This window comes from Arvicanthis niloticus, chromosome 11 (assembly GCF_011762505.2).
Source record: "Arvicanthis niloticus isolate mArvNil1 chromosome 11, mArvNil1.pat.X, whole genome shotgun sequence".
Lineage (NCBI taxonomy): Eukaryota > Metazoa > Chordata > Mammalia > Rodentia > Muridae > Arvicanthis > Arvicanthis niloticus.
The window spans coordinates 16631761-16775939 of record NC_047668.1 but is presented as its reverse complement, the minus strand read 5'-3'; the positions used below and the strand labels follow the sequence as shown (position 1 = coordinate 16775939).

The window sequence follows — 144179 nt, the reverse complement described above, 5'->3', positions numbered from 1 at the left end:
AAGAATAGTCATACACATACATTCATATACACACACATACAGTACACACTCATACACATATACATATTCACATACATACACATGCACACACACACATATATATACATATACACATACATATACATGTATACACACACACATACATATACATAATTAATGAATGCAAAAATCTTGTCTCAAAAATCCAGGAAAACAAAATCCAGATTAGAAGTGGATTTTTAGCCGGGCAGTGGTGGTGCATGCCTTTGATCCCAGCACTTGGGAGACAGAGGCAGGTGGATTTCTGAGTTTGAGGCCAGCCTGGTCTACAGAGTGAGTTCCAGGACAGCCAGAGCTACACAGAGAAACCCCATCTCAAAAAAACAAAAAAAAAAGTGGATTTTTATATGTATATCTATATACACACATACACATGCACATATACACATAAACAAATACATATCCACACACATGTATACATACACACATAAATATATACATACACACCAAAACACACAGAGGTAAAGGGAGGAAGAGACATAAGAAGTAATAGTTTAGGAGTTAAAAGAATTAAGACTGGGAATAGGGGGTGCAAACATATAATCCTAACACCCCAGAGGATGCTGCAGAATGCTCACTAGTTTAGAGAAAGAATGGATGTAGTGGTTTGGATAAGAATGGCCTCCATAGGCTCAACTATTAATGCTTACGTCACCAGGGAGTGACATTGCTTGAAAGAAGTAAAAGGTGTGGCCTTGTTGGAGTAGTATAGACTTTTTGGAGGAAGTCTGAGACTAGGGGTGGCCTCTGAGGTTTAAAAAGCCCAAGCCAGGCCCAGTGGCTCTCTCTTCCAGCTGCCTTTGAATTCTGATGTTGAACTCTTCAGCTAGAGTGTCTACTTTACATACCAGCATGCTTGATATGAGGACATTGGACTGACCCTCTGAAACTGTAAGTAAGCCCCAAATTAAGTGCTTTCTTTTAATAAAAGCTGCTATGGTCTTGGTGTCTCTTCACAAACATTTCCTCTGATGCTGTTCTGTATGAGGAGATAGCAAAAGACCCTAATAGAATACTAAGACGGTGAGCTACACAGTGAGGACCTATCTCAAATCAGGCTGGGGTGTACCTCATTTAGAAGAATGTTTGTCTAATACACATAAAGCTCTGGATTCAGTTTTTTAGGATTGCATAAAGCAGGCTGTAATCCCAGCACTTGAGGGAGGGGAGGCAGGAGGATCAGAACTCAAGGCTAGCCTTGGCTATATACTGAGTTTGAGGCCAGCCAACAGCATTCTAACTGGATAGAATAACAATTAAAGCTAGGATGCAGAAGATTTCTTGATTAATCTTGAGATAGAAATTCTATAGCCCATTCAGAACTAGAAATTGTGTGTTTATTTAGTAGAACTAATAATGAATACTGCGAGAAATATGAAAGAAAAGGAAACCATTCCTAAAATTTATAGATTCAATTCCATAAAGTCTAAAAACCAAAAGTTCTACATATATATGTATATATGTATACACACATATACATATGTATACATATGCAAGTTTTGCTCTCGAAGAAGACCTTAGCTTGATTTTCCAGCTCCAGGGAATACAACACCCTCTTTTGGACTCCATGTCTATGAGGCACTGTACTCACATGTGCATATATACTTTCATACAAACACACACATATTCACATAGTTTAAATACAATAAGTCTTTAAAAAGGAGGAATTGCTATGAGTTCAAGGTCAGTTTGAGCTATATGGTATGTTTCAGTATAGCTTGGGCTACAGACTGAGACCCTGTCTCAAGAAAACAAAATAAAGGGACCAGTAAGATAGCTTGATTGTTAAAGGTACTTGCTGTTTTATCTGGGGACTTGAGTTTGATCCCTAGGTCCCACATGGGAGAAGGAGAGACTCAAGTTCTACAAGTTGTCCACTGAATTCACCTGTGCTCTATGATGTTCGTGCGCATGTGCGTGCACACACACACCCCTACCTATACACACAGACACACATGCACATGCACACACTAAGTAAGTAGATAAATAAAGAAACAAATACATGTAATAATTAAAAGAATATAAGAATGAAAGAATATAAACTTAAGGTCTTAACAGTTTTCTTTAGGAGGTGACACTACGAGTTATTTGTTTTAATTTTTCTAATTTGCCTAAAATAAGCACACTGTCACTTTAAAAGTGTAATACAGAGACACATGTCAAAGGATAGCATAAGTTAACTTTTGTAGAACATGCTATTTGAGTCATTTCCTTGTAAGACTTTTTCGTTTGGCTTCCTAGGAAACCTTGGTTCTGAGAAGCAAATCCTGATACTGAAATGAAAGGTTGTGCTAGTAGATTAAGAGGTCCTGGGGAGAGGAGGCAGAAGGTAAGATAAAGACACTCTTTTCTTCATCTCACAGAACCTTTATCCCATGCCACCCACTCACACATGGGGACATGCACAAAGTCCAGCAGGAGAGGACACGGGTTACACAAAACCATGCACTTCCTTAAGAGTCTCCCGAAAATAATCCAGTTCTGAAGCGGAAGATCCCCCTTAGTGTTTTGGGTTTCTTCCCTTTCCTTTGCTCCTCCTTCTCTTCTTTCTCCTTCTTCTCTTCCTTTAAGCCTGGGTCTCGCTTAGCCCGGGCTGTTCCTAAACTCTACATAGCCAGAGATAGCCTTAAACTTCTGTCTCTCCTGCCTCTGCCTCCCAAGTGCTGGTATCATGTCAGCTACCATGCTGGGATTCAATTTCATGAAATTTTTCTACCCATTAAAGACAAACCTAAAATATTATGATTTTCTTTTGAATGTCTCTGTATTTCCCTTTTAAAACACAATGATAGGGATACGCATTTCCATCCACAAGCCTCACTTGCTGACTTATTTCTCAGCCAGTTTTTCAAAATCTACAACCGTGCGAGTCCTAGTGCTACGGCCCTTGAGTCCCAGCACTCAGGAGACAGAGGTAGGCAAATTTCTGTGAGTTCAAGGCCAGCCTAGTCTATAAAAGCAAGTTCCAGGCCACTTCAGGCCAAATAGTGAGACCCTGTCTTAAAGAAACCAAAACTAAGCCAAAATACTTACAAAACCTTCAGGTCTATTGACCTGTGGGGAATTCCCCCCTTCAAAGTGCTTCAGCTTAAGGCACTTATTTCTAGAAGACTAGTATACACAGCAGTAACAACAAGGGATGGAAAAACCATTTCATTTAGAACAGTGGTTCTCAACCTGTAGGTCTGGACCACTTCGGGGTCGCATACCAGATATTACATAGTGACTCACAACAGTAGCCAAAGTACACTTACGAAGCAGCCATGAGATTAACTTTATGGTTGGGGGTCACCACAACATGAGGACCTGCATTAAAGCCTTGCAGTCTTAGGAATGTTGAGAACCACTGATTTAGAAGATGCAACTTAAGCCATTTAAATAAAAGTTTGTTTTAAATATCAAAGTATAGCTCAGAACACTTTAGTGACAAAATAGTTTGGCTTGGTAAGGAATCCAGCTTGATAACTAAACACTTTAGACCACAAAGATAATGGCAACTTGAACATTATGTCTTACAACATAATGTTCTAGCAACCTGTTAAGTCAGAGATGGGCCAGGGAGTTGGCTCAGTGGTAAAGGTATCCATTTGCTGCTAAGCCTGAGGACTGAAATTCAATATAAGGGCCACACGTGGTAGAGGAAGAGAAATGTTTCCTACAAGTTTTCCTGTGATCTTCATAGCCTAAATACACACACACACACACACCCCAACTAGTAGCCTGGCTGTCTCATATTAATTCCAACCTTTCTTTGGGATTCTGAAACCAAAACATACAAACACTGTTGATCTCACTATGAAGTTCCTCAAATCTACTGGGGTTGGCCCCAACTCAAGATTCTCCTGCCTCGGCCTGCTGAATGTTGGGAGCACCCTTGCAACATGCTCTAAAGGTTCTTTGTTTTTAAAATAAAAACCTGAAATTCAGAAGCAAGTTGAGATTAACGTGTGCCGACAGAGGCCATTCTTCTCATGATCCCACAGTACCGAGCACCCCGAGCTTGTCATCTGCTGCTGGAAACACCCATGAAACTCCTCAGAGCTGCTCTGAGGCAACGTCCACTTTCCAGTTGATGGCAGTTAAACAACACTGTGCTTTGCTGCCTTCCTTGGCCAGCGAATCCACCATGATGACACAGCTGAGAAACACGCCACCGTCGCTTCTCAAGTCTTTAAGGAAAACTGGGGCTGCAGAGCAGTTAAGGCATTAAAACAGGTTTCATGATTTAGGAATCTCTACAATACTGAGCTCAGGCCCAAGAACAATAAAGGCAAATGGGGCTTTATAACTGAGGACCAGGGTGGAGGCCGGAGGATGAGAAAACACTCACAGGAAAGGGAGGATTCTGGTTAAACGCACTCAACTGATTTCTTGCTAAAGGGAGCTCAGGTGGGTGCGGATGACATGGGGAGAACGGGGTGGGGGGGGAGGGGATAGTGGCGAATAGAGGGATTTTTGCTAAAACTGTACAATATAAAGCAAAGATGCCGAAGTGCAAAAGTCAAGGCTTAGCTGAAAAGAAGGCTCAGAGTAGGCTTTGATCAAGGAGAAAGCTTTGCCGATCTATCCTTTGGAGACTGCAGGCTTTACTTGGGAAGGAAACCGGTAATTAGCATTTACAACAAAGCAATCAAGTGCCCTCCATTCAACCTTCACAAAGCAAAGGCAGAATTTATTGAATTCAAATGTAAAAATGTTCAGATCAATAGGAAGTAGCTAACAACTCATTAAAAATGTATATGACTGTTTACCACTATTTCTCACTCTGGCTGTAAATCCTCGTCAAGCTACTTAAAACCTGTGTCTTGAGCCTAGTGTGGAGGCAGAAACGTTTAATCTCAGTATCAGGAGTCAAATAAATCTCTTGTGAGTTTGTAGCCAGCCAGAGTTACGTAGCGAGAACCTGTCTCAAACAAAATGAAACTGATGGAAATAAGCTGCGAATCACACTGTGCAACAAACAGGTCTCCCATGGGAGGTTTATCAAGAGGAAGGAGTACAGAGGCTGCCTCTGGGTGGAGGAAGGGGAGAAGGCATGGACAGAGAAAAACCTGCAGCTTTTTAGAGAGGCCATGGCGCATGCGCAAGAGGACAAGCAACAGGTGCGACAATAGGACCGTGTAGCCTCTGGGCAGCTAGTGATGACGTGTCTCGTCACGGGCCCTTCTGGGCTGGCCATGGAGGTGCCTGATTGCCAACAGAAAACCCCTGTGTCTCTAGATGGGAATGTAGCTCAGGTAGGAGAGTGATTGCCTAGTAGCACGAAGTCCGATCCCCAGCCCCATAAAACCAGGACTGTGCAGTACACTGGCATTCAGGAGACAGAGACAGGAGAATGAGTTCAAGGTCATTATCACCGAAAGGGCAAGTTCAAGGCCAGGCTGGGCTGGAAGAGATTTTTGTCTTAAGCAAAACAAATCGAAAACAACACCCTGTGTTATGCAGTGCTGGGGAGGTACCTCAGTGATAGAATGTTTTGCCTGCACGAGGCTTCAGGTTCAAGCCTTAGTAGCAAAAAATAAAAATGCAAGGCCAAACCACCTTATGCTTCATTTGTCCTCAATAGATAACCCTGAACCTAAAAGGGGACCATGTAAGCATGAAGACCTAGTCCCATACCAGCACTGACATTTAAAAAAAAGAAAGCCAGGAATTGTAGGGTTCCTGGTATCCCAACAGTAGGGAGACAGACCTAGAAGGATCTTTGAGGATTGCTGACCAAATAGCCTATGCTAATTTCCAGCCCCAAGTCCTAGTGAGAAATGCTGTCCCAAAGAACTAGGGGGACAGCTTCTGAGGTATCATACCTCATAAAGTCAATTTTTGGCATGCACGTGCACTCTGGGGATCACAGGAGTATTCCTGATACTTGAAAGGTGAAAGAAAGAGGATCAGACGTTCAAGGTCATACTCAGGTATATATGTATATCAAGGCTAGCCTGGGCTACGTGAAACCCTGCGTTTAAAAAAAAAAGTTGCAATTAGTGGACATAGTTTGAAGCATAATTCTGATAATAAATTAGAAACTTCCTGTGAATTGCAAGGTGCAATATAAATGTTATAGTGTTTTCATATCAAATGATCTTTTGTAATCATTATACTTATTAAAATGCAGTTTAAACACCAGAGCAAGAACTTAGGACCAATAACGACTTACATGCTTCTGGAAAACAACACGACCATCTTCAGACTGCCTTCTCCTTAGGTTTTCTGCATTATCTAGAATGCATCAAGAAAACTGTGGTGCTATGGATAATCTCTGTAGATGTACCTTTTGAGGTAGACCCGTCAGTTTGGTTGCCTAGAAGTAGTGTGGAGTCTGCAGGAGATGGGGGACTAGCAAAACGTACTTAGGTCAACTGGCAGTGTTGTGTGCTGCCCTTGGAAGGTGGTTCTTGTTGGACCCCTGGTTGTTTGGTTGTGTTTGTTTTGAGACAGGGTCTCATGTGTTCCCAGACTAGCCTTACTTGAACTTGTGAGCAGAACTTACCCTTGAACTTTGACCCTCTTACCTCCACCTCCAGAGTGTTGCGATTGCAGGTGTACAACACTGTACCTGGTCTGTGAGATTGCTGAGGATGGAACATAAGGGCTTCACGTGTGCATGCATCACACCTCAAAATAATTCCCTCCTGCAGCGGTAGGTAAGTAACTGAGTTTTCCTGTTTATTTTTGGCTTTTTTTTTTCTGGGTTTTGTTGTTGTTGTTTAAAAAAGATTGTTTGTTTGCTTTTTCAAGATAGAGTTTCTCTGTGTAGGTCTGGCTGTCCTGGAACTCGTTTTTAGACCAGGCTGGCCTCGGACTCACAGAGACCCACCCGCCTTTGCCTCCCAAGTGCTGGGTGTTGCGGCCCGAGCTGCCCCACATTTGGGGGCCAAAAATGTTGCAGACCGCTCTATCAATGTTGGAACCCGCACTGCCAAAAGCCTTGGGGACTAACTTGTTAGAGCTTGCCCTGCCCCAAGTTGCTCCAGTCCGTGGGTTGGGGTTCAGCAAGAGAGAGAGAGAGGACAGACTCGAGGAATGGAGACAAGGCAGAGTGTGATTCAATCCCATTTATTCTTCAGTCTCTCTTCTTTTCTCCAAGTCCCAAGTCTTGAGTTCCTAGTCCCTAGTTCCTAGTCCCTAGTGCCTCCAAGTTCCAAGTTACTTCTTCCAAGTGCTAAGTGCCTAATACCTAATAACTCTTCTTCTGAGTTCTCAAGTCCAAGTGTCTTCTACCTCATTGCCTAATTCCTACTTCAAGTTGTACTCTAAATTGTACTCTCTAACCTAATTCCTAGTTCCAAGTTGTACTGCCAAGTGTCTAATGTCTACTCCTACTCCTAGTGTCCGAATCTCTGTTACTCTAAATTGTTCTCAACTCTCCTGTCTGCCTCTCGCCTTTTATATGTCTCACTTCTAAGCCATGCCTCTAAGTCACACCTTTAATCATACCCTTAGGTCTTGTCTCTAAATCTGATCTCTAAGTCACACCCTTAAGTCACACACCTTTAAGTCTCACACACCCAAGGGAAAATCCTGGGTATCTAAAGCAAGATGTTATCAGAGTGTGCTCAGTTGTTGTAGGCTAATGTAATCAAGTCTCTTTTCAGGGTATATGGCTTAAGATGGCTACAAGGATGATAGCTGCCTCCTGTCAGCTCCCCACTGCTGGGATTAACGGCATGTGCCACCATGCCTGGTTTTTTGAAAGATTTTTAAAAATTATTATTTTAGAATGTGTGTATGTGTGTTTGGAAGATGGTGCACATATGAATGCAGGTACCCTTGGAGGTTAGAGGTGTCAGATATCCTGGAGCTGGAGTTACAGGCAGTTGTGAGCTGCTGGAACCAAGTGCTGGGAACCAAGCTAGGCTCACAGTCTTAACCACTGAGCATTTCTCCAGCTTCTTGTTTTTTGTTTTTGAGACAGGGTCTAGCTATATAACCCACAATAGCCTGCAACTCACTGTGTACCTAGGCTAGCCTGAGAGTTGCAGTGAACTTGTCTTCCTGCCTCAGCCTCCCAAGTACTGGTACAACACCAAGCGTGACATAGCTTGTGCCTGTAGTGGCAGCTCCAGGAAGAAGGAAATAAACAGATAATTAGGAGAAGGGCCTGCTGGGCAGCTTGGCTGCAAAGGGGCTCGTTGATAAGTCTGATAACCTGAGTTCTATCCTCTGAATCAATGTGGTATAAAAGGAAAGACCTGATTCCCCAAAGTTGTTTTCTGACTTCCACATGTCCCCATCCCTTACACATGCAATATAAAATTTAAAAACATATATAGAGAGAGACAGAAAGAAGAAAAAGAGGAGGAAAGCCAAGAGCATTTATAACATTAGACAGAGAAAAGAGGAATAAGAAGCCAAGAAGAAAAGAGAGGGAAAAGGAAGTTATGGCAGTAACAAGAGGCGGCATGAAAGAAACAACTACTCTTTTTCAAAGATTGTTTATTATTTATTATTACGTTTTAAATCAAGTGTCCCAGCTTGGTCTTGAACTCGCTGTATAGTGTCCTTAGACTCAAACCCTTGATTCTTTTGCCTCTGACCCTGGAGTGTAGAGAATCACAGGTTTACACTACCATGGCCAGCCAGGAGCTGCTATGCTTTAAAACAAAAACAAAACCAAAAACAACCAAACCACTGCACTTCAAAAGAAGCCATCTTCTTGGCGATGAGCACTGAGGTATACCGATAGTTCCCATGTGCCAGTCATTCCTGCGATGGCTTTAAATGTCTTCAGGGCACTCAACATCCCTGGGAAACTGAAGCTCTGCTGTCACCTGCCACCCAGTCCCACAGCAAAGGAGAGAGAGGAAGGGCAACTCTCTGGAGCAGAGGCAGAGAGGCAGAGAGGCAGAGAGGCAGAGAGGCAGAGAGGCAGAGAGAGAGGCAGAGAGGCAGAGAGGCAGAGAGGCAGAGAGGCAGAGAGGCAGAGAGGCAGAGAGGCAGAGAGGCAGAGAGAGGTTGGATCCTGTGCTCATTACTACTGAGTCAAGTTTTTACTCTTACATATTCTTTGGAAGCTGCTACTCTGAATACAGAAGCATATTCATCCCTCCACTCCCAACAGAGCAAGGATGAAATAAAAGTTGGAGAAGATGAAGAAGGAGGAAGAAGAGAAAAAAGAGGAGGAGGAGGAGGAGGAGGAGGAGGAGGAGGAGGAGGAGGAGGAGGAGGAGGAGGAGGAGGAAGAAGAGCTAAGCTAGGCTAAAAATGAAAGGAAAGGACAGTCCTGATGGTACAGTCCTATAATAGCAGCTACCTGGGTAGTTGAGGCAGGGGGATGGAAAATTGAAGACAATCTGGGCTACAGAATAACTTTAAGGTCAGGCTGAACAAGTTAGCAGGGCTCTATCTAAAAATATAATATAATATAATATAACCAAACCTAGGGGCTGGAAGCTTGGTGGTATTGGCACACTACCTTTGATCCCAGCACTCTGAGGTAAAGGCTGAGGCAGGTGGCTCTCTGAGTTCAAGGCCAGCCTGATCTACAGAGTGAGTTCTAAGATAGCCAGGGCTACACAGAGAAATCCTGTTTTGATAAACAAAACCAAACAAACAAACATTAGGGCCTAGAGAGGTGGCTTATCAGTTCAGAGCACTTGCTCTTACAGAGGGCCCAAGCTTGATCCCCACCGTGCACACACTGGTTCACGGCCTCTAGATCCAGGGTGTACAATGCCCGGGAAGCCAGCCATGCACGTGGCGCACAGACAAACATGGGAGCAAAACATTCATACACATAAAATAAAACTAAGTAAAAACAAACAAAAAATAATTAAGAAATGATTGAGGATATAGCTCAGTACTGGAGCACCTGCCTCACAGTGTGCTTGGTAGGCCCCTGGTCACTCGCCCCTGGAGAAAAAAAAAGGGAAAAATGGGCAAAAGACAAACTATAAAGCAAGGAACAGAATACGGAGAGACAATTCAAGAGCTGAGTGCATATGATGAAAACGCCATGACTTAAACAGTACGCACGTGTTTCCTTTTAAAAATATACTTATTTTTTGTGGGGAATCAGGGTAACATATAAGGTCAGAGGACCACTTGTGGGAGTTGGTTCTCTATCATATGGGCTGTGGGAATTGAACTCAGGTCATCAGGTTGGCAACAGGCGCCTTTATCTATTGAGCCGTCTCCCTCTCTCCCATCCCTATTTATTAGAGCAGAAAAATATAAAAAAAATTTTTTTTTTAAAAAGGGACTTTCAGACATACCGGTTTGTCTTTTTGTTGCAGTTGTTCTATTTATTGTTTAAAAAGAAATGCTGGAGTTAAAACTTTTCCTTGGAAAAGAAAGAAGAACCTGAACTCTACACACTAAGATCTACAAGAGATTTGGGGTGTGAATCTAAAGGCAGCTAGGAAGGCAGAGAGAAAAAAGTCTATGGCGCCCTCGTCCCCTGACTTCAGTGTGTAAGACTCACAGACATTTAAAAACAGGACTTCCTTACTTGAACAATAAAGGAAAACGTCCAAGAAAGGTCCCCAATACGACCCTTTCCTGTTACCCAGGGTGCCCAATACTACCCTTTCCTGTTACCCAAGTTGACATCTGCGTTTGAAAGCTTGCTCCAGGTTTTCATTCTCTGGTATCTTAGAAGGATAGATCTAGATTTGAGACCCAGTCCCAGAGGAACAAAACAGCCAGCAAAGTCTAGAAAAAGCTCATAGGAAGGATGAAGAAGGCTAGGGACGGAGCACAGGGGCCTGTCTTACCACCATGGCTCAGTGGCTGGGTTGTGAATTTTTAAAAATATGATTTGTATTTAAATTTTTTATTATGGGTAGACGATGTTGTGATTTTTTAATAAAAATGTATTATAATTAAATTATAAATGATAGAGAAATCCTGTCTCAAAAGGAAAAAAATGCCTTCATTCATTTGCATATATGTGTTTGTGTGTGTGTCTATTGAGCAAAGCCAAGGCCTCAAGTGCACTTCTCTCAAAAAAGGGCCCAGAGATCAGACTGTGGGACTTATTAATAAATCATTTCCATTCAGTTGCTAAACCTCACCTCTGCACTGATCAATTGCTATAACTACAAAAGATAGTTGAAGATGTTTCTTCTGTGCAGCTCATAGAAGCAAGACTTAGCCGGGCAGTGGTGGCCCATGCCTTTAATCCCAGCACTTGGGAGGCAGAGGCAGGTGGATCTCTGAGTTCGAGGCCAGCCTGGTCTACAGAGTGAGTTCCAGGACAAGCAGGGCTATACAGAGAAACCCTGTCTCGAAAAACCAAAAAAAAAAAAAAGAAGAAGCAAGACTTCCCAGGCTTCTTCAGACCCAACAAGACAAATTACTGACCAGCAAAACAAGAGCAACAAACACTGGGTAACTTCGGAACCCTGAAAATTGTTCCTATCTGGGAGACAAAGAGTAAATCCAGTCCCCTGTATTTTATTCTTTGGTGCTTAGTCTTCTGTGCTAATGTTTTGCGTGTAACAGGAATACCACATGCCTGTCCTACAGTATTTGGGCTCAGAACAAATGCTATTTTCCTAGATATGACAAATCCTCGCTCCTGTCTCTGGCCAGTATAGCCACAAGTTAGCCTTCCATGTCTCATGACATAACAGTGTCTCAGAATAATCTTGGATTCAGAGGAAATCAGTGGAAAGAGTGCAAATTCACTGAGGGAAAGAATGACTCAAGAAAACCAAACCTACTGGTTCCAGCTCAGAACATGGTGGTCTACATTGCTCAGGGGTTTTAGATGGAGCCTGGTCCATGGTGCTCATAATCCCAGAATTTGGTAGGGGAGTCAAGGAGTGTTCAGAGGCAGCCTGAGCTACACGAGGCATCTCAAAAAACAAGCAAGCAAGAGATGGTCCCGATAAAGCCAAACCTTTCTCCTGAAAGTCTTGCAAACTCTCCTCCATCTTTCAGGAAGATCAGATGGCCAAGGGTTAGTGTACCTCAGAGGAAAATATACCTGGCACAGAGTGGGTGCTCAGAAGATGGCCTTACGGAGGAAGAGTCGTGCTCCACGCTGTACAGCCCAAGTCTGACTGTGGGCTTGTCCCATATACACCACGCTACTCCACTCCTCTAACTTCCTGTCAGAAACCTGACTGAAGTGGGGTTTCACGATGGTTTCTACCTCTCTCAACTCCAGAGATGAGGAATGAGAAGCTCAAGGGTGAGAGAGCAGAGGATAGCCCATTCTTGGCCATGATGAGAACCTTGGCAGCCTGCGTTGGTATGCAGGGCAGTGAACACATACCTTTAATATGTTCACGGTCCATTAGTTAACACAGGCCATGCTCCACCTGAAAGAATTTAAATGTCCACAGCATTCTCATTTAACCTGTCTTTCCTGTGCTGACCAAGGAGAGAAGTGTCTGCAGGTAGCCCCTGGACTAATTCTTGGCTGTGTGTAAACAAGAATCTTCACTTGAGTCATAATTGGTCTCCGGATAATTAACTCATGGGCTTTGGTTAGACGTTTCCTCTAAAGCAGCTTGAGGCTTTGCTAACGAGTGCACAGAAAAGGAAAAGAGGGAAATCTGCTTGGGGACAATATTATGACTTGCTATGCTTTTGAAACCAGTTTGGCAGGATTTTACTGTGTACTTGAACCAGTTTGACTTGTTGCTTTCCCCCTGTGTTTCAGCTTGGTCAGGAGTGGGAAGAGACTTTAAGCAGCTGTACTTTAATTTGCTGAGTTACAGAAGTCCTTTGATTTGCTACTTGGTTCTTTAAATAGCTGGTGTTAGTCCCACTCTTTTGACTTTTTTTTTTTTTTTTTTTTTTTTTTTTTTTTGAGGGCTCTATCACTGCTCAATAATCATGGGGCTGGTTTGGATCCAGCTGCTGAAGGACCTTCTGAGGAGCCAATTGGGCTAGATTTATTCTATGAGGTGAAATTGGAATAGGAGTTGACTTAAGCAGAAAGCCAAAATTAAATCAGGCACAAAGAAAATGAAAAAAATGATTATGTAGTTGGCTTCTAAATTAAATATGAATGTGCAGCGAGCTGTGTTTCCTTCAGTCAACCAAGGGCCAGCTGGCATCTACGTGGTAGCTCCTAACAGCATGGAAAATCTGCTCAAAACCTGACTTCAGCTGTCTTTCCCCTTGATTCAAGGCACCCAAAGAGCTCTTGACTGAAGGTCTTGTCAACCGGATGACAAAATCAGAAATCAACACTGTGTCAGATACTCACTTGCCTGTCTCTTCAGGTTTCCATTAGAAAGCTCTTGTGCTATTTGTTCTGGACTAGATGAATGAAAACAAGAAATAACAAAAGGAAAGGCCATGAATGCTTCTAGGTATGGTAGAGAGGAAGATTTAAGTAGATATGTGGGAGAGCAAAGCCAGAGGCAGGGACATGTGGGAGAGTCCAGAGTGAACATGGACAGACTGAGCAGGGCCTTATGAGGAGATGGGGGAGGGGAGAGGAGCTTTGTCCCATAAAGGGCAGCCTGGTCCAAGAGACTGACAAAGAGAGTAAAGATTAGACCAGAAGTTCAGGTAACCAAAATGGCTGGATTATAGGGCAGGGCAGCTGGGGGAAGGGCAGCTCTTTGGCTGGAGAAATTTAGGGTAGGAGCAGGGTATGCCAGCCAGAAAGACCCTATAGCAGGTAGACTGAGGAGGATCTGGTGGTTAGCATCAGCTTTGGTATGTTAATGGGCACCTCAGACATGTTTGAGACCTAACTGCTGGAATACATCTGTATCTGGGGATGCTAGACCTAACTACTAAGCCATCTGAGTACAGTCTAGGAGAGAGAGAGAGAGAGAGAGAGAGAGAGAGAGAGAGAGAGAGAGAGAGAATGGCATTGTGTCTTCCATTGGTGGAGGCCAAAAGACCAGTCAGTTGGAGATGGGGCATCGGAGCTTATGAGATCACTTGCAAGGAGTCTGGCGGTCACAGCATCTGTCGCAAACATCTTAGTCAACTGTCTTCCGAGTTTCTTTTGTATTGGGAAACCAGAGGGCACTTTTTGCCTGAGTGTTTCATTCTCCACTGATCTCCTCCTGTGAGATGTTAAGAATGGTCTCCTGCCCTGGATGAGTCAGAGGTCAGGGGGCAGGACATCATGCACGTTTTTGCATACAGCCACCAAACATCCTCCCCGTGACTCAGTCTACCTCTTAATGGCATGTATAGTGTGCTCTGAGAAGCTTCCAAGGTTAGACTCATAAAAATATCAGAACCAGAAACTCTCTTCTTGTCTGATACCCAATCCACGAACTTACCAGAGCAAACTTAGCTGGGACTGAGAAGATCCCTGGAACACACAAATCCCTTAGTGCTAAAATTAGGAGCCCTGGGAACCTGAAATGACTGGTCAGCTTTCAGCCCTTCTGCAGAGAAGAAACTAAAAGCCAGGAGGCGTGGTTGCCCAAGCTACCACAATTTGTCATGGACAGACCTAGGCCAGATCCCAGAGTGGTAAGGCTCATGCTCTTTGTAGTGCTGGAATGTTCTCTTATTCCAGTGGGGGGGGGGGGGAGGGCTGTACAGAACAGGTGCTCATGGGTCTGTCCTGCCTGTTTTCTAAATACAGACACACTCCTTCCTAATTAGCAGCGTATCTCACCCAGGTAGTCATTAATCAATAGTGAGATCAAATCTCTGTTTCTGGAGTCTGAACAACATAGTGTGACCAGCGAGCAGGAAGCTCCGTGAGTAATGGCAGCAGTGGGTAAGCAAACCGGATTGAGCAAGGATTGAGAGGCCGCCCTGCAGAGAACACAAAGAAATATACCGCACAGGGTGTAAACACCAGAGGCAAGGAAGTATTATTTTCCTGTCCTCAGAGGAAAACCATGGTCAACAGAAAAGCATTATAATCCTTCTGACAGGAGAAGAAAGGTAACCATGGAGACACCCCATGTGGTAATGACCATGTAATGAAAAATGGTGTCACCTGACATTCACGTGCATGTGTGTTCTGAGGTCTGCTAAGGAACTCATCAGAACTGTCCGTCTAGATCTGAGGGCTGCTGTTTTCCTTGCTCTGTGTCTCTTGGACACAGAGTTTTCATAAAGTAGCTCGGATTCCTAGGGATGGTTAGCCTGTTAGGTGCAGCTCTTCACCACGCTTAACTGAGCGCCGCTGTGTCTCTCTGATGCTGCGTGTGTGTGTGTGTGTGTGTGTGTGTGTGTGTGTGTGTTCTATCTGCTTGCCTGGAGGGGCCCTGGTGCTGTGTGCATGAGGGAACATCAGAAATGTGATCCTCTGAGGATTAAAGCTGGAGACGGTCTGTTGGCAACTGGGGGTCAGGAACAAACTTTTTATAGTGCTTTGGCACTTGGTCTCTTATATTTGGGAGGAAGCCCAAGGAAGTGACACATCTAAAGGGGGTGGTGGTGGAAACACAGTGGGAGTAACTAAGGTGTTGTGACACTTGTTTTGGGCGTTACTCCTCAAGGGGAAGTTGGGCACCTCCTTTTCCATCCCACACTACCTTTTTCTGCTGCTGCCCTGAAACAGGTTACCCGGTCTGACTAATCTCTGGAAATGCAGGTAGACAGAGACTGGGTTGACCTACTTTGTAAATGCCTGGGATGATGTCAATCAGCAAGCTTAGAAGGCAGCTTTTCTGCTTTGGGTTGATGCCCGGGTCAGGTGCTGACTTCAGGACATTACTTAGAAGAATGGAGTTGTGGAGTTGGTCATGGTGTCACAGGCCTGTACTCCCAGTGCTCCGGATGGAGGCAGGAAGATCATGACTCCAAAGTCCTCCTCAGTAAGCTTGAGGCTAGCTTGGACTACACAAGATTTTGCCTCAAAAGCTACCAGCAGCATAAAAAATAAGTGGGTTTGGGACTACCTATCACAAGTAAATGGGGTTTGAGGTGTAGCTCAGAGCCCTGAGTTTGGTCCCCAGCACTCAGGGATGTGTCGGGGAAGATCAAGAAAGACAGATGGGAAACGAACAGAGAGAAAAAGTGCAGCAGAATGGAACCTGCAGGCTGAGCCAACACTTTAAAAAGTAAACTTTTCAATTTAGAATAGTTTTAAATTTGCAGAAAGGCTGTGTGTGCAGTAGACCTGGCATAGTAGCATACTCCTGTAATCCCAGTTACTCCAGAGTCAGAGGCAAGAGTGACTCTAAATTCAAGGCCAGCAGTTTAAGGAGACTTTCTCAAAATGAAAAGAGCTGAGCTATAGCCCAGTGGTATCTGCCAGCATGCGCATGCCACCGCCTTAGTGCTGAAGAAAAAAAAGAAAGAAAGAAAAAAGTTGTGACGAGGATGTCCTTTTTCATATGCCACATGCCTGCTTCCCCTACTGCTAGCCTCATGCTATTATTGTGCCCTGGCCCCTCTGGACCAATGCTCACACTGCCCTTGCCACCTCTGGACCAATGCTCAGACTTTGTCATATCCTTCAGTTTTCAGTCAATGTCCTGATTCTGCCCCTATTCCATTGAGGGTGCCACATCACATCTAGCCATTGTGTCTCCTCTGGCATCTCTTGGGTGCAGCGAATTTTCAGGTTATGGACTGCCCTTGTTTTTGATGACCTTGGCAGGGTCTTGGCCAGGGGACTTTTATTATTTATTTCTCTATCTGGCATTGAAGGTTGAGCTGGGCAAGGGCTCAACCACTGTTCTAGTTTCATTCTGTCTCTGTGATAAGACATCCTGATGAGAAAGCAGCCGAGGGGAGGAAAGGGTTTATTTTAATTTACAATACTAGCTCATAGTCCATCATTGAGGGAAGCCAAGACAGGAACTCGAAGGCAGTCCTGCTTACTATTCCACATGTTACCTGTAACCACATTCCACAGCCAAAGTACAGAAGATACCATAGAGGATGCTGCTTGCTGGTGGACTGTCAGGCCCACTTAGCTGCTAGTGATGATGACTTCTCCTCCTCCTCCTCCTTCTCATCTTCCTCTTCCTTCTCCCCTTCTTCCTCTTCCTCCTCCTTCCTTCTCTTCTTTCCTCCTCCTCCCCCCTCCTCCTTCTGCTTCCTAGCCTACCTGTGGGAACCTGGAAGTTCCACCTCTTCCACCCAGCCATTGGCTGCTAGCATCTTTATTGATTGATCAAAAAAACCAGTTGGGGAACAGGACCTTCAATGTTCACGTGCAGATTCCCAATCAAAGCACCAGAACACTCCCTACATATTAGGGCTTTGAGGTTTGTACTGTGGTCTTCACGTCCTAACTATTTTTCTGCTTCCTGAGCTACCAGATGTAAGCAAGCAGCTATGCTTGCCTATCTTTCCTGCCCCAAAGGGCTGTATTCTTAAATCATGAATCAAACTATCCAGGTCAGTGCAATGGGTCAGCAGGTAAAGGGGCAGGCTGCTGAGCCTGACAACACAAGTTTGAGGAGAGCCACGTAGTGGAAGGAGAGAGCCCAAAGGTTGGTTCTATCCATGTACTCCATGTGTACTCCATGGCATAGGTGCATGCACACACACACACAAATAAATCTAAAACATTAAAAATGTATAAACCTATCTTCATTTACACATTACCAACAAAAAAAGAAATAAGCCATTTGATATTTCCTACGCACACCATGTTTAAATAAGCACCAACAGGGAGAGACACTATTTTGGGGGTACTAAGAGTCACCTGAGAACCTGTGCTCTGACCCTAGTACTTGGGAGGCAGAGGCAGGAGGAACTGGAGTTTCAGGCTGGGCTATAGGGTAAGACTCTCATAAACAAAACAAAACAGACTCTCAGAAAACAAACCCAACCCAATATAAATGAAAAAAGTCTCCTTTCACTGCTCTGAGCGTCTAGTTTATTCACTAGTTCTGGGGTGAGCCTATGATCTAGACTTTGTAACTAGTAAGTTAGACCCTGCCCTCAGCCAGGTTGTGTTGTCCATGGTTTGTTACCTTAGACAAGTCTGAGAATATTAAAAGGAAAATTCTAGAAATAAACTTTTTAAACAGTTTCACTATATAGCCCTGACAAACTTGAATTCACAGAGATCTACCTGCCTCTTCCTTGTGGAATCAAAGGTATAAGCCATCACACAATGAACATTTTATTTATTTATTTATTTATTATTATTATTATTTTGGTTTTTCGAGACAGGGTTTCTCTGTGTAGCCCTGGCTGTCCTGGAACTCACTCTGTAGACCAGGCTGGCCTGGAACTCAGAAATCCACCTGCCTCTGCCTCCCAAGTGCTGGGATTAAAGGCGTGCGCCACCACCACCCGGCTATTTATTTATTTATTTATTATTATTATTATTATTATTATTTTGATTTTTCGAGACAGGGTTTCTCTGTATAGCCTTGGCTGTCCTGGAACTCACTCTGTAGACCTGGCTGGCCTCGAACTCAGAAATCCGCCTGCCTCTGCCTCCCAAGTGCTGGGATTAAAGGCGTGCGCCACCACCGCCAGGCTCACAATGAACATTTTAAAAGTAATTTGTTAATATTTATTTATTGATCGCATATGTGTAGGTACATGTATTGTGGCCTGCTTGTGGAGGCCAGAGGACAACTTTCAGGACTCATTCTTTTTTCTTACTCTATAGGTTCCAGCGATCGAATCCAGATCATCAGGCTTGGTGGCAATTGCTTAAGCTGCTGAGCCCCTACAGAAATAACTTACATATTTCCAGTGAGCATTCCATTATTATAAAGGATCTATGTTATTGCTCTTAATCCCTCAGCGAGTCTAGTACATAAGTCAAGCTTTACTGCAGGGGTGTGTGTGTGTGTGTGTGTGTGCATACACTGACTTCAGCAGTATGCTGTTTCAGCCATCCTTGCAAAGGACAGAGTGGGGGCGGGGCACTGAATCTCCAGGTCATTCTTCTGCTCAGGCTCCGAGGTTCTTCTAAGTACAGACCAACTCAGATAGGTAACTTTAGTTCAGGGTAACTTTTCAGTGTTGTGTGCCAAGCATTTTCAGATGCACTATCTCAAGGGACCCTCACTTTTAAAATATGAACACGGAAAATGTTTTTGTAGATTAGAACAGTGAAACCCAGACAGTAACATGGCTTCTTAAGGTCACATGGTTAGGCACGGCATTATACTGTGGTTAGCATAGGGATGCGACACAGGAACTTGAAACAAGTTACTGAATAAGGTAACTAAAGGTAAGGTATCAGCTTGCTGGTGAGACTGACGTCGAAGAAATAAAGACTAAGATTCTAGTAAAAACCTATACATGTAATATGGTTTTATCTTGCCTATAAGTACAAGTTAGCTGGGTGTGGTGGCACAGGCCTTTAGTACCAACATTCAGGGAGGCAGGGAGATTTGTGTGAGTTCAAGCCCAGCCTGGTCTATATAGTGAGTTCCAAGTCAGCCAGGGTTACATAGTGAGACCCTGTCTCAAAAACAAAGAAATCTTCAAACTGAAATACAATTTGTCTTGTAGAGACAGTGTCTTCCCTACATAGCTCAGGCTGACCTTGAACCTCACGATTCTCCATGCCTGTGGTCTTTCTCACAAGCCCGGACATTCACCAGCCTGAGCTTCCACACTTAGTTCCTATAAAATCCCCTTAGCATCATAAATCAGAATGGTTGTTGATGAAGAGAAAGAATCTGCCCTGAAAACCCAGCAAGCAGAGACACAGTACCACCTGCTGCAGAGCAGAGCCTGCCTGCCTGCCTGCCTTTCACTGATGCTGGCTCACGACTGGCCTCTTAATGATCAAAGCAAAGGCAGTTAGGTTCCCTAAGCTACACAGCCTATTTTTAGGAAACCTTTGTTTTGAAACAAAGGTTAGATGTTGTGTCTACTACTTGACAGTCCCTGGGAGGGTGTGGAAATAACTTACCCTGTCAGCTCAAGAAGAGGGGAGCCTCCCCCTTCCTTATTCCACCACAACAGAAGGCTTTTCCTGGCTAGAGAATCTCTTAGCACTGTGTGGAAGTACTGTCAATTAAAACAAAAACAAAAACAAAAACAAAAACAAAAACAAAACAAAACAAAAACCTAATGGCCTATTACCTGAGGCAGGAAATAGAAGGTGGGATATCCGGCAGTCAGAGATTAGATTCTGGAGAAGAGTCAAGAGCAGGATTTTAGCCTAAACTCAGAGGAGATGGCTGAATGAAACTAAGGAGAGGTAACTAGCCACACATGGCAGACATCGACTAGAATAAATGGATTATATAAGTTATGAGTAGTCAGGGAACAAGCCCAGCTTATGGCCTAGGCATTTATTTATAAATAATTCTCAGTTGTTATTCTGGGAACAAGGAGGCTGGGTAGAAAAGCCCGTGTCTGCACTGAGTTTGATCCCTGGGAGTCACATGATGGACAGAAAGGACTGATTCCTGCAGGTCGTCCTCTGACCTCTGGTCGTGCACTCATACACTAAATAAATGTTAAAAAAAAAAAATTAAAACAATAAAAAGCTTAGGTAACACGTGTGCAGTACCCAAGGAGGCCATAAGAGGGTGCTAGATTCCTGAAACTGTAGTTAACAGTTGTAGCCACCTTGTGGGTGCTGGCCATTGAACTTGAATCCTGAAGAGCAGCCAGCACTCTTAACCACTGAAGCATCTCTCCAGCTCCTTCCTGGTTCAACATCTTAACTGTACAGCCTTTTGGGGTCTCAAGATAGTCGTCAGTACATTGTTTAGCTTTGTATCAATATAATTGCTTCCCTCATAATGCAAATGTAGTATCACAATTAAAAGGCAAGGGGATTCTCTCGGGTTAGGAGTCTATTCCATGTGCCATTCTCTGAGCTGGAACCCTGCGAATTCTCTCACTGCAGTTCACTGGGAGGCTTGGGTTCCTAACTGGCCTCTCTGACCACTCTTAGCTTCGTTTACACACTTCCTTTCTGTGTTTTTTTTTTTTTTTGAACAGGGATTCAGTGTGTCTCCCAGTAGTCTCTGTCTCTGGACCTGAGGATGCCTTTGAACTCCCGATTCTCCTGCCTTCATCTCAGTGCTGTGATTACAGGAGTGCACCACTAGTTAATGTGGACCTGGGGATTGACCCTGGGCATCATGAATGCTAGGCAGTGCTCTACAGACCGAGTTACATACCCGGCCCCTTTCCTTTTTTGTTGTTTTTGTGTAGCCCTGGCTTGCCTAGAACTCAAAGTGTGGACCAGACTGGCCTAGAGTTCATAGTGATCCATGAGCGCTGGAACCAGAAGCACACACCAGCATTCTTAGTTCACTATTTTCCTTTTTAAACTGTTCTGTTTTCTTCACGACCTGATGGTGACGTTTACTTTGTAAAATTTGAGATTCTGCTCTCATGCTTTACTAGATTATCTGTGTACCTAATATTAACCCTTTCCATGCCAAACTTTTTTTCTGGGGAGAGGAGGTGGTTGTTCAAGATCAGATTTCTTTGTATATCCTTGGTTGTTCTGGAACTCACTTTGTAGACCAGGCTGGCCTTGAACTCAGAGATCTGCTTGCCTCTGCCTCCCTTATGCTGGGATTAAAGATGTGTGTCATTGTTGCCTGGCTCTGTGACAAACTTTTAAGCAATGGGTTACATAGAACAATTTAACTAGCTCAATTAGTAGTATCTCTAGTTACTCTTAACATAATTAGCTTAAACTAGTAGTGTCTCTAGTTACTGTGTGAGGGTTGTTGGGGTATGGAGTAATTCAAACAAATATTGTTAGTTTTCCATTTTGGTGACAAAATATCAGTTAAAATGGAGAAAGCATTCATCTGAACTGAGCAACAGTTCAGTCTGTGACACCCAGCCACTCCTTTAGGATCGTGTCAAGGCAGCATGGGAGTAAAGCTGTTCACCGGGTGGCAGGCAGGCAGGAGTTAGAGGAAGTGTGTACCCTCTGCACAGGCACACCTCCAGTGCCCTACTTGCTTCAGGGAGGCTCCCTTCCAATAACTCATGCAGCCATGGACTCAATAGTGAGTGCACTGATGGGGTGACCCTCCTCTGACCCAGCTATTCAACAGTGACTCTACCATCTCTGTGGGGTGATTCGTATCCCAATCGTAATATCCCATGCCTGCTTCACTGGGGTTACTGACAGTGAACAGTCACCTGCTCTTTATAGCAGCAGCTCACAGAGTAACATTTGATTATATAGAACTTCCAGCTAGGCAGTGGTGGCACACACCTTTAACCCCAGCGCTCAGGAGACAGAAGCAGATGGATTTCTGAGTTAGAGGCCAGCCTGGTCTACAGAGTGATTTCCAGGCCAGTCAGATCTATACAGAGAAACCCTGTCTGGGGTGGGGGTGAGGAAGGGATAAACAAAGCAACACCCCCCCCCCAAACAAAACAAAAAGCCTTCCAATGTATTTTTCATTTTGACTATTCATCCTTAAGAACTACAGAGGATATTATGTTCTGTTTACCACTTTTTGTTTACCCACTTTATTAGTAGAAATGGTTTGGTTACAAGGGGAGAGAGAAAAGTTTGCCTAAGATAGTTTGCTCAAAGCCCCTTCAACAAGGAATGAGGAAGCCCCTAAGGCAGTGGTTCTCAACCTTCCTAATGCTGTAACCCTTCAATACAATTCCTCATGTTATGGTGACCCCCAATCCTAAAAGTATTTTCATTGATATTTTATAACTATAATTTACTACTGTTATGAATGGTAATGCAAATATCTAACATGAAGGATATCTGCTATGCAACTCCTGTGAAAAGGTCATTCGATTGCCAAAGGGGTCAAGACCTAAAAGTTGAGAACCACTGCCCTAAGGGAAGAAGCCTTGAAAGACAGGTTCAAATCCTCAGTCATCACTACTTTTCTTACCAGTAAAGTAAGACCTTAAAATTCAGCACTGTCAAATAAGATAATGCACTTAAAAACATTATTCCAATAAAATGCTGAGAAAAATCTCAATAACCAAATGAAACAGTTAAAATGGATGAAACAGTAAAAGCCCGTATGTTGGTTTGATGCCGCCATAGGCTCATATATTGCAGGCTCAAGTCCCTAGTTGATGATCTGTTTGGAATGATTAAGAATGACCTTGTTGGAGGAGATGTGTCACTTGGGGGTGGGCCTTGAGGTTTTGAAAGCCCATGCCATGCCCAAAGTCCTGCCTGCTCCCTGGGGATCAGGAAGCAGCTTTTGGTCACTTCTCCAACTCCATGCCTGTCTGCTTCTTGCCACGGGGATAATGGGCTAACCCTCTGAAAGCATAAGCAAGCCCTCAATTAAATGCTGTCCTTTTATAAGAGTTGCCTTGGTCAAGATGTCTCTTCACAGCAACAGAACAGTAACTGAGAGATCCCCTAATAATCAAAGTAACAGATTATATCCAAAGAGCACCTGGGCTGCATTTTCCTTGGTAAAGGAGCATGTTCCCCAGTCTAACTCTGGCTCACACCAGAGCAATTCAGCTGCTGTTAGGACCACAATCGATGGCATGGAGGCAAGATTATTGGACACACTCTTTCCCTCTGAGGAAGCCATCTACAAGGGAGGTAAGATGATCACACACTGGACTAATGGACACATTAGGCGTTACACTGTGGCAGTGACTACAGCAGCAACACAGAAGAATAAGGCACAAGTCACATTTGGTAGGTCAAGAGTATAACATGTTAGTTAGCAAGACTTAGCCCAGGCCTGAAAGGAGATGGAACTCACAGGAAGAACCAGGGACAAGGAAGGGCATTTTAGATGAGAACAACCGGAAATATATATTCGAGCCCTCTAGGACGACAACCCTAAATCACTGCAGAGAATGCTCCCAAGAACAAAGCCAGGTTAAAGGGGACTGTTGTGAGTCTGAGAGAAAAACCGGTCATCTTTCCTGGATGAATACTTCAAAATACAAGAACATTAAAGAAAATTAGCTTTATTTATGTAAGATAGAAAAGTTGATTGTGGTGTTAGAGTTTGCCAAATGTTTTCCACTCTGAATGCTTTGCAAGAATATTTACATACAAACATAATAAAACAGAGTCCACCATATGGCTCCTGGTCTAATCAGCTGTTCTCAATTCTGACCACACCTCTGTCCCTGCAGTTTGTAAATTTTAACAGGAAGCTGTATCATTTTGATATAGTGGTCAGTTCACACAGTAAAAAACTGAAGTGGAGGGAAAATGATTGTAAACATAGCCAAAAATATTTTCTACCAGTATGACTTTATCATTATATTTTTATATTAAAATACATTCTGTGTTAAAAAAGTATTTGTATTCACTCAAGTTCTTTCTACATTTGCTGTATTAAATTTGACATTCATATAATCCCATATCAATATAGACATGAGTCTATATTAAGCTTTCTATACGAATGATTTCCACAAATAAAAACAAACAAAAGGAACAGAGGTAACAGAAAATCCATCTGGTAGATGAATGGTAAGGGGAGATCTTCCATTTTACATAAATGCATTCCGCGTGAACTCAGCAAACTCACTTAGAAGATACACTCATGATCTGTGAGACCACAGCGTCAAGCCACACAGTAGGGCTGAAGCTGTCTCTCCCATTATAAGTTGGGTAATTTTAGACATGGTTCTTTGTTTGTTTGAGACACGGTTTCTCTGTGTAGCCCTGGCTGTCCTGGAACTCACTCTGGAGACCAGGTTGGCCTCACAGAGATCCACCTGCCTCTGCCTCCTGAGTGATGGGATTAGAATCATGGGCCACCGCCTGACTTAGGTCTAGATCTTAAAGAGAGTTCCAAGCACTTATTTATTGTTGGCATTATTACAGTTAATTAATTTGCTTGTTAATTTAGTTTTTGAGAGAAGTCTTATGACATAGCCACAGCTGGTCTGGAACTCATTCTGTAGACCAGGCTGGTTGGAACTTTGATGATCATACTGTCTCAGTCTCCTCAGGTGAGTGCCACCCTACCCTGCTCTAATCACTGACGTTGCTTGATAAATGCAACAGAGTTTGATACTACCACTGAATAAGGCAGGATCTCACATAGAAAGTGGGATATGGTGTAAGTGCAGACACTTTGATGTCTCTCAAAGTTGAACATATGGACCGTTAGAGGAAATCCCTTCATTTTCAAAGCAGTGGGCTGCTTAGTAAATTTGGATCTTTGGCACTTTCTTGAAATGCCTGGCAAGAATCCTGACAGTTCCGTGGTCTTAGTAAATGGAAACAAAACCAACCAAAATCACCAAGAATGTTAAGTTTCGGTCACTCCTGAAACTAGAGCAATCGACAGGGTCTCCAAGTGCACTCGTGCCTCAAGTTTCACTTTTGTCCCCAAAGCAAGGAGTCATCAAGTGTGACATTCAGGTGCTCAGTGTTCTAGAGGAGCAGCTCACAGGAAGCTGGTCTTTAACTGGATGCTCGAGGTCCTCGCCAGGCTCTTGGCATGCTTAGAAGGTGGGCCCACTCTGACGCTTTCCTGATTGCCCTTTACTGCAGCCTCCAGCCGAGCCTTCAGGGCCGGGGAAGAAGCCATGACACTCTTGAACACGGAGGAATACCGAGGCCCGATCTGCATGAGATTTTGCAAAGCAAAGTCATGCAGGCTTCTTGTTACTGAAGTTGCTGATCCCAGAGCATTCTCATCCAAAAGGAAGGAAACAAGGATGGGCAGGAGGCAGGCCACCAGCTGAGCGCCTAGGGTGAGAAAGGGCAGGGTTCAGGGAGGAAGGAGCTTTGAGTTAACACTTCACTTGGGGAGGAACTCACCCTCACCTCTTCTCACACTGTATGACCAGTATCTGGGATTAACATCATACTTGCTTATCAAGTGTGTGTGTGTATGTGTGCACGTGCACGCACATGCGTGTGTGTATGTGTGTGTCTGTCCTCATCCAGAGCCCACATGTAAGCTAGGCTGGACAGGAAGCCCCAGGAATCACTTGCTTCTGACTCCTTGGCACCGGGGCAAGCATCACCTCCATACCACCCAGCTGTTTCTTTTCTTAGGGTTAACCCAGCCCCAAATTCACTGAGGATGATGTTAGTACTTGTCATTCTCCTATCTCACCTCTTGAGTACTGGGATTACAGGGTACTGTTTACCGACTGAGCTATCTTTCCAGTTCTCTTTTTCTTTCCTACTTTTCGAGACAGGATTTCTCTGAATAAAGCCCTAGCTGCCCTCGAACTGCCAGATTCCACCCATCTCTGCGTCTTGAGTGCCGGTATTAAAGGAGTGTGCCACCTCCCCAAGCCCTCCCGTCTTTTTAAAAGATTGATTTATTTATTTCCTATGCATACGGTGTTCTGCCTACATGTATGCCTGCACACCAGAAAAGGGCACCCAGATCTCATTACAGATGGTTGTGAGCCACCATGTGGTTGCTGAGAATTAAACTCAGGACCTCTGGAAGAGCAGTCAGTGCTCTTAACCGCTGAACCATCTCTCCAGCTCCCTCTTTTTCTTTTCTTTTTAAAAATTAATTTAGAAACTATGTATGTCTACTATATTTGTATCACTTCTCCCTTCTCCTCCTCACCTCTCCCACATCCCCCATTCTTTCTCGAATTCATGGCCTCTTTATTATTTTTATTGATGTGTGCAAGCACCCACAAAAAAACATATATAAATACAAGCTGCTGAGTCAGTTTAATTTTTAGAGCTGACCACTTGCTATTGCGTAACTAAGCACTGGGAAGACCAAAGTGTCCTCTCTCAGCAGCTGTTAGTTTAGTAGCTGCTCTTCATCTGGGGTTGGGCCCATGACACTTCTCTGTCTTGTTTTTGAAGACAGTCTCACTGTGTTGCCCACGTGGGCCTCAAACTCATGGTGACTGTGTAGTCTCCATGGCAGGAATGCTGGAATTATGGCCGTGTGCCACTGCCCCTGGCAATCTTTTTGTTTGCTTGTTTTTGAGTCAGGGTCCTAACAAACACTTAGCCCCAAGAGATCCTCTGCCCCAGGTGCTTGAGAAGCAGCCTTTGGCAGACACCATTGTAAGGGCCTTCTGATGAAAGGGAAACAGACACCATGTGATTACAGACACTGGGCAGAGCAGGGCTTGGTGCTGACACTCACGGTGTTCTTCTTCTGCAACAGTGACCAAGGCTTCTAAGAGCTTTATTCCTTCCTGACAGAGCTGCAGCTCGGTGGCATCTTCAGGGTTCCTCCTGTCTATTTCCTGCAGTTTCTCCACAATGGAAGATGCTAAGGAATAAATGTATGGGTAGGAAGTGGCTGGCGTTGGATACTGAAAAATGGAGTGGAGGAGCTGACAGGTCTTCATCTGTACCTAACCCAGCAAGACGAGAGGAAAGAGTAAATTTAAAAAGCTCCTAGAACTAAGAGAAACAAAGAACAAATGGTCTTGCAAACTCTGCAGTTAAAGTGGCAAAGGTTTATATTTATTCCTGTGCTCTTTAGTTTTGGAAGTCCTAGTACCAATGGGCATTCCATAAAACAGTGGCTGCGGCAGTGTGGAGCCGCACGGAAGAGCTCAGCACAGCGGGAGGGAGGGGGTTTGCCCTCTGGACCACTCTTCTCAGATGTCTCTATACTGTGTAAAACTAGCAGTCACATTAAAGACAAACCCCAACTATTCAAAAAAGAAAAGTTTTACAGGGAAATTCTACACATTTGATTTATGCCACCATCTACAGGTTTTAAGGACTACATCTGACCTCACACTAAGATGTGCCATGACTTGTCACAGCCACCACTTAGAGCCTGGTACATAACTTGGGCAGGTAGCCAGTGACCTTGGACAAAAGGATAAAGGAAAACAATTACACATCGAGTCCATACATCGCCTCCTTAAATTGGAATAGTATTTTGAACATCAGTATTATTTCCCCCTGAGAAAATTTGGTTCCAACGTCTTTGGAGTAAGAAATGTTTCTGAGTATGGGCTCCAAACTCACTTCATAACATAGGAGAAAACAGACATTTCATCCAGCCTAACCTAATCTATTGCTCCTTATTGTATTTTTTTTTCTTTAAAGAAAATGCACAAATTATCATACAAATCCCATGTGGTATCAATGATTTTGTTTTAATACATTATATGTATCTGTATATGTGTGGATACAGGCACTTGAGCGTAGTGTCCACAGACACCAGAAGAGGGGATCAGACCTCTTGGAGCTGGAGGTCCAGGTGGCTGTAAGCCATCCAATGTGAGTGTTGGAAACTGAACGCTGCTCCTCTGGAAGGAAGTGCTGTTAACTGTTGAACCATTTCTCCAGTTCTGTGTTTTCTTTTTCTTTCTTTTTTCTTTTTTTCCTGACTGTCTTCATTATGTAGTCCTGGTTGATCTGGAACATGCTATGTGGATGGGCTAGCCTTGGGCTCATGGCATTTCTCCCATCTTTGCATCCCCAGTGCTGGGATTATATGTAGCCAGACCACTCCTGGAGAGTTACACCAATGTTAAGATGCTCTCATTTAAAAATTTAGTATTGTTTTACCTTTTTGTTTTTGGAGATGGAGTCTCATGTAGCTTAGGATGGCCTTAATTCACTGTGATCTCTGTCTCGAGCCCCTAGTGCTGGTGTTACAGCCCTACACTGCCATGTCAGGCTTGTATAGTGCTGGGTATCGAGTCTAGAGTCTTGTGTGTGCTAGGTGGGCACACTACCTACTGAATCACAATCCAGTTCCTGGATACTTTTTGTCATAGACATTGAGATCAAAAGAAGGACAGTGTATGTATCATAAAGGCAACATGTCTCAACAGATTCCTACTGCTAAAAGACATTTACCACAGAGTCTTTGCTCTCCAAGGCAGCTTTAAATTTTTCAATGCAGCGATTCTGAAGGCAGGGCACGGCTGTCACTTCTGGACTGGTAGACAAAATAAATACTGTGACGGCAGTGAGCAGACTGACTTCATCAAGTTCTGGATGTGCTCCATCAACTATAGAGAAATGACAGTTAGGAGGCTCATACTTACTGCTTCATGTCTCTGTGTGTGGCTGGCTTCAGTTTGGCTAGCAACGTATTTTCCCTGCAGACACAGACTCGTAAAAACCCAGAGGGCAGCTGGACAGTGGTGTGCACGTCTGTGCACTCACGTTCAAAGTCCCACATGTGTGCTCGTCCACTCCCAGCACCCTTCCCCCCCCCCCCCGGCCCCCAGAGGCTTGAGCCTTGCATGGACCAGGCAGGTGCTCCACCTCTGAGCTCCAGCCCTATCTCCCAAGGATTAGTTACAATCAATATTCTAATGAAATATTTTAACGAAGTAGCTATGAAAAACCAGTAATGTTGAAAGGGTAATGCTGGGTAGTGGTGGCACATGCTTTTAATCTAGCACTTGGGAGGCAGAGGCAGGTGGACATTTGTGAGTTTGAGGCCAGCCTGGTCTAAAGAGTTCTAGGACAGCCAAGGCTATACAGAGAAACCCTATCTTAAAAAATAAACAAACAAACAAATAGAAAGACAGACAGACAAAACAAAATGAGAAAGTGTAGTAAACTTGATTCACTAAATTAACTTTTAATTAATTGATTAATTAATTAAGTTTTAAAAATAGCTTTTTGGGTTTTTGGCCAAGATCAAATGTTGTAGTTGATTTAAAACACAAAACAAAACAAACAAACAAAAAACCTCCAGAATTTCAAATAGCTTAAGCTGGCCTCCAACCTGCTGTGTGGCTGTAGAGGACTTTCCTTGCCTGCAGCTCCTGAGTGCCTGGCTTACAGGCTGAGCTACTGTGCCACATGTATGTAGTGCCGGGGACAGAACCAGGGCTGTTAGACACGCACTCTATCAGCTGCAGCCTAGCCCACTGAATGGCTGTTGTTTATAAACAAATGACACGCATAAACAGTAGCACCAGTCCTATCAGTTCAATAGCACTGAAACCACACATGTGCCAGCCTTAGGCAATAAAATACAACTTCACTACAGCGTGGAGATCAAATAAAGAATTTACGGTCAGCTAGTAACAAGGTTCATGCTTATAAAAACACCAAAAATCCATAGAGAGCAGGATCAAGGCCTGTAATGCCAGCCCTTCGGAGGGTAGGCAGGAGAATCTGGAATGCAAGGTGGTCCTCTGCCACAGAATTCACTATCAGGGGCTACGTGAGACCCTACCTCAGGAAAAAAAAACCACTAAAATGCCATAGACGGTGAGCCAGGATAACTGACACCTGAGAGGAGACACAATGAAAGGGCATTTTATGGATGAGTGGAATCTAGCAGAGATGACGTCTGAGTTATCTCAGGTGAGCTGGCACATGGTAACAAAGTGAGCCACATAGCGGTGTCCTGACTGCTGTGTGGTGCTTGGACACTTCACACCGGCAGCCACACTGTCTAAGTAAGAAACAGAAGTCATTTGTCCAAGCCACAGCAAGTCAGTGAGTAGACAGTGTGAATGCAGACAGCACAGGCACCCAGGGGCTCTCCTGCTTCACCCCCAGCAAAGTTATTTTTAGTCATTCGAAGCAACTTGAAGCTGCAGCACAGTCAGCTAGTTAGTTTAGTAAAAATACTTTTTAATGTCATTAAGGTAGATGTCTCCTGGGTCTCTAACTATTCTCCTAAAGTGCCTTTACTGTCCTTTATTTTCTGAGGATGGATGAGAAGTCTGCTTAGCGGCAGGAGTCTTCTGAGGCTCATGCAGTAAAGACCAGGCCCCTTGCCAACAGCTGTCTGAGTGAGTCATCCTGGGATCCAATCCTCTAGCTCTAGCCCTGGCCAGTGTCCTGGTAACTCCATGAGAGGCTAAGGCCTGGGCCTCAGAAACCAATAGGTAACAAACGTTTTCTGTTTTAAGCCACCAACGTTTTTCTGTTTTAATCCACTAAGGTTTTTGCTTTGTTTTGTTTTTTTTTTTTTTTTTTTAGATAGGGCCTGGCTTGGCTAGGCTGGCCCTGAACTCACTATGTAACTAAGGACGGCCGTGAACTGACGATATTCTTGCTGCTACTGCCAAGTGCTGGGATGACAGGCAGCATCAGGCCCAGCCGGGAGGCAAGCCATTGCTCTGCAAACATTTTACCTTCATGATCAGCTCCTATTGATTCACGTTAACAGTTAGTCTAACATCTATGTCCTGGCTGATACACAGCTGAAGCCAACCAGCACTGTGTGTCTGTGATAAAAGGAGACTTTGTTATGATGGAGAACATGTTCTTCCATCTTCATCTCCTCCTCTCCCCTTACACTGGCAGAGGCTAACACATTCAAATGTGCTGCAGTGTATTTCATCCTGTTGATCTCTTCACTGTAACTCCAACTCCAGCCACTCTCTACTGCCTTTTCTCTCTTAAATATGGATTGCACCACAGGGTTGTCTTGGTGCGACAGCACGGACCTGTACTGCCAGCACTAGGAACAGGGTGAGTTCAAAGCAATGCTGGGCTACACAGGGAAACATTATCTATCTGGACCTCGGCTTCCCGGCTATACTTTTGCCTTTAGCTCTCATCCTTGCTTGCCACTCTTCTAAGACTCTTTTTTTCCCTTTTCTTTTCTTTGCAGTTGTAGCCCTGGCTATCCTGGAACTCTGTAGACCAGGCTGGTCTGGAGCTCAAGAGACCCACCTGCTTCTGCTGCCCTTGCCAATTACAAATAGGACAAAGACGTTAGGGGTAATGTAGAATATAGGTGAATCCTTTACATATCTGCCAAATACACAATGTAGTCTCTTCTAGGTGCGACTACCAAATATGATCAACAGAATAGCTTAGCCAAAAAAACCAAAAACAGAAACAAAACCAGCATGCCTCTCACTTTAGGACCTCCTAACAGTCCCACTGACCTGGGCTCCAGCAGTCAAGCACAGTTGCTAGTGCACTTTGGAGGAGGCTGGTCCAAGCTTCGTGGCTCTTTTCTGCACGGGCCATGGGCGAAGTTAAGATTCCTTTCAGAGCTTGCAGGGAAGCTGCGACCGTGGAGGACAACTGGCCCCCAGGTAACTTCACAGCAGTCTCCCGGAGGACTCCAATGGCAAGGTACAATATTGTAGGGAGAATTGAGATGCTTCCTGCAAGACAAAATGGAAGCTCTGCATTTGAGCAGGTATACTTTCTAAAGTCATCAAGGAGGGCGGGGGAGAGAGCTCATCAGTGAAGAACACTGGTTGCTCTGGCAGAGGACTTGGATCTGATTCCCAGCACCCACATGGGTGGCCCACAAAAGACCATAACAAGAGCTTCAGAAGATGTAATGCCCTCTTCTGACTCTCGTGAGAACCCAGACTATACACAGCACACGTACGTATGTTCTGGAAAAACATACACATAAAATGAAATGAACACAGCCAGAAAAAAAAAGAATTGAGTCATCAGGAATAAAACTGTCAGAGGCTTCCAGTGTTTGCTGTTGTTTCTCTGGGCTGCAGGGCACAGCTCAGAGCTCCTGCACGGGTGCCAGGGGTTTATCCTTCACACCAACTCATCTTTCCCAAAACACCACCCAGATAAAAGCACTAGAACACTTCTCACAAATTATAACTATTGAGAGAATTCAATAACTCAATTAAAATGAAAACAAAACAAAACTCAGTCTGTCTTTGGCCTGAGGGTTAGCCTAGACTGGCTAGCCAGCATGCCCCAAGCCTCCTCTGCCTCCCTAGTACAGGGACTCCAAGTGTGTGCCACTATGCTCAACTTTGTAAAATATGGTTCTCGGGCTTCAACTCAGGTCCTTATGTTTGCAAGGCGATCCAACCAATCTATCATCCAAGCGACTTCCCCATCAATTAAGATTTTTATAGTTGGATCAAATTCTGATAGTTGTAATGGAAATGTTACTTTGGTTGTGTCACCTAGTATCAAGGTTTTGATAGCAACCTATTAATCTTTCGTTCTTTTTTGAAAATAAGGTTTCAGTATGTATTTTGTATGGCTGTCCTGGAACTCACTCTGTAGACCAGGCAGGCCTCAAACGCACAGATAACCATCTGTCTTTGCCTTGTAAGTCTCAGGATTAAGTGTGCATCCTCATGGCCGGCTAAGCTTTTCCTATCTTATTTGTTATAGTTTCTTTATTGCTTTTGAGGCACGATCTCACTGGGTATTCAGGGTGGGCTTGAACTCCTGATTCTTCTGCCTCAGACTCTGGAGAGCTGGCATGACAGGCATGCATCTCCAAGTCTAGTCCTATCTTCACATTTTGAGGAATACAGTCCTAAGCTCTAAGTATTTTCACAATGTGATGCAGGTATCATTACTATTCAATTTATTTAAAATATGTTTACAAGACCTTTTGGTTTGGGAACTGAACCTAGGGCTTTCCTCTTGGTAGATAAGCACGGCTACTACTGAGCGATATCCTTGGAACTTTCCCCCTTCTCTTTTAGTTTTAATTTTGAGATGTGATTTCACTAAATTGCCCAGGTTGGACTTGAACTCAGGATGTAGCCCAGGAAAGTCTCAATATTCTTGTCTTAAAATTCTGAGTAGCTAGAATTACAGGTAAGTACTTCCACAGCTAGTCTGAAGTCTTTTCACTTCTTATTTTTGTTGTACGTATAGCAGTATAGTGAGCACTGGGAGTGCAGGTTGTCTGAGATAGGGTCTATCACTGAACCCAGAGGTCACTAACTGGCTAGACTGACTGGTGACCTCCAGGGAGCCATCAGTTTCCTTCCTGACCCTATGCTAACTGTCACAGACATATGCCACAATTCCTGGCTTCTGAGAGGGCACCGGGGACACAAACTCAGATCTTCACATTTTAGTGACAGGTACTTTACTTAAAATTCCAATTTATTTTATACTAAATTATTTTTAAGGAATTTGTAGAAAGCCACTTATGACAAGGTTTTCATGGAGGGCTGGAGAGATGGCTCAGAGGTTAAGAGCACTTGCTGCTTTTCCAGACCTGAGTTCAGTTCTCAGCACCCATGTTGGGAGGCTCACATTTACCTGTAACTCTAGCTCCTGGGGTCTGACACGTCTGGCTACAGACATGATTAAAATAAATTTTGATAAAAAGTTTCCATAGAGCCAGGTATGATGGGGATACATATGTTAGGGTATACATATGATCCAAAAATCTGGGAGACTGGGGCAGGGGGATATCAAGTTGGAGGGCATTTTAGGTTACACAGTAACACCTGTCAAAACAACGAACCAACCAAACCAAAACAATAAGAAACAAAAAAAGAAATAAAATTTCATGGCCACTAAAGGGTTGAAATGAGTTATAAGTTTAATGTTAATGTGTAAGCCACATTTGGTGGCACAGGTTGAGTCTGAGGTAGCAGAATCATTCTGTAGCCTGTGCTCTAGATTAAGTTCAAGACCAATGTGAGCAAGTTAGTGAGATCCTGTCTCAAAATATAAGGTAAAAAGAAGGGGGTGGGGGTGGGGAGAGGAGCTGGGGATATAGCTTAGTGGTCAGGTATCTGTCTCAAAAAAAGTACCCTTTCTCAGGAAAAAACAAAAAAACCAAAAAAGAATATGAAGAAACTAAAATAGCAATTTATTTTTCCTGGATATTACTTAGTAAGACATATATATATTTAACCCAATTCTCTTATAAATTAATTTCCACATTGTTCTTAGTATATATGTAAAACAGTGTGCATGAACAAAGAATTGTAGGTGTCATTCAAATTGAAGCTTGAAGTCATTAGGCTAAAAATTAGTTCATAAAATGGTTAGGACATATTAAAACACGATACATTTACCGTCTATGAAGTCCTGTGTACTTATGTGCTTGTTCTTTAAAATAAAACACCTTTCCTATGTATTTACTTTGTGTGGGGTGCACATATACCATGGTGTGCCAACGGAGATCAGACAACTTATAGGAATTATTTCTTTCCTTCTACCATGCTGGTTCTGGAACTGAACTCTGGTTGTGAAGCTTGGTGGAAAGCACCTTTACCAACGCTGTGTGACAGATTTAAACAGTTTGAAGGCTGGCGTCACACAACCTAGGAACTGTATGTAGACAGATTAGGAAGGCTGAGCGCTGCTCTAGGTCCTGTGCACAGCAAAGCGTACCTTCCGGAGAGCACACGGCAGGAAGCTCAGCGAGGATGACCAAGGCAGCGGCGACCAGTCTACTTCCCTCCTCTGACAGGGTCTTCGGCTTGGAAGCCTTCACTCCTGGGCTACCTGTGAGCTTAGGGTTGAGTTCTGGGAGTTGTCTAACGAGGATGCAGACACAGAGTTCCAGGGTTGCAAAGACCAAAGACTTCCCAGGAACAAGTCCTCCTGTGTCCTTTCCTTCACCAAACTCTGGCAGGGTTTCCTTTTCAGAGGCTCCATCATCAACTAAAACAGAGGGAAGAGAGCTTAAGGAATACTTGCTGCTTGCTTGGCAATTCAATTCATTTCTGGTACAGGCAATGCATTTAGTGGCTAAAGTCTTAGGTGTGAAAAGCTTAAGGAAAAATCAGGTCTCAAGTTAAAGTTGTTTTTACTATGAGTTCTCATTACAATGGATTAAAAATAAAATTCTTATAATCTTTTCAGCCTTAACATAGTCCCTGATTAAAGTCATATGCCTGCTGTTATAAATGAGAATCTGGAGCAGCAGCTCCAACAGCGATTCTGCCATCTCACAGACTGGCAGTGGCTGGGCACAAGGATCAGAACCCAGGTCCTGATGCCATGAAGCTGCACACTGGCCCCCACACTGCCCACCTCTGCCAGTTTACTTTTTATGTATGTGTTCCTATCTGCCCTAGTTTCAACAGTATCCAGACTGAGCAGCTGCCCTGAGTAACACTTGTGAAAACAACAATGACACTGTGCTGCGTGCTTAGTGGAATACGCTGCGTGCTGTGCTTAGGGGGCTAGCGCTTGCCCACTGTATACAAAGTGTTTGATTTCCAGAACTGGAATGAAAAGAGATGCTGTCACTGCGTTAATATTTACCTTCTGCACTTCGTCTTTTTTCCTTCACGTGTTCTTGAGCTGCACAGATAATCTGCCTTACCACTTCAAGTGAAGCCAACTGAATGGCTGGTGACTCTCTGGTCACAATTACTCGGTGTAGTACATTTAGCAACTCAATACCCAAGTCCTGTCAGAAAACACGAGTGGACACTATTGGAAATTACACTTGGTTACGTCTGTTTTTGTGTGTGTAAAAATAACAAAGTTAACAACCATGATAAAAACTCAAAAGGAGAGAATTTAATAAATTCTTTCTTAAAATGGGTATATTGCCAGAACAATAAAGGTATGTATCAATACTTCTTTTGTTGGTTTTGAGATAGTCTTATGTAGGCCTGCCTGGCCTCAAACTTGCCAAGGATGACCTCAAACTCCCGATCCTCCTGCCTCTGTTCCTACAATGCTGGGATTTCAGGTGTATCATCATGCCCGGCTTGTAACATCTGTAACCAATTTCAGAACATTTCTCAGCTCATTTAGCTGAGAGGTGGTGCGACCACAAACGGTCCTTTCATTCACGTCTGAGCTGACACTGGAGACACAGGCAAAGGCTGACATGTAGAGTCTAAGATTAATATTAAAGTTTTCTTGTAATAATAAAAACTGGAGGAGAAGTACTTCTACAGTAGGTCCTTAAAATACACCGCGGCATCCCTAACACACTGCGGCATCCCTAATACACCGCGGCATCCCTAATACACCGTGGCATCCCTAATACACCGCGGCATCCCTAATACACCGTGGCATCCCTACTCTATTTTTGCTTTTCTTTCTCTAAGATTTTACTGATTTTTATTTGCTATGTATGAATATTTTGCCCAGACCTATGTACGGTGCTGGGGAGGTCAGAGGAGCGTCTGATCCCCTAGAAGTGGAGTTAAGGATGGTTTTGAGCTCTAGGTGGGTGCTGAACCTGGGTCCTCTGCTAGAGGACCAGGAGCTCCTAACCACTGACCACCTCTTCCCCTGTGGCTTTTTCCTTAGTTATTCTGGTTACTTTCTTTCATTTCTGAAAGTAATTTGAGTGAGTCTGCCATTAATAAATACTCATTTGAGAGTGGGAGAGATGGCATAGCAGTCAGTCACTGCCGAAGTCTGGAATTCGGTTCTCAGCACTCAATTACTTCTTAGAGGCTCTCTCATGAATATGCAAATATACACAGGCACACACCCATTCATATACATGAGTATAAACAGAATCTTTAAAAAATATCGGTTTGAAAAACACAGAAAATAGCTGGGCGGTGGTGGCGCATGCCTTTAATCCCAGCACTTGGGAGGCAGAGGCAGGTGGATTTCTGAGTTCGAGGCTAGCCTGGTCTACTGACTGAGTGGGTTCCAGGATAGCCAGGGCTATACAGAGAAACCCTGTCTCGAAAAACAAAACAAAAAACAAACAAAACAAAAACAAAAACAAAAACAAAAACAAACCACAGAAAATATCCCGGTATAGAGGCACATGCCTTTCAGAGGCAGAGGCAGGTGGATCTCTGTGAGTTCAAGGCCAGCCTGGTTTAAATAGTGAATTCCAGGTCAGCCAGAGCTACTTAGTGCCTGTTTTGAAAAACCACCCAACCTAAAAAAAAAAAAAAAACCCTCAACATAGTTTATAATTTAGTCAAGTTCAATTCAACTCAGATAAAACCCAACTAATGCTTTAAACCTAACTAGACAGTACTAATCAGCTTAGAAAATCATAATAGTACCCATTTACCTTAAACTCTGAGTCAATGATAATGGGACGATAATAATGACACCAGTACATGTTGCTAGGAGCACCTGCCTGACACCTACTTACACCTGAATGAAGTCAGAGGCAGCATGGCACTCTGTAGCAATCCTTTTACCAGAGCCAGACTGAGACTGGGAAGAGAACCCAGACAACAGGAACATTTTGCAATGGACAGTATTATACATTATTACATTGTCTCTTGGGGGAGAATGCAAAATAAGATACAGATGACTGCAAAGTTTGGGGTTCACAGAAACAGAAAAGGAGTGATCCCACACAGAACCTATGGCTACTGTGCTGAAAAGACAACGCAGGCCTTTGCTTCATCTTGGAAGGCAGAAAGGACATGGCTATCAGAGGCTGGCTTGCTCCTGGGTTATGGTCATCCTAGTGGCATGATCCCAGTGGCATCCTAGGACCAGCTGACCTTTGCTTGGTTCTGTTCAGTGTAGTAACCTGAAGACCTTTCTGGTCTTTGGAGTCAACAGAGGCCTCCCAAGACACAGTACATCACCTGATCACTGCCAATTCTTGATCGGGGCCAAGGAACATCGAGAAGGGCCTGCAGTGCATGCAAACAAGCTGTGATACTTTCCACGCTTGCGTCTGAGCGCAGGGAACACAGGAACTCGACACTGATTCCTGGGAGAGGCAAAAAGAAGATGCTTTTGAGATTCTTAGTTCAGACTGTTAGGAGTCTATTGTGATAAGAGGAATACACTGACTTAGCAAAAGACAGCATAACAATACAGTTTTAGATGCTTGTGTGTATGTCAGGGCTTACATTGTCCAGGCTGGCCTTGAACTTGTATTGGATTCTTTTTTGTTTGTTTGTTTTTTCAAGACAAGTTTCTCTATGTAGCCCTCAGTGTCTTGGAACTTAGTTTATAGGCCAGGGTGGCCTTGAACTGAGAGACCCACCTGCTGCCTTCCTGGTGCTGAAATGAAAGCTGAGCACCACCACTGCCTAGCTTCTTTTTTTTAAATTAAAAATAATTTTAGGGGGTAAAGAAGTGACTCGGTGGTTAGTGAGCACCCGCTGCTCTTCTAGAGGGCATGGGTTTGATTCCCAGCATCTACAAGTAGCTCACAAACGACTGTAGCTCCAGTTTCAGCGGATCTGACACCTGGCTTTTGTGGGCATGAGGCATGCCCTATATTGTGCTGGGAACTGAACTCAGGGCCTCTGGAAGAGCATCAACAGTTCTTAACCTTGGAGCTACCTCTCCAGCCTCCTGATTTTCTTAAAAAACAAAACAAAACAAAAAACCCCAAAACCAAAAAACCATTGGACATACATTCTTGAAACCTGCAACTATTGGAAACGCACTGAAAACAAGTCAGCATATTCATATGTATGTATGTGTGTGTATATATGTGTGTGTATACACACACACACACACACACACACACACACACACACACACACACATATAATTTTTTAAAAATATATACACAGAGAAATTTAGAACATCTACAGAGGCACACTCATCTTTCAAAAGCCGTGGCCTGGCTGGAGGGATGGCTCAGTGGTTAAGAGCATATATAACTCTTTCAGAGGATGGGAGTTCAGTTCCTAGCACCCAACTTTCTACAACTCCAGTTCCAGGGGACCCAAAGCCTTCTTCTGGTCTCAGTGGGCACCTACATATGTACATATGCAGACACATATATATACTCATAAATTAAAACTCTATGAAAAGCTGGATGTGGTGGCATCATCCTTCTGTAATCTCAGATTCACAGGGTAAGGCAGGAGTTGCAGGCCAGCCTGGCCTATATACTGAGATCCTATCTTAAAATAACCCCTTAAAATAACCACCAACCAAATGAAAATTTTGTAAAAAGGACTAAACTTCTCTTATAATTTCTGTAATTTGTTGACTTGATACTGAAGTCAACTTGTAAAAGCATTCTAGACTTAACATTTGTAATTTAAAAAATATACACAATACCCAGTTTTATAAATGCTGTCACTAACAACCAGCAAAGATTGAGGTGACAGTCACCAGGAGGGAGGCAGTGAGGCACAAGTCAAGAAGACCCCCTAGCACTGTAAGCTCTTTTGCTGACCTAAGATCAGATGGAACCTGTCAGTGTAGATATCCTCGGGGGACTTTACTGCAGCTCCAGAGGACGAAGAGCCCTGGCCCATGGAAGTTGGAGTTACAGGCCTTGAGAGATTGGCACCTCCTTCATCTGGGTCAGCAAAGCCTGTGCTGGTGAGCCACAGTGCCGCAGCATGGAGGATGAGGGCCCAGGAGTTGTGGTAATGCAGTGTTGCATTCTTGCTAGTCTCTGCTGTGTAGAAAGCACCACCTACAAAGGAGGAAACAGTCATAGGAACTACAGACGCCACCTTCCAGTGTGCGTTCTCTTCCGCTGGTACACGCTGAGCATCTGTCACCTTTCCCGCCAGTCCCGAGACCCCAAGGCGGGTACTGTCTGCTTTGCATCAGCACAGATGGGCTCTGCTGTCTTGGGTCTGACTCTGTGGACCTTCTCAGTCTGCTTTCTGTAACTCACCTTACTTTTCTCCACATTTCTGGACTTTTGTTCATGCTATTGTGCTGTTAGTTTTCTGTTACTAATGTTTGAATTCTCCTGGGAGTACGGCTGTTGTGTCATAAGGTTAATTTATATGTAACTATAAGAATTTGAAGGCTGAGTTAGGTATGGTGGTGTCTGTACTCCCTGTACTGTGGAGGGGGAAGATCAGGAGTTCAAAGCCAGTCAGCCTCAGCTATATAAGGAATCGAGGCCAGCTTGACCTGCAAGATACCATGTTACAGAAACAACAGAAAAACAGAGTGCTACAGTGCTTAGCCAGTGCTCATGAGTCTTAAGTTCAATTCTCAGCACCACACATGCATTCCCTCCCCCCCCCCAACACACAGACACAGACACAGACACAGACACAGACACACACACACACACACACACACACACACACACACACACGCAGACAAGAAAGAAGATTCAATGACTAAAAAGCACTTGTCAGGCTTAGGACTGGGTGTGGTAGCACACTCGTCTGTGATCCCAGGGTGAGAGGTCCCTAGAGAAATTCAGGCAGGGCAGCAAACCACGTGAGGACAGAAGAATGAAAACCCAGTGCAGACTGACTTCATCAACCGGGTCAGACTCTGAGGGACTGATGCCAGGTGGTTCAGTGTTGTCATACTTGTGTTTTGGGAAAACGTTTTCAGGTAACAAGCAAGTCCAATTCCATGTGCAAAATAAAGCTTAATGGGTGACTACATAGAAACTCTTTTTACAAAGTCCATGTGACCATGAGGGTAGGCTCTAAATCTGAAAGGCCTAGAATCTAGTGTAGCCTCTGAGCCATACATAGTCTAGCTAGAGGTCAGCAGGCCACAGAGTGCATGTGACACCTCCCCTAAGGATGGTTAATGGTCTATTGAGGGAAGAGTTTGGGATAATCATTCTGGGGAAGTTGGGTGAGGCCTGCCACCAGAGACACTAAAAAAGTCACCAGGTTGTTAACAAAATCTACTCCCAGCATTCTGTGTGGGACACACGCACACACGCATGTGCACGAGAACAGGACATGCACAGGGCAGGGATGATGACACAGATATTTTATGCACTCCAAGGCAGGAAGATAGAATTCCCAGTAACTTGTAGGTCAGCCTGCCTGGAGAGACCCTGGCTCAAATAAGTGGAGGGTGAGGAACAGACCCACTATGCCTGAGGTTGTACTCTACCCGACACATGTGCCATGGCATCTGCCCCTAGACAAACTCAGACAGACACACTCACAAGAGTAAAAAAAAAAAAAAAAAAAAAAAAAAAACGGAAAAAATAACTTGAAAGGCTAATCCCTTTTCTCATAGAAGTTTTATTTGTTTGTCTGTTTATTATTTGTACATATTTGGGGGGTGCATGCAGAGGTCAGGCCATTTTCAGAGATCAGTTCTCTCCATTTACTGTGAGACTCAGGGACTGAACTCAGGTAATGAAGCTGGGTGACAAGTCCTTTACCCATTATGCTATCTTGCAGGCCCTGAGGTTTAATTTGTGTATGTGTGACTCCTTAGGTACTATTCTCTTCAGTTTTTCCAGACAGGTTTTCTTCAGCCTGGAACTCACCATGTTGGCTAGGCCAGTCAGCTAGTGAGCCTCAGGGAAGCCACATCTCCACTGCTTGCGTAAGTGCTCACTACTGTGCCTGGCCTTTCCATGTGGGTTCTTAAAACCAAAGCCCCTGCTCAGCCCAGTTAGTAAGTTAACCATGAAATGCTCTAAAACAGTGTGCATGTGTTTAAAAGAAGTACCAACATATAAATTTACCCAGTTCCAAGACTGACATTAATATTTTGCTTTATTTTTTTTTTCAATCTCTTACCTAAGCATATCAGAGAACAACAAAGAGTCAGTTGGTAATAGCCAAGACATTTTGAAACACCACAAAGATGAAGAGTGGCTGCACCATCTGATACAAAGGTAGACTAGAAGTTGTAGTCGAAAATTAGAGCCCTACCTCTAGTACCTACAAAGTAAATTCTAGTTTCATTATTGTTCAAATTAACAGATAAAACTACAAAGATTATAGATATTTATGATCTTAAGTGAAAAACAATGTCAGGCAATACACAAAATGCAAGAGAGTGCTGTATTAATTAAACACACACATGTTAGAGAGTCTGAGAAAGAATGTATAAGACACATATCACAAAGGAACTCTATTGAAACCCATATATAAAGAATTAGGAAGCAGCGGGGAGCTGGCTTGAGGGAGCACCTGCTGGGCAAGTCAAAGGCTGAAGTCACAATCCTCAGACCTAACTGTCTGTGATCCCAGCACTCAGGAGGGGGCGGTGGGATTTCTAGCTGAGTGAGTGCTAGATTCAGTGAGAGAGCCCCTCCCCACTCCATCAAGTGAAAAGTGATCAAGGAAGAGAGACATCTGCTGTCAACTTCTGGCTTGGCCTCCACCCACACATTCATACATACTTACATGCAAACATGTACACAGATACATATGTATGACACACACATGTAGAAAAAGAGCAAATCCAAAACTGCTCAATGAAAAAAAAAAGGGGGGGGGGAGTGGGGCAATTAGTGAATAGTAGGAAAAGGACAAACATAAATTAGAAATCCCAGAAAAGTCAGGGTATTCACAAAAGAAGCAATATAAATGGCTATAAGTAGAGAAGCAAAGACTCTTAAATGAAAATCTAAAAATACTATTTTCTACTCTCTAGACTGGTAAAAAAAAATTAAATTAAAGAATAAATTAAGTTGGAAAGGTGAGAAGAGACAGACATGTTGGTAGGCACTTGGGCTATTGAAGCTACTCTGGACAGGCATTTGGCAATATCCTATCTGTGAGGACAGATGACTGTGACCTAGAGAATTAAAGAATTCTGGTCATCTACAGTAATAGTTAATTCTGGTTAATACAATAACTCTTAGCTGCTTATCCCAGGAATAAAGGTTGTTCTAGGGTAATATGTCTCATGAGCACCATGAACTACAGGTGAAATCATGGAATAGAAGTTCTGTCACTCTAGGAATTAACCTATTTTACCTCCTTACCTTCAACAGGAAGCTGGGAAGCAAATTCTGCAGGCAAAGTTAAGAGAGCAAAATCCTGAAGTGCAGCCAGCCAGAGCCTGCTTAGTGTGGCTAGGTCTGTGCAGACTAAATCAAGAAGACCAGCAGCCGAAGGGGACCCGCTTCTCATACTGTCTTCAGAATTAATAGTCGTCTTCAAGGTTTGCTTGTGATTTTTATGTCTTTGTACAGCAATTATGTAGACCTGTTAAAAGTTTGCAAGTAGAAGAAAAATCTTGTGTCTGATGAAATGATAGAATGTTTTATGCTTTCCTGAAGGCACAGGCTTGCCTTTGAGAACATCATCTTGACATGCACTATGGTATCAAGAAGGCACGTGGGGCTGGAGAGCCGGCTCTGTAGTTAAGGGCACGTGCTGCTCTCTCTCCCAGAGGAGCTGAGCGCAATTCCCAATACTCCCATTAGGTCGCTCAATACTGTCTATTACTCAAGTTGGGGTGGGCAAGTAAGTAGTGATCTCACTCCCTCCCTCTTCTGACATCTACCGTCACCTACAGATGCGTTGGCAGCATACATTCTAACACAGGTAACACACACAATTAATAGTGTTAAGAATTATTTGAAAAAAGAAGGCAAGTATGTATAAAAACATACAGATGGTAGAAAGGTTAGACTCTCTGTGGCAGGAAGGTTGGCTCAGCAAGTAAGAGCACTGGCTATTCTTGCAGAGGACCTGGGTTCAACTCTTAGAACCCATCTGGTGGCTTGCAACCATCTGTAACTCCAGTTCCAGGAGATTAAATACCTTATCCTGACTTTGATAGGTACCATGTACACATGTAATATACACATATACATGCTGGCAAAACATTCATACACATAAAATAATTAAATAAAAAAGTTTAGAAGAAATAGAACTGACCTCCCCTGAGATGTCTCAGAGCTAATACTGGTAACCATCCTGCCTCTGTGCCCTTCAGTAGCCTTGACAGCTACAGCAGCAGCACGCCAGGTTAACCTAATAATTCACCTCACCATCTGGCTGCAGACAGCCAGTTTGCAAATGAACTGAAAATATGCTTATTAAAATTAGCACTGAGCCACAATAAAAATGTTTACTGAAATAGATCAATGGACTAAAGACTGGTAAAGCAGTTACCACATACACGGCATATGTTATCTCTTACCTGTAACTCTAAAACCTAAAGACATTGACCTTGAAACAAAACGAATGAAATTCCTATGAAATATACATGTTGTGTGAAGCCAAAACAATAGGGAAACTAGACAAATTTAACTCACTTTCTCCATACAGCACAGTATGACTACTCAGATCCATTACTACAGATACGCTCCTGTGCTTGATTACAGGGTTTCTGTCATTGCCCCTGGCTTCTAGACAGATGCACAGAACACTCACTGTGTTACTCTCAATCCTAATTCTGAATTCTACACATATTTGGCTCCAGGGGTTTTAGACAGGGGCTATGGGCTTCCATTATGTAGAATATGTTGATCAGTGTGATCTGAGGAAAAACTAAGAGAAGGTAATGAGTTTAATGAGAAACAAGAAGATTCAAATTACAAATAGCACTGTGACTAGAAAGTTTTACAGGAAAATGTATTTTTACAATTTAAAATTCTTTAGAGAACTGAGAAAATCTGGGAGTGGGAGAGGTGGTGCTCTTCAGCAAAGAGCACAGCGGTTCTCCACTGCCAAATGGTCAGCCCTGAGAACACATACAGGTAGCATCATACAGACACAATAGGTTATATTTGGGGAACATATATGAATGTGCAAATATAGATGCACTCAAAAACAGATAATAAAAAAGACAGGCTATGAATTTGAAGCAGAGTGGGAAGGGGCAAAAGGGAAGATTTGAAGGAAAGGGACTGGAGAAAAGTTGTAATTATAATCTCAAAAATAAAAATAAAAAAGAAAAACAATAAAAATCCTATTTATTGTTATCATGTGTGCATGTATTGTATGTGCATGCATGATATCCGAGCACACACGCACGCTCTCAAGGTCAGTGGGCAACTCTGTCAGGATGATTCTCTCCTATGCCTTCTCATGGGTTTCAGAGATTGAATCAAGTGACCAAGTTTGTAAAATAAGCACCTCTACCCACTGACCCATCTCATGATTCTTCGTTTTCTTCCTTCCTTCTCTTCATTCTTTCTAGGAAAGAATGTTAAACATATTCAAGTAGAATTCATGAGGTGGCTCAGCAGTTAAGGGTTCTTGCTGCTAAGTCTGAAGACCTGGGTTAGGTTCTAGGGACTCACCTGGTAGATAACAGGGAACCTACTCCTGCAAGTTGTCCTCTGACCTCTGACCTCCATATGTATGCTATGGTGTGTAAGTGTGTGTACAAGCATTCTATGGTGTGTAAGTGTGTGCACAAGCACACCCACTCTCAAACACAGGCACATTAAATAAATTTAACTTTAAAAAGTTATAAATCAAAGTACAGACAAGCAGACGTACAAGTACAGACAAGCAGACGTCCACATCTTCAGTCACCAGGAGTCTATTTTCACTGCCTACTCCTGCTTGGCCTTTAGACTTGTTTGGTCAATGTTAACTAATATTTAAATAAATCTCATTTGAAATTCTTTAGTTAACATGGTGACAGAGCTGGTGGCCTCAGCATTTGAGAGGTAGAAGAGGAGAATCACAATTTCATTGCCAGCCTCAGCTACATGGGAGGACTTTGCCTCAAAAAAAAATATTTAGGTCAGGGTGTACCTCAGTGTTATAGGTCTTACCTAACACGCCCAAAGATCTGGGTTCAAACCCAGGCAAACACATATAGACTTACAAAAATTCCTCGCCCGCCAACAGGACTTACTGTCATTTCTACTGTACATCCTTCAGTGTTTACAGTGTGCACCAGCTGCCATGATCCCCACTGTCCATGAAAGAGCACTAACCTCTGCCCAGGCTTTCAGCACAGCTAAGATCTCCATGGTGGAGGCACTTTCATTGTAGAGCTGGCTGAGAGCTTCTTTTCCAGCCTGTATCTTCGTTAGTGATGAGACAAGCAGCTGATGAACTCTGCGGAGGTCACTCAGGTCACTAACAACTCCGCTGGCTATCCAAGCACTGCAAACCTGGTTTTGAGAAGACCAAAGGTTAGATTTAGAAATTCTGTATTTCTTGTTTTGAGCTTAGCAGAGCCCACTCAAATCTTAGGAATCTAGCCACAGAAATAATTTTTTAAACAAGATTTATTTATTTTTTACTTTATGAGCACTGGTGTTTTGCCTGCATGTATATCTGTATGATGGCTTTGGATCCCCTGGAACTGGAGTTATAGACAATTGTGAGCTGCCATCTGGGTGCTGGAAATTGAACCCATGTCCTCTAGAAGGGCAGCCAATACTCTTAACAGCTCTCCAGTCCTGGAATAACTTTTTTTTTTTAAACCAAGAAAATTAATACAATGTAGCAGGAAAAGAATCAAAAGCCAGGACTTCATAAATGAACCAGGACTAAGGCTGAAGCAGGCTGAACACTGCTCTTTATTGTATAAGATGAAGAGTGTGAGACAGCAACATGTGTCCATAGTCATAAAACTGTATTTTAATCTTGAGTATCTCATCTCATTATTTAAAACTAAGACACTGGGTGGTTAACTAATGTGACTTAGTTAAAAGACAAAGACTTAACATCACAAATCCCAATGAGGAGCTGGGCGGTGGTGGCGCACGCCTTTAATCCCAGCACTTGGGAGGCAGAGGCAGGCGGATTTCTGAGTTCGAGGCCAGCCTGGTCTACAGAGTGAGTTCCAGGACAGCCAGGGCTACACAGAGAAACCCTGTCTCAAAAAACAAAACAAACAAACAAACAAAAAAAACCAAACCAAACCAAACCAAACCAAACCAAAAAAAAAAAAAATTCCAATGAGGCTGGGTGCACGCCTTTAGTCCCAGCACTCAGAGGCAGAGGCAGGTGGATTTGGATTTTGTGATGCCACTCTTGTCTACATAGAGTTCCAAGTCAGACAGACCCAGTTTCAAAAGAAAACACTCCAAGAAACAAGGAAGATTTTATTTTTATATTTTGCAGTTCTGGGGACTGACCCAGAATTTCACCTATGCCAGGCAAGTGTTCTTCTACTGAGTTACACTCCCAGACTGTAAGGAAGATTATGCTCCTTCTAATAACAGCTGAATTTTATTTAAAAAACAAAGCAAGCCAGGCAGTGGTGGCTCATGCCTCTAGTCCTAGCATGGGGGAAGCAGAAGTTAGGCACATCTCTGTGAGTTCAAAGCCTGCCTGGCCTACAGAGCAAGTTCCAGGCCAGCCAAGGCGACACAGAGAAAACCTGTCTTGAGAAAACAAAACACAAAAAACCAAAACGAACCACAAAGCAAAGCAAGAAAAATAAAACAGCAGTAATATTTTGCAATGCCAGGCCAACACCAGTGGTCTATGTCTCTGTCCCAACAGCAGGGAGGCAGAAGCAGGAGGCGTAGGAGTTTTAGGACAGATTTGGTTAGTTTAAGGCCAACCAGGGCTACAACAGGCCCAGTACCTAAAAAACAAAGGGGAAGCTGGATGTGGCAGTATATGCTCTCAGAGACATGTACAACATACTTAACTGTGCTCTCTCAACACACAGTTTTTAGTTATGAGTCTGGTAATTCATAATGCTGCAGGTATAGGAAAACAGGTATTTGCATACATTGTCAATGTGAGTTTTATGGGTCAAATTCCTCTAACAGACCCTTTACCTACCAACTTAGAGGAATTTATCCTATAGACATGCCTACATTCAGTGAAAGGACCTATGCAGGGTGATGGCTCACTGTGGCAGGACTTTTATTATATTTTATTTTTTGGTTTTTTCAGGACAGGGTTTTAGCCCTGGCTGTCCTAGAATTTAATCTGTTGGACAGGATGGCCTCAAACTCACAGAGATCCACCTGCCTCTGCCTCCTGAATGCTGGGATCAAAGGCTTGTGCCACAACACCCAGCTGTGGCAGTATCTGTAATAGGAACTGAACCCTGACAAGTCCATCAATATAAAACTGTCCCAGTAACTAGAATCCATATTCTCACAAACTGGGACCCCATGCAGTTATGGGCAAGAAGTAGGGCAGTTTCCCAAATATCAAAAGGAAAGGAAGAGGTTGAGATGACTCTGAGACTACAAGCTTAGCATGTAGCCCAGGCTGGCCTTGGACTCATGGCAAGCTTCAAGCCTGTCTCCCCGTGCTTGGCTTCTAAAGTCATGTGTTCAGCTCTGACTTTGTACCCACATACCTGACATGCTTTGGCAGTGATGTCAGGTGGCGTCTCTGAAGTGAAGGCTGGTCTAAGAGCAGCTCCAACCTGACAAGGAATTACACAGTATGCTGAACATCAATTTAATATTATTTGGAAATCATTCATTAAGACCAGGCTTCAGGGGCACTGCTATGTCTCTCTGTCTGGTCTTTTTAAAGGTAATGGCAGTACACTGTGCCTTGGGGAAAGTATCCCTCCTCAACTCTCAGTCTGTGTACTTGCTGCAGAGCTAGCTGTAACTGGCTCCAGGGAACCACACCAGGACACTAAAATCTCTCAAGAATTTTGCTGCAGAAGGGCTGTTTCTCTGCAAGGACATGAGTATGGAAAGAATCATCTTGTTACCACTTAGACAAGTGGGGTTGTTCAGAGTAGAGTCAGTATGGGGGACAATGAGTCCCATTTTTTTTTTTTTTTTTTTGCCTATACTGTGTTTCTTGCACCTGCAGCTCTAAGAAGGCAGAAACATAAGAGCTCGGCCCTTCTGGGTTGAGTTACAGTGGCTGCTCCAATGCATCAACCCTTTCCTTTGGCTATGTTCCATGCATATGCTGGCTTTGTTTGCTGGGAAGAAGTGATGGAGCTGGCCAACCAACTAAAGAACTGTTGTAGAGGTTTTCCTTGTTTGTAGCCATCAACAGACTGCCTGTCACTCAACAGACAGTTACAGGATTAACTTTCATCCCTGGACTGCAGTGACAAAGATCATAAATCCAGGACAAAACCTGGCCCTTTCTTAAATCTAGAAAAACCACCGAAGGAGGCTTCATGTAGCACTCTAATCTAGAAATAATAAAGAGAAAACATGTATGTAGTCTGGTTATTAACTTACTGAGTAGCTTACTCAGAGTGTAAAAGATTCTCCTACTAAAGACTTCCTGTAAGTTAAAAAGGTTTTAAATATGAAAATCAACCCTTAAGAATATAAGCTCCTGTTTTAAGTACACCAGTTTGCTTTTACTTGAAGCTTTATAACATGCTAGCTATTGGATTTGTTCTTTATGTATTTCTGGGCACCAATGGTAAAGGCTTGCATTAGAAGAGTCTTTATGCACTAAAATGTGATATGACAGTTTCATAGATTTAATCAGTGTTGTTTATTAACACCAGAAAAGTTCTAACAGAAAATGCTTACATTGGCTTGATATTGTTCCAGAATCACATGACCTGGAAACTCTGGCTCTGCAATATCTGCAAATTGTCGAATAACAACTAAGAGTGTGTCAAGGCCAGAGAGACGGAGCTGGTCACTGTGGTCTGTGGCAGCCATAAAAGCCATGCGGATTAAGTCAGCAAGATGGAGCACCAAAAAATCACCTAGAAGATGAAAAACAATGTTTCATCATGAAAAAGAACAGGCTGAAACTAAAATCTACATTATGCGATAATGTTGTCTCATTCCATAGCTTAGGTTCTCCAGACTGTTCCGTTTCATCCTGTGTTAAATAGACTTTCAGGCTAAATTCAATGCACGCTCAAATATACACAAAACCATCCGAAACCAAAAAATTATATACAGCTATTCAATAGCCCAGAGCAGAATTAACATTAAGAAAGAGTGGTAGCAGTTTCCTCAATAAACACTTTGTCCAGATTGTCTGATAAAAGCACATTGATTGTACTTAGCAGAGCTTGGAATGTGATGAACTTGGCGGTAATTTATTCTCTTTATGTCAAGTTAGTGCCAAACAGAAATATAAAAAATATCTCTAGCTACAGAAATTAAAAAAAAAAAAAAAGGTAATTCCTTTCATTCCTGAAACATACTCTTGCTATAAAAATTCTGAAAAGAAGCAAACAAAAAAAATCATTTAAAAGTGGTCCAGTAGTGTTTCCGGAAATTGGTGTTTACCTAGAAAACATGAGACAAGCTCAGAGTTGGAGTCCACAGAAAAAACTACCACATCTTAGTAAAAGCCAACTACAGTCTTCGTTTCTAGTATGGGAGTCAGGGAGCCCTAGTGAATGGCACATTGATTTTGTGTTGTTAGCATCTAAAACAATACTCATTCCAAACATACTCCAAAAGAAAATGCTTGCTTGAAAACTACTAAATGCAATATGCATTCAGACTGGCAATACCAATATTTTGATTTAAAAAATTAAGTTTACTAATGTGCGTGTGTGCATGTATGCATCATGCATACGTGTACCGCAGTGCATGCAACCACCAGGAGTTGGTTCTTCCCTTCTCCCAGAGGTTCCAGGGATTAAGCTCATACATTTTATTTATGTTAACACAACACGACGGTGTCCTGAGCACACTGCAGGAGCCTGTCATCTAGAATAAGGCCTGTCACTGCTATGCTTTATTCTGAAAGGAAATCCAGAGCGACAGTGCTCTACTTTTATCATCTGGTCTTGCCACTTACTTCTTGAATCATGTTTTTTCATTTCTTGTGCTAAAGCAATGTCAAAATGAGCGCCATTTGCATTTTCACACTGGTTAATTATTCTGCAGACACAGTCAGCAGCAAAGACTCTGGTGGCCCATCGAGGATTACTGAAAGGGTGTGGTCTGTCATCACCTCTGGTCAAAACCGAGGCATCATCACCTCTATCGCCTTCTTCCTCCTGCATTGTATCCACGCAAGTTACAGCTGTAAAATCTTTATCAAGGGAAAACATGAAATTATAATTAGCAGGAGGACACCACTATTAAAAGAACACAAAACAAACACAAATCCAAATGCAAACTAGAATTACTATTAGTCAATCATACACCTTTATGATAACCTAAAATAATTAGGTCTCATAAACACTGGTAACAATGTCAGTTGTTAAGCTGATCTCCACATATGTGCTGTTACATGTATAACCCCCATAATCATGCATACACACACATTAGTAATAAGGATGATAAAACCACCACATACTGTGATAATTATCAATCCCTTGCATGAAAAATGGCTGTACTTAATAAAATTCAAAATCATAATAATGAGGCTATGAATGGATTTAAGGTTCTCTCTCAAACCTACTGAAATAGTCAGATCACAGACACATGTGTGCACACACAGACACACACATACACACTTTTAAAAAATATTTTTGTTAGGACATTCACTGCTATTATTGTAGTCTCAAGGTTATGCTTCTAGCACCAATTAAGGAACTGACTCATTATTAACTTTTTCTTTTGAGCCAGGGTCAGTTTTGAACTCTTAGAGATCTACCTGCCTCTGTCTGCAGAGTGCAGGGATTAAAGACACAAATCATTACACCCAAATCTGGTAACTTGTTAGCTGCTAACCTTAAAAACTAAATGAAACTAATGCTACAAAACAAACCAAACTTTTTTTTTTTTTTTTTTTTTTTTTTTTTTTGAGACAGGGTTTCTCTGTGTAGCCCTGGCTATCCTGGAACTTGCTCTGTAGACAAGGCTGGCCTCAAACTCAGATATCTGCCTGCCTCTGATTCTCAAGTGCAGGGATTAAAGGTGTGTACAACTATGTCTGGAGTAAGACACTATCTTTAAGAGAGAGAGAGAGAGAGAGAGAGAGAGAGAGAGAGAGAGAGAGAGAGAGAGAGAGAGACACTACAGAAAGACATTTTCTCATTAAGAAAGGATAAAACCAAACTGCAGAGTATTAATAAAAAAACAACAAACAATGGCAGAATAGATCAGACCTGCAGGATCAGAAGTCAAAGGAGAAGACAGGGTCTAGAGCAACCCTGAGGACAGGACTCATGGTCCCCTGTGGCACATGTCAGAACCACAGAGAAGGAAGGATGCTGCAGTGAACATGGCAGCACCAAGTGCAGTCTGCTCAAGCCACAGCCCTGGGAGCTGACCTTCCAGTCCCACTGTGCTGGCAGTTTGCTCCCTCACTATTATTCGCACCTGTGAGTCCCCATGGTTTAACCTCTACCATTACATGTATGTGGGGAAAGAGGAACCCTTGTCCACTGTTGGTACAAACGCTATGGAAATTAGCATGTAGGTGTCTTAAGAAGCTAGAAGACAACCAGCAAATGGCCCAGCTATTCCACTCCTAGGCACAGACACCCAAGGACTCCGTGCTCAGATGTCCTGGCTCATCGTGTTCTCTGCTGCTCTGTCAGCCCAGCTGCTCATTAGCTGATGAATGAATGGGCGAGAAAGCATGGACACATACACACAACGGGGTTCTACTCAGCTGGAGAGAAAAATCAGCATGATGAAATCGGCGGGAGGACAGACAGAGCTGGAAACATACTGAGTTGACAGAGGCCCGGACAAATGGTTCCTAGTTTCAAAGTTTGAGAGCTGTATGTTTAATTTGGAATGTCTGCAGCAGCTAGAAACCCAGAAGGGGCCCATGAGAGGGTCATATGAAAATAGAGGTGGAAAATATTAGGGATAAAAAAAGTTGAAGTAGGTATAGTAAATACGTATCAGGGTGAATGATCTTTTTGATATGTTAATGAGTTGTGTGTTTGTGTGTGTAAAGGAGTCTGAATGAAGGTACTCTGCTTATGTATTAGATGATACTGTTCCCAGAAGCCATGGGCTACCGAATGAAAATCCAGTGCCGGGTATGGGATTCAGGATCCCTCTCTATGAGTCCTGGTTAAGGAGGTGCCAGAGGCAAAAAAAGAGATAGAAAGTAAAGAAAAAAAGAAAATACAGCTGAGTCAGGAACCTCAAGGGGCATGGCTGTAAAACCAAAGAGGAGCGTGGCGGCGCACACCTACGATCCCAGCCTTAGGGCATGGAGGCAGAAGGAACAACAACAACAAACATTAAGAGAAAGGAAAAATCAGTCTAATTATGTACACATTGAAAAAATATTTTGAGATAGAGTTACATGCGGCCCAGGTTGGCAGTGAATCTTTTATGTAGCTAAGGATGGTCTTGATCTTCTAATCCTGTTCTACAGGATTTTAGGTGGCTTTTCTTCTTTTTCTGGGGATTGAATTTAGGGCCTCTCATGTGTTAAACAAGTGTTCTATCACTGAATTATATTAGATCCCCAGCCAGAAAAAGTATGTGCTCTTTTTCTTTGAAAGTAGACATCCTTACATCTCTTCAGTTGTAGACAGCAGAGGGTATGAGGACCAGCCACTAAGAAGTCAATGCAGAAGAAACTGAACAAAACCTAGAGGGATTTCAAAGTACTTTTTCCTTTAACACATTTCACCTACCAGAGACCACTGTTAACTAAATTAGAAGGTACTGAAACTCTGTCAAAGTATGCAGACTTTAAAGCTAAACACCACTGTAAGTCTTGAATATGTGTCTTCAAGAGAAAATAACAATGCTTTTCAATACTATTTAATTCTTTAACTTTTGAATTTTTTTTTTTTTTTTAAATTGAGGCAGTGTCTCTCATGTATCCAAGGCTGGCCTCGAACATGCTATGTAGCTAAGGATAACACTGAATTTCTGATCTTGTTGCCTCATTTTTTTCCAAGTGCTGAAACTATAGGCATGTGCCATCATGCCAGTTTGTGTTTTGAGGTAGTCTTATATAGCCCAGGTTGGTCTCAAACTCACTATGTAGTTGAGACTTCAGAGTGGCTTGAGTTCCAGAGCTTTCTGTCAGTATCTCCATGGGCTGAGGTCACAGGTATGCACCCCACATTGGGCATCTGTGATGCTATTCTTGGTTGTAAACCGGACTACATCTGGAATTACCTAAAGCCCAAATGGAAGGCACCCCTGTGGGGTATTTCTGCTTTATTTGAAATATATAGATCCATTTCCAATCTGGAAGGAGGAAGACACATCTTTAACTCAGATCTAATCTGGCCATGTCTTCTGCAGAAAGCCTGTATAAGGACACGGAAGAAGGAAGCTTTTGCTCTTTGCCTGCCTGCTCTTGCCTTGGTAGCAAGTCCTTTCTTTCACTGGCATGAGAGCCTACTTCTTTGGGATTCTGCCATACACTGAAGACCAGCTGAGACATCCAGCCTTGAAGTACTCATTCATACACAGTCATTGCTGGATGAGCTGGACCACAAACTGTCCATCATTCTAGTAAATCCTCTCTTCAGATATACATATATAGAGATTCATTATCTAAATTCCATTACTGTAGAATACCCTGATTAATACAATATCTGGCACCATTTGAAATTAACATTATCAACTGTGGAAAGAACAGATGCTCAAAAGTCTCAACTATGGGGAAAAGGAGGAGGAAGAGGAGGCACGGTCAGGTGGATCTCTGCGTTTGAGGCCAGCCTGCTTTACAAGGTCAGTTTCAAGTGTGGTGGTACACTTCCTTAATTCAGCACTTGGGAGACAAAAACCAGGCAGCAGTTTGCTGCGAGACCAGCCTACATAGTGAGACTTTGTCTCAAAACAAACAATCAAACAAACAAAGCCAGAGGCTGGAGAGAAGGCTTAGCACTTATGAGTGCACACGATTCTTGAAGATCCAAGTTTGGTTGCCAGCACTCATAGGGTAGCTCACTACCACCTGCAACCCCATCCATAGGAGATCCAATGCCCTCTTCTGGACTTTGAGAGCACTGTTCTCATGTGTGCATAACTCTCACACAGTCACACATACACACAAAAGAATACATTTTTTTTTTTTTCAAAATTGTTACAGAAAAAATATTTAAGACAAGAAAAAAAACAACATAATCATTACACTTATGTTGTGCAAATTCAAGAGAATTCTAGTAAGATACAGAAGTAGAATCTTCATTTGAAAAAAGCAATGACCACACAATAGTTAAGGTAAACAGAGACAAGAATGAGTTGTTGGTGAGCCATCTCCTACTAGGTTTGTTTCTTTTGGTTTTGCTGTTGTACCTGGCCGTTCCCAGCACTTACCAGCGGATGCAGCAAGCACATCTTTACAAAGCTTTAGCCAAAGGGAGAGCTTCTCTACTGCCATAGACGTCAGCATATGATGTAACGTCTCTCTGATATCCCGGCACAAGCTTTCGTCTGTCTCTCTATCCAGTAAGGCTAGCAGCGCCCCTTCAAGGCCCACTTCTCTGAGGTTAGCATCTGAGGAGAAGAAAATAGGACGCTCTAAGTCACAGAAAACAGCTGCCATGTGCGAAGCACTCACATTCAGAGGTTTTAAAACACCACATATCAGTGTGCTTTAAAGATTAGCTGAGATACTGTGCTTAATCTACTGAAGTTGATATTAATTCACAGCTGACCTCTGGGATTATTTATGATCTTACATAGAATCCTTTAAAAAAAAAAAAAGAAACATTATTAACTCTCTTAAGAGTTAATGACATCAGGCTATCCAGATGTTTCAGTGTAAAGATCTTGTTAAACTTGATCCCTGGAACCCACGTGATAGAAGTGAGATGACTAGAAGACTCCTCTGACCTCCATATGTGAGCAAACCCACACACAAGAAATAAATGCAATGAAAATTTAAAAAGTTGTTAATGTCACCTTAAGTTAGGTAAATATTATCCAAGTAATGTTCAATACAGCAACGTGAGTGTGTGTGTGTGTGTGTGTGTGTGTGAGTGTATGTGTGAGTGTGTGTGTGTGTGTGTATGTGTGTGTATGTGTGTGTGTGTGTGTGAGTGTGTGTATGTGTGTATGTATGTGTGAGTGTGTGTGAGTGTGTGTGTGAGTGTGTGTGTGTGTGTGTGTGTGTGAGTGTGTGTGTGTGTGTGTGTGTGTGTGTGTGTATAAATTTAAAAAAATCCTCTTATTTATTAGGATTCCTTTCCTTGGTCTAAAGTTAAATTCAAATAAATAAACACGATAACTTTCCTTACTCTAGTGTAAGGGCTCTGATCTGTTGGTGACAGATGCCACTGAAGAGTGAATCCAGGGTTACCCTTGGTTACCGTTTGAACTTGTAATCTTCCTGCCTCAGTGTCCCAAGCAGGTCAATTACAGGGCCTGCATCACCAAACCAAGTTAAGGATCTAAATAGGTTTTAAAATCCTATCTAATTAATTAATGTGTGCGTGTACATGCATGCACACACATCCCAAGGCGCCTGTGTGAAGGTCAAATGACAACTTGTGTGTCCCAGGAACTGAACTCAGGTCATCTAGCTTAGCAGCAAGCAACTCTACCTAATGAGCTGACTTGCTTGACCCTTAATTTTTTTTTTTTTTAACAAATTAAACAGAAAACAACTTAAACAGAACTAGTGACTGGTGAATAGGGTTTAGTCTCTGAGCTAACATATGTCACTCACTATACGATATCCCAAGTTCCAGTAATAAAGCAAACGAGTGCTGAGCCTGAGCCCTCTGAAATACCAAGTGCTCTAAACTGCCAGCCATCTCCCCGGCACCAAGCGTTACACATCTTAAAAGCAGTAAGACACTGAGACATCCACTATAATTTTACTCACATAGCTAATTTAGTATTTTAGTTTTTCTTGACTAATAGGCATTTTTAAAAATAATCAAAATATTGAAAGAGAAATGAAGATGCTGGAATGAGGACGGGTCAAAGGTTAAGGGTACTTGCTGCTCCTGCCGAGGACTCTGGAAATCGGTTGCCAGCACTCACTGAGGCTCACAAAAGCCTATGAATTCCTGTTCCAGGGGATCTGATGACCTCTCGAACATGCATGCATGTAAAATAAAATATAGCAACTACAACTTTTAAAAAAGAGAATTGAGATAATAGTAAAATATTATTACTGGAGTGTCAAATTTTTCCCCCTTCCTTTCTCCCTCTTGCTCCAGGCCCCACTCGCTCTGGTCCAAAGTACAGTGTAGCTGTCTTCAGACACCCATATGAGGGCATCAGATCTCATTACATATAATTGTGAGCCACCATGTGGTTACTGGGATTTGAACTCATGACCTCCAGAAGAGCAGTCAGTGCTCTTAACTGCTGAGCCATCTCTCCAGCTCCAGAGTGTCAAGTTTTTAAAAAAACGATACTGCCTCTTGGCCTTTTAGATCAGATTAAGTGCAAAAAATTTAAAAAGAATAAGTAGGCCCATCACTGTCAGTAACACAGGAAGGGTACTTTCATGACTGTTAATGTCTTCTAGAAAATAATTTGACAATATCTATTAAAATCATAAGTGTACAATATTTTTATTTATTCCTTTAATAGATTATGTTCTGCATGAGTTTACTGTACTATATCGAGTGTAAAAGACAAGAGGCCAAAACAGGGAGTCAGATTCCCTAGAACTGGAGTTACAGATGGCAGTGAGTCGTCATGTGGCTGCTGAATCTAGTCCTCCCCCAAGAACAGATAGTACTCTTAACCTCTGAGCCACCTCTGTAGCCCCCACAATTTTTAAAGCGAAAACTGGTAGGATGTGTTAAATCATAATCTTTTTTTTTTTTTTTTTTTTTTTTTTTTGGTTTTTCGAGACAGGGTTTCTCTGTGTAGTCCTGTCTGTCCTGGAACTCACTCTGTAGACCAGGCTGGCCTCGAACTCAGAAATCCGCCTGCCTCTGCCTCCCAAGTGCTGGGATTAAAGGTGTGCGCCACCACCGCCCGGCTAAATCATAATCTTTATGTGGTAAATGCACATGTGCAGACACTGTGCTGTGACCACAGCACAGCCCAGTCCCTGCATCTGCAAACTGCCCTCCTAACTAGTTCCTCTTCTACTTCTCTACGAGCATGGGCATGCATGCATGACTTAACACTTCTATTGTTGTCCTAGATAGGGTTTCTCTGTGTTCTATAATTAGTTCTGTAGACCAGGCTGGCCTTGAACTCACAGAGATCTGCCTGCCTTTGCCTCCCCAGTCAGTGCTGGGATTAAAAGTGTTTGCCACCACTGCCTGGCATGACTCAACATTTCTTTTCTTTTCTTTTCTTTTCTTTTCTTTTCTTTTCTTTTCTTTTCTTTTCTTTCCTCCCTCCCTCCCTCCCTCCCTCCCTCTCTCTCTCTTTCTTTCTTTCTATTTAAAGATTTGTTTATTTTGTTTATTTAATTTATATGAGTACATTATAGCTGTCTTCAGACACACCAGAAGAGGGCATCAGATCCCATTACAGATGGTTGTGAGCCACCATGTGGTTGCTGGGAGTTGAACTCAGGACCTCTGGAAGAGCAGTCAGTGCTCTTAACCTCTGAGCCATCTTTCCAGCCCATGACTCAACTTTTCTAAGAACATGTTTACACCTCTAAAATCTAAAACAATAGATACAAATAAATTTGATTGTATATTAAAAACTAAAATGTTCCTTTTGGGAAAAGGTATGACATTATAAGATTATTGTATCAACATAGTCATGTCAAGTAACTTAAGGCAGCAGTTTTTTTCAAATGTAGTATTTTTACTTTTTAAGAATTAAAAAGGATGGTAGTCAGCTGACATTCATCCTAAAGCCAGGTTCAGAACTAAATGTTTCAGTTAGGATAGATGACAGAGGTGCTGGTTAGTCAACAAAATGATGGACTGGGTATTAGGACTATCTTGTACCTCACTGGTACAAATTGGCATAATTATGCTCTAATTGTATTTTGAGAGAAAAGTTTCATTTTAACAGGAAGGGTGATGTGTAGGAGGAGCTAAGGTAGGAGGAGTACTGAGAGCAAGAAAAGGAGTAAGAAGAGGAGAAGAAGGATAGGAGAAGCTAGGTGATGAAAGAGAGAAAGAGGGGGGAGACAGGGAGGCAGATATTCATGTATCTCCACCAGTCAAAGATAGTTGTTATATCTAGGTCGGTCAGTGGGTTACACCTCTGATTGAACAATTCCAAACTTATAACGCTTATGATTAACGTTATTTAAAAAAAATGTATAAATGCAAAAAGGAAAAGGGGGCATGTGATAGGGGTTTTCTAAGGGGGGTGGGGGGGAATGGGGAAAGGGGATGGCATCTGAAGTGTAAATAAAATATCTAATAAAAAAATACATTAAAAAAAAAAAAGAATTTCATAATGCTTGTCCTAGTTGGGGTTACTATTGCTGTGATGAAGCGACTTGCAGAGGAAAGGCTTTGTGTGGCTTACATCATAGTTCATCATCAAAGGAAGTCAGGACAGGAACTCAAACAGGGTAGGATCCTGGAGGCAGGAGCTGATGCAGAGGCCATGGAAGGTGCTGCTCACTGGCTTGCTACTCATGGCTTGCTCAGTCTGATTTCTCATGGCACCCAGGATCACCAGCCCAGGGGCAGCCCCACCCACAATGGGCAATGCTGTTTCCCATCAACCACTAAGTAAGAAAATGTTCTATAGGTTTGTTTACAACCTGATCTTACAGAGATGACTTTAGCTTGTGTCAGGCTGACATAAAACTAGACAACATACATGCATACAATGATTTTGATCTTATTCATCTTCCCACTCTTCCTCCTAATTCCTTCCAGATCCACCTTCACCCAGCAGAGAAGTTTTAATGTACTAATAAAATAATAATGTACTAATAAAATAAAATCGTTCCTCAACAGGAATGATTTTTACAGTGAAACGCATTATGGATCTGAAAGCTTTAATCTGTGAAGCTTTGCCAAAGTTGTGACATACTAAAAGATAATATTTTAGAAATTATGTACACATATGTACATGATACCATTATTATTGGTAGTTAAAATTATATTAAGTTTGAGTTACTTTCATTAGTTTTAAAATAAAGGGATAAGGGTCAGAAATGTGGCTCAGAGACAGAGTACTGGCATAGCATGCCTGAGGCTCTGGGTTCATTTCTTAACACTGTAAAAGGCAAAATAAAAGAAAAATGGATACATACTTCAATTTTACTGGGGCTATAGAGATGGCTCTGTACTTAAAATGTTAATCAAAGGCTTTATAAGTTTGGTAATGCTCAATCAGAGGTGTAACCCACTACCCAACCTAGATATATCAACTATCTTTAACTGGTGGAGATATGTGAACATCTGCCTCCCTGTCTCCCCCCCCCTTCTCTCTCTTATCACCTAGCTTCTCCTCTCCTTCTCCTCCTCTCCTTACTCCTTCTCTTCCTCTCAGTACTCCTCCCACCTTAGCTCCTCCTACATATCACCCTTCCTGTTAAAATGAAACTTTTCTCTCAAAATACAATTAGAGCATAATTATGCCAATTTGTACCAGTGAGGTACAAGATAGTCCTAATACCCAGTCCATCATTTTGTTGACTAACCAGAACCTCTGTCATCTCTCCTAACTAAAACACTTAGTTCTGAACCTGGCTTTTTCCTTGGCTTTAGAATGAATGTCAGCTGAAAACCATCCACTCAAATTTTTTCTCTCAAGGTAAATAGCCAGGATTGACTATGAGACTATAAGTTTTCAACCCCGTCAGAAATCCAGAATGACTGAGTTAACTATAATTGTGAGAAGCACTGCTCTTCTAGAGGGACCTGGGTTTGTTCCCAACCACTTATAATCCCGCCTCCAAGGAACCTGACGTCCTCTTTTGAACTCCTCAGACACCTACACTCATACGTGCAAATACCTAAACACAGACACACATCTGTAAGCATAATTTAAAAAAGCTACAAATTTTAGTAAGCAATGTTGAACTCTGCTCTACAATGGAGAAAGGACAAGAAAATCCTTTAACATGTAGCAAGATTGATGCCCATTTTATTAAAATGTTATTTTGATGGAAGGCAAGCATGTATGAAAAATCATTTTAGGATTAAATCTAATTTCTTTAAACATTTGTCTGTTTAGTGGTGTTTGGACACTGCACATGTATGGCAGCCATAGGACAACGTGTGGAGCCAGGCTCTGCTTCCACTGGACTGCTTCTGAGGATCAGACGTGGGACAGCAGGCTTCATGGCATGCACCTTTCTCCGTTCAGACATCTTGCTGTCATGAACAAACCTTGATGTAAGGCAGGATCCTTGAAGAGCTTTCAGTAAAGGGGTTGTAAAGCCAGTTCATGGGAACACATTGTGCTAGGCTTTGAGTCCCAGACTTGGCGTTCAGATCTGGGGTGAGAACTAATAGGTATTTCTGACAAGCTCTCACATGAGGTGCACATCACTGGATAGCCTCCACCTGAGAATCATTGCTGTCACCAGGCAAAATGGTAACTGCTAGGATTACTTTTGCATTAACCATGACACATCATTTAAAAACCCATGTATACATGGAAATCTGTAATACTGAAGAGAAGAATCACCTGCAGCAGGGTCCCTGCCATCCCTGGCCAGCATGACAGCATGCTCTGAAACTTCAGCTGCTTCTCTCTGAACCAGCTGCCGCAAACAAGCCAGAACTGCTCTTCTCAGCAACAGGTAGGGGCTGCAAAGATTCACCTGAAAGATGAGATTTGGGGAATGAATCTAAGGTTCTTGGTGGCACTCAGTAAGACCAATACATACTCTTGGTGTATCAGTCTAGATTAACTGGACTGTCTCCTGACTCTCAGTAGCTCATTAATAGGCTGGATACAAGTTATCAAATATAGTAAAACTTCTTTAACTGTTTTAGAATGCACTTACAATTGCAACTAGAAACAGCTTAAAGAATAATACACAGACTAAATTATGTGCTATTTGTATACATTATTTGAGCAAAAGCTTTGACAAAGCTAGAAGACAAAGAATTTGGGTAGCAGCTTTGAGATAAGACTCACATATGTATTCACACATTTGTGCTTCTGGTTCTCTATGAAATGACTACAACTGTGGCAATGTAGGCCAAACAGTGCACGGGTTCAGCGGGACCTATAGAGTCAGACAGTGTGTGAGTCCTCCTCCATCTGTCACTCACTGGCTGTGTGACCCTGGTCAAGTCATTTAACCTCTCTGGATCTTAGCTTCCACAGAACTACTGTGAAGTTAACTGGAACTGGAGTTAACAGATAGTTGTGAGCTGCCATGTGGATGTTGGAATTGAACCCAGGTCCTCTGGAAGGGCAGCCAGTGACACCAAGGCATCTCTCCAGCTCCTCAAAAAAAACTTTAGCAACACTAAAGAGCAACAACTTTTACATACATGTCTTCATACATGTAACATATATCTATATCTATATCTATATCTATCTATCTATCTATCTATATGATACATGTAAATCACAGTGAGTCTGGCAGCAGCTTTATCTACAGCAAATGATAAGCTTGGCAATGTACTTCAAATGATCAATTACAAGTCAGAAGTTTCTGGATACAGATTTCTTAATTTCTTTCTGAGTGAGGATTTTGCTATGTAGTCTAGGCTATCCTTAAACTCATGATAATCCTCCTGTTTCAGCCTTCTGATTACACGATTACATGTACTACTATGCTCTGATCCTAGATACAAATTCTTACTTAATGATCCCTTAAGTAATATAAAATTTATTTTTCCTTTAATTAGTTTAGAAAAGACCAATTTGGTATGGCCTATAATAATTTATATGCTTTTTGGGGAAGTGGGAGGATTGAACGCAAAGCGTTATATGTATTCTCTATGGAGCTTCACCCTAGTGCACTATGTACTGTCACAGTGATTTTCAAGTTAAACTTGAGAAACAGCATAGCTATTATGATAGAGTTCTGATGATTTGGTGTACATGGAAAAAGCAGGACTGAAACGGGTGGTGGCAGGTACTGTCCACTGTGTAAGAAACGCATGCAAAACAGGCCAGGTTCTCAATTTATCAGTCAAAGATATTAGGTAAGAGGTCATCAGTGAAACGCAGGCGTGGAATTAGCTTTGTAAGTATGTTTTATTACACGTTCACATGTCAAACTCAAAAGTGGAGGAAGAAAAATGCCATTCACAGATCCTCAAGGTAATGCCACCACGGTTAGGTTTAAGAACAGCTACTACTAGAAACTAGTATACAGGATCACACAGAAAGAGTAAGTTTGCTAGTGCCCAAGATTACTGTTGTAGTTAATGTCAATTAAAAACAGCATTTTACATGAAAGATTTAAAGAAAAATGAATGAATCTATTAGTTGTTTTGATTGGAATTTTACAAGCAAATGATACAAGGAAGATGCAGCATTCATTCAGGGTAATTAAACAATCCCTTTTTAAAAAAAGCATGCTTAGAAGTACTCTTCCCGTGTTGGTAAAAGGTTGGGGACTGTCACACAAAGCAGACGGGAGGCTCTGCATATCATTCTCTAGCATGTCAGTGGGGAAAAGGAATGTAGGCTGGGTTAAAGCAAACAGAGCAGGCAGAAAACATCAACTCAAGCTGTAAGTAGGATTTTTTTCTAAAATGAATACATTAAATAAAAACGATGCAAAATTCAGTGCAAGGAGTGAGCACAGCAGCTGGAGAAGGTTAGGAAGGATCGGTTGGCACCAGTATTAAACAAACACCATGGGACATGCTGTGAATACTGGGCTCTGCATTAATGGTCAGCTTAAACACAGATACAGAGGAAAACATCTGCAACCAAAAATAATACACAAAACAGCACTGCAAACCTCAACAAAGTTAGGAGTCAAGGATCAGGGACCTACCAACACAGAATTATCCAACAAGATCTCCTGCACAAAAACAAATGACAGACCAGTCATGACAAAAATCAAAAGGTAAATATTAGGACGACTATGACAACAGTCAGCTAAGTGTTCTCACATAAAGGCTGAGAGTTATCCTTCAAATTGGCTTAGCTTCAATCTTACACGGTGGTTATAAACATTCTACTTTCTAACTTGAAAAAGTAAGAGTTAAGCTAAGACCTTGAGAATAGGTGAGTTATAGATTTCAGGCTATAACGATAAGAACCAGGCAAAGCCCGAGTATCCACTTGACTAAGGTGGCTTTCTGCTCTTCTTATGCCTCAGATTCAAAGCAGGTCCAGTAGACATAGCTGTGGGAGGAGTGAGCTGGGTTGTATTTACATGAAAGCGTACAGTTCACCCAGCACAGTTAATTATAGATCTTTTTATTTTGAAACTGAGTGTACTCAGAATTGATGGTGTCACAAAGACCAAGTTCAGAGGGGAGTGGAGAGCACGAAGCTGGAGGGGAGTCTCTAGTGTAGGACTCTGCCCTGTGATGACATACACTTTCATTACTTTGGAAAATACTGTAAAATACAGTAAGCTCAACTTAATAAATTAAGAATAAAATGCTAACCAAATTATTAAAATACTCTAGTATAATGTAATTAAAAACCATTTTAAAATAAGATTTCTATTTTAAATGTAAACCCAATGAGTCTTATTAATCATGGATTATTGGGTATTAATCTTATTTTTTGTTTCTTAGTGAATAGCATTAAGTGAATCCATGAATCAGGCAAGGAGACCTTTACTCCCCAGTTAAACAGAGCAGTGCTTCCAGGTTCTTTAAGTAGTCTTAAAATCAGATCAACTTGCAATAGAATGGAATATTTTTTTTTCAGTAACTGAGTTTTGTAAAAACTCTTTAAATGTAAAAACTAATATTCTTGGGAGTGGTGAAGATAAAAATCTTTCCCTGTCATTTCCCTAACATGTGACTGACTCATGTGAGTTAGGTACATCACTTTGTTAAAGTATTATGTGACATTTAGCATCAATAACTAATATTATGTTGTAACTTAAGATGTGCCAATGCTATTTCAGTAAGTAGTCCATGTGTTATTACACCTGATATCTGTGTAATGCTTATGTAGCTGAGCCTGGAGGAGGTTATGGAACACCACACAGCTAGGAAGTGACACAAGAATGGCTACGATCTTGTCCTAGAACTCACAAGGGCAGTAACAAAATAATAAAGATGGCAACTGAACAAGGAATCCAGGAGAGAGGAGATTACACCAAGCCATGACTACATTTGGTGTAGTTTTTGATGCTGTGGTACTGAGACTTGCTTTAATGATGCAAACATCATTCTACAAAAGATGGGACAATGTGAGAGCTTTAGATGTTTCTTTCAGTTCTGAAATACTCCATAGTTTGCCTCAGACTTTAAAACGAATGGACTGCCTTTATGTGTGTCCAACAGGGTGACACTGTTACATCACCTACAACATTTATGCTGGAGAATCACACAACCAAGTCAAAAGCAAACAACAAAAAACAACACTCCTCCAACAAAAAGGACTTGCAAATAACATTTAGTAAGTCTGTAACTTTGTGTTGGATCACATTTATCGTATCCTGGAGCTCAACTTTTGAGGCAGGTCTAGACAGACAGCAGTGATGCCCTAGAAAAATCATAAAAGCAAAGAAGGTTTATGAACCACTTGATCAAAACTTCGGGTTGACTGGCTTTAGTTTTCTGCATTTGTTAGATACATTATGAAGATCCAGATGTGATGTGTATGTAGCCAAAATATCTTTCCCTCTCTATACATATGTATGCTGAGTGTGTGTTTGGCATGCCACTCCAAGAGCACATGGAGTTCACAAGACGGCTTCCAGGGTTCTACTATTACTCTTGGCCTTACTCCCTAAACCATCTGTCATTGGGCCTAGAGTCTGCTATTTCAACGTCACTGGTTGGCCTGTGAACGGAGCACCTACCCAGCTCTGCTAGTTATAGCTCTGCTTTCAGTGGGTGCTGCAGGTTAAACTCAGGCCCTCAGGCTCACAGTGTAAGCACTCTCTTACCCACTAAGCCTTCTCCCCAACTCTTACTTGTCCACCTGTGTCAGAACTTTTGATAATTAGAACAGAAGAAAACCAGGACCACACAAAACATCTGCAGGTCCTCTAGCACTTGTAGCTTGTACAGTGAGTACAATAGTGCGAGCACTCAGTCACTGTCTCGATTAATAATGAGTCAATACTCCAGGATTTATGCTCAACACTAATGGGAGAAAAATATCCATGTCTGAGAGGCTGAGGTAGATATTAGAGGCAGATACATGACGTAGTCCTCTTCTCCTTTCCAAAGCAGACTGAAAGAAAACACTCATACATACAGCACAATTTACATAATCTAAAAAACAACTAAGTTGAGATAAAGTCAAGTTTCCGAAACTAGGAGCTCACTATCCTTTCACACTCACACAGAGGCAGCTGACCAGGCTGGACAAGTTGACGTGCCGTGGAGCAAACATGTGAAGCTGCTGAAGGCAGGAGATGGCCTGAGCCTGGACCAGGCAGCCTGGATGGTCCTGCATCACAGCACAACCCAGCAGACAGGAAGTCCTTAAGGCGGACACGGAAGTACTGTTACCTGAAATAAAAAGCCAAAACCTTTTAATAATTAGCCTATAAAGCCTTAACTACTCTTTAAACATATATAAGGACTTCAAGTCATTAAATTTTTTTCATAGATTTGTCAAGTCAAATTTCTACCATAAAAGCAGAGACATGGGCTGGGGCACCAGTCAGTGGCAAAGTATATGCTTAGCATGTGGGCGGCTTTTGCACATACACACACACACACATACACACACACACACACACACACACATACACACACACACATACACACACGTACATACACAGGAAGAATAATAAAGATATCTTGTTCTTTTTTTTTTTTTTTTGGTTTTTTGAGACAGGGTTTCTCTTGGCTTGGCTGTCCTGGAACTCACTCTGTAGACCAGGCTGGCCTCGAACTCAGAATTCCACCTGCCTCTGCCTCCCAAGTGCTGGGATTAAAGGTGTGCGCCACCCAGCGACTATCTTGTTCTTAATCTTTTATTTTGTGTGTTTGTATTTGGGTTTGTATTTGGGCGCACACACACACACACACACATACACACAAACAGGAAGAATAGTAAAGTGAAATACTGGTATACTATCTTGTTTTTAATCTTCTACTTTGTGTGTTTGTATTTGGGTGTGTGAGGATCAGAGGACAACCTGGCAGGAACTGGTTAATTGGTTCTTTCCCTCCCATGTGGAGCCCAGGACTGGAACTCAGGGCATTAGGCTTGGAGATACCTTGTCTTACTTGCTGAGCCATCTCATCCGTCCAATTAGCTTGTTCTTAATTGAAATGTTTATGACAAGACTCCAAAAAGCAGCTGAAAGAGTCAGATGCAAATGTTTGCATCCAGTCAATGGACAGAGGCTGCTGATGCCTGTGGTTGAATTAGGGAAAGGCTGGGAGAAGCTGAGGATGAGGGTGACCCTTTAGGAGGACCATCAGCCTCAATTAACCTGGAACCCCTGAGATTTCTTAAACACTGGACCACCTAAAAGGCAGCATATAGCAGCCGATGTGAGGCCCCCAACACATATGCAGCAGAGGACTGCCTGGTCCGAGATCTCTCAAACACTGGACTATCAACCAGGCAGCAAACACCAGCTGATATGAGGCCCCAAATACACATGCAGCAGAGGACTGTCTGGTCTGTGTTCAGAGAAGATGCACTGAACCCTTAAGAGACTGGAGGCCCCAGGGAGTTTAGAGGTCAGGTGGGGTGGGGAGAGGGGGGTGGGTTGGAGGTATGGGATGTGGAACAGTTGAAGGGTGAACGGGGGTGGGGTGGGGGCGGGAATAAAATCTGGGGTGTAAAAAAATAAAAAAATAATAAAAGAAAACAAAAATAAATAAATAAATAAATAGAAAACTAAAAGAAAATGTAAAAAAAAAAAAAAAAAAAAAAAAAAAGAAACAAAAAAATCCAAGACTGTTTACAGGTTTTACCAAATGCACATGAAATATAAAATTTGGTAAAAAAGTAGAATTAGAACTTGCCAACCAATTTAGTTCTGCTAGTATTATTTGAGAGTTATTTTCATGTATTATAATCATATACCATGTAATCTGAAGAGGTCTGAATATTTGAAACTTTGGATTTATTTATTTCTGGCAGGGCAGTTTTTTATGTTACATACTTACAGAGTACTTTATGGCTGTCACTGTAATTATGTAGGCAAGTATCTCTCTAAATACGGCACTTCTGTCTTTCAAGATAGGAGACACCAGGCTGAGTAAATAGAAACCTTCATCTAACAAAACATATTGAACACTTCTTACATGCTAAGCACAGAGACTAAGCCTTACGCTATTCCTATGTGTCTATTCTTCCTGTACCGCATCACAAAGCGGCCTCTGCATACCTTGTAGCTCTGGGCCTAACGTGGTAATGAGGGCGTTCAAGCAGCGGCCAAGACTCTGGTGAACTGGCGCATGAGTTGGAGGCACATTTAGCAACAGCATGACGATGAGTGACAGGGTGGACTCCACATGCCCGTGATACAGTGCACCCGCAGAGTCAATGGTCAGTGACAGAGAATGGAGAGCCCAGGTCTGCAGGGACGGACGGAAATAATATGTCATAGCCACATCACAAAACACAAGTCACTAAACTGGTCTTTGTTTTTAGCAAATTAAAAAGCAATGGACATCATGGACCGGATGTGCCACTACCCGTCCGAGAGGGAGTAAGTGACCTCTGCAAGTTTGTAAAACGTCTTTAAGAAGAAGACATTTATTTTATACCAACTGTGTGAGTGTTTTGTCTACATGTGTGCCACATGCACACCTGGTGACCACAGAGGCCACACGAGGGTGCTGGGTCCCCTAAAATTAGACTGGCAGATAGTTGTGAGTGGTTGGAACTGAACTCAAGTCTTCTGCATGAGCAACTGCTCTTAGCCACTAAGCCATCTCTCTAGTCAAGAAAACCTTTACCTTTAATAAAAAAATATAAAACCAATTCAGACAACTGTCAAATTTAGAATGATATAGCTAGAGACCACTTAGCAGTAAGAATTCCAGGACAATACTTTAGCTAACAGCTTGGATAAATCTAGTTTGTTATAAATGCCTTGTTGTTCATATAAATAATAAAAATGAAGAAAGCTAGACATCAGTGAGTATACTCTGACTAATCCCACCTATGTAAAATACAAAAAAGGAGACAGAAGGGGGAGTAGGAGAGGAAGAGGAGGAGGAAGAATTAGAACAAGCAAAGAGGAGGCAGCCATGGACGTGAGCGGGACTAGCTGGGAAAAGGACGGAATCAGTGAGGGGTGATGGATGCTACAGGGGATGAAATGCTCAATACACATTATATGCAACTGTGATATGTAATTAATATACAGCAATAAAAACTAAAACCTTAGGATTATTAGGTAAGAGGAGGAAGAACAAAGGAAAAACCTTAAGATAAGAGAGCACTGGAGGCAGAGCAGACAGGCATCTGTAGGAGAGGTCTGTCCTGGAGACAGCAGCAGAGATGGCTCTGTGTCAGCTGGGAAGCTGGTTAAGAGGGGCACACTGGTGCAGGAGGATCATGGTGTTAGCCTGGGCTACCTAGTGAGACGTGACTTCAAAATAAGACAAAGTAAAGTGAAACGACACGCAAGGGTGGAGGTGGTGCAAGCCTGTAGTCTCAGTTCCTCAGGGGCTCAGCCAGTCTAGGGCAGCCTAGATAGCAGCAAGTTCAAGGCCAGGCTGCAGAACTTAATGAGTGCCTGTCTAAGAGTCACGAGAGTCTGGGATGTGGGTCATTAATGAGAATGGCTGTTGACATAAACAGGACCTGGGTTTAATCCACAGCCCTGAAAAAAAAAAAATCAAACCAATTCAAACCAATTAACCAAAACAAGCCTAGCTTGAGCAGCATGCTAAGCTTTTCAGCAGAGAGGCTGTAAATAAAACATTTTAGACAAATCTGGTTTCACATCTAGAAAAGATTGGAAGAAAATAATTAAAAAATAGTTAAGGTCATTTAGAAGACTACTATAAAAATTGGGGGACATATACAAGTGGCAAGAGAAAAGAAAAATAAGCAAAACAGAATACTTGGGAGGCTGAAGCAGTTTAACTGATGACATGTTCAAGGCCAGCCAGAGCTATGTAGTAAACAAAATGTAACAAAAGCCCCAAGGATATATGGAAGAAGCATGGTCCCCAAAAGCAACAACCACAGCCAGGTGGGTGGGTGCATGTCTTTAACTCTAGCACTTGAGAGGCTGATGAAGACTGATCTCTGAGTTCAAGGCCTGCCTAGTTTATAGAGCAAGTTTCAGGACAGCCAGGGCTACACAGAGAAACCCTGTCTAAACAAAACAAAACAAAGCACCCCACCATTAGGAGACTAGAAATTAATCCAGATTTGACTAAGATGCCAAGGAATGGTAAAGTTGATAGAAATGGATGACACACAACGTATACTATACTGGTTAACATGGGTTTGCAGTCTCTAATCTGTTCATCTGTTTGCTTTTTAATTTCATTCAATTTATTAGCTGGTTCTCAGCCATGAAGAAGTACTTGGCTTCTGAAAGCCTCAGATCCCCTCTTAGGGACTTCATACCGTAAATGACCATGCCAGCTATGCCAGTGTATTTGGAAGAGTACAGTGGCTAGAGCCTAACAAGCTCAGACACTGTAGTCTAATGAAAGAGTTATCCAGTTTTCAGAAAGGACACTGATTGTTTGACTTTGGGGACTCGTAAGTATGAGTGGAAGAAAGATTTGAATTCTTAAAGTCTATCAACAGCTTCGACCTTTAACACAGAATATTAGTTGTGAGTAAAAACAGAATCTGAATCATGGACAAGTCATGGATTTGAGGAGGGTGTCACGTGAGGTACTCACCTGCACGTCAGGAGAAGTGCTGTCCTGAGACAGGGTATAAAGGACTCCAATGCAAGAACTCAAGTGCTGAGGCCCTATGCCCCCTAAGTACCTATGCAGGGATCCCAGAGCCAGTGAGTGGCCTGTTCTGGTAACCACATCTCTCGCTGACTTCAATCTGCACATATAGAAACAAAAATAAAACAAGCACAGGAAAGACAAACCAACGACAACCAAATGCATGTACGGCTCAGCATGTAAGAACTGGTGACCTCAGGTCAACTCGGGACTCAGTCTGCAGGAGAGATTCTATCTCCATACATTGTCCTCTGAGCTCCACATGCATGCCGTGGAGAGGCACACCTACATAATACGTGCACACTGTTAGTATTCAACAACTAACACACACCACCACACATACACGAACATCCAAAAAGATACATACACATCCTTGCATATGCATTCACACACATGCACGAGTACCCCAAAACATACATGTGCACCACTCACACATGCACAAACATACACAATAAGTAAGTGAAAATAAAAATATTTCAATGACTGTAATTTGTTACACAAACATTTCATAATAGTTATAAAATTAAAGTTATATTTATTTAAAGGAATGAAACATCCAAAGTAGTGAAAAGGTATCTTTCCGTTTTTTTTTTTTTTTTTCTTTTTAAATTTGAAGACAAGGTCTCACTGTGTAGACCAGGTTGGCTTAGAACTCAGGGAGATAGACCTGCATCTGCCTTCTGAGTGCTGGACTAAGGGTGTGCACCACCACACCCCACCATCTTTCATCACGACCACTTCAGAGATGCACACTGTACATGACATATACATATACTCATTACATACAACATATATACACATATACATTATATATGATATAAACACTGATACGTACGTTTTCTAAGGTTGGTATTAGTACTATTTTATTATTAGGTCGCATTAAAAATGTATTATTAGGTACATTAAAAAATGTACCTGGGGACATTTTAACTCCATCACGTCAGGTTAAGAACTGGTATACTAAAACTATAAGGGAAGTTGTTATTTACTGGGAATTTAGGTGTATTTAGGCCCTTTAGCGCTTCCTTCCCACACAACCCCGTGGCTTTGTAATCACTGCTGCACTTTACAGATAACTGCCACAGAATGACTACTTAATCCAAGCCAGGGCCAAAGTACTGACACCACCATCACAGCTGCTAACCAGTCGGTCTGTTTACACCAAACTCATAACCATCAACTTTGATGGAGTCAGGACCTTCCAATGTAGCCTGTGCTGGTCTGAAAGGAAACTGGTGGCAGTTCTGCTTGTTTCTGGAGTTTTGTGAGACTATGCTACCACCATACCAGGCATAATCATGGACTCTTATTTGTAATTGTTTTAGTATTATTTTCAAATTTATAACCTGTTCCCTTAAACATTCTTAAATAAGTAAGACTATATTACCGACCACCTCTCCAGAACAGTTCAAGAGAGCCAGCTAGGAGGATTGAGTGGCCTTTTCAAAGTCACACAAAGTCACAGAGGGCAAGAGCAGCCTTCTCTTGTGGTCTATAGTCTATGGCTCTCCCTTCAGACTGCTTCTGCTACTGTATCATCTGTTCTTTACAGGACAGAACTGTCCCACTGTCCTAGAGTCTGTTTATTGGTGGGCAACTACAATATCCATATAATAACGATCACTCTTCAGACCAAGAGGGTTTCCTTCATCTGAAAACATCCAGTCAAATTTTCTTTTTTAAGTTAATTACAGAACAACATTCTTACTAGTTTCATTCAACAGCAAACTATATCCCATTTGGTAACAGCCCACAACCATTAAGAAATTCACTTACTTGTCAAAGCTAACTTGAGCTAAGCCAGCAGTAAAGGCTCCGTCATCAACCACTTGGGCTAATCGAGCCCACGCTTCCGAAGCTGCACATCTCAACAGGGGGTTGGGACTTTCCAGTGCTCCCAACACTAATGTTAGGACAAGTCTTCTTACTTCTGGACCTAAACTTTGTTTAGAGCCAGCCACATACTAAAGCAGATGAAAAACAATTAAAATGTACAATTACAGCAACTTTTCTGATCTAGTTTGGAATGCATATTCTTGTCTATCAAGTATGTTCATCACTTAAAAAAAACAACAAACCAAGAACACAGAAATCCCTAATCACTAGGTCATAAAGATCAATGACTAATGAACACTACAGCAGCAGTTGGATTTGGTCCGTAGACCACGCCCACCAATGCCTGGCCTAGGATATCAGGTTTAGTCAGGTAAGACATGGCACTAACCCAAGGTCAGTTGCTAACAAGTTTTGTGCAGAGAAAAAAGTCAAGGGAAATTCTCAATTCTGAGACATTTTCAACAGAGATTAAGAAAAATGAATAATAAATTTCTGCAGAAGCATCAGAATACAATCTACTTAGTTATTATAACGTATTCCAAAATAGCAAGTATTTATGTGAATTTAAGTAAAATTATTGTGATGGTCTGTATATGCTCGGCCCAGGGAGTGGCACTATTAGGAGGTATGGCCTTGTTGGAGTAGGTGTGTCACTGTGGGCGTGGGCTTTAAGACCCTCCTTCTAGCAGCCTGGAAGCCAATCTTCTCCTAGCTGCCTTTGGAACAAGAGGTAGGGACTCTCAGCTCCTCCAGCCTCATGCCTGCCCGGATGTTGCCTGGATGATGATGGACTGAACCTCTGAACAATGAAATGTTGTCCTTATAAGACTTGCCTTGGTCATGGTGTCTGTTCACAGCAGTAAAACCCTAACTAAGACAGTTACCTTCAGTAAGTTAGAGACAGCAGCAACAACATGCAGCTGAACTGTTTGCTGACGAGCTCCTTTGGTGTGCTTTATGCTGTTCAAAAGCTGCTCCAGTATCAGAACCCTGAAATGAGAAGCAACAAGAGTTAAACACAGCAAAGACAGTCTGGTTAAATCCAGTAGGGAACAGCTGAACTCCTGGTACTGCACTCTGTGGTAACTGCTAAAGTGAGAACTGTTACCCATCAACCTGAAACATTTTAAGAAAAGATACAAAGATACATCATAACTAATAGGAAAGTATTTTAATTAATCAGCAAGAAGGAAAGCATTATTTTGTTAAAAAAAAAAAAATTAGAAGTCTGTCTTAGAGATTCTTTTCCTTGGGAAAATTCAGCTAATTCAGTACCTGTAATTTGTATATATTTTTTTTTTTTTTCTCTCAAGACAGGGTTTCTCTGTGTAGCCCTCCTGGCTGTCCTGGAACTCACTCTGTAGACCAGGCTGGCCTTGAACTCAGAAATCCACCTGCCTCTGCCTCCCAAGTGCTGGGATTAAAGGCGTTCGCCTCCACTGCCCGGCTGGGTTTTTTTTTTTTTTGACTTCCCCCGAGCTTCTAGTCTATTTTCCTGAAACATGGGGAAAATGCTTTTAAAAATGGATAGTCTTTAAAAACCAGATACACTGAAACTAATAGAAGAGCAGGTGAGAAAGAGCCTCATATACTTGGGCATATGGGAAAAGTTCCTGAACAGAACACCAATGGCTTATGCTCTAAGATCAAGAATTGACAAATGGGACCCCCCCCCCCCCCAAATTGCAAAGCTTCTGTAAAGCAAAGGACACCCTCAATAGGACAAAATGGCAACCAACAGATTGGAAAAAGATCTTTACCAATCTTACATCTGATAGAGGGCTTATATACAATATATACAAATAACTCAAGAAATTAGACTCCAGAAAACAAAATAACCCTATTAAAAAAATAAGGTACAGAGCTAAACAAAGAATTCTCAACTGAGGAAACACGAATGGCCGAGAAACACCTAAAGAAATGTTCAACTTCCTTAAGTCATCAGGGAAATGCAAATCAAAGATTCCACCTGACACCAGTCAGAATGGCTAAGATAAAAAAACACTTTAAAATTCATACTACATGCTCTTCAGTTGCCTGTGGTAGCTGACTGGGACACATCCCAGGAGCTGGTGCTATGGCTGGCTTCCTAAGACTTCATGCTAAGGGCTGTGGTCCCCAGCTGAGAGTCCAGGTAAAGTGGGACCTATTGGGAGGTTTTTGGGTCACTAGGTGAGTGTTCCAAGAGGACTGAGGACCTAGGTCTCCACGTCCTTTGCTTCCTGACCTCAAGGTGGCTACTTCTATCCTGGTAGGCAGTCTGAACATGACACACATCCATTGGTTCAACCACTGACTGAAACCTCTATATTTATAAGCAAAAATAATTTTTCTTTATTATAAACTGACTACCACAGGTAGCTCACAAAACTGAATGCTATTATTTGAGAATATCCAAATTCATCTATTCAATGTTGACAGTTACAAAAAATTTTGCAATGTTTGACTTTTAATATTACAGAATTTGGCCTCTTCTCAAGAAGCTTACATAAACCAGGCAGAGATCTAAGCCTGCCATCCCAACAGTCAGGAGCATGAGACAGGAGGATCCTGAGCTTGAGGCCAGTAAGATAAAGGCATTGTTTTTAATGCCACTTAAAAACAGAGGTTTGGGGGCTAGAAAGATGGCCCAGTAGTTAAGAGCACTGACTGCTCTTTCAAAGGTCCTGAGTTCAATTCCCAGCATCCACATGGTGCCTCACAACCATCTGTAATGGGATCTGATACTCTCTTCTGGTGTGTCTGAAGACAGCTATAATGTTCTCATATATAAAATAAATAAATAAATCTTAAAAAAAAAGCCCTCACTTTGATCCCTGGAACCACATGGTAGAAGGGGAGAAACTGATGCCCCCACACCTCACCCATGACTAATTAACTAAATGAAATGAAGAGGATGATGATGATGATAGAGTTTAAAATAAAATAAAATAAAATGGATGGGGGAGTAAGACAGTCTCCTGGGTGAAGGCGCTTGCCACCAAGTTTGATAAACCTAGCTCAATCCCTCAGTCCACACGGTGGGAGGAGAGAACTGACACCTACAAACTGTCCTCAGACTTCTGACATAGAAAATGTATTTTATTTACATGTGTTTGTATATGTTTTGCTTGCTTGTGTGTGTGCATGCAAGGAAGCTAGAAGCAGACTTCAGACCTCTGGAGCTGGAGGTATAAGTGTTTGTGAGCTGCTAATGGGGGTGTTAGGATTCAAACACTGGTCCTCTAACAGGACAATAAGCACTAAGTCATCAGCAAGATTGTATTTAATAATCAATAGGATTATCTCTGGGCCATGTTTTTTCAGTCCCAATAACTTCAGTTCTAAATACATAAATACATGAAACTATTGCATTTTAAACTTGAATAACCCCTTAGCAGGTTTCTTTGTAACTGTTCAAACATAATGCCAATCACAGCAATAATAAAAAGCTTTGAAACATTTGAAAAATGGCTACTTTTCTGTTTTCCTTTTATTTGTTGATATTTTGTTTTTTGAGAGAGCATCTCCCTATACAGCCCAGGCTCCACTGTAACTAAAAATTATTCTGCGTCAGAGGTCCAGTCCTGGGATTACAGGCTGGCACAGTCAGAGGTCCAGTCTGGGATTACAGGCTGGCACACCATCCTTGCTAAGTATGAACACTTTAATTAAGCTAGTTCTTATTTATCGATGCAGAAACTGAACATATAAAGAAAAAGTATCTAGAGTATGGAGACGGCTCAGCAAGTAAAGACGTGAACTCAGTGCCCAGCACTCATGTAAAACAGTGCTGGCCTGTGGTCACAGTGCTGGGTAGGAAGAGACAGGAGGACCAGCACTCATGTAAACAGTACTGGCCTGTGGTCACAGTGCTGGGGAGGAAGAGACAGGAGGATCCCTGCTGCTGCTCCATGGGCTAGCTCTACACCAGTGAGAGACTCAACTTAAAAATTAGTAGATTGTGATCTGAAAAATGGAACAGTGGCTATCACCTGACTTCTATATGCGTGCACATGTACCTGTACACACATGAGCACACACACCTGTCATTAACAAGAGCCCAAAGTGGGATAACAGGAGGCTAGCAACTTATTCACATAGCTTCTCTCTTTTGGTTCTCTAAGGACACCTACAAGAAGTCACAACAACCTACTTTCTTTTTCTGGGGTCCTGCAAGGCCATTTCCTTAAAAAACAAAAAACACTAACAACCAACAACCTTTGAAATTACTGTCTATCATTTTCATTCACTTAAAATCAAAACAGGAAAAAAATCAAAACAGAATAACTTTGTTATGTCTGGACATTTTAATTACAACAAAGAAAACCTTCTTCCAAACCCTGAATATTTACTATAGTATTATAACCTAGGTAGGCAAAATGATGAGCACAATTTAAACTTCATTAAATGCAATAAAATGAAGAAATTGTCTCTTTGAAACTCTACCTACATGATGTATCAGACATTTGTCCGAAAAAAAAAAATAGTTATTCTATTGTAAAAGAAAGAATATTCTTTTTATCGGGAGGCTGGCAGAAGACATGGGCTATTCATAGACAAACTGTATCAAACTTGCTTCAGAAATAACTGCATGACAAGACTATTGTTTAAGTTTTCTCTAAGAGACTAAGGTAAACTTTCTACCTAGCTGCTGTCCACTAGGGGATATGATTAGATCAAATCACAGGATAAAAGTCACGCTCGAAGTCAAACGTCCTGTGGTCTAGAGTGAACGGTGAGGAGGGAAGGAAGGAGGAAGATCATGGGAGAATTGCATTTGGTAAGTTCATATCAGTATTAGCTACATGAAAACAGACTTTATCTATACCTGTTTGATGAGAAACTCTGAGGTTAATGAGGTCATCTGATGGCATCCCTTTCACCCACCAGCAATGTGTTCACAGAAGTGGAAGTCATACTTGAGGATAAGCAGTTATTGAAGAGATTTACCTCTGAGCTTCATCCACATTAGCACAGACCACCCCGAAGAGCTTGGATGCAGAGCTAATAACGGACAGTGCTGGAGGCAGGGGCTTAGGCACGGAGTCTCCTCCTACATCCTTCTCGTAAATAGAGTAAGGGTCATATTCCAGACTTCCACAGGCAACGCCATTGCCAAGCAGGAGCTGCATGGGGGAAAATATATATATAAGGGTTGAAAAATCATTCAAGACAAAAATCTCAAGAATTATATTAAAACCACCATACCTGTTCTTCAATAAACCTATGGTCAGTCTCTTGCAGCAAAGGACTTAATATCAAAAGGTCATCTGGATGACAAAGGGCAGGCAGAAAGCACGTAGATGCTGCTGCTTGGGTATCAGGGGCAGTCAGTTCGGCAGCCAGCTCTTTGAGGATAGCACAGAGGTTCCCTTGAGCCAGAGAAGAACAGCAATCAGCAATTTAGTACTAGCTTTTATCCTTAGAGTCTGAGATAAAAGGAAAGCTCGGGCTGAGGGCTAGCCTGCACTGACCAAGTTTAAAGTATGATAGCCTAAGACTTTATTTCCCATCTTTGGCAACTCCATTACACATGACTAGCTCAGTTGTGTGTCCACTTTTCCCCAGGCTAAGAACAGCCAGTGAAATGACACAATGAAGTATACGCCTTTTAGCAGTAAGTGCATGTTACCACTGTTTAAAACAAAACTACATCAAGTACAAAAATGTATGAGTCCAATACTCTCAAGCCATAAGAATATGAATAACTGTGGGTTTTTTTCCTTGTAAAAGAAAGGAGAAGAAAAGAAAAGAGCAATCAAAACACCCAGTTGAGCATGGTGGCCTATGCTTTTAATCCGAGCACTTGGAGTCAAAGGCAGGAGGCTCTCTTTGAGTTCCAGGCTGGCCTGATCTCCATATAAAGCTCTAGGACAGCCAAGACTATATAGAGACTTTGTACCAAAACAAACTAAAACTAGTAAACAAGGCTGGGTCTGTAGCTCGGTAGTAGCATGATACTTGCCCTGCATCTATGTTTCTACTTCACTCATTAGCACCAGGCAAGAAAAATTAGTCTGGCAAGGTTGGATACTCCCATAATTCCATCTACACAGAAGGCTGACCTAGGAGGATTGCTTGAACCCAGGACCTGGTTGAAAGCCTTCCTGGACGTCACACTATAATCTCCTCTCAAAAGGAAAAGGAAGGCAGAGGCAGGAAAAACATGGTTTTAAAAATAGTTGAAGCTGAAAATATTACACATTGATTATGAAAAAGGTGGAGCATCAAAGGAGACGGCAGGGTTCTAACCCACATCCCTGCAGAGCACACACTCAGCACTGCCTGCACCAGCCGGAACAATCCTAACCCAGCCTAGCTAGCATCCTTCCTGCTACCCTGAAGTTATCCAAAACTGTATCATCCTACCCACAAAAGTGTGATCACTAAAGTTATGAATGTTCCATTTTAAACATAATCTCACCATCATTATTTCATATTTTAAAAATCACTAAACATCAAATACGTACTCTATACCCAAATTTCCAACTGTGTGATGTGATTTTATGCATGTTTCTATGATGGAATCAGATCTATATAAGGTCTACATGTTGCAGCCCGCTGATACATCTTGTCTCTTTGAATCTATGTTCTGTATGTTTTCCTTCACCTAATTCATTTGCAAATACAACATTATCTGTTCTATAGAACTATAAACGTATAATTTATGTTTATATATAAATATATAAAACTACAGATAGTCTGGATTTTGAGAGTGATAGCTCTCTGGTACAGTTTAGTTTGTTAATGTGTTTCCTTTGTTTTTTAGTTGGTGGTGGACCTAAAGGTGGCACCAGGCAGAGGTGATAGGCAGGTCTGTGTTATATACTAGCATTTATGAGACAGCTCCAAATGTGAGCACTGTATAGATATTTGACATTTACTAATTTTTAAAACATAAAATTTAGATAATGAGATTATGTTTAAAACTTTAAAAACTTTATTGTACTACGAAGCATAACACTAGTGACAAAAATTTATTAAAGATAATAAGTATTGTAAAACACACTAACTGCTTAGGGAAGAGCTCTCTTTAAGAAATGTTGTAAGGTTAGACCAGCAAACGGGAACAGTATGTCACTGTCAGGGACCTTAATGCAGCCACATTGAACCCAGGCAGCTGGCTAGAACCAGAGCTTCTAACTAACCACTGTGCTGAGTTGCACACTTATACAAACTGTGTTAAGGTGCTGTGGAGAAGGATGGGCCTGCACATACTAGGTAAGAAATCTGTCACCTGGATTACAGTCCCCAACCTCTTTATACTTTGAGACAGGTCTCACTAATTACTCAGGCCACCATGACTACCATCTACAGCAGGCTGTGTCTCCACTCCTGCTGAGTCAGTTTCATAGGTTTGTGCTGCCTGGACGGGCTGGTGGAATTATAACTCTCACTACAATATGAGGGTAGAAAACAGTTTTCTACAAGATGCAAATAATAATGCACTCTGAAGCTTGCAGACAGAATCAGAGAGGGTAGAAAGAAGCCAATGAGGCCTTAACACAACAAATCAGAGCTGATTAAAGGAATGTTTGTGAGTTTAACTACTATCATGTGACACTGAGTAAAACGAGTTTGTTGTTAGTACAATGTGAAAAGTATTTTTGCTGCCACGGTTAAGTGTGAAAATAGTGGAAATATTTCTCAGTTACAGTGATACCTTGCCTAATTCTGGAGAAAGTACTTATTTACATCAAACCTAAGATAGCAAATGAAAATTAACTCAAAATTTTATTCCACAGCCATTAGAGAACTAAGCCAACCACTTACTTTCTCTCTCCTCCTCTTTTTGCTGAGTTAGAGTCTTACTCTTATGGCCCAAGTTAGCCTTGACCTTGACCAGTTCTTTTTGTCCAGCTCAGGAAAACTGAGATTACAGGTGTGAGCCAGTATGCTTATCTGAAATTACTCTTTGAGAAAAACATTATTTGCTGAACTATCATGAAGAATGTTATTTCAGTTCCATGTAAGAGGGACTGGAGGGACGGCTCAGTGGTTAAGAGCACTGGCTGCATTTGCAGAGATCCCAGGTTTAAACCCCACTGTTCCAAAAGCAGTGCACAATCATCTGTTAACTCCAGTTCCAGGGCATCTGGGGCCCTTGTCTGGTCTCCCTGGGCACCAGGTACACACAATTGTGTACAGACACACATGCAGACAAGGCAAAACACCCACATACTTTAAAAACAAAAACCTTCCTGTATAAAAATTGGCAAGTTTTTATACATATTTTATATGTCTTACAAGATCAACATCTGGCAATATATCACAACAACTGATACAACCAGAACCTTATAGCTATTTTCTTTCTTTTGTTTTTCAAGACAAGGTTTCTCTGTAGCCCTGGCTGTCCTTGAATTCAGAGATCTGCCTGCCTCTGCCTTGACCTCCTGAGTGCTAGGATTAAAGACATTGGCTACCACACCTGGCTCTCTAGATATGTTCTTAATCCTATCCTTCAAGGAATGTAATTGAAGACACCTTTCCTTTTGTGTTAAAAAATCAGAAGTTGTTATAGGCTACTATTGTCCAGTGAGTTATGTTATAAAAAGCCAATGGATTTGTGTGTAGTAGACGTGCCTGTATGGATGCATGGAGGTATGCATGCGTGTGTGCTTGTGTATGTAATGGAGTGTTCTGGAGGTCGATACTGGATCTACCTCAATCGGTCTTCACTTTACTTAGAGTCTCAGTGTACAGTCCTAGCCGGCCTGCAACTTACTATGTAAGCCAGGCAGACCTTGAACGCACAGAGATCCACCTGCCTTAGTCCCCCATAAAGGCATGTAGCACCATGCCTGGCCTTCCAACTTACTTTTCCAGACAGGCTTTTTTTTTTTCCTGACACGAGCTTTACTGGCTGAGAAATAAACTCTAGAAATCTACCTGTTTCTGCCTCCCAGGAACGGCAAAGGTGCACACTGTTTTGTCTGACTTTTTCATGGACAGGGATCTACACTCAGCTCCTCATGCAGAGCAAGTACCAACAAAGCCGTCTCCAAAATATATGCACTCACCTAAAGTTTATTATGGCAATGAGACAGAATTCAGGGCCTCAGTACTTATCTCTATTTGATGATAAAGTTTAATTATTTTGCTGTATATAGATTATTGAAAGTATTAAATAGAACACAAAGTTTTTCTTAAATGCAAAAATCCGTAAGAAAAAAACCTTACTTTTATTGTTATAGTTGCAAAGATGAAATAAAAGGCAAACTATTATCACAATAATCTCAAATTCATCGTTAAAATACAAAAAACAACATATAACAAACAGAATAACCAAGTAATATATACATTAATTTTTCTTCTCAAATATTACCCAGTGGTTTATTTGAGGCAACTCAAGCCTAAGAATCCAAGTCTTGCAAAGGCTTGGTGGTGTCTGCCCTATGCAGTGCAGCTGTGGTAAGTACTGAGCTTGTGCCCAGTTATTGCCACAGAAAAGTAACATCAACTTCCCTTCTCATCATTTCTTATGGTTTGCATATTCTCAGCCCAGGAGTGGCACTATTAGAAGGTGTGGCCTTGTTGGAATAGGTGTGTCACTGTGGGTGTGAGCTTTAAGATTCTCCTGCTAGCTGCCTGAAAGCCAGTCTTCCACTAGCAGCCTTCAGATGAAGATGTAGAACTCTCAGCTTCTCCTGCACTATGCCTGCCTGGCTGATGCCATGTTCCCCTTAGATGAATGATACTGGACTGAAACTCAACCTATAAACGAGTCCCAATTAAATGCTGTCCTTATAAGAGTTGCCTTGGTCATGGTGTCTGTTCACAGCAGTAAAACCCTAAGACAGAAGTTGGTACCAGGGACTGGGGTATTGCTGTGATAGGCCTAACCATGCTTTTGTTTGTAGGAATATGGATTTTGGGACTTTGGAAAGCAGTGGAATGCTTTAAATGGGGCTTAATGGGCCATCCTGGTAGGAATACGGAAGACTCTGTTGCTGAGTATGATTTGAACTGTGCAGACCTGGCCTAAGAGGTTTTCAGTGGAGAAGAATTTCAGTATGTGGCCTAAAGACTGTTTTTATGGTATTTTGGTGAAGAATGTGGGTGCTTTTTGCCCTTGTCTGAAGAGTCTACCTGAGTCTAAGGTAAAGAGATTTATTTTTATATTTTTAATTTTTTTAATTTTTATTTTTTTTAATGTACATGAGTACACTGTAGCTGTCTTCAGACACACCAGAAAAGGGCACTGGATCCCATTATAGATGGTTGTGAGCCACTATGTGGTTGCTAGGAATTGAACTCAAGACCTTTGGAAGAGCAGTCAGTACTCTTAACCACTGAGCTATCTCTCCAGCCTGGTAAAGAGATTTATATTAATTCATTGACAAAGGAAGTCTCAGCCTTCAAATGAAGATGTAGAACTCTCAGTTCTGCCTGCAACATACCTGCCTAGACGCTGCTACGTTTCTGCCTTGATGATACTGAACTGACCCTCTGAACCTGTAAGCCAGCCCCAGTTAAATGTTGTCCTTATAAGAGTGGCCATGGTCATAGTGTCTGTTCACAGCAGTTAAAACCCTAAAACATCTTTCTATAAAAACAAGATAAACACAAGGAGGACAGATGTAGTTTCTCAACAACTGTGAGCTAGGTATCCCTGGCTATTTAGCATGTACTGTTTCTAACCCTACAACCTCCTGATACACAAATTGGTTCTTCGTTACTGTTTTACAACTGAGAAAACTGAATCTCAACAAAGTTAGGTGCATTGTTCGAGGTCTCCCACTCAATTCATTCTAATTTTTTCTTCCTTTACATGAGTTTTTTGGATCATTATTTAAGGTTATATAAGGTCACTTTCATTCAAGTTTGTCTATAAATCTGAAACTCACTGAAAACAGAAAGTCATATTATAATTTTCTATATTTTTAATAAAAATAATATAAAATAATAAGTCTATAATTATTTTTATAAAATAGAAAAATGATTACTAAAACCATGTTTTAAAATTCACATTAGAAAAGTAGATAGAGTGAGGAGAAATTAAGAATTTGTTTTTTGGAGAAATACATAGTAGGTTCCTGGGTTTGTTTCTTAACCCCCACCCCCCACCCCATCCCAGACAGCTAAGGTTGTTACACATAGAAATTCTATCTTGAAAAACAACAACAACAACAACAAAAATAAATAAATTTTAAAAAATTAATTCTTGAAGAATTTTTTAAATGTCTTTGGCCACTTCCACCTGTCTTCTGCCATCTTCTCTGAAATCTACCCTCCATTCCACCCACTCAACTTTGTGTCCTTATTTAAAAAAAAAAAAAATCCACCGAGTCTCCTTAGTGCTACCTACATAGGCTTACAAGTTTGGCCATCAAGTGGGGTGAGCTGAACCTACCAGGGGACACAGCCTTAAAGAGAACTAACTCCTTCTCACCTGGTAGCTGTCAGTTACCAACAGCTCCCCAGCTAGGGCTGAGGCTTCACGGCTGCCTCCCTACTCTATGTTATGGTGTTGTCTGGCTTGAGTCTGTGCAGATATTGTGCACACTGCCACAAGCAATGTACACACACACACATGCACGCACACACACAACTTACCACCCTACATTGTCTAGAAAACACTGCTTCCTTCTAGTCATCTACAGCTCTTGGTGCTTTGTTCTCCTTTCTGATAGGGAATCCAGATTTTTTTTTTTTTTTTTTTTTTTTTTTTTTTCCCAGAGCTGAGGACCGAACCCAGGGCCTTGCGATTGCTAGGCAAATGATCTACCACTGAGCTAAATCCCCAACCCCGGGGAATCTGGATTTTTAAAAAGGATTTTTAAAAATTACATCTTGATTTATTTGGTGTGTGTGTGTTTGTGTGAGCGCGTGCATGTGCCACTGTACAGGTTTATTTGGTGTGTGTGTGTTTGGTGTGTGTTTGTGTGAGCACGTGCATGCGCCACCGCACAGGAGTGACGGTCAGGACAATGCCGAGTCAGTTCTCTCCTTCCAGCATGGGAAAGGTCTGGGGTCTAAGTCAGGTCTCCAGGTTGGAAGCAAGTGCCCGTACCCACTGAGGCATCTCTCTGGTCTGACTTTGTTTCCTAAGAAACATCTTGGAGGTGGCTTCAAATATAGAAGTGTATGTTATTCCAAATTGCATCACCAAAATTCCATTCTAAGAAAACACAAGTTAAAAAAAATTTGAGATTTTTTTCTTTCTCCTTACAAATCTTCAAAGGTAGACTTATCATTTATCAGAAAATATACTATGTTTATATTTTTGCATTCCTAAATGTTTAAAAATTCAAACCCTGTAATTTTTATTCCAATGTATGAACTGTAAAGTAGAAACCCCAAGAGTTGCTTTTGCTGCAGCCTAGGCTTCTAAGCTGTGCAGCACTGAAATGGTCCCAGAGTGCTGTTATCTCCTCACCAAGGCACCTTTCAGAGGGCACAGGGTGAGACAGGCCTGCAGTTAACTAAGCAGGGACTGCCTTTTAGTTCTCTGGTAGAGATGGGACAACAAGAACATATCTTAGTTTTGTTGAAGACAAGACCACAGCATGTAGTATAGGCTGACTTTGAACTCTCACAGCATGTAGTATAGGCTGACCTTGAACTCATGTTCTTCCTAATCCTGCCTCAGCCTCACAAGTTCAAGGATTACATTGTCAGCCATTAAACTCAAATGACAAACTCATGCATCAATCTTTATCCCACTACTTACTAGATATGACTTTGAGTTCACTTATAAACTCTCCAAGCCTTTACCAAGAAAGGAAAATGTAACTAGACCATCACATTATCGTAGGATAAATAAAGTAATTGCTATATACTATTTTTTTTTGAGCAGTACTTAATATATAGCAATGAGTCAACTGATGGTTCCGGAATAGTGGTGCTGAACTAATCCTCTGCAGTTCTTTCTAAGGACATATATACCACATGGTGATAGTGAACACTCTGGTAGGCACATACCTGAACCAGAGTCAGTAGGAACAATGTCATTCACATAATTACAAAAGACAGAATATGCTGCATATTAGTATTCTCAATTAATGTGATGTTATATTACTTTAATGTGCAGAAAGAGATGAGCAAAAAAAAATGTAGTTTCACAGGAATTATAGGAAGTAACATGCAGCTTAACATGGTTTAAGTATTAAAAACCAAAAGTTCCAAAGAATACAATTATCAAATTTCAACTCTTAGAATAAACAGCTTCAATTATTTAGAGCAGCAGCAAAACCATGTTTCCTAGCACACAGGAAACAGAAGTGGGTGGAGGGGACAGGAGTTCAAGGTCATCCTCAGGTACATAACATATCTGAGGATAGCTTGTGCTATATGAAAATGTCAAAAAAAGAATGTAATCTTATCTCCAGCTCATCCCCCACCCCACTTGCCCCAACAGGGCTTCTCTGTGTAGCTGTGGCTGTCCTAGAACTAACGTTGTGAACCAGTCTGGCTTTGAAGTCAGAGATTCACCTGCCTCTACCTCCTGAGGGAGGATTAAAACCATGTGCTACCCCAAACCCCCACCCCCACAAAGGGTGATCGTATCTATGGCAGAATTCCACTAATTCAAAGTTGTTTTTCTGCACCTAATAAGAACAAACCTTAGATTATAAAAACTGTAAACTCAATTCTGTTTTGGTGGCTCAGCAGTAAATGCCTTGGCACTGGCAGAGTTAGGAATATAATATAGAATAACGGAAAGGAATGTGTGCGATAAACAGCATTCTACAAGGAAGCTAGGAAGTGTCATATTTATAATAGATTTGCACTATAAAATCTATAAACAACAACAACAAAACCCTAGAAGCTTTATGACTTGTTTTGTGCACAGTAGGGCCACAGGTAACTTTCCCCAATAGAGATAAAAACAAGATATGAAAAGATACAAGAACTAGACTCCTGTCTTCTTCCTTTAGAGGTAGGGTTGTATGATGTAATCCAAACTAGTCTGGAACTCATTATGTAGCCCAGGCTGGTCTCAAAACTAACAATCCTCCTGCCTCAGTCACCAAAGTACTAGAATTACAGGTGCTTGTTGTCACACTTGGCAAAAAATTAGGTTTATAAAAATGCACTGTATTTACTATGAAACAGTGAGCCCGAGGATTGAGACAGGACTCTGACATCTAAGAAAAAAAGGCACTAAGTGATCGCTGCTATTCATTCACTCAGTCAAGCAACTATTGATTTCCAAATATCAAACTAATCACAAACAACAAGACATTTTGGTCTAAGGCACATACCTTTATAGGTCTCAGGAGGTAATAAGATTAGTAGTTCATAAAGTCTTTGTCTATAAACTACTGACGGTGTTTTCAAAGAACTTCCATATGTTTTTAGTATTGAAGAGAGCCTTGAAACAAAAGAAACAGTGTATCTTAAGTGTGTATGTTCGTGGACATGCACAGCATCGTACAGGCTGACACATAACATAAGCTAATCAACATTAGTGCTAACTTGTGTTTTTAAAATAAAGTAAGTCTATGCTGGATTCTGGGAATGAAGCTGGGGTAGAGAACTTGCCTACTGCATGAGGCCTGGCTTTAACTCCTGGCACTGCGGCGAGCAAACCAACCAATCAATCAAACAAAACAACAATAATAATTTTTCTAACATCCTTCATAAAGTGAAACTATAAAGTCCATTTTCACTTCAAATGTCACTAAGTATTTAATATTATAACTGAAACCTTATTTTATATTCAGTATAAAATTTCAAAAGTTACTTGGCATTTGCCAAAACCTAAAATCTATTAGGTAGAAAATTAATTCAATACATAAAGTAAAATAAACATTGATTCTATTTTATAACCTTTAGCCTGATAGTCATGAGAGAACAATTTTTAAAAAATCCCACATAGAATATCTTAGTTATGGAAGCTAAGCTAATTCATGATACTTCTGTGTTTCTTTAAAGCTGGATCAGAAAATTACAGCTAACATATGAAAAGTTACTCCATTCATATTTGTGCTTGTTAAAATTACTTATTATATTTTTAGAATTCTGCATCATTTACTTGCTTTAAATTTAGTTCAGAGGAGTATTATTTGTTTCTGTAAACTCGGATGAGTAGATCAAAATGAGAATTCAGGAAATCATTTTTATTGGTTTTTTGCTTCCAGGAGAGGCAAAGGTTAGTTTCTAATTGGCCTATCTACAAAAATACAGAGAAATAAATGTACATAGTACAGATAAAAGTACAAAACTTGCATAATTAAGCCCGAGAAAGGGACTTTTTAAGGTCAAACACTCTCTACCAATAAAGACAAATTAACATTAACTAAAAGTAGGGTGGGGGAGGATGGAGCCAGGGAGAGGCAGCAATTGCTTAACTCTGAACAACTAAGTCTAATCCCTGCGTGTGGTCCTGTAAGCCCATGGTGAAAGGACAGAACTTAGTTTCTCAAAAGTTGCCCTCTGATGTCTACTCTCACACATAAATAATAAAAAAATGTAAAAAGCATAATACAAAACCTGGGCTCATTCAGAGCAAGTAAACAAACTCCAGTACCAACACAAAGACCTTAGGCTAGCTTGAACCCATGAAAGGTAAGAACAAAAGCATGGGGTCTCCTTAGAAGGGGTTATGGTTCTAGGTCTTTGCAAAGGTCTATCAGATTAATTCAATTAATCAAGAAAGTATAATTCTAAACTCCTATATATCTATCTAATTAAGTTATTTTAGAATATGAAAGGCTAAAGAAAATCTTATAGGAAGAAACGGATAAGCCCTGTCAATTAGCAAAGATAGCACAATGGCATGTGCAAAAATTCTACCTGTTATAGAGAAAATTCCAACAAAAAAAAGGGGTGTTTGTGCAATAAATGTTTATCTACAAATTTTATGAGCTAGACAGTCAATTTAAGGTTTATAAAAAGAATGAAAATCTAAGAAAAAGAGAATGAAGAAGTAAATGCTAACTTCAGCACAAGCAAGGCTACTGTTCACTGTGCCGCCGTGTGAGACCAGAGAAAGCATAATGGAAGTGTCCTCAGAATGAAGGGACACAGCAAGCTTGAAGGGAAAGATTTTAGAAGACTTAAAGAACAACTTCATGCTAAAACATCTGAAAATAAACATGCACTAGGAAAACTCTTGGAAAATTTTACTTGCCAAATTTTCCATCCCCCAAACAGAACTTACCAAGTTAGAAACAAAGAAACTCATTTTGCATTATTTAAAAAAATCATGTAGAAATTTCAAACATGGTCTCTCAGAAAGTTTCACATAGCAGATCACTCCAACCACACAGACACTCTCCTTCATGAAACCTTATTATATGAGGTTAATAAAATTTAAATGTTTCATGAGAAAGTATAAGGAAAAAAAGAAACAGGACAGTCTCACCTATGACTGTACATAAAGAAACCCATAACAAAACTACATCTTGAAGTTTATAAAACTGATCAATATGTTTCTTAAAGTATATCACATTAAACAATTTGATATACATAAAAATTATATTAAAAAAAAAGACATGGCCAACAGAACATGTACTTTAAGAAGTCTACAGCAAATACCACTGCTAAGAATAAAATATCAGCATGAAAATGGCTGTGGGCTAGGACAGGGAAGTAGGCTCAGATATTTTGGCCATCCCCATAAGCCCTTAGAAACAGTGATCACAGGACTGATCATGGAAGTTTGTTTATTGCCTTGCTTGTTCTTTGACTATGTTTATTGTTTTGCTTGTTCTCTGACTATTTGCATCTATTGTATTGATAGTTCCTCAACCTAGAGATGACTTCCATGTAATGCTAAACTCAGAGTGTGCCAGTTCCAGCCAGTCTGACTAGACAGCTTGCCCCAGGAATCCCCCATCTTTGCCCACTGAGTGTTGGGGTTACAAGTAGTCCTGTGTCTGCCTAGCTTTAGAATGGGCTCAGAGGATCCAAAGTCTGGTTCTTAAGCTTAAGCAGCAAAGATGCCTTTGATGCATCTTTCTCATACTACACATTAAATTTTAACACAGAAGCGTCTAGCAGGGCGGTTGGAGAAGGGATGGGTAGCAAAGAAGGTATCATATACACCACACACCATGTATTTAATGACTACCACAACAAAAATACAGTACCTGCCAACTGTGTTTTTAAAAGTAAAACATCTTCGTCTTATAAGAAACTTTGATAACAGAGAAAATCATGTTCATATTATTATAAAAATTTAAATTTTCTTCAAATTTACATACAGATTCAGTTACAGACAAAAATTCAACAGGAGATGATCCAAAGTACAAGGATGCTAAAAAAAAAGTCAGGTCACAGTGCTTGCTCTAAGAGTACAGTGCACTTTAGAGATGCGAGTTGTCATGGAGACAGGCAAGCAGACCAAAGGGGAGCAATGAGGGGCACAGAAACCACCAGTCATGTTTAGGGAGGTAATGCATCAGTAATGGCAATCACCAAAGGACGGACGGACAGACAGACTGAAAGTAGAGCACAAGACGAGAATGAGTTTCCCACATGAAAAGAGAAAATGAAATGGTCTTGGTCTGGTTTGAATTTTTGTTTCTGAAAACTAATGTAATGGACACATACTTAATTCCTGCCTTTTTTGGCAGTGGATGGGCCATCCAGAAACACCAGGTGCATCCAGGTGCTGGGGAGATGCTAGTGTCTTGTGTCCCTGGAGTCATTTTGACAAGTTTTAGCCAGGTGACTTTGAGGAAGCTGCTACGAGGACCCATAGCTTCTGCCACTAACCTCAATAAACAACTGTAAGAGCAGATAAGGTGACACACAACAGGAAGAAAGGTCTCTACTGTTGACCAGACTTCTGCAAAAGTCCAGAGGAGAGGAAGCTCCAGAACAGCCTCATGGTGAAGTTCTGTGTTTACAGCCTTGACTGTCCTAAAACTCACTGTGTAGACCATGCTGGCTTTGAATTCTGTCTGCCTCTGGCTCTGAGTTCTGGGATCAAGCCATGCACCACAGCCAACTACCTTGCAAAGCTCAATTTTTTTTTCCCTAGGTTTTTTTGTTTGTTTTTGTTTCTTGCTTTGCTTTGTTTTGTTTTGAGGCAGGACCTTACCATACAGCCTTGGCTTGCCTGGAACTTGCTATGTAGACCAGGCTGGTTTGAATTCAGAGATCCATCTATCTCTACTTCCCTGCAATTCCATCATGCCTCAGCACTTCTGGCTCCAAATTCTTCAGTAGAAGAGGTGAAGGAAGATTAAATATATCCTGGTGGCTGGAAGCTATACAGAGGTACTTCACTGAATGCTATCTATCCATTAAACCCAAAGAAGTAAATTAATAAAACTTACTGTCAATCCAATACTATTGGAAGGATGGGCCTTTTGCCTTTGCCCTCATGAATGATAAATGCCTTGACGAAATTGTTTGACAAAGGCAGTTTGGTTCCCTTTTGCCTCTGTGTCTCTTCTGCTACATGAGGACAAACAATTCACTCTCTCTAAAAGATGGAAAAAAAGGTGCCATGTTGGAGATGGGCAGCAGGCTCTTACCAGACATCATTCTGCCAGCACCTTGATCTTAGACTCTCAGTCTCCAGAACAGTATATATACATTTCTGTTGCATGAATCACCTGGTCTGTGGTGGTTTGTTTCACAGCAGTATAAAGACAGACTTCTACCTCACTCTAGGTAGAAAAATTAACTTAGGATGGATTAAAGATATAAACATATTTCAAGATAAAACTTGAAATATAAGAAAATCAAAGCAAAAAATATACAGGATGAAGGCTGGGAGTGGTGGCTTGCACTTCGTACCCCAGTACTTGAAAGGAAATGAGAGGAAAGGTAGGTGGATCTCTCTCTCTGTGAGTTCAAGGTCAGCCTGGTCAAAGAGAGTTCTAGAACTGCCTGGTCTACATTAAATAGAGAGACTCTGTTTAAAAACAAAACAAAAAACCAAAACAACCCTTCCCTCCCCAAAAGACTCCAACACTAACCCCTCCCCCACAAAATGTGACATTTAAATTGAGAACATTATTAATTAAAAAAAGATATTTTAGTATTTTAATGGACAGCAATAGTATTGCAAATATGTAAAAAGTCTTATAAGTCAACTTAAAAGGACAAACAACCTAAATGAGAGAAAGCTATCAGATCAAAGGCATGCCTATTGCTTATGCTCTAGTTCAGTGTTAAAAAAATAACTGTCTGTCTCCACCAATCAAGTGCTGGAACACAGCCACTGCTGTTTACCCACCCAGCACCATGCATGATTCCTTCTGAGCTGTAAGAGTTGAGCAATTTCAGTGCAGATCTGAGAACCTAAAAGATTTAAAACATTTCCTGTGGTCCTTGCTGTTTGCAGCCAGTGCTCTAGCCATGCTAATCCAATGATGCTCACCTGTCATCATATTCCACAGGCTATACCTTAAATGCATTTTTCTTTATACATAAAGTGGCATACCAGAAAAAAAAAACTTTTGAAAGACTGTTTTCTATACCTAATTAATTTGGAAATTAGTGCTTATAATTTTAAGTTACACACACACACACACACACACACACACACACACACACACACACACACGTATTGGCTTTTCCTGTTGTTTTATCAGATAGATGATAAATCAACCTATAAGAACCATAAACATACAAAAACCTGTATGTGTTATACAGAAGCATCTAGTTCTTAGGAACACAGAACAACACTAACAAACCAATACAATGCATACCTGCAAAGGTTAGCAGGCTTAGGATTTAATTTCTTGTTAAAACTGCCTGTATGAAAGGTATATTATTCACCAAGTTAATTTTCCTTCTCTTTTAATATGCATTTTCTCTAGCCTAAAAAAGAAGAAGAAGAGTCACATATCTAAATGATTGCCTTCCTCTGCAAAAGGAATCAACTGTATTGGCTTGCCTTATCAATACACCCAAGGAATTATAGAGAGGTAGCTAACTGCTCTTAGAAAACTCTACCAGTCTGAACAACTGATCCTTACTGAGTCAGCAGATCCACAGCACAGGGAAGCGGCGGCAGGAGACGCTGGATGACTTCCTCAGAAAGGAGATCACCACAGTGGGAAATGAAACTCTTGATAGCTGAAAATGAGAATAGACATTTACTCCCTGTACGGTGTCATCGGCCATGAGAGGAGAACATTCAGTTATGTATAGCATCAGCAATGTTACAAAGAAGTGCTCAAAACAAAAATATCTTGAAATTCTAATGATTAAAAAAAAAAGCTAGTATCTTCCATCTTTAATTATATTTTTCAAGAATTTCCTGGGACTGCTAAGAGACTAATAAATTAACAAAATGTGGTTGCGCTGGGTTGTACTTAGCCCTTGAGATCAGAAGTTTAAAAAAGAAACTGAAGTCAAAGTTGGGCATGGTGGTCCAAATACCTAATCCCAGCATTTGAGAGGCAGGCAGATCTCTGTGAGTTCAAGGTCACTGGTCTACAGTGAGTTCTAGGACAGCCAGAGCTACATAGTAAGACTTAACATCTCAAATTTAAAATAAGAACGAAAAAGGAAAAGAAACAAAGAAAAAAAGAAATCAGGGGTTAGAGATATGTCTCGTTGATTAAGAATGTGTAGGCTCCACATCTGGCTCCTAGCACCATGCTGCCACTTTGATTGCAGTTCAAGGGGGATCTGAGCCCTCTTCTGGCCCCCACTGGTACACACACACACACACACACACACACACACACACAGAGAGAGAGAGAGAGAGAGAGAGAGAGACAGAGAGAGAGAGAGAGAGAGAGATTTTCACGTACACATAAATAAAAATAAATCTTAAAAAAAGCAGCTTAGACTTCCAAGTCCGCCAATTTCTCACTAATATTGCAGAAACATGCAGACACTAGCCAGGGAGGGAGTTTATAGCTTTTATAGTTACTCAAACAACTGCTTCAAAAGAAGAGTAAAATAAATAGTTTAGACTGAGTATCAGGTTGAAATTATTATTATTATTTTTTTTATATTTAAGGGTAAAATTCATTGGATAAACAAAACAAGCATGTGCTCCCTATTCTAAGAAAGCCATTTTTCCTTAGTTCAAACTAACAGTCAAAAGTTATTGTCAAGCCTACATACACTGTCACACATACGCCCTGGGAACCACACATCTCCGGGGCTAATTCAATCAAACTCACTACTTCTGAAGAAAGGAATGGCTTCAAGCCATCCTGTCGGCTTCCATCTGGCCTGAATCTAATGAGACACACAGTAACTGGTCTACAGACCTGGCTCTCAGACTGGGCTCAGGAGCACTCAGAGCTATCACCAGCTAACTGATTACGTTCAGGTATGGACACACCAGTCAGATCCCTGTCCTTACACTAAATGAAACCTACAGAACATACAAAGGAGAAGGAGGCCAGGGAGAAGACAGATGGCAGTCAACCTACCACAGAGAGCACCAGCTCGGCCTTCCAGGGTGACTTGCCAGGTAAACGAGTCTCCTCGGCTTTTTTCTGTTTCTAGATCCTTGGGAGACACTGGAAAGACACACTTCCACAGCAGCAGAACTCGAGCGAGGTGCTGACTGACCACTGCAGGACCTGAAAAGACAACCCAACGTGACTCTAAAGCTCGACTAGGGAGCAGGGATGTCTCTGAAGATGAAAATATTTTAATTCACAACTGCAATGTATCTTCTGGCTTCAAATGAATGAATATTAGAAAAACAAACAAGGAACTCAACAGCAAAGCCTGGGTGGGGTGTCAGCTTCTAGCTACTGTGTCTCCTGTGACAGAATGAACTTCAGTGTACTTGAAAAACTGACAAGTACACATCACTGGAAAGTACAATTGCTACAGCAAGAAGTAACACTGTAACTCCCCTCAGAATAACCTTCCTTTTATTGTTCAGTTAGGGGCACACAGGAGTGTCTGTGTTTCGGTTTGCATAGAAGGGAAGTTGCCCAAAGAAGCTAGAGGAGAGTGCTGGATCCCTACAGCTATGGGAGCTGGAAACCAAACTCAGGTCCTCTGCAAGAGCCCTCCTTGTGTACTGTTAAAGGTTGAGCCATCTCTCCAGCCCCATGACTTCGTTTGCCTCATTCTTCCAAATCTACTATTAGAGGTTTATGGTAGCACATCTGACTCCTAATGTTGACTACTTCAGTGTTTTATTTAAAAAGAATTCTAAGACTTATTTTTATGTGTGTTACAGGTCTGCTTATATGTGCACCATGTAAGAGTGTGATGCCTACAGAGATCAGACCTGCCAAGACTGGAGTACACTGGCTAGTTTTGTAAACTTGACACAAGGTAGTCATTTGGGAAGGAACCTCAACTGAGGAAATGCTCCCACCAGGGGCCTGTGGCCCAGCCTGTGGTACATTTTCTTGACTGATGATTGGTATGGGAGGTGGTGCCACCCCGAGATGGGTGGTCCTGAGTGCTGTAAGAAAGCAGGCTAAATCAGTAAGTAACACTCCTCTATGGCCTCTGCATCAGTTCCTTACAAATTGTAAGCTGAAAAAAACCATTTCCTCCCCAACTTGCTCTTGGTCACAATGTTTCCCCACAGTGATAAAAAAGCTAACTAAGACAGAGTTATAAATGCTTGTGAACTATCTTGTGGGTGCCGAGAACAGCACCAGGGTCCTCTGCAAGAACAGGTGCTCTTAGCTCCTGAACCATCTCTCTAGCCTGTCTATTTTTGAGGTACACTTTGGAGCTCAGGCTGGCCTTGAACTCACCATCCTCCTGCCTCAGCCTCCCAGTGCTAAGATGATAGGTATGAACCACTCCAAGCTTCTCACTGTTAACATCAACGACAACTTGTTCCAGGTCAAAATTCAGAAGCAAATAAAAGGCAATGTGGGCTGGTGAGACAGCTCAGAAGGTAAAGGAGCTTGTTATACAACACAAGACCTCTGTTCCATCTCCAACCTCAACACCCACATAAAGGAGGAAAGAGAGGACCAACTCAAAAAGTCGTTTTCTGACCTCCACCGATGTGCCCTCCCTCACAATAATAAGTAAAATAATTAAAAGGCAATACACGATAATAATATTATCATTTAAAAACAAAACAAAATACCCTAAGAAGCATAAACACTGAAGCTCAGCTTTCTTCCCAAATACTGTTCTTTCAAATTCAGCTGTGGGAGTACACTCTCTTCACTCTGTGCCTTTCTCTGAACTGTGTAGCACGGGCAACTGCAATGGGCTTTCAGGAGACATGTGGGGGAGGCCTGAGTAGGCTAATTCTGGTTCTGCCCTCGTAGATATGTAAACTTGGGTGAATAACATTTTTGTCCTTAGTTTCCTCATTTTTAATAAGAGAAATAACAGTATTTCCCTCATAGGATAGTTTTAGAGGCTTTAGATTCATACAGACAGCAGTACTGGCTTGAGGTAGCATTTATTCAGTATCTGGTGTACAATTACTACTGTTGTTGTTGTTATTATTTTGTGTTTTGCATTTTTTGTTTTTTTTAAGACGGGTTCTCTATGTAACTCTGGCTGTCCTGGAAATTGCTATGTAGACCATGTGTCCTCAAACTCACAGAGCTCTTCCTGCCTTGGCCTCCCAAGTACTCAGTTTAAAGATATACACACTATCACGCCCACCATTACACACCAATAAAGATATACACACTATTTAAATAGCCACTAACACGTTTTTCTCATATTGGCCTTAAGAAGATGTCCTGGCCAGGCAAGTCTTTATTCCTGGCACTCAGGAGACAGAGGCAGACAGCTCTCTGAGCTCAAGGGCAGCCATGGCTGTCTCAAAGAACAACACCAAAAGATACCCTGATACAAACCATTCACCTCAGCCTAGAAGTTCACCATCAGCCTGGGTGACATGAGTGATCTTGTCTCCAACAAACAAGAAACCAAGTGAACATTTACTAACTTTTTTCTCTCACGTTTGTTCTGCAAACACATGACAACTGAGCTATCTCCCTGGCCCCTATTTGTTTCATTTTTTTTTATCAGAAATTTTTAGAATATTCTAAAATCCTAGAGAGATTTACCTCAGTGGTAGAGTTGCCTAGCATGCATGAAGCCCTAGGTTCAATACCTAGGACAATATGAGAAAAACGTGTTAGTGGCTATTTAAATTCTGATACACACTAAAAGCAACCTTTTGATCCAGAAACGCAATTATTTCATTATTATGGAAACCCTCTAAAGAACTGTTACCTAGTGTCATGAGCGCAGCAATCAACAGCCACCCAGCTTGTGTGCGTTGAAGTGACAGGCGACTATTTTGAGCAGCGGAACACAGCAAATCCTCTGCCAATGTCATGATAATCTGCTTGTGTACAGAACAAAACAATAAAAATCAGCTTACAAATCAAGTCAGGTGAAAAAAACTAATTACAATCTCTTGGAAGACTTGTTCTTACATATAATAAATTACAACCATGGTCTATTGTGCAGGCTTCGTGATAGGGTGATATCACACAAGAAACTATAAACAATTAAGTTTTCAAGGATTAAAAACTAGGTGAGTAAATGGTACACAGACAGGCACAATTCTTTGTGAAGGACAAGTGACAACACTGTAAGGTTATTCAAACTGTAGCTGTCCAGAATTTGTTTACTTTGCTTTAAGCATTTAACCTTTTAGGTCAGTAATCACCAGAAAAAGCTTCATTATAGAAGTTTTTCTTTATAAAATTCTATATAAAACTTGATATCTTAAGGTTCATGATGGTCTTCCCAAAAGCAGTGGAGCAGGATTCCATAACATGTCTCTAAAAGAGACGGTGTGAACAACAGAGAAATAATCAGGCATTTAAAATGTATGCATCCTGTGTATAGAGTTCAAAGGGCAGGAAGAATGCACCGAGTCTGAGAAAGCACGTTACCAAGCAGCCCTGGACAGATGACAGGCTGTAGGAGCTACACAGACAGCTCCTAGAGGAGGCAGTTATGCTAACCACAGCTTAGAGACTTAACAGGTGACACTCAGAAAAAGAAAGGAAGAAACAACCATTTTATCAAAGCAGGACAAGAGGCATCTTCTCAGAAGAAATTTCACATGTGAGGGGTCAGAATTAATGAGAGTTGAGAACAAACTTAATACACACACTGATAACACATTAGCTCTGATTATAACTGAAAGGGTGGCGGGGATGGAGAAATGGTTCAGCAGTTAAGAGCACCTGAGGATCCATGTTCAGTTCTCAGCACTCACACGGTGGCTCACAATTATCTGTGATTCCAGTTTCATGGGCTCTGATACCCTTTTCTGACCTCCGTGTGTACCAGGCGTGTATGAAGTACACCTACCTACATACACTCAGGCATGTATGAAGTACACCTACCTACATACACCCAGGCATGTATGAAGTACACCTACCTACATACACCCAGGCATGTATGAAGTACACATACCTACATACACTCAGGCGAAACACTCATGCAAATAAGATTAAAACAATCAAACAAAAGCAAGGGACTTCCTCAACTTGTCAGTCGGGTTATTATGACACTGATAATATAAAGATATCTGAATGTCTGACGTTGTTGTAGAGGATATATTATAAAGTTGAACACATAACTGCTTGATCGAACCCTGATTTCTTTTGGGGGAGAGGTAGGAAAAGGCATTTGAAGTCTCAGTGTCATTGCTACACTATTCTCTATTACTGGCTAATTACTGCTTCTAGTCATTTTAAGCAGAAAGAGTGAGGCCATTGTATTTATTTTGAAAGAAATAAAACTGAGTTCACAGTGATAATTCCAACTTAACATCCGGGCTTTTATTTAACTTCCTCAATTCTCCAATTATAGCTCTCTTTTTTCTTACGTGGAGAGTCTCAGCTCACAAATACGCTATTTATCTGTTTTAAACAGTTACATGTAAACAAATTCAAAAGTAGCACTGGCAATATCGACAATAACTGTAAGTTTCTTAAATGACACTCGTTTTTTTTCATAAGTTCAATTGTCCTTCAATTTTTTTTTTTTTAAAAACGGGGTCCCACTAAATAGTCCGGGTCACTCTCCAGCCCCTGATCCTCTTGCCTCAGCCTCTAAAGAAATGAGCTTAAAAGCTGAGTGCAGCCAAGATTATAATGGTATTTTAAAAGGCAAAAGATGTATTAGTATAAGGAGAAACCCAGTGTGATTTTAAATAGACTTGTGTGGCAAGGCTAGATCCACTGCAAATTCTGTTATCCCATAGAGAGCCTTCTAGTAAAAGCACAGGAAGTGCCTTTCCCCACCCCAGTACTGGAGTCAAAGCACACTAAGTATGACTCCATCTGTGAGTCATGCTGTCTAGACCAGGAAGCACTCCTTGAGACAGGTGAGGACTAGCATCATTTCTCAGAGACTGTGTGGCTAAAGTTCAACACACAAAGAATACTACAGTGACATGCTGCAGTCCCACATGGCTTTAACTGGGTGGCATACCACCAGCAACCCACTTCACAAAAACTTCAACACCACTACACAGAGAATGAAATCATTACCTTGCCCTTTCCATGAGGAATTCCCAAAGGACAGTGTGTCACTGCACCTAGCAAGGCCGCCACAGCAAAGCCAAAGCCAGTCACTGCTTCCGGTGAAGACTTCAGAATCGTGAGCCGTTCTAGGCAGCGATCTAAGAGAGGTGTCAGGTAAGAAGGCAATGCCACAGCAATGCAATGCAAGCACCATGCTGCAGCCAGTCGAACAGAAATGCTAGGGTGCAGAACCACCGAAATGACACTGTCCAGAAGGCCTGGAAGGACAGAGTAAAACAAATGACTTACGTATAGACTTAACGCATTTAAACCGTAAGACCGACAAAAGAATGGACAGCCACCTGCATATAAAATATACTACTTCTATGAGAAGCTAAATCACAATGAAAGAAGTGAGACATAAATTGCTTTTTGTTTTCAATGTAGAGATCTCTTCTAGTATTATCTCATGAAAATAAACTTAAGCTATGTTAATACAAAAAAGAAACATTTTATTTCTAGTGATTTTTGTATTTTACCTTGAGATCATTAGTGATTAAGCATTGTATTAGGAACTAAAATTGCTGATACAAAACAATACCACCTTTAAAAAGTCCTACCTTGTCCTAACCCCCTTTTAAAAGAAAGATCATTTTAATTTGTTTTAGTTATGTGGTTAGTTTAGTTAGTTAGCTATCTGCTCACATGTGGGCATGTGATGATGCCCACAGAGACCAGAAGCACTGGACACCAGAGCTGGAGTCACAGCAGCTACCAGCGGCCTGACCTGTGTGCTGGAGGTCAAACCTGGGTTTGTGCTCTTAACCTCTAAGTCATCTTTCCAGCGTATTGCTCCTGTAGAGAAACCTCCCTAGCACATTACAGACATCGTAATACACTTCTCATCTACGGCATGGCTTTTATCTTACAGAAAATTCTAAAACCAAGGTTTTGCCAGGACTTCAGTGGTCCTAACCCACTAACAACATGTTAAGAGTACAGTGAGCAACAAAAATTTCTATTTATTTATTCAAGACAGACCTTTGCTGAAACATGCAAGTTTCCTGCCAACTGCTACAGAAATGTAAAGGGCATACAAACATATAAATGACATAAACACAAAGGTACTCAGTGAGCAGGAAGCATGACAAAAACAACAAGGCCACAGACAGGAAAATAAAAAAACCCAAAAACCTAGCCACTCCAGGCCACATCTTAGTGGATTTCCCTGACACAATGCAGCCTAAACAGGTAAAGTGACAGAAGTGGAAAGCAGATGGGTAGCCACGTTGCCATCTGGGAAGGACAGACAGACATGGCCACTGATGCCATTCCTGATCATACCTCTTTGATACAAACAGGCTCAGTTAAGCAGGGTGGTAGTCATATAACTGTGAACTCACAAAACCACTGAGCAGCATATTTTAAAGGAGTGAACTTGGTGCTATCTAAAGATATCACAATGTTGATAAATTATTTTAAAAGGCAGAGAAATATTTTCAGAAAGAAATAAAGACAGCTTAAAAGAGCCCTGAGGAACGGACCGTATACAGTCCACAGATAGCCGTGTTTCACTGTAGGAGAGAGATCCAGGCGTACTTCTCTGGAAGTTTTCCATTACACTTCAGAAAGAGGAATGAGGACAGCGTTGCAGAGCAGCTCTCTAACTGTTTCTGTAAGGATGGGATCTCACTACGTAGCCTTTGCCCTCTGAGTACTGAGACTGAGGCGTGCATCTTGCCACACCTTGCCACAGAACAACTTTTAATTATAAAAGGGGAAAATGGCAAACAAACCACCAGATCCAAAAACTCAGAAAGCCCTCTCCTCTCTTTAAGTTTTACGTGTGTGTGTGTGTGTGTGTGTGTGTGTGTGTGTGTACATTACGTGTGCCCCCAGAGGCCAGAAGAGGGCATCGGATCCCTTGGAGCTAATTACTGGTGGAGCTGAACAGCCAGACATGATCTCTGATAACCGAGTTCAGGTCCCCAGGAAGAACAGCACGTGCTGTTCCATCCCTCCAGCCTTCAAACACATTATATTTTTTTAAAAAATCTTGACTATAAACTTCCATGAATGATCTAACGTGTCTCCAGTGGCTGCACAGTTCTAAGTCAGCTCCAACTTGCTTACATCACGGAGATTTCCTTCCTCCAGTACAAGTGAAATGCAGAGCTACCTGTACTGGCATCCTGGAGCAAAGGTGCAGCTGTAGTGCCGAGACTGTGTATGAGATTTCCGAGTTCTTGTAATGCACAAACCAGCATGTGCTGGCTGGCTGCTACATCCATGGAACTGAGACGGGTTTCCAAATTACCATCACTCAATACGGCATCTGCCAGAAACACAGGAACGACTTATGCATCACTTTTATAAACACACATCATAGGAACTCAGTGTTAGAAAAGCATCAGGCCAAAGTGAACAGAGTACATCCAGCTGATTGGTAGGAAACTTTGGGGAGGTAAGTGGAATGTTTAAATGGGCAAACACAGAGGATAAACTGAGCTTGAACTAATAGATATCTTGAAAAATATTTTTAGATAATTAATTTTATTATTTTATGTGTATGAACATTTTGTCTGCAAGTGTGTATATGCAAAACATGTGTGCTTGGTGCTTCAGGAGGCGTGTATGTGCAAAACATGTGAGCTTGGTGCTTCAGGAGGTCAGATGAAGGTGTCAGATTCCTTGGGACTAGAGTTACAGCCAGTTATGAGTCACCATGTAGGTGCTGAGAATCAAACCCAGGTCCTCTTCAAGAGCAACAAGTCCTCTTAACCACTGAGCCAACACTCCAGCCCCTGAACCAAGATTCAATTCACACAACATGATGAGATCCCTTGTCACTCTGTCAGCTGTAGACAATGACAAAGAAAACTCAAAATACCACTTCCCCACCTTTTAGCTAATATCAAGTAAGAAAAATTCAGGGTGATCAGAGTGGACAATATATAACCTGAAATAGTCTGTTTAAAAACAGCAACCATCTTAAGTTGTATAGGAAACCTAACATGAATTCTAAGGACTGCTATAACCAGCTTTTAAGATTTTTGTTATGGGAACAGAGAGGTGGTTCAGCGACTAAAAGTACCTTCTGCTCTTCCAGAGGACCTGATTCCTAGCACCCATGTTGGGTGGCTCACAACCACTCAAGCTTCAGGGGATCTGACGACCTATTCTGGGCTCCTAAGGCACTTAACAGACATGAGTGTAGATACAGAACATGGAGAATAAATAAGTTGTTTTTAAGAAACATTTTTAAAATACATAGTAATACAGAAGCACTGCTTTTCAAAGCGTGGTTCCTGACACCGGTAAGCAGACTTTTTAGGAGACCCATACCCATAACTCTCTTTAGCTTCCAGACGGCCTGGCAGATATCCTTTGCAGCAGCAGCCTGAGCCTTTTCTCCAAGCAGGCCTCCTATAGTTGCTCGAAGAATAAACGAGACACAGCGGCGACAGCAGACGGCATCAATCTGCGTTTGTGTGGCTTTAGGATTGGACTGTGATACAAGGCTTAGGATATGGGAAAGAAAGACAGCAAGATTCTTCTCTAGCCAAGCTCCTCCTAATGTTGAAACAAATACCACGTAGGCCTAAAAAGAAAGCAGTTTCATCTTCAAAATTTGATCATTTCAGTTGCAAATAAACATCTTTTTTATTCACAAAAATATGTGAAATTTCCACTCCACACTGCATCCTCCCCTGACTCAGTCACTTGGTCCAGGCTAGCGTGGCATTAGGTGTTTGTTTGTTTCTGGTCAGACTGGAGTTACGTACAGTCTTTCAGTGCAGATTCCACCTCTGCTGCTCCTCTGTTCTACTCTGGCCAGGCCCTGCAAATGTTCAGTAGAGAGCTATTGCCAGATAATTTGTAAAATGTGTCCCTGGCTTCTGGAAACAAAGGCTTTAAGATACTTTAAGATACTTAACCTCACGAACAAGCAAGATGAATTCAAACGCATGGACACCTTTCATTAGCTACACTCAGATACCATAACTCCAAAGGACTGTTCTAGACACCTTAGGGAATCCACCAGGATGGGTTGCTGCTCTTTATCTCCACGAATGCTCATCGCTTGTCTTACCCCAGATGCAAAGACAAGCAATAGAAGCATGGAGACAGCTCACAGTGACACCGGAGAGCTCTCACGTCATGAACTAGTCACACAGCGCAAGCCACCAGGGTGCACAGAGATTGTTACTTCATTTTAAATTGTTCACTTGAAGTCTTCAGCATGCACTGACTTCATTTTTGGCTGGACTTACTAAATTTAGGGATGTAGACAAAGGTCTGTACATGGCAGGCAAGAGCCTGCTGGCTGTGCTTCATTTCCAGTGCAGTGCAGTCCATCACAACTTCTCTAACGTAGTCTGTGTTGAATCACAACACCTAGGAAGAAGCTGGTTTGGGTAGAGGCTGCAGTGCGGCCTTCCTAGTGTTTTATTCTAAGAAACCTTTCCAAGAGATTAGCTTTAAAATCTGTGTTTAGGACAGAAAATTACACAGCAAACACATAGACTGTATGGCCTGATCTTTTGTAGGAATTAAAATCATGTTATCTTGATACATTAAGTAATAGATACTGGTATTTAAACTGCGCTGCGTAAGTGTTCAAACCACAGTGGAAGACAAGGTAAGCCATGAGACACAAGACAGTACAGAAAAGAAAAAAAATGACTGCTGTAAAGGAACTAAGTAAAGCCCATTACAAAAAATTAAAACCACATTTGGGTTACAAGAGTCGTTTAATTTGTAACCTTGTTTTCAAAACTGTTTTAGGTTCCCCATAGGGATTTGAAAACATGAGCAGAACTAGGAACTTCCCACTGTGGAGTCAGATACTAAAACTCTGATTAGAGCCAGTGGAAATTACACGTAGGTGACGGAGTTCTGAATCTGACCTGAGTGACCCCAACTCGAACGTCTCTGCTGACTGAACTGCTTCCTTTCAGCATATCTCCACTGGCTCGAAGGAATCCTGAACTCCCACGCAGAAACCCTGCTCCCAGCAGTTCCAGAACTTCCTCCAGTGACACTCTGCGAGCGCTCTGCCTCGAGGCTGCTACGACAAAGAACAAACAGCAATTCATAGTTCGCAGGCTGGATTTTAATGCACAGCCTTTTCACCTGTTTGTGCTGGAGACCCATGCAGGGACCCGAGCACTTTAAGTGCATGCTCTGTACTGAGCCACACTCATGCACGGTCTCTATGTGCCGAAAGCAAGCACACTGACAGGAAAACTAAAAATCCAAATGTAATGTAAGATTCACAGGAATTCTGTATATTAATACACAAAAGAAGTCACAAGACAATTTAATGGTCCATCGGGACGAGCCCTAGGAGGGCTGGGGAATATAGCTGTGTGGCAAGATGCTTCCTAGAACACACAGAGCTGCAGGTTCAATCCCGAGCCTTGAGGTGAGCCTACGGGCCCTCATGGATACTCTATGCCACTTCACGGTCCTGCTCCCCTCTCTTTCTTCAAAGGTGTATGCCACCACTTCTTGGCCCAAATCCATTTTTTTTAAAGACAATAATTGAATAAAGCACACTATACTTCTAGAACTGTTTGGGTTTTTCCTCTAATTGTTTACTGGATTGTTTGAGAATGATGTCTTAGGACCTGTAACAATGTAGCAGTGTTTGTGAACTACAGCTGATTTACATTCTACTTCTCAAAAAAGGAAGGATGGGGAGCTGTAATGTTACATGTAATGTTACACGTAATGTTACATGTAATGTTACATGTAATGTTACACGTAATGTTACATGTATTATCAACACAGGAGAGTTAAGGAAGATACTGAAGATGGTTAAACAACTCTACCTGCTCCCGGATGCTTAGCAACTACCGCTTTAGCCAACACTGTACCCAGCAGTTCCGAGACTGATATTCGCACATCATAATTGGAACCTTCAAAGGACTTAAAACATAGTGTGGCCACACTGTCCAGGTCCGTGCTCCACATAAAGGCGGCCTCGTTCTGGAGTTCAAGAAGACACTATGCAAATGCACACACAAATTAATGAAGAAACAAAACACAAGTGTCAGGTTCCGGACTGTGTAACTCATAGAAATACAATAGTCTAACAAAACCACAACTTCACAGTATTTTCAATTTTGACAGGAATAACCAAGAACTATTAAAATTCATACATATAATTACAAAAGAGGTGAGAGGACAACCCCCTTCTAATTCCCAGAAACACATTTAAAAAATAAAATCCTTCAGAGTCAACCTGTTAAATATGAGCCACAATGAGAATAATTCAAGCAATAACATGTGACTTCACTGTTCTTCTCAGTCAACTATGTCAAGGATAATTTTTTTAAAAAAAAGAAACAATAATAAATCTAAACATACACATTTGGTTCACACAGATACAGAGAGAACAAACAGGAAACACCATGCATCCATAAGTGTGGAAGCTTGACCTTCTTTTCTGGCCCCTGGCTCCTCATGTCAGCATGAGGAACCCAGGGTTGCAGCTGTAACATCATGTGGAGAGGACTTCACTCCCTTGGTACATGGTTTAGGAAAATAGCAACTAGGCCATTCTACCTTGGCAGCAGCACATCGGACAGCCATGGATCTGTCTGTTAAGCAGGACCGAGCAGCCTTGTAAATATCCCTGTGGCAAGGTGCAGCAGCAGCACCCAGTCCAGTCAGTATACTCTGCAGACTCAGCATGATCTCATAGCGGCCTTGAGACTGCCAAAATGAAAAGAACAATGTATGCCGGGCAGTGGTGGCGCACGCCTTTAATCTTAGCTCTTGGAAGGCAGAGGCAGGCAGATTTCTGAGTTCAAGGCCAGCCTGGTCTACAGAGTGAGTTCTAGGACAGCCAGAGTTACACAGAGAAACCCTGTCTCAAAAAAAAAAAAAAAAAAAAAAAAGTAAAGAACAATGAACAATGTAAAGAATAACGTGGAAGTCCACACAGAGAGTAGCACTAAGCACTGTGTTTATTACAGATTTAAGAAAATGCAGGTTTCTTTATATACTCACCAACTTATTCTGGCATCAAGAAACACTCATCATTCAACTCTCTATTTAAAAGTGCTATCTGCACCTGTTACATCATCCCAGCAGCACTTGGTGAGACTCAGACCCGAGCTATAGCTGTACCTCAGTGAGAGTGCTTGTCTAGCCAGGCTCCATGTTCAGTCTCACCACCAAAAAACAAGGGCTGGAGAGTTGGCTCAGCACTGACTGCTCTAACAGAGGACCCAGATTCAGTTTCCAGCAGCCACACAGCAGCTCACAATTACCTGTACTCCAGTTTCAGGGAATCCTATGCCCTCTTCTGGCCTATAAGGAGCACCAGGCATGTTTGTAGTATACACACACACACACAACCAGGCATGTTTGTAGTACACACACACACACACACACACACACACACACACCTCCACAAAGGTACCTGGATCTTATTTCTAAGTCTCAAAAGCTGTGTGATTTCTAAGTTGTTCATTCTATTTCCTCATGAATAAACTGAGGAGAAAGTGAACCTGAGAGGCAGTGGGAGTGAGGTTTGATAGTGGTTTACTAAATGTCCAAGATGTCTCTGGAAGTGGAGGCCACTGTATAAAGTTGACCAAAGACCAGGGCCAGCACCAAGCAGCACTTCCACAGTAACACCACCAGTTTTCTTGGTTCCAAGGAACAGAAACCATAGGTTAAAAAAGTAAACAGCACAACCCAGAAATCTGGGAACCCATCTCCATTCCACCATCCATAAGGTTTACAACCCTGATGGCTGTGGGTCAAGTGTGGACCCACTTCTGATACCCACAACATGATGTGGTACCTGACTATGTCATAAAGGTAAACACGGAGGAAAGTAGTGAAATACTTAACAAGACACTAAAACCTCTGGTATTTGTAGAGTATATCTCTCCTAACCCAAAGCTGCATAGCTTAGCTGATGGAGACAAGAGAAAAATACAAAATGGCTTCAGCTATATTAAAGTTCTTACAGACACCCATTTTTAGTAAAATGTATTTTCCCTATGCCTTTTTTTCATTTTCAAAAATTTAATTAAAATATAATTATATCATTTCCCCCTTTTCCTCCCTCTAACCCCTGCTTGTCTTCTCCCTGCAACCTCTCATGTCCTCTTCACCTTACTCCTTCTCAAATTCATGGCTTTCTTTGACTGTTGTTACCTGTACACACACACACACACACACACACACACACACACACACACACACACACCATGCTGAGTCCTTCACTGCTTGCTCATGTGTAGGATTTCAGAGCTGACCACATGGGGCTGGATAACAAACAGGGTTCAATGCTCGTGAAAGGTTCATTCTCCCTGTCTCAGCAGACATTACACGAATGTGGTGTTGTGCCTAGGGTTGGGGCATGTTGAAAATTCCCCTCCCATGAATAGCACCAAATTTACTGACACAGTTCCCTGACATCATCCATCTTTTGGAAAACACTGCTGAAGGGTCATGTGCCTGGCGATCCCACCAGTCTGGAACACAGACTTCACACCTTGACGTTTGACTGTAGTACAAATCTTAAATTTAATAGTTTAATTTCCTCACATTTTGTCTTGTTACAATCCAGAAATGTGAAGCCAGCCTATCTTTCTGCAAATGACTTAGGGCTGTTTTCTAGACTCCTTCTGGAAGAAAGAAGGACAACCACCTGCTGTGATCTTTTAATGTTATCCTAAATATTAGCAATGATAAGACTTAAATTTTTTGATTAACATATAAGCTTAATTTCAATGCTGATAAAACGATAGTTAGTGAGAGATTATAGGAACTTGGAAGTTACATTAATAGTCAGTCTTAATACAAAGGGTACCCCAGGGAGTAATGCCAGGTGGGGTCCCAGTGAGGAAAAGGTTGAGAATCTGCGGGCCAGCATGCATGAGAGACCCTCCAGATCTCAGTGCCTTATCCCCCATGCTCTTTCCCTCTAACCACACACTGCCTACTCCTTTCCAATGCCAGGATAATAACTAATCTATTCTCCAGGTATTGTACATATTCTGGATACATTTAATTGATAAAGTTACACAGATACTTTGCACGCTTAAAAAATGTAACCCTTTTATTAACTCCGGACATATGAACAAATAAAATGTTCTCATGCTATTCTTCGGTTGTACTTACCTCTGCACTCTTCATAGCTTTAAGAATATTCCCCACTGTGTCAGTAAAGCCGTTAGCCAGTATTCTACCCAACTTCTTGTACAAGGAACCCAAGCACACCACAGCAGCACTGAAACATTTAAATTAGAAAAAATGTCGTGACCAAAAAAAGTGGGCAGGGCATAGTGGGCAGGGCATAAAAATCCTAAGACTATGTAAACGTGACTATAAAATTTCTGCCATTCTCATGGTTACATTTTTTACATTTGGGGGAGTACCTTCAGGTATTAAAAATTTTTTAAATTAGGTGGGTATGTGTATGCCTGTATATGTATATGTGAGTGCAGTACCCACAAAAGCCAGGAGGGGCATCAGATTCCCTTGGAGCTGGAGTTAAAGGCAATTGTGAGTGCCTGACCATGGGTGGGTGCTAGAAATCCACTTCTAGAAGAGTGGTTCATGCTCTTAACCACTGAGCCATCCCTCCAACTCCTTAAAGTGCTTTTAACTGTGGTGAAGTATCTACCATTAACCTATATTTTATTTTGTCTTAGTTTACTACTAAGAACTTAATAAAAGAATAAACAAAATCTGAAGAACAAATTCTTAAGGAAGATGTTTTCAATCTAAAGCTAGACTTACCATGTCTTAATTAGTCTTTTTGCTGTGGTTATTAATTACAGTATTGGGGATTGAAGCCAAGGCCCTTTGTGAATGCTGGGCCACGAGCGACATTCCCATCTTACTGTTACTTAGTGCGGGGCCTTCTAAATGCTAGGCATGTGTTCTACTACTGAGTTATATATTCTTGGCCCCTAATTTTTTTTAAAGAATTATTGTATGTGTACAAGTCTTTTGCCTATATGCAAGTATGTGCATCATATGCATTCCTGGTACCTGTGGAGGTTAAAAGAGAGCACTGAATCTCCTGGTACTGGAGTTACTGGCAGTTGTGAGCCAAGGTATGGATGCTGAAAACCGAACCTAGGTTTTCTGTAAAAGCAACAAGGACTTAACTGCTGAGCCATCTCTCTAGTTCCATTAACATATATTTAAAAGGACTTTCTTGATAGCAAAATGGTTTTTTGTTTGTTTATTTGTTTTTGTTTTTTGAGACAGAGTTTTTCTCTGTGTAAACTGGCTGTCCTGAAACTTGCATTGTAGGCCAGGTGGGCTTCCAATTCAGAGATTGCCTGCCTCTGTTTCCCAAGGGCTGGGATTAAAGGTATGTGCTACCACTGCCCAGCTATCTTTTTTTTTAAAGATTAGAAATTGAATCAAACTGGGCATGGTGGCAAATGCCTTTAATTCCAAAATTCAGGAGGCAGACACAGAGGATCTCCTGAGTTCAAGGCCAGCCTGATCCACATAGGGAGGTTTCCAGGATAGCCAGGACTACATAGAAAGACCCTGCCTCAAAATCAATCATTCAATCAATCATTCAATCAATCAAAAGGCAAAAAAGAAAACTTGAAACAAAATTAATTTTTACTTAATTTCAAAACAACTGTCAAAGATTATATACTTTAGAGAAACCATACAAGGAAACAGTATTTTTTATTGTTAGGCTTTAATGTTTAACTTACAGTTTGGTGGGAAGGTAACTTGGAGAGTCATCTTTGCTACGAATAAGATCATTACATTTATCGATTGTCTCATAAACAGAAAAAGTGTCTCCAATACTATAAAGTATGGCCAGATTCTGCGCAAGGAGCTTGCGAGTAGGAGGCCCCGGGGAGCTGTTCAGTAAGGACAGGAGCTGCTCAACCAGAGTCTTCTGTTTCTCCCTGACGTCGTCCTACAAAGACAAGGAAGTCAGTGTAACTCCTATAACCTTGAAGTATGAACCACCCAGGAACACTCAACCCTGTTCTGAACAAGGCTCACAGCTGCTGAGTCGGGCACTGTGCTGTGCTTACAAGTGGTTCTTCACTCTGCTACCACTAAAAGGAAGCTCTGAGACACACTACAGTCCATTAACAGAGACAGAGAGCCATTTCATCTATGTCTATTGAAAGACATACAAATTTGTGATTTTATAGCTTCTTACTAAACCAACTCTCCCCCATTTATTTATGTGAGCAATTAAGGTGGCAGCCTACAACCCGAAACAAGGAGTAGACCTACAGCAGCCTCCTGATTTATCCAAGTCTTTCCCTAAATCTAGCACAGTTTCTTTTTATATAAGTGAATGCATATAGATGCCAAGAGTTCCAGTCTACTTTACCTGGGCGCTCTCTGAAAAGAAGTCACTACAATGCTAATGGCACTTGGTGCTCACTGAAGCCTCAATTCCTCAACTTAGTTTGTGTTCAATTAGTGGATAGAATTTTATCTTAAAACAAAGAAACAAACAAAAAACCACCTTTTTCCAGTTTGTCATGGTGGCAGATGCCTTTAATCCCAGCACGCAGAAGGCAGAGGCCAGCCTGGTCTACACAGAGTTTCAGAACAGCTAGGGCTACACAACACAGAGAAACTGTCTCAAATCTTCTGTATATTGGTGTTTTGCCCATATGTCTGCACCACATGTTAGGATGCCCTCGAACTGGAGTTATAGACAGCTGTAAGCTGCAATGGGAGTGCTGGGAATCAAACCTGGGTCCTCTGGAAAAGCAGCCAGTGTTCTTCACAGCTGAGCCATCTTTCCAGCCCCAGAATTTTATCTTAGCTTATTTCCCTGAACCTAGCTAATTTTAATGTAAAATTAAGAGACATGTCAGAAGGGACAAGGAATCTACCATATTTTACTGCTAAGTTTTTATTCTTGAAGGTAAGCAAATTCATCAAATCTTTTATATTATAGAGCCTGGTAACAATAAATTGTTTCGGAATGAGAACTGCCTTCAAATGATTTAAAATCAGTTTTTAAATTAACAAACATTTGTTTTTGTTAAATCCTACATGTATTCATGTGAGTGTGTGTGCGTGCACATGTGTGTGCTGGGTATATAGAACCCAGACCTCCCCGTGAGCTGTGTGTTCATATCCCTTTTGCATCATATATCACACTGTGATTCTATAAAATATCCTCATTTTAGATGGGTACTGGAGCACAAAGGCAGGCACACAGTGTGAGAAATCAGCTTGCTTTCTATCTATCTCATGAGCTTTATGAGGAAGAATACATTTATAAAAGAGCTTTTCAATTCATAGTCTCTAGACTTTTTACAGTTCTTGAAAATAAATTCCAACAGGCTTGTTTAGCACCACAGGACATCAGAATTTTACTTATTTGGAGAAACACAAGATGCAAAAGAGAATAAAGATGACCCACAATGTGGTTGTGGCTAAGTGGTGTGTGTGTATTTGCATGCATGCATGTATGTATGCATGTATGTATGCATGTATGTATGTATGTATGTATGTATGATGGATGGACTCTGGAGTACTGAAGACTGAACTCAAGGCCTCACTCAGGCTAGGCCAGCACACTACTACTGATCTGTATCCAGCCTAAGTGTTACATGTATTTAATGCAACACAACAAATACTGGCTGATTTCTTTCTGCTTTTTTGAACTTGTAAAATTAAAAGAAGGGACAAAGAGCCACAATAATTCACTGCTAAGTCTTAAGAAATTTTACCTTTCACAAACTAATAGCTGACTATAGACAAATCAAGAAAAGAAACAAATGGAACCAAACATTTCTGGCACATAACAGAACAAACGAACGAACAAAAATCAGCTCTTGCAATGTTACCCACCCTGTTTGTTGCTAGCAAGAGCTTCTCCAAGTATCTCAACCACTCAAAAATAAACTCAGCCTTCTGAACTTCCCCTAGTTGACTGGATGCTTCTTCATTGAGCAGCAAGCTGTGGGCTAATTCCATTCCTTGCAGCAAATTCTCTTAGCTGGTCACAAGTCTTCTCACGTATATGCACCTTAGGTGTATGCAATACATCTAAGGAACCAAGCCTGTGATGGAGAAACAACACACTGTGAAGGGTGAGTAAGAGGAAGGCGGGGAGAACACTGGAGATTCCTACGAGAAGTAAAAGCACAGCTAAGTAGAGCTTTAGAACTGCTGCAGGTCAGTCCCACAAAAGTCCCAGTAGTAACAGTAGTTCCAGCTAGCTGACCCAAATCCATCTTCCCATTCAGTGTCTACTTCAAAAGGACAGACAGGCCAAACAGGGAAGACTGTCAACAGGCAAAAACGAAACAAAACAAATCACTAAAACCAAGAGATAATCCACTTACATTCTCCAAGTTTTAGGGTCAGCTAATAAGCGCCTATGTTAGACTTTCAGCATCCATGGCATCCTAAATACCCCTGTATTAAAGGTGTCACAGGTATTTAACAAGTGACTTAATATCTAGACATACTACTGAAATCCTGTGGTGAAGCTGACTACTTCCTAGGTCTCTGGTGTGGGTCTCCAGAGTGTCTGCTCTTGTCTAATAAAGAACCACTTGCAGCTTCAGGGGTTTAATGCCATCCCCTCTCCCCAAACAGGGTCACCTTATCTGAGTTTAGTTGTGAAGAAACACCTTTTTCTGACAAATCAATCAATCAATCAATCAATCAATCAATCATCAAACAAACAAACCATTTGAGGGCCAGAGAGAGGAGTGAGAGTTCAAATGTTTGTCACCAAACCTGACAGCTTAAGTTCAAATCCCAAGACCCACAGAGTAGGAGAAAACTGAGTCCTGCAAGTTGTCCTCTGCTTTGTATACAAATATGATCACACACACATACATCTCCCAAATAAAATTAATTTTATTAAAAATATTACCGTTCCAGTGTGAAGACACAAGCATCTAGTCCAGCCACTGAGGCAGCTGAGAGGGTAGGACCACTTGAGCCCAGGAGCCTGCCTAGGACCCTTTTAGGAACCAATGTCACAGCAGCTGTAGGAGAAGCAGCTATTGTCAACAACATGAAGTACAAGTGATGTAACATACACAGAAGATGACTTCTCTAATGCATCAAAAAGAATCAAATTAAATAGTTCAGAAGATTGAAGTTGACTGCTATAGGTAATTAAAATATGTAAAAATGCATGCCTTATTGTTCACTAAGCAAAACTAATTATTTTAATGAAAACGCCAGTAAGATATATTAGAAAACCAAGTGTGAGATATAGGAAGGTTTTTATTTTTTTTTCTCTTTCTGAGTGATTCCTAGTATAACATACTTACACTATCAGATCATTATAATTACTAGGTATCTGAAAGTCCCTTAAAAGACTTGAGTGAATTCCCAGACTTTGTCTTACTTGTGTTAGCTGCTTGGAACCCATGTCTAGATTCCAGGACAAGTCCCTGACCAGAAAACCACCTGTGTCTGGCCCTGCAGCCTCACATCTGTGCTCTAGTCATCTGGGTGACTTCTTCCCAATCCATACTGCCAAGATGCCTAATACTGTCTACGTATGATGCGGCACCCAGAGCCACTCAAAAACAAAACAAACCCAACTTAATTTTCCAAAGTGTCACTTTTAAGGGGCAAAGAACAATATAAACATCCAGGTATGGTGGTGTGGTGGGTGGCCCCACTACGTGGGAAGCAGAGGCAATAATAGTTAAGGATTATCTATCCACAGACACACAGGTGAGCCAAAGCCACCCTGGGCTATATCAAATCCTGCTTACAAAAATAAATAAATAAATAAATAAATACCTAACCAAAATAATACCTAACCAAAAGATCAATATAAACAACACTGCTAAGAATTAATTTTTACAGAAATAACGTGAATTCTAGCTTTCCTTTCTTAAAATACCAAAATGGGTCTGATGAAATGGCTTAGTGTGAACCTGCCACACAAATGTGATGATCAGAACTAGGATCCTAGAGCCCATCCTTGTAAATGCTAGGTGGGCTCGGTGACCCGCCTATCATCCCAGCATTTGGGAGAGAGAAATGGGATCCTTGGAGCAAGCCAGGCTAACCATATAAGGAGCTCTGGGTTCAACTCACAGACCATGCCTCAGTGAATAAGGTAGAAAGTGACTAAAGAAGATTCCTGAGGCCTCCACAGGCATGCTCAGGAATTTGCCTGCACAGGCCCCTCACACACTGTCTCCAAGTCCCAAAGACACTTATATGCATGCATACCACACACACAAGAAAAAAGAATTATTAAAATGAACTGGCTAAAATATTCACAATTAAGGACAGAATTTAGAATGCTAGAGAAATACTTTCTCATAAGACACTTAAACATACTGTACTTCTGTCTTTAATATCTAAGACTCTAGAGGGAAAATAACCTTAGTGCACAGAGAGATGTTCTTATAATCACCAGGGTAAATGACAATCTAAGAATCAAATTACCCTTTCAGGAGGTTAACAGGACTGCTGAAAAGACATTTTTTTTTCCTTAGACAGCAGCAATATTGTGGTGTAAAATGATCTATCAAGAAGCAAAATAGCTAATACAGTGTGATAATAAATAATTCAGCAGAAAAGCTGGAGCCCATAAGCAGGGCACACCGTTCCCACTCATGTCTTCCATGCAGCCGTCATGGAAGCTGCTCTCAAAGGCAGTAGCGGCTCCTCCAGCATCCTCTCCTTTCCATCTCCAGCCACCTGAGGTCTGCACACCTGCATGCTCACATTGGGAAAGGCAAACACACTGCAGACAGAGGCTCCGACCTCAAGTCTGGCTTTTAGGATGATGTCTACAGAAGCAGAGCTGCCTCCTTTAAGCTTTAATACAACTTCACGCTCCATACACAGAGGAACTTCACTGCCCTAACTTTTCTCTTCCACTCATACTCTGTGGAGATGATGAATCGATTTATCTACTAAAAGTGAACACATGCAACAACATGTTTGGACATGCGCTTTCTTTTTTTACATGGGGTCTTGCTATGCTATCTAACCTTAAACTTGTGATCCTACATTAGCCTTCTGAGAAGCTGGGATGAGCCATGCAGCATCACACCCGGCTCAGATCTACTTTTCAAAGTACAGTTAGTCACTGCTTGAAAACAAAATGACTTCATGAAACTGCTGCCCCAACTCTAATGCCAGCAGCAAGGTTAAGGGCTGCCAATATTTACAATCACTTAATATGGTGGCTGGACAATACTTTTAAGTGTGCAGCATTCATTTTCTTAAATAAACCTTGCTATTTCTTAAATAAAGCTTCTTGTTCTTCCTGTACAACTATAATTGACCTTTTATTGCCTTGTTTCTCAACTGAGAGCTCCTGTATAATTAAAAATAAGATCCATACTTCCTATTCCAAGAGGGAAAAACCAAGCATAGCTACACTAAAATCAATGCAAAAACAACATCCAGTTGTGTAAATCAATCAAATTCTTTGGTTCAATGTCGAGCATCTGGAATTCACAATCTTCTGGGCTTGGGGAGTTCCATTTTTCCAGCTCTGCCACCTGTAACACACATACACAAACACACACACATTCACACACCTTGTCTCACAGGCTCACACCAGCTTAGTGGTTACCCCATGGTCCTGGCATCCCTAATATGCTGGGCTCTGTAACAGAGACTGCATCTTCACCAATGGCTTCCTACCCTCTTCAGGGACTCTGACCTGCTACATGGTGTCAAGCCTCAGACTCTCCCCATAATCCCTCCAGTCCTTTCCTTCATGCCTCTAAAACCAGTACCACAGAGGACACTTATATCTCACTGTGGTTAGCTGCCAGTTTGAGATGCAGCCTTAAACCCCTCTGAACCACAGCTTCTATGTGCCCACCCTAAGGAAAAATTCCCCAGAAGATTTCATCTCAATAATACTGGTCGAGTGTTGATCACAGATGATTTCTCAGCTCTAGCTAAGCAGCATCTGTTGTCCCAGTAAATCAAAGGTGTAATTTTCATACATTCTTAATTCAAATATATCACACGAATGGCCTTCATAAACCTTCAGACACTCTCAAACTTCCCTCTGAAGTTTCAGAAGCTGGGCCTCCGCTATCTGCATTCCTGCCAGCATTCTTATCTTCCAAGCTCCCAAAACAGCTCTTTAAAGGAAACACTCAATGGCTTTTCCAACCCAATGTCCCAAATACTCACAAAACAGTCAAAGGCATAAAAGACCACACAGTTGTCCTTCCAGCAACGCCCCACCCTCTGGTACCAATGTCTGCCCTGGTTTACCTTCTGTTGCTGTGATAAACAGTGAGCAATGCTGGACAGTGGTGCCCAGTGCTCTGGAGGCAGAGGCAGGTGGATCTCTGTGGGTTTGAGGGTAGCCTGGTCTACAGAGCCAGGTCTACAGTTTCAGGACAGCCAGGAATACACAATGAAACCCTATCTTGAAAAAACTAAACTAAACCAAACCAAACCAATCCAAACCAAACCAAAAATCAACCAAAACAAAACAAAAACTACTGACAGAAACCAACTTGGAGATAAAAAGGTTTCTTTGCTTCATCTTTCCATCGATGACCATCAGTTAGGGAAGCCAGGTCACGATCAAGTTGGGAACCTGAAGTTGAAAACTGAAGCAGACCACGGAGGAGCACCGCTTACTGGCCTGCTCAGCTATCTTTCTTAAACAAGAAGGCCCATGTGCCTAGGGATAACACTGCCCACAGTGCAAGGACCACCTACATCAGGGAGTAATCAGGACAATTCTTCAGTTGAGGGTCCCTATTCAGAAGAGCCTAGTTTCTGTCAAGTTGACAACAACTAACTGACTCACACTCTCTTCAGCTCACCAAAGCAGCTATTTTATAGACCCGTGGTGCGGTAATATAATATAATGTAATATAATATGGTGTGTCTATTATAATAGACAAAGACAAATCTGCCTGTAGGCTGGGGTATATCTCACGGTAAAGCCTTTACACAGCAGCCATGAGACCCTGGGTTTAATCACCAGCAAAGAAGGAAGTAAAGAAGGAGGAACCTCGAGAGACAGGAGAGGGGGAGAAAATCTGCTCAAAGCTAAAACACTGTTTACATAGAAGGAAGTAGCATCTGTGTCCACCCGGTTTCAATGTCTCTGCTCCTTAGCTACTTCAAACGATTTCTAATGGCTGCTGTGAACGACAGTGCCTACCACAGCTGCTGAGGTATCTTATCAAACTTACAGCCTGCTTTCCCTTCCCTTCTCTCTACTCTGCTCTATGTCCATCACTCCAAAGCTTTTCATTAACGTGCTAAGTTCTTCAAAGACATTACTTCCAGAGAGTCTTCTCAACCTGGATGGAAAGTCGGAAAGTACTGAAAGTATTACTTCAGCTTTGGTTATTATTTCTTTCTTTTTTTTTTTTTTTTAAATCACTCTCTATTCTACATACCAAACTTTCCCATCTCTTTTTGAAATGAAAGATTGCATCTGGACATCCAAGAACCCAAAGGCACAAGGGTAAAAACAGCTTTACTTGTCTGCATCTCCCCCAACAGTCGTCTAAATGTCACAATGTACGGTATTTGGTACCTAGTTGAAAGTCCAGTATCAGAAAGTAAAAACCCAAGCAGTCTAAACAACAATTCATTGTTTGCGATCTCATAACTTGGACATAACCCCTCAACGCCTATTCATTTCATTTTGACATGATTAATAATCCAGCTATCTCAGTTTTAGCCGGAGTAGAATAGCGGCACTACATTAAATGTGAAAGGGCAAACCTCCTGGGAGTGGGAATAATCCAGAGCAGGCAGCTAACAGTGATGAAATAAATGGAACACCTCAATAGAGCTATCTTTAACAGCAGAGAAATAAGGCACTGTCGAGGACAGGATACCATCAATCCCAAGCACAGCAGAATTTGCAAGCTAGGACAGGAAACCTTACTCACTTCTCAAAAAAACAAACAAACAAACCAAAAACCCAAATACTGTCCTTTTCTTTGGTGCTTGCACAATCTGCTACCTAGAACTTCCTTGTTTCACTGTTAGATGCAGTTTGCTTTAGATTCCTTCCCCATCCCCCATAGCTCTTAGTCTAGTTAACACTCACAGACCCCTCTTACCACACTACCACCCAACAGTCCAGTTCATCTCCATGACTCCGGTTCCACGGTTCTACATCATGGCCAGATGCATGACGCTTCCACTTATAACTCCTAACTTGGACAGGATGCCCAGCGCAGAACTTCGCACATGGCTCATCTCTTGGAGCCACACCGCCCTGAGGGCTTTCTTGGCAGACACTGCTTCTCACTCCCTGTTTCACTCACTCTTCATTTTACAATGACAGCTTCTTGGAATAACTCCTTATTTCTCCGCCTTCCAGCAGCTATTGTCATGGCCCACCCATCTCACAGAGTAAATTAGAGTACCATCTATTGCATCAAACCTCCATACTGACATGGGAAGCCCTCTGTCATCAAACTGGTTGTTATTTCTACACCAAATATATACATACACATACACGTATATATTATATATATAACTATAAATATATATAAATATTTATATATATATTTGGTATAGAAATATATATATATATATATATATATATATATATATATATATATATTTTTGTACACACACACGACCCATAATGACTACAAATAGCACCTTAATCAGTTCAAGCTTTGCTAACAAATAAATTTAAAAAAAAAAACAATTGATAGATTTTTAGACTTTGGAATTATGATTGAGAGAATCTGTACCTATACAGATGCTTTAAAAAAAAACCATAATTGTGGACACACATCCAATCTCAGTAGGCTGAGTATTTGTTCAGAGTTCTAATATCTCATTCTGTTCTACACTTGATCTTTAAAAGGCCAACAAGCAATTCCATTTGATTCTTGCTACAGAAACACCTTTCCCATTTCGGGTGTACACTGACATCTCAATAATATTCTACCTGATCTAGTAATCCAACACTGTCGTTAAGCCATGCTTAAAAGAAAAAACTAACTTATGATAGATATCATGAACGTTATGTTAAAAAGAGAGGGATGAGGCTCAAGGCCCTGAACTTGATTCCGAGAATGGGGGACGGAGAGATGGAGATCGATGCTTAAATTAAAAAATAAAAAAAAAAAAAGAAGCCACCAGAAACATAAAAAATATCCTCGCTTTCTTCACTCCCAAGAGTCCAAAGCTGCTGAAATGATATAACCACAAACTAGGCAGAAAAGCTATGCCTCTGATAGCACCACACTGGCTCTAGAATTCCAGAGAATCCTCAGAAGGGACTCCAAACACCATTAAATAGGTTATCAGGTAATTCTGAATCTAGACTATTCAGAAGTTAACCCCTTATTTTATTCCTAAGAAAGGTTGTTAGCAACTGCCCTCTCAAAAACTGAGCTGCAAAGAATGGAGGGTGGAAGATAAAACTGCACAGGGCAAAGACAAGGGGCCTTAGTTTTCCCCACAGAGAGTACACTCATTAGTTTAAATTGATGGTGTTAATTTTAGATAATAATTAAGAAAATTTAAAGGCACTTTGGGACTCTGGGGAGATGGTTCAGCAAGTAAGAAGGCTGGCTGAGCAAGAATAAAGGCCTGAGATCAAACCCACAAAAAACTTGGGTGAGGGCAGGCTAATGCTTCTAACTGCATTGCTGTGTCCGGCAGAAAGACTGAAGGGATTTTTCCAGGTTTAGGGAGAGAGCCTGCTTCAAAAAAGGAGAAAGTGAGAGTAGGGCACCCGACTTCTGCACACAGTCATAGGTGCTAGCGCTTTTACACAGATGTGCACGTTACCACCACCACCCCGATATTTTGGAACTCTGTATTTTCCTGTTACTAACATCAAACACTAAAATAATTGAAGAACAAGTAAAGGTGACTTAATCAAGGGTCCATACAGAGTACCAAAAGTTAGTTAGGAGTGTATTCTTGGCCTACAGTTATCTATGTAAAATAAGTGCATTCCACAGCACAACGAATCCACCCTCCAACGTTCTCTGTCCTTAGTAAAACTGCCTCCTTGCTTTCTGGTGTGTCTGTGTGTGTGTGTGTGTGTGTGTGTGTGTGTGTGTGTTTTAGCTGATGTGACTTTCTCTACCTAAGCCTAGGTTGGCTGGAAACTCTCCTTTTCTCTGTCTCAACATCCTAAACACTAGAACTATATTGTGCAATGCTAAGCCTGGCTTTACTTTTTTTTTTTTTTTTTAAGGCTCTAAAACAAGGCGAATATTAGTTTGGAAACTTACTAAATCTCCTTCTCTGCCCATGTGTGTTAGCACACCCCATAAATTCCAACACTCTAGAGTCTGAGACAGGTTTGAGCCCTGTCTCAAATAAATAGTCAAACCTCATACTCAGACATTGTTTCTAAGATGTTTGGGAAATAAAACCAGCCAACCCTGTGCTAATGACTCTTTCCCTAACTTAAGTTAATCTCCCAGCATTGTTTTTTAAAGTCCTGAACTGTATAGGGCTTTTTTTTTTTTTTTTTTAACTTCCTTAAACTTCTCGTTATCTCTGGGCTCTTAAATTCCTTTAGGGCGACGAGCTTTTTTATAATCCACGGCACAACTCAAAGGACAGCAAGCCATCTGATTTGTCTGACTTGACAGTTCAAATTTCCTTAACTTGCCAGAGGTACACGTTATGGTTGTTAAGTAACACAAGATGCTTTACGAAGTTCCTAAAGATCTGCAATCACTTGAGATGATCTCTTGCTAGCTGAAAAGTGAAAGAAGCAAATAAATGAAAATAAAAAAAACAAATGTTTCCACCGACTTCGCAAACGCCGCCAGCGAAGGCTTTCCTTCTTAAGAAGACCGGGAAACTTCTGGCAACAGAAGGCAATGTCCACTCTCTGTTGCTGGGGGCCCGACCTGGTGCTGCAGGGCGGGTCCCCAACCGCGGGGCAGGCGACCGGGTCCCCGACTTTCCCCTCCCACGTCCCGGCCCCGCAGCGGCCGACCCCGCCTACCTGTTGTGCTGAGGGGGAAACGCGCCACGCCGCAGTCAGCCCCGTGTCCCGACGGTGCCTGCAGCCAGGACCCTGTCCCCCTCGGCTCGGTCCCACCCGGGCCGGGTCCTCAGCCTCCGCACCGCGCCCACCCGGGTCCCGCGCCACCCGGCTCCTGCCGACCTTCCCTGCCCCTAAGCACGCGGCCCCCAGCCTCCAATCCGCGTCTCCCGACTTGCCTGCAGAGACGCCCTGAGCTCACACCTGTCCCGGCTGTGCCACGTTACCGGCTCCGCGACAGCACAGCGGCACCCGGTCCACCGCCGGCGACTGCAGAGCGGGAGGGTGGGCGGGGCTGACAGCGCGGCGGGAGCGGCCATTGGGAGCGCCCGGCCCCTCCCGCGCCAGACAGGCCAGCCGCCCGCCGAGCCAGAGAGCGCACACTGTGGCAGGCATCACTACTCCACCGCCGAGAGAGCGATGGGAGAGCCTGAGACCTAAGTAGCTTCTAGGACAGTGTGTTGTCTGGTAGTCCGGAGATTCCGGCCACAATGTCTATTTTTGTCGCCAGCCAGAATCTACACTTGCGGCTTGGAAGGCAGACACTTCAGGAGCCTGGAAAAATTCAAGCAAGGCCAGAGCTGAAGGAGGATATGGTGGAATCTTACCTGAGGAAGGGACCCTAAAGAACCTTGATGGGAACCTAAGTGTAAAAGGACTATGTGAGGATCACACGCGGAGTCGGTGGCTCTGAGTCAGTTGTGTTTTTCCACTATAATCAGGGGGTTGAGTGTAATGGTTTTCTTTTGTTTTGAAACAAGCTTACAAGAACGTTGCAAACGTAGTACAAAAACATTATTCCCTTGAACCGTTTTGAGATTTAAGTTGCTAATATTATGCCACAATGTTCCCAAGCACCTTCCGCATAGTCATAATAACTACCCTAGTGATATTCTTTATGTGATACATTCAGTTTGCTGGTTGTCTCAATCATGTTTCTTAGAAGCAAAGGTCTTCAGTTCCAAAGTAAGTGTTCTATTTGCAATCCATATCTTCAATCTGGAATACTTCCTTAGTCTTTCTTTGACATTTACAACCTTGACATCGTTAAAGATTATTAGCCCACTGTTTTTATAGAAAGGCTTTCATTCTGAGTCTGTCTGATATTTATTCATGATTAGATTTAAACTAGATATCTTTAAGGACCCTCACAAGTGATTCTGTGTTCATATGTGTCACTGTTTGCTCTTCATTGCTTCTCACCAAAGGATGAAAAAAATTCCTTTTTCCATCTTTGTAATTAGTATTTATTTTCTGAGGGAAATTCTTTGAAGCTATTTTGTTTCAGGGTACCTGTGAATAATCTTGTTTAGAAATTTGTAATTTATATTACTGGATCTAGACTTTTTCCACTTCATTAAGTTGATTATAGTTAGTTCTTCCATTATTTATTTACTTTTTACAACTGTTTACTTGTGTGTGGGCCTATGTGTATATGTGCACTGCATGCATGCAGTGCCCATGGAGGCCAGAAGAGGGCATCAGATCCCCTGGAACTGGAGTTATAGGGAGTTGTGAACTCCCTGATGTGGGTGCTAGGAACTGAACTGGGGTCCTCTGCAAGAACAACAAGTATCTTTCTTTTTTTCTTTTATGTTGCATCCTGTACAGCTTGGTCCTAGAAACCTGACTGGGACAGTAAGGAAATGAAGAAAGGACAAACACAAGTACAGAAATGTTGGGGTAAGGTGGGCCATGAGCATTTTAATGGAGTGGCGCCAACTATGAAATAACCCCCTGGAAGCTCAGAATATGTATTATGTGTAGGAGGAGCTAAGGTAGGAGGAGTAAGGAGAGGAAGAGGAGGAGTAAGGAGAGGAAGAGGAGGAGCAAGGAGAGGAAAAGGAAGAGGAGGAGCTAGAAAGAGCAGAGATGTAGGAGTGATAGAGAGCCATGCAGGTATGGAGAGCAGTCGTGGGTAATAACTTTTATTTAGGTTAGATAATTGGGAAACAGCTCTCTTTGTATGGGCATATTGTTATTGAGAATTACTAAATATATAAAGCCTTTGCTTAATCTTTAAGCATTAGAGTCTCATTTTCTTACTGGGCCCACATGGATGGCGGGATGGTCTGGGCAATGCCCAGCCTTGCAGAGACAGTGTGGAAGATTGGCAGAGACATCTCCCTTGCTGGCGTCTCGTGGGTGGCAGGGCTGGTGTTTCTGGCTGGCCATTTCTAGCTGTGGCATGCACGTGGCCTCTGGCCACAGACCATGGCTGCTGAGCTAGGCAGAGCTGCCGCAGATTAGATAGTCAGCCTGACCAGCAGGCATTTTAAAATAATTACTTCAACAATTATGTGCAGCACAGGGGAAGGGGCTAGTAGTTTTGATAAGATGTATCTGTAGTCAGCTGCAGTTACTAGTTTTTGCACACATTGGTCAATCATTAGTAAACACCTGACCCAGAAGAGGACTTTGCCACTCCCATGGGTCCTTGACATGGCCATGCATTTGTCAACAATACAGATTCACTCAGGGCTTAGCTCAGTTCCTTCCAGTTTTGTTTTGTTTTGTTTATATATACGCATATGTGCCTATCTTTATGTACACCATATTCATGCATGTATCCTTAGAAGTGTTGGATCCTTAAGAACTGCCATCAAATGTGGTTGTGAGCTGCCTGATGTGGGTGCTGGGAACTGAACCAGGGTCCTCTGCCTGAGCAGCATAGAGCTATGTCTCCAGCCCTTTTGTCTCTTTTGATGATCAAATTCTAAGTATACTCAGTCAGAAATTCGTTCATTCTTGCTTCTGTGTCTTTGTGTTTTGAGTTATTTCCCAACATTCTATTACTAAACATTTTAAAAGATATAACGCATTGTAAAGCCTTATGTATACTCTGCACCCATCGTCCAGATTCTGTACCCTTTAGCCATGTCTCCCTATTCTTGGCACACCTTTACTTTCTGGCATCAGTAAGATTTCTCAGGCTCACCTTGCCCCAGGCTGAATGCAGCTGTTACTTTAGAAGCCTTGGTTCCCTTTAATGAATGAGTATATTTTAATGAATGAGTATATTTTAATGAATGAGTATATTTTACAGCACTAGGTTTGTTTGCTGCTACTGTAGTAGCATGACTGCCCACGCTGCCTCAAGGATACAGCTAGAAAATATTTATATATTCATACTCATGGAGTCTGCTGGTGTGCATCTGCTCATGCACATGCATACAGTTACAGTTCTTTCTCTAACTGTATAAATTTCCAATAAGAACATACAGCCTTGGGTAGGATTCTCTGAGTAGGCAAAGCACCATTAGACATTTTCAAAGAGGTGTTTAAACATATCAACATGAATGTTGACCCATGATGGTGAGTAGATAATATTGAGCTGTTTAATCTCAAAGGAGGCAGTTAAACTCACCAGTACTTCTACATATGCATACAGAGGAAAGGTAGATATTGCCACTATACATTTAACGGTATTTCACACAAGAAATGACTACAGTTACATTCCTGTTTGATCCCAAGGGAACTTAAGTTCTTTCTAAACAATCGGTCTCTAATCAGATAAAGAAATTGAGTACACATACATAAAGTTTCTGATTTTGTTCTACACTAAGGAACACTTTTTAAAAGCTTTATGGGGCTGGAGCAGCAGTTTAGTGGTTAAGAATACGGTGGTGGTTGGAATAGGCTTGGCACCATAGACTCATGTGTTAGAATGCTTGGTTTATGGGGAGTGGCACCATTAGGAGGTGTGGCCTTGTTGGAGGAGGTGTGTCAGGATTGGGATTAGAGGTCTCTATGCTCAATCTCCACCCAGTGTGGAAAGAGAGTCTCCTTACTGCCTGCTCAAGACATTAAGTCTCCTCCTGGCTGCCTTCAGATCAAGATGTAGAATTCTCTGCTCCTCCAGCACCATGTCTGCCTGCATGCTGCCATGCTTTCTACCATAATGATAACAGACTGAACCTCTGAACTGTAAGCCAGTCCCAACTAAGTGTTGGCCTTTATAAGAGTTGCCTTGGTCATGGTGTCTCTTCACAGCAATAAAACCCTAACTGAGACAGACACTGATTGCTTTTTAAGAGGACTCATGTTTCATTCTCAGCACTCACATGGTGGCTCATAACCATGTGTAACCCCAGTGCCAGGGTATCCAAGGTATTCTTCTGACCTCCAAAGGCACTAGTCTTACACATAGTGTATACACACACACACACATACACATGCACACAGACACACACACAGGCAAAACACTCATACGCATAAAATAAAAACATTAAACAAAAAAGTTTTTTAAGTGTGAAAAAATACTTTATAGGCATGGAATCATATTTTAAAATAACAACAACTTGAGCATAATTAACCTCTACAGAACAATTATTTCCAGTTATTGGTCTTTATTTCAACAGTTACATACCTAGGAACAGTGATATGCAAACAGCATATCAACTTTGAATTTCCAGTTATTTCATTGCTGTTGGTCATATACATAATATCGTATGGGTATAATGTTTCTAGCACTTAATCACATGAGCCTGACAGGAAGGGGGAAAAAATCAATTTTTATCATCAACACCTTGCGGGGAGCCTTAGTTTCTTATTACAGACACACATGATTGACAAAGACAATTACATAATCAGCTGTAATTTTTCTTTTGCCTTACACCTGGTATAATGGTTAGTTTTTGTCAACTTGACACAGTCTAGCGTCACCTGGGAAGAGGTGTCACTGAGGGACTGCATAGGTCAGGTTGGCCTATGAGCATGTATGTGGGGGATTGTCTTGATCATGTTAACTGATGTCAGAAGACCCAGCCCATTGTGGGTAGCACAATACCCTGGGTCCTAGGTTGCATATGAGTAGAGAACATTAGTTGAGTAGTAGGCATGCATGTATGCAAGCATTTTCTTCCTGCTAGTGACTGTAACTGAGACTAGCTGTTTCAAGTTCCTGCCTGTTGAACTGTGAGCTGAACACACCCTTCTCCTCCTAAGTTGCCTTTTTATTAAGATATATGAAAACAACAGAAAGAAACTGTGCTGTGATCCTTGAAGCTTGTGTTCTGGAAGCCTGGGTAGAGTTGGAGAGGGAATGCAGAAGAGACAGACACACATTGACACAGTGAAGCTGGGGTCACCTGGGGTCTGAGCAGTGTTTACTAAGTACAGCACAGGGTTAGCTCGTCTATACAAGGTCTAGTTCTAGCTCAGGATAGTCTCAGGCTATAACAATCTAGGAAGAGGAAGGTCAATTGTCAGCCTTTACACACAGTGATCAATCGTTGGGCTCCAGAGGATGTGTTGTCATTTTTCCTGAGCCAGGGCCATATATATGGCTGTATGGTATGGCTTTGCCAATTTCACATGGCTCTGAGGCCTCAGAGTACTCAACATGTCTGTGCCCATGCCAATCATGCACATGTACTCACCCAGGGCTTCCTCCACTCCCTACAGAACTAAAGCACGAGGTTTCACATCTCATAAAACCAGAAAACCAGGAGAGAGATTTCGGGAAGCCAGTGGAAAGATGCTTTAAGTGTGGGAGAAGAGAGCTCTGGTCTTTGGCATGGAAGATGGGGAGGAAGTGACCCTGAAAGGACACGCAGCAAGGCGGAGAGTTCCAGCAGTGAGAGGAGGACCTGGCATACCTACAGTGGCCAGAGAGAGCAGTCTGCTAATGGGATCCAGAGCAGACCATGGGGAAAGGTTGGTGTCTGTGGGAAGTCACCAAAGTGGGGCTGAGAGGAATCAGAAAACAGTCCTTGGTCTGCTCCTCAGTTTGTTCCTGCCACAAAGTCCCTGTTGGAAACCACAGGAAGCACTATCCTGTGCCAAATTAGTCAGAGTTCATCCAGCAAGGTGAAAGAACCAAGTTGGATAACATTTGCAACTCCGCTCTAAACACAAGCCAGAACCCAGGGAACAGAATGAGGCGAGGGGCTGGAACTGAGGAGGCTGATGGTATTGAGGGTCACACAAACCATCTACTTAGACAGCAAACACCTCAGGCAAACTGCTTGTTTACCTAGAGATAGATAGTGTAAAATAAGCCAGTGTTTCCATTCAGTATGCTTCATTCTTTACGAGTAGCAGAGAAGGCACCCTAGAAAAATCTTACTTACCAACTGAAGACATGTGGATATGAAATTCGTAACAGAGGATCACTCACTTAAATACCAAAGATGATGGAATAACATGAAATAATATTAAGGCTCAAATAATTCATAATAAAATTAATAAATTAAGATTATTAAATTTTTTCTAGCTCAAAAATTGAACTTAGTCTAGGGACCATATAAATGTTATTTTTGCTGAGTTATCAAATGCAAAGAATAAATATTACTACTAGAGTCTTGTGATTTAGGAATGTGTTCTCTCTGTATGTGAGAATTACAATAAATCTTACGTTTCAGGGCCAGCGAGCTAGCTTAGCAAGTCAAGGCATTTGCAGTGCTGGCCTGACCATCTGAGTAAACTCTTCAACCCACAGTTAAAGGTTCTCCTTTAAAGAGAAAGCTGTGCTTTGACCTTCACATGTCCACTGTGCCCATATTCACATCCACACACACCAATCATACACATGTGTACTCTCTCTTTCTAAATAAAAATTGTAAAATCAAAGGACAGTCATGGTGGTGCATACCTTTGACCCCAGCACTCAGGAGGCAGAGGCAGGAAAATCTCTGAGCTGGAGGCCAACCTGGTCTACATAGCAAATTCCAGAATAGCCAGACTACATAGAGAGATGCTGTTTCAAAAAACAAAACAAATAAACAAAACCCAATGGTTTAGAAGTCACTGATTATTAATGAATATAAACCTCTCATTAGCTTCTTTGGTCCTCATTCTTGAAGCAGAATAAAAATGAATTTGGATTTCAAAATCCTTTGTTGCTAACAAAACTTAGGGAAAAGAACTGAATCTGGATGCAAATATTTAACTGTCCAGTATGAACAATAGCTAGAAATGAAGTTGGTAATGAAATATGGTTACACTAATTTGGAGGCCCTGAGTCATCCATCAGGATGAAAAAAGAAAATGTTAATAATATGGAATAGAATTATGCACTCTTGAACTCAATTTACCATCCTCCAGGCACTGCCAGAGCAGAGCACAAATCCATTTATCGGCCATCCTTCCTCATGTTAGGAATGCTTTCTTGGCGTGCACATTTTCTCCTTTTGTTTGTCACTACTTGCTGAGATTCTATGTGACCCAAATCAGGAAAGACATATTCTTACTTATTATTTATAATAAAAAAAAATTATGATCTTTTGGTGTTAGTTCTTATTTGAAAGTCTGGTAGAGTTTTTCAGTGAATCGATCTGGTCCTGGAATTTCTTGGCTACATTATTTTTATTGTTACTTCCACCCCATTGCTTTTTATTTTTATACTTTTTTTTTCTTTTAAGACAGGGTTTCTCTAAAAGCCCTGGCTGTCCTGGAACTCACTATGTGGATCAGGCTGACCTTGAACTCACTGAGATCTGCCTGTCTCTTCCTCCCAAGAGCTGGGCTTAGAGGCATGCACCACCACACCTAGCCAATCTCATTGCTTCTTATAGGTCCGTCTAAATTGTTTATTTCATCTTTGTTTAATTTGGTTAGGCCATGGGCATAGGAATGCATCTGGTTTGCTTTTTCAATTTGGAATAACATAGTATCTTAAGATAATATTTGTATTTATTTGAGAGTTTCCTGCACGTATACAATGTATTTTGATCATATTGATCTCTACTTCCTCCCCCAACTCCCCACAGACCTCCATATATCTCCTTTCTGTCCTCATGTTTGTTGTGTATTTCTTACCATTTGGTGCTTTAGAATTTGGATTTTGCTTTTGTTTTTTCTAGGACATGAATGTATCATTGCTTATTCACTTGAGATCTCTTTACATTTTAAAAATATTTTCTTTTTTTGAGATTTTCATATATATGTGTGTGTGTGTGTGTATATATATATATATATATATATATATATATATATATATGAGTATATCTACCCTCCAATTCCTTCTTACCAATTTCATAATTTTAAAAAAGATTTTTGATAACCTTCTAAGTCCAGTTAATGTTGTCTATGTTTGAGAGCCTAGCAATGGCCATTTCTTCAAAAAGGAATGAGTCTTCCTTCCCCAGCAATTATCTGTTGCCAATGGCTTCTCAGTAAGGGGTGGGCAGAAAAACTGTCTCTTCTATGCTAGAATTTTGGCTGGCTTGATCTTGTGTAGGTCTCTCTGAATTTTCACTTGTTTGATTATTTGTTTTGAAACAGGGTTTCTCTGTATAGCCCTGGCTGTCCTAGAACTCACTGTGTACACTAGGCTGGCCTCAAACTCAAAAATCTGCACATGTGCCCCACCATGCCTGACATATACTTTATTCTTGGAGCAGACTCAGTTGGATCCCAAAGGTTCTAGTATGCCATACTTTCATGTGCATTGACTCAGAAATTTAACTTTCTGATTTTTTCAATGACCACTCAATTCAAGAGTATACTGTCCTGTCTCCAAGTATTTATGGAGTTCCTGTAGTTTCGTTTGTTATTTATTTCTAGTTTATTCCACTGTACTTCAATAAAATACAAGACATTATTTTTATTCTTTCATACTTGTTAGAGCTTACTTTGTGGACCAGAATGTTATCTATTCTAGAAAGAGTGAAGTTCCACGGGATTGTTTTCTGAAGGGACTCTGGCCAGCGCGTGTGTTGAGCATGGCTCTGGCAGGCCTTGCCCTTCCCTCCCATTCTCTCTGCCTTTCTAAAAACCATTAGATTATATTCCTAAAGCTAGCCACCAAGGCCTATTCCCTTATTTGGTCACTTCCTCCTCCTGAGGCTGACTACCAAGGTCCAGCTATCTAAATATTGAAGGTTAAAGTTAAACACTTTATCCTAACTTGGGGTTTCCCCTTGTGTCTTTATAAACTGCCATTTTCCTATGTGCCAAGCCTGTCTTCTCTCTATCCAGAGGCAGTCCTTTGTCCCCCCAGGACACATACTTCATTCCCCTCTCCTTTGTTCCCTTCCTCTTCTCCTTCATCTTCTATCTCCCATCTTTGTTCCTTATTCCCTGGCCGCTGACTCTCTGGGGGCAAATAAATCTCCTTTGTTCTGGGGGTGTGTGTGTGTCCTGAGCCAGTAATTTTCTGTATCTTTTGAATGTGTCAAATCTGTTATGGCTATGTGTTAAGTCCACTTGATCTGCACTATAGTAGAAGTGTCTTTGTTTTTGGTATTTAGATGAGAATAGGGTATTGAAACCACCTTCTGCTATATTAGGATCTATCTGACCTTTTATTAATGTTGATATACACTGAGAATCCCAATAGTGTATGTGTACTTATAATTGTTACGTGGATTCCTTTTTCAGTAATGCAAACAGTCTTCTTTATCTCTCCTCACTGGCTCTAGCCTGACCTGGATTTATCGGGTCTCAGAGTAGCTATGCCAGCTTGTTTTCAGTGTCTCTTCACTTGATAGAATGTTTTCACACTTCCACCCCATGTGTGTGGGTTCTCTGGAGAAATTAGATAGATCTAGTTTTCTTAATCTCATCAGCTATGTTAAGTCCTTCTGTTGGTGTGTTCAGGCTATTTAAGTGTAAGGTCAGTTTTGAGGGGTGCTTGCTGATTCCTAAGATTTTGTTGGCTGTTGGGTTTTTTTTTTTCCCTCCCTCTGTTAGGATCAGAAGTTCACTGGTTACTGTGTTGAACATTACAGATTTTTCCTGTTCTCCTTTGAGTCTGTTTCTCTCCAGAAAGGTGAGAAACAGACTTTCCTGTGCTCTTGAGGCTGAGAGCATCTTTCTTCCTCCTTTATGTAGTATTCCTTAAACTGTGTTCTGCAGTACTGGCTTGGTGGTCACAGAGTGTGTTAGCTTGTGCCTGCTTTGAAGTGTTCTTGTTTCTCCATCAATTTTGAAAGATGGCTTCACTGTAGTTAGCAATTCTTATTGCCACACACTTTACATCAGAGGTGGAAGGATGGGGACAATCTCTAGGGTATCCCAGTGAACTGGATTAGGGGAGGCCCCCAGGAGTCTATGGGGGTGACTTTAGCTGAGAATCCAAGCAGTGGATATGGAACTGAAAAGACTACCTCCTGTAGCCAGGCAGGACCCCCTGTGATAAAGACACCAACCCATCTACAAAACCTTTGACCAAAGACTTCTCCTGTCTATAAGAAATGTAGGGACAAAGATGAAACAGAGACTGAGAGAATGACCAACTAATGGCCAGCTCAACTTGAGACCCATTCCATGGGCAAGCACCAATCCCTGATACTAGTAATGATACTCTGTTATGTGTGCAGACAACTACCGTAACTGTCCTCTGAGAGGCTCCATCCAGCAGCTGATTGAAACAGATGCAGAGTCCCATAGCCAAACAGATCAGGCTGTCTTATGGAAGAATTGGGGGAAAGATTGAGGAGCCCAAAGAAGATAGGAACTCCACAGGAAGACCAACAGAGTCAACTACCCTGGACCCTTGGGACCTCACAGAGACTGAACAACCAACCAAAGAGCATACATGGGCTGGACCTAGTCCTCCCCACACATACATACCAGATGTGCAACTCCATCTTCCTATGGGTCCCCCAACAACTGGAATGGGGTTTGCCCCTAAAGCTGTTGCCTGCTTGTGGATCCCATTTCCCTAAGTGGGCTGCCTTGTCTGGCCTCAGTAAGAGAGGATGCACCTACCCCTGCAGAGACTTGATGTGCCAGGATGGGAGGGATAGCCAAGGGGGCCTCCACCCTCTCAGAGGCAAAGGGGATGGGGGATGGGGGAGAGACTGTGTGATGGGGGAGGGGACCGGAAGGCAGGGGTGACAACAATTGGAATGTAAAGTGAATGAATGAATGAATGAATGAATAAATAAATAAATAAATAAATAGGGAGGGAAGGCTTGAAATACATCATTCCATGCTTTCTTGCTTTGCAGTTTACTGAAGAGCCATCTAGTGTTTCTTCCTTTGTAAGTTGGCATCTTCCCCTCGTAGTTTTTAATATAGTTTCTTTGCTATGTTTTTACACCTTGTCTGTCATAAGCCAAGAGGTTCTTTTCTGGTGATGTCTGTTGAGGATTCTCAATGCCTCTTGTATTTCAATGTCCATTTCTTTATCTGGGTTTAGAACCTTGTCTGTCATCATTTCATTGAGTGGATTCTTTTTGCTTTTAGTTTTTAATCTCTGCTCTTTGTATCACGTGGATTCTCAGGGTTGATAGTATCCCAGGGTTCTTGGATGGTGTAGACATGTTTTTCTTTTCTTTTTCTTCTTTATAGATATTTGAGTGTAGTATTTCATCCACTAAGCCCTGTTTTTATTTGAATCATTGAGTCCTTGGAAATTGGAGACCATCAGATAGCAGCTCAGGGGAGGGCAGCTGAACTTGTGAACTTACTGCATTCCTATAGTTTATGATTCTGTTGAGCCTGTTTTGAACAAGTGCCTGATGTGCCCCAGAGATGTCTTCTTTTTACATGTTTATCTTCTTACCCTCTGTGTGAACCAGGAGCCTATGCTGGATACGTTTAGCTTTGTGGTCTTGGCTGAGCAAGTTCCCTTCTTGTCTCAAGACTCCCCAGATGGTACTGGGGTGATATGGCTAGTACCTCTAACGGGGTTAGTGAAGGAGTAGGGATACCTATCAAATGCTTCGCAAGTGTTGTCTGCTCAGAGAACCTGTCTTCCTACTTTTAAGATGTCCTGAATACCATTCACCTGATGGGAGGATGCTACTGTAATGTTAAGCCAGGCATTGGGACTTTGGGGGTTGAGGCTCTACAAGAGATAGCTGGCTCCAGAGGTTGATTCAGGCTTAGGGACATCAAAGTCCTGAGTGGATGAGACCTGTTCCCAGTCATCAAGATGGGGCTGTCATTCCCCACACACTTCACTGCCTGGGTTCAGCATCCTGCTGCGCATACATTCTGACTTTCGGCTTTGAAGCCAACCAGATCTGCAACACTGGCTGCCAAGGCTGTTTCCCACTGTGGGGCTCAGAAATTTTCATCTATGCTCCCTGATTCATAGTTGTTCCCTGTTCTTGGGTTCCAGTATAGGTCAGTTTTAAACCAATAGGTACCCTTTCAGAATGGTAATTGGCCACTGCCCTCTGAGTCATACTGGGTGACAAAATGGGATTCCTCTACACTGCTAAGCTGCCTGACCGAAGAATCACTGACTAACCAAGACTTGAAGCTGTACTTGAGACCTTAGAGAGCTGTAGGTTAGCTTTGTGAGGAACGGTTTCTGGTTTACCTTCTAGATAAAGCTTCTGCTTCCTCTTTTCCTGCCAACAACCCCCTTCTGACTTATAAAATGCAGCAGGCTTCCCCCTGCCCCCCCCCCTTTTTCCTGTAGCCTGCTAACTCCTTGTTATTTTAGCTTTCCTGTGCAGTCTGGAGAGTGAGAGGAGTTGTTCAATGTTGTTTACTAGCTATACCGGCTGATGTTGTGTGCCAACTTAACATCAGAGAGGAAAGAGCCTCAGTTGAGAAAATGCCTCCATAAGATCCAGCTATAAGACATTTTCTCAATTAGTGATCAATGGTGAGGGCCCAGTCCACTGTTGGTGGTGTCATCCCTGGCCTGGTGGCCCTGGGTTCTATAAGAAAGCCACGTGAAGCAAGCCTGTAAGTAGCACCCTCCATGAACTCTGCATCACCTCCTACTTCCAGGTTCCAGCCCTGCTTGAGTGCCTGTCCTGATTTCCCCCAATGGTGGACTATGATCTGGAAGTGTAACTGAATAAACCCTTCCTCCTCAACTTGCTTTTCAGTCATGGTGTTTCATCCCAGTAATAGAAACCATAATTAAGACACTAGTGCTCTTCTTCTACTCTGTGACCTTAATGCACTGCCTAATTGCCAGTCGCTGGGTTGGGATCAGCACAGCCATCTGCTTTTGCCAATGTGCCTCTCGGCTGCCAAGAAGTTGCCTGCATTATTTATAGCATAGCTTCAGCTGGTTGGCTGGCTTACCTGTATCTCACAGTGGTCTCCCACTTCTCACTTCTGGTCTCCCACTAGCACCTCACTCTACCTTCCGTTTTTCTACATAATTGAGGCTTTATTCTTGTTTTCCCAGAAAAAGTAGAGGGTTGATGTCTGAGCCTGTTATTAAGAGCTCCCTATTCACCCTTCGCTGGCCATCTTCTCCTGCCATCTCAGAGGATGCCCTACGTTTTCCAAGCCCATTCCTTCATCTATGGATTTGATAGGGGATTTTGATCCACATTGCCTCTACTCTTTAAATTTCTCTTTACTTACTCCTCCTCTGAAAGGATGCTCATATTTTCTGAATTTTATTTTATTTTTTTTACTTTATGTGTGTGTGGATGTTTTGTCTGATATACGTCTGTGTGCCATGTACACACTTGGTGCAAAAAGAAGCTGTAGATCCCCTGGACCTCCAGTTACAGACAGTTCTGAGCTGCCATGTGGGTGCCAGGATTTAACTGAACCAGGTCCTCTAGAAGAGCAGCTAGTGCTCTTAACCTCCGGCTCCACATCTTCTAAATTTAAAATACTGCCTTCCTAAAACTACAAATTCTCTATTTCCTTCTTCTACCTTCTTCAAAAAGTTATCTCTACCTATAAAAACTTGCAAATTTCCATTAACTGTGAAGATATTTGTCTTCTATAACTCTAAGAGACTTGCACACAAATGTTCATAGTGACCTCCTATGTATCATCCTGTTTTCTCTTCTTCCCTCATCCCCCCACTCCCACCCCCAACTGAACAGTGAAGCCACTCACTCACATGTAAGACAAGTGCTGTACCACTGAACCATGTCCCCACGGACTTTTTAAAAGTTTTTTCTTATTTGACTCTTCAGTGGATTGGATAGTTTCATTCAAGCTACTTAGAGTTTAGCTCTTCTCTGGGGCCATGAAATCATTCTCTTGGATTTTTTTTCTTCGTTCTTCACATTTTTTGGTCATTCTCTTGATACAGTCACTTAGAATAGTTTTCAAAATATTCACTTTGTCTACTATCTCTCAACTTATATCTTATGCTTATTTGCTCTTTCTAGCTCTGATAGGAGGGCTTTGAGGAAAGCCCATTTAGGATTGACTGTTCTAAATTCTTTCACTCTCTGGACATTGTCTAGTCGTGAGTTCCCATCTGCTGCAAGAAGAAGCTTCTCAGTGTGGGTCGAGCCAGGTACTGATATATGGGCATAGGAATATGTCGTCAGGAGTAATTTTCTTGCTATATTCCTTTACCAGAATAACAGTAGTAGGTGTTTCCTGAGGCCCATGACTTAGCTAGTCTCAGGTTCTTGCCCACTTCAGCAATGTCAGGTTTGGATTCCATCTCATGGAGTTGGTTATAAATCTAATTAGAAAGTCATTGGTTGCTTCTGTAACATTTGTACCTCTACTGCACCAGAATATCTTGCAGGCAGGTCACTGTTGTAGTCCCTGGGATTGCAGCTGGAAGATATGTATGAGTACTTTTCTTTTTCAGTAGCATGCAGAGTACCTTCCAGCATTATAGACACTAATTAGCAGCCTTGAAGCTTCTAGTTAGGCACCAGCTAAACTTGTCTGTGTTCTCTAGCATGTATAAGTGCTGTCTTCAACAACAGGCCTTCATTGTCAGGTGTGAAGAGTAACCAGTAGCCTTGACAATAGCCTGTGATGTTTGAGGGTTTCCAAGGGGTGCCCTTGGTCAATGATTCAACAAATTTCAGTCCATTTCTGGCACTGGGAGTTTTACTTGGTGGCATAAAATGTCTACTTGGTACACTGTCTCTCCTAATATTTGGTAACTCCATTTAGATTCCTTTCATATATGTGTAGATTTTAGGAAATTTCTACAGTAGTAAGTGCGCCATTTGGAAAAACATATGAAAACATCCACCTTATTTTTTTGAGACAGGGTCTCTCATTGGCCTGGAGCTTGCTGAATCATAAGCGCCACAGATCCACCTGACTCCAGCTCTCTAGAGCTCCAATTATAGGGGTACCACTATGTCTAGACTCTTTTTTTTTAATGTAGGTTCTAGGGATGGAGTTTAGATCCTTAAGCACCTCATAGAATGAGGGGTCTCCCCATCTTTCCGAGTAGTAATTTAAACAATATTCTGAAATCATATGTAGACTAAAATTGGCCATGACTTACAATGGAGAAAAATGCTATCTGATGGCTGAGGGCACAAAGTTTAATAATTGCTTAAAAATATCAGACATTTATTATTATTTTTTTTCCTCTCTTCCTCCGTTCTTCTATTTTCTCCTTCTCCTCCTCCTCTTCTTCCTCCTCCTCCTCTTCCTCCCCTTTTTCTTCTTCTTCCTCCTCCTCCTCTTCTTCTTCCTCCTCCCCTTCTTCTTCTTCTTCCTCCTCCTCCTCTTTCTCCTCCTCCTCCCCTTCTTCTTCTTCCTCCTCCTCCTCTTCTTCCTCCTCCTCCTCTTCTTCACTGTCTTCCTCTTCCTCCTCATCTTCTTCCTCCCCCTCTTCCTCCTTCTCCTCCTCTTCCTCTCCTCTGATTTAAAGACACAGTCTCAGTATATGGCCTTAGCTTAGCTGGTCTAGACCTTACTTTGTAGACCAGCTTATCCTCCAGCTCATAGAGATCCACCTGATTCTGCCTTCCAAGTGCTCAGATCAATAGGGTATGCAGCACTATGTCCAGCCCAAATGTTTTATTTTTTACTTATAAATAGAACTTTAAAACTTGCCATGACTTCTACTGAGATCCAGAGAAGAGAAGCCAGGTTTTATGTTTGCTTGTTTTTAAAGAGAAGAAAGGAAAAGAGAATGATCTCATTAACAGTGGACAAGGAATGCCAAGTCTAGCACTTGTAGTGGGCTTGGCTTATGTGAGCAGTTAACTACCAGGAAAAGAGACCCATGAATCATCAAAAGGCAGTGAGCAATGTCTGCAGCTCCTTCTGTGGCTCAACCTTAAAATCCAAACAAACACTCACAAGTTACAAGTAATTTTGATGAGTAACTCACATTCTAACTGAATTAAATAACCATAAATTTTAACTTTTTTCCCCCGTTCATTTGATTAAAGTTCAACCAACTCCTAATATAAATGAAGCAGTTTTCATAATTCACGAAAAGTGTTAAGACTGAAAGGGATCGTATAATTCATCAAGTACACTTCCCCCCTTGTTATGATGAATTCTAGAGATGTCAAGTAGTGTAGCATTTACAGGAAAGCTGGGGTTCCAGGATTAGAGGCCTCTTGACTCAACAGTTCAGACAGTGCCCATATACAATCAGTTCTCACATCTGAGTCTGTGTAAGGGACACTGGTGGGGAGAAGTACCTGTCAAGGTGTAAAAGTTGTTGAAGCTGTTTACCACCAACTCTGACAACCCTGAGTTCCATCCCTGGAACTGACATGATGAGAAGAGAGACCATTTCCTGCCAGTTGTCTTCTGAATGCCATACACACATCACAGCATACACATGTCCCATTCCCAAATAAATAAGTACATGAAAGAACATAAAAAAGGAGATAGGGAGTTAGCTCAGTGGTAGACAAAAAACACTCAACAAACAAGTTATGAATTGCTCCCCAATCTCAGAGATCGGGGGTAAGATGCAGGAATTTACACTTTAATGTGTTATCAAAGAACTTGTGATTCAGATAACCTTCAGATCATACTCTGATAGAGTACTGGGAAGCTGTACAAATCACTTAGAACAAGACTGCTCTGCATTTTCAGGGTCAGACATCCAGTGACAGTAAACCAAACTTTCTTCGGGACTGGGGGAGCTGTTGGTCCAACTGGCTATCACTTGGGACATTTTTGGTGTAGGCTGGTTTTATTAGAGATGGAGCCCAGAGTCCTGCATATGTCAGACAAACCTTCTTCCGCTGAGCTGTATTCCCAGGCTCTGCCCGCTTCTGTAATTTTTTCAAAACAAGTTTTCACTAAGTTATCCAGACTTTGCATCTGCCATCTTCATGCTCCAGCTTTCCCAGTAGCTAGGATTACAGATCTGTGCACTAGGCTCCACTGGGGACTTTTCTCTACAGCTAGAAAGGCCCACTGAGTAGATGGGTGTTCCCACAAAGCAACTGTATGGTGTCTGAGGGGTCTTTTAAACTGCAGCAGAGGCAGCAGGCTCACACAGAACCCTGGCCTCTGAGAAAAGATATTATATATAGTCAGTTTTCATAGCCCTACCGTTTAGATTCTACAATTAGCATCTTGCTATATTTGCTTGCTGGCTGTATACTCATTTTTCCATCCCAAGTACGAGGTTATCTTGCTTGCCAGAGTTTTAAATCCTTCCATCTCTACAGTGCTGTTTTTAACCTTTCTTTTGGCACGGCTAGTTTCGCTGTATTCCCTGTTAACTGTTTTGGCATCCTTCTGAGACTGTTATGATCTTCTTGAGACAGAACCTGTGTCTCTGGTTTCAGAGTGCACCTCTACACTTGTCAGAGACGGCAGTCAGTGAAGACTGTGTGATTAAATCTGTCTTAGTTTCATCTATCATTTTATAATTAACACTGCTTCACATTTTCATGTGGGTAAATTTTCAGCTACTTCAAAACTCAGTGGATTAAAGTATGACTCCATCTTCCCAGAAACACATACATTAACTTTTAGAGTTATTTTAAAATCCCTTTTTATGTAGTCTCATAACAAACCAGCTGCTCTGGAGTATATTTTTCTTTGAAATTTCAGGCACTACCTAATTATACCCATTACTGTGCTTATAGAAAGCCACGTTTATTATAACTGAGCGCTAATCTCCTGTCCCACTACTCCAAAGTGCACATCTCTCTACCACTGAATTCTCTTTTCTCTGTAATCCTATATATTGCAAGGATTACTGGGTAATCCTTGTAAGCCTTTAAACTTTATTCATTTAGTCTATGGGCATTCACCATGCAGGCACACATGGAATGTGTATGAGCATTCACCATGCAGGCACACATGTAGTGTATATGGGCATTCACTATGCAGGCACACATGGAGTGTGTGTACGGGCATTCACCATGCAGGCACACATGGAGTGTGTGTAAGGGCATTCTCCATGCAGGCACACATGGAGTGTGTATGGGCATTCACCATGCAGGCACATATGGAGTGTGTGTACGGGCATTCACCATGCAGGCACACATGGAGTGTGTGTACAGGCATTCACCATGCAGGCACACATGGAGTGTGTGTAAGGGCATTCACCATGCAGGCACACATGAAGTGTGTGTACAGGCATTCACCATGCAGGCACACATGGAGTGTGTGTACAGGCATTCACCATGCAGGCACACATGGAGTGTGTATGGGCATTCACCATGCAGGCACACATGGAGTGTGTGTACAGGCATTCACCATGCAGGCACACATGGAGTGTGTGTAAGGGCATTCACCATGCAGGCACACATGGAGTGTGTGTACAGGCATTCACCATGCAGGCACACATGGAGTGTGTGTACAGGCATTCACCATGCAGGCACACATGGAGTGTGTATGGGCATTCACCATGCAGGCACACATGGAGTGTGTGTACATGCATTCACCATGCAGGCACATATGGCGGCTAGAGAGTGACACCTAGAGAGGGTAATATCAAGATGTTATCCTCAATTGCCTCTCTACTTTATTTTTCTTTTTTGGTTTTTTGAGACAGGGTTTCCCTGTATAGTCTAGGCTATCCTGGAACCTGTTGTAGACTAGGCTGGCCTTGAACTCAGAGACCCACTTGTCTTTGCCTCCCAAGTGCAAGGATTAGAGGCATGCCCCACCATCATGGCTGGATACCTCTCTGTCTTATTTTTAAGGCAGGGTCTATCACTGAACCTTATCTGACAGCCAAGCAAACCTCACAGGCCCACTTGTTTTTACCCCGCTGGTTCTGGGGTTATACATGCTGCAACCGCTGGTCTTTATGTGGGTGCTGGTGATCTGAACTCAGATCCTTACAATAGGATCATTACCCAGAGCCTGTCCCAGAAACCATTCCTAATCATGTCATTTGCTTTCAGAGTCTCCAGTGGCCTCTTACTACCTCTTAGTCCAAAGCTTAAAATTCTGTTTTCATCCCTAGTACTGATGAAAGACCTTTTCATTCTTCAAAGGTTGACCAGATTGTCATGACTTAAAGTTTTTAAAATTATATTGTGTGTATTTGCGTATGCACTCATGCTATAGTACATATGTGGAGGTCAGAGGGCAACTCTGTCAAGTTGTTTCTTTCTTTTTTTTTTTTTTTTTTTTGTGGGTTTTTGTTTTGTTTTGTTTGAGACGCGGGTTTCTCTGTGTAGTCCTGGCTGTCCTGGAACTCACTCTGTAGACCAGGCTGGCCTCAAACTCAGAAATCCGCCTGCTTCTGCCTCCCAAGTGCTGGGATTAAAGGTGTGCGCCACCACTGCCCGGCGAGTTGTTTCTTTCCTTTCACCTTTATGTGGGACACAGGAATCAAACTCAGGTTACCAGGCTCCTGTAGCAAATGACTTTACCCGCAGAGCCATCTTGCTGGACTGAATATCTTTTTACCTTTTTTTTAAACATACAGATTTACCACCAAAGTGAGAAGTATTCCATAGACAGCCTTGCTGAGACATCACAGACCATAGACTGTCCTTTGCATGTTTGTCCTACAGTTAAGGATCATGTTTGAAACCATTTCATACTGCCCTCAGCTCCCATGCTGACTGGCAGATCCAGAACTGTGACTGTGGTCCAAAAGAAGCTGTCCATGATGTAGTAGTGAGCAAAAGCTAGATGAACATTTTCAGCACCCTGGGTTACTAAAGGCAAGTACATTTGACAGAAAGGGAAAAAAGCCCTGAGGACATTATCTCATTATAATCTGGCACTGAGGGAATTAAGCTTTGAAGATGATCATATTTTTTCACAAAGAAGCTTATATTTAGACTTTGAAGTAAATCAAAAGAGTGCCAGAAAGGAAATGAGCTGTAGTCTATCCAGTCGTACAAAGCTCAAATAAATAGTAACTCAAGTCTGAGTCCAAAAGTTACATTTGGTAGTATTGTCAGATACATCCTTAAAAAGAAACTTCTCCAAAACAATGACAATAATAACAACAAACCAAACCAACCAAACAAAAACAAAACAATAAAACCCCAAAAGAAAAACAACAACAAAACCCCAAATCCACAAAACCCCAAAAAACTACTTCACAACTTTATAACTTACAGGCATGGTTCTCAAATACTGTTACTTAGGCTGCAATATATAAATTCTTTTTGTTTTCAGGGTAAAGGCTAAATAGGTCAAATTTTATTAAGCTTCTTCTGAGTAGAATACTCACTAACTCCATACAAATAATTAATCCATATTGAAAAATCTAGTAAAGGGTAAACTCAGTCTGCAGCACCATTACCATGCCTGTGACACCAGAATGCTGGGACATATTGGGATTGCCTCAGCCTGGAATATAGTCTCTAACTATGAGAAGAGGTGCACCACAAAGGAGGGGAGTGCTCCCAACAGTGACAGAAGCCAGTGTCTGACAGAGAAGTTCAAGTGGGCCTGGACCTTCCCAATCTGCCCTACTTAACTGATGGGCCACATAAGGTCACCCAGAATGATGCCGTCCTGTTCTATGGCTAGCAAACACAACCTGTGTGGGGAGACAGAAAAGAAGATTGGAGTACATATTTGGAGAATCCAGGCATATCTGCAGTCATCTGGCCAGACTGATCTCAGTTCCTGGGAAGCATGTTACTTTAGTGATATCACCTCTGTAGATTTTCATGATTATGGTGTACTTGGCCTGTACTTAAACCTAAGTGCCCCACCTTTATTTGAGCCAGGGTCTTACTATGTAATCATGGCTTGCCTGGAACTTTGTAGACCAGGCTGATCTTGAACTCAGAGAGATCTGCACGCCTCTCCCTCCCACGTGCTGAGACTAAAGGCATTCAGCATCTTGACCTGCTCTAGGAGTCCATTCTTGTATTATCCAGGGCTTTAGTGTACAGACTGTTTTCCTTCTGTCATCCTTTTCTGTCCTCTTCCTGACTCCATGTTGTTATGGAGCCCCTCTTCTCTCACCAAATCCCTGTCCACAGAGGCCCTTTGAAGCTTAGGCTCCTAGTATCCGCCAGCAAAACTCCTTTCTGACATGACCAACCTCCTGCTTCAACACCCATCTGAAGACCTTGCCAGTCAGTGACTGTGCTGCTTTCAAGAGGAGGGTCCCAACTGGACTCTTGACCTTAGATGCCTAGTGCTCTCCTCCCAATTGAGATTCCTGCCCAGCCCTGTCCCATCCCTCTATAGCCTGAGACACACATGGTCTGGCTATTGTACTCACCAGCTTTCATTGCTACCTTGAAGAACTACCTGGAGATTCCAGTTTCCAGGCATTCTGGTAGGATGGGCAGAGATTTGGTATTTCCTGGTCCCCTTATGTGGGGCCATAAAAGGATGGCTTGTTTTCTGGTAGAGCACTGGCTTAGAACTGGCCAGAGACCCTATAAGGAATGGAATACATTTCACCAGACTTCCAGATTCCAGGCTCCTGACACACGGTCTAAGACCTCCATTTGATCTGTGCCATTCAGTCACGTAGGGCAATGCCTCTACCAGCCCCTCCACACGTAGAGGGCATGATTACAGGTCTCAGGGCCTCAAGAGATTTCCATATTAATGAGCTACCTAAAGGCCAAAGGGTGTAGCCAGTTATGTATTCTTTTCCCAGACCTTCCTCCCTCCTCCCTCCCTATTTAAGTCAGGTCCGCCCTGACCTAAGTGGGGGGGGGGGGGGGAGGGTGCATGCAGATTCATCTACCATCCACTATGAAAATAAAGCCTGTAAAAACCATGGACTTCCTCGTGTCTTTGGGGCCTGCCATGGGGAACCGTGGAGAAGTTCTCAACTATTGAGCCGGTGTCTAATCTCCCATGGAGGACTTCTCTGCAGTCCCGCTAAGGAGGCTGCCAACTCAACCAAGCTAGCCAAGCGACTGCTGGTAACCAAGTCTCTTCTCATGGGGCAGTCAGGGCTTTCCTCTCCCTCGTTCCTCTTGGCTGCCAACCAGCCCAAAGCCCCCAGTCTGTTTGTCTGTGGCCCCCCAATAGCACCTGGGAGCCCCAATAGAGACCACCAGCCTCCGGGTCCACTCAAGAGCCCCTGCCCCCTGCGGAACTTCAGACAGAGTTCTCTCCCTGCCCGGGGGCACCCCGGCAGCTTCTCACAGCCCAGTGCCTGCCCAGCGCTGCATGGAAGGGGACCAGTCAAATTCCCTCCCTCCAGTCTCTACAAAGCCATAAAAACTACAACCGCCCAACAGGAACCCACGCACCTGTGACCACTCGCAAGCTAATCATCCTCACAACCTCAGACACACCAGGCAGCCACAGGAAGCTCTGTAGAGCTCAGAGGGAGCCTTTAGGACCCTAGCATCTCTTCTCCACTCTAGTGTGACTGAGGCTTGTTATGCGAGTGTCTGGTAGGACTCCCTAGAGCAGCCAGTATCCTCTTCATCTTCTAGTCAAGCAGCTGCGTCTAGATACCTGGTCTCTGATGCCCTCAAGATATCTTGTCCTCACTTGCTGATCACCTGGCATGGGGAACTTCTTTATTGGGGAATCCCTTCTTTCCTGGATCCCCTGTGAAACAAGCTTCTTGTATCCAATTCATTATTTGTGAATGCAATCCACATATTTTTGTTTCATAGTTTATTTCACAAAAGACTCAAATATGTCTCCTTACATAGTTTTTAACTTCTGTGTTCTAAGGATGCTTTGCTTTTTTATAGTCAAAGCTTCCATACAGATAGTGGTACTATAGTAGAAAGATACTAGAGTGAGCCTTGAGAATGCACACACATCCCTTGCTTTCATTGGTACAGCATTCTACTGGAGTTAAACAAGACAGGAAAGCAAGATGCAGCTATAGTAAACTTGCTTCTTGGAGTGCTAACCTTTATTCCTTTATAATTAAGAAATCCACTGTGAATTAACAGAATATCTGAACCAAAATCAAGAGTATTCTGGCCACTGGTACACCTCCACCACTGCCTTTGATAAAGCTCACCGGGAACTACCAAACATGGTAGCAGGCACATTACCACGGCAGAGCTGTAGGACACATGATATTTAGACTTCATGCTGTCTGGCCACCATTATTCTCACAGTCCAGAGATAAAAGGTACTCACAGCACATCACAGGTTTCAGGATTGGTACACCACATATAACATGAAGGATGATGGGAAGAGGAATTCCTGTGGGGATGGAAGAGATTGCCTGAAGCTACAGAGCAAATGATGATGGATTTACAAGAGAAAAGAGGACAATGCAGTAAGTAACGCTGTGACCTGAAAAGTGATGCTAGACTCTTAGCAAAGCTCTGAGGAGCCATGTTCCAAAAGACCAGGGCAGGCGAGGTAGTTCAATGGGTAAAGGCCCTGGCTGCCAGGCCCAGCTACCTGAGTTCAATCCCTGGGACCTACATGATGGAAAGAAAGAATCAGTCTTTGCAAAATGTTCTTTGACTTCCACAGTGGCTTTGTGCTCTGAATCTCCTCACTATAAATAATTGCAAGAAACCAACACAAAACCCCTTGATACCAGCCTTAGAAGTCTGGTCTTGGTTCTGAGTGATGGGTCTGGGTTTCTGATGCTTGCAAGAGTCCC

The 144179-nt window shown here is 42.0% G+C and overlaps 1 protein-coding gene and 1 long non-coding RNA gene across 10 annotated transcripts; one reads left to right on the top strand and one right to left on the bottom strand.

The window, feature by feature from the left end:
- Positions 1-23735: 23735 nt before the first annotated feature.
- Positions 23736-120946, bottom strand: Heatr5a (HEAT repeat containing 5A). 9 transcript variants are annotated; one of them, XM_076941883.1, is made up of 38 exons: positions 120811-120934; positions 112553-112667; positions 111517-111728; positions 109395-109606; positions 107830-107938; positions 105253-105402; positions 104517-104691; positions 103590-103750; positions 102025-102280; positions 100859-101014; positions 98707-98957; positions 96425-96536; positions 93670-93822; positions 92254-92353; positions 86575-86684; positions 77576-77739; positions 77318-77493; positions 73270-73375; positions 72326-72513; positions 70493-70649; positions 68005-68194; positions 65994-66163; positions 63511-63537; positions 61230-61365; positions 55014-55193; positions 50617-50853; positions 49380-49561; positions 48221-48289; positions 45882-46061; positions 42963-43185; positions 39471-39716; positions 37912-38039; positions 35645-35792; positions 34766-35038; positions 31570-31794; positions 28559-28713; positions 26877-27090; positions 23736-25492 (listed from the first exon to the last, which is right to left on the bottom strand). In XM_076941883.1, exons 3-38 carry the CDS (start codon positions 111640-111642, stop codon positions 25188-25190), a joined length of 6150 nt encoding a protein of 2049 aa, XP_076797998.1. In that variant the 5' UTR covers positions 111643-111728; positions 112553-112667; positions 120811-120934; the 3' UTR covers positions 23736-25187. The 9 variants fall into 9 exon arrangements, with proteins under 9 accessions (XP_076797998.1, XP_076798003.1, XP_076798000.1 ...); XM_076941888.1 differs by having other exon boundaries at positions 103590-103747; XM_076941885.1 differs by lacking the exon at positions 120811-120934 and adding an exon at positions 120593-120751.
- Positions 120947-121109: 163 nt separating this feature from the next.
- On the top strand, positions 121110-126221 carry LOC143443853 (uncharacterized). The gene is made up of 3 exons (XR_013113168.1): positions 121110-121325; positions 122243-122314; positions 126038-126221. It is a non-coding gene; the product is annotated as an uncharacterized LOC143443853 (long non-coding RNA).
- The last annotated feature ends 17958 nt before the right edge of the window (positions 126222-144179 follow it).

What these genes read in the sequence shown, in the direction of transcription:
- Heatr5a (XM_076941886.1), bottom strand. Translation starts at nt 111,642, where the DNA reads ATGGAATTAGCCCACAGCTTGCTGCTCAATGAAGAAGCATCCAGTCAA. An exon ending in TGTTGGATAATTCTGTGTTG is followed by an intron (nt 61,366 to 63,510) that starts GTAGGTCCCTGA and finishes CTCATCTTTCAG; the next exon opens with GTGAATCTTTGCAGCCCCTA. An exon ending in TGGAACAATATCAAGCCAAT is followed by an intron (nt 48,290 to 49,379) that starts GTAAGCATTTTC and finishes ATTCCTTGTCAG; the next exon opens with GTTGGAGCTGCTCTTAGACC.